Genomic DNA, 144,179 nt, shown 5'->3' on the forward strand with positions numbered 1-144,179 from the left:
ATGTTTTAAGACTTGTTTTATGATATAACATAAGGTCTTTCATTGGGAATAATCCATGTGCTGAGGAAAAGAATGTGTATTCTGCAGCTCTTGGATGGAATGTTCCGTAAATGTGTATTATGTCCATTTGGCCTGTAGTGCACATTAAGCCCAATGTTTCTTTGTTGATTTTCTGTCTGAAAGATCTGTTCAATATTGAAGGTAGGGTGTTGAAGTCTTCAACCATTATTGTATGTGAGTCTATCTCTCTCTTTAGCTCTAATCATATTTGCTTTATATATCAGGGTGCTCCTATGTTGGGTGCATAGAAAGTTGCATTTGTTATATCCTCTTGCTGAATTGACCTCTTTATAATTATATATTGACTTTGTCTTTTCTTATATTTTGCTCTTCAAATCTATTTTATCTGATATAAGTGTAGTGACTCATGCTCTCTTTTGGTTTCCAATGGCATGAAATATGTTATTCCAATCCTTTATTTTCCATTTATTTTTGTCTTTTAAGTAAAGTGTGTTTCTTGTAGGCAGCAGCTCAATGAGTCTTATTTTCTTTTATCCATCCAGCCAGTGTATGTCTCTTGAATGGAGAGTTTAATCCATTTGCATTCAATGTTATTAAAGATAAGTAAAAACTTATTCTTGTTACTTTATTTTTTTTCTTGTGGTCTTCTCCTTTTTCTTTCTTTTTCTCCAGGCTTCTTTTTTGTGAAGGTGATTTTCTGTGGTGATATGATTTAGTTTCTTGCTTTTTATTTTTTATGAGTCCATTGTATGTTTTCTGGTTTGAGTTTACCATAAGGATTGTGAATACTATTTTATAATCCACTATTTTAAGCTGATAACAATTTAACACTGTATGCATAAACAAACATGTAAAAAGAAAACTAATGAAAGCTCTATGCCTTAATTTTGTCCCCACACTTTGTAACTTTTTGTTGTTTCTATTTATATCTTATTGCTCTATGTTTGAGAAGTTTTGTAGTTATTTTTATTGGATCATTGTTTAGACTTTCTACTTAGAATAAGAATAGTTTACACACAACAGTTACATTGTTATAGTATTTTGTGTTTTTCTATGTACTCACTATTACCAGTAAGTTTTGTACCTCCAGGTGATTACTTATTGTTCATTAAAGTCTTTTTCTTTCTGGTTGAAGTACTCCCTTTAGCATTTCTTATAGGACAGGTCTGCTGTTGGTGAAATCCCTTGGCTTTTTGTTGTTGTTGTTTGAGGAAGTCTATTTCTCCTTCACATTTGAAGGATATTTTTGTCGGATATGCTATTCCAGGCTAAAACTTCTTTTTTTTTCCTTCAGCAATTTATGTCATGCCACTCTCTCCTGGTCTGTAAGGTATCTACTGAAAAGTCTGCTGCCAGATGTATTGGAGCTCCAATATAAGTTTTTTTGTGTGTGTTTTTTGTTTTTTGCTGCTTTTTTATCCTTTCTTTATCCTTGGCCTTCGGAAGTTTGATTATTAAATGCCTTGAGGTAGACTTCTTTGGGTTAAATCTGCTTGGTGTTCTAAAGTCTTCTCGTACTTGGATTTTGCTATCTTTTTCTAGGTTTGGGAAGTTCTCTGTTATTATCCCTTTGAATAAACTTTCTGCTTCTATCTCTTTCTTTAGTTTCTCTTTAAGGACAATAAGTCTTAGACTTGCCCCTTTGAGGCTATTTTCTAGGTTCTGTAGGCATGGTTTATTGCTTTCTTCTTTTTCCTTTTGTTTCCTCTGACTGTGTATTTTTAAATAATCTGTCTTTAAGCTCACTAATTTCTTGTTCTGCTATTAAAAGACTCTGATGCATTTTCTTTTTTTTTTTTTTGGACAGAGTCTCACTCTGTTGCCTAGGCTAGAGTGTGGTGGCATGATCTCGGCTCATTGCAACCTGTGCCACCCAGGTTCAAGCGATTCTCCTGCCTCAGCCTCCTCAGTAGCTGGGATTACAGGTGCCTGCCACTGCACCCAGCTAATTTTTGTATTTTTAGTAGAGATGAGGTTTCACTACCTTTCCCAGGCTGGTCTTGAACTCCTGAACTCGTGATCCACCTGCCTCAGCTTCCCAAAGTACTGGGATTATAGGTGTGAACCACCGTGCCCAGCCAACTCTGATGCATTTTCAGTATGCCACCTGCATTTTTTAGCTCCAGAATTTCTGCTTGGTTCTTTTTAATCATTTCAATCTCCTTGTTAAATTTATCTGATAGGATTCTGAGTTCCTTCTCTGTATTATCTTGAATTTCTTTGAGCTTCTTCAACAAAGCTATTTTGAATTCTCTGTCTGAAACGTCACAAATCTCTGTTTCTTTGGGAGTAGTTCCTGCTGCCTCATTTAATTCATATGGTGATGTCATGTTGTCCTGGATTATTTTGATACTTGAGATGTTCAATTGTGTCTGCACTGAAGACTTGAATATTTATTGTAATCTTTGCAGTCTAGGCTTATTTGTACCTGTTTGTCATGAGAAGCCTTTCCAGATATTTGAAATTACTTAGGTGTTGTAATCTAAGCTGTATTTGCTTTAGAGTGCACCCCAAGCTCAGCAACATTGTGGTTCTTATAGACCCCTAGCATACCACATTAATGGTCTTGGACAAGATCCTGGAGGAATATCTGGATTACCAGGAAAAGCGTCACATTCTCTTTCCTTACTTTCTCCCAAACAAACAGAATTTTTCCTCTCTGTTCTGAGCCCCCTGATGCTAGGGGTGGAGTGACACACCCCTGTGGCCACCACCACTATGACAGCACTGGGTCAAACCTGAATCCAGCACAGTACTGGATCTTACCCAAGGCCTGCTGTAATCACTCCCTGGCAACTGCCTATGTTCATAAGGCCCTGGGCCTCCACAAGAACTATTCAGGTCTGTGTTTTTCCTTTTAGAGTGGCAAGCTTTCCCAGGCCCTGGGCAAGTTCAGAGGTGTTGTCCAGGAGACAAGGACTAGAGTCAAAAACCTTAGAACTTGACCACTTGTTCTACTGTATTGTGGATGAGCTTGCACTCAAACCACAAGAGAGAGTTTATTTTCACTTCTTCCTTCAATTTACGAGGCAGAGGAGCCTGAACCTGTGGCCATTGCCACCACAGGACTATGGGGACTATTGCTGATGTTCCTTTAAGGCCCAAAGCGTTCTTCAGTCAGCTCGTGCTGAGTTCCGCCTCATCTAGCATTCACTTTTTAGGGCAATAGGCTCCCCTCTAACCGAGGGCAGGTCCAGCATCACCATCTTAGAGCCAAGGCTTAGAATCAGTACTCCAAGAGCCTTCTTGGTCCTTTATTCCCCCGTGGCTGAGCTGGTACCTAAGGTGCAAGACAAAAATCCCCTTTACTTTTTCCTGTGCTTTTCTCAAACATAAGTAGGCTCTCTCCATAGCCACCACAACTGGGAATGTGCTGAGTCTCATTTGAAGCCAGCAAGTCTCAGAGTCTCACCCAAGGCCCTCAACATAGTACCTGGGTATTGCTGCTGGTTATTCAGTGCCCAAGGACTTTTCAGTTATCAGGTGATGCATACCGCCAGGACTTGGTCCTTCCCTTCAAGGCAGCAGGTTCTCTTCTGGCCCAGGGTGTGTCTGGAACTGTTGTCCAGAAGATAGGCCCTGGAAAGGCAGCCTTATGACTCTGACCTATGCCCTATCCTGCTGTGACTGAGCTGGTATTCAAAATGAAAGACAAAGTTCTCCCTATTCTTGCCTCTCCTCTCCTTAAGCAGAAGGAGAGGGTATCTTTTGGAGCTATAAACTGTGCAGCCTGAGGTTAGGGGAGAGGTGATGCTAGCTCGCTAGCTCTCCTTTAGCTGCCCTCCCAACCCCCAAGCAACCAAATTCACTGTCTCTTGACCCAGTTCAGTACTAGAACTTTCCTAGGAGTTGCAGTTCTTGTGGCCTAAACTGCCTTTCAAGTTTATTTGAGGCATGAGAGCTCTTTAGCTTGTGATGGTGAGGCTTGCAGGAACTCAAATTCTGACTATTGGAATCAGCAAGTCTCCTCTGGCTAGGGCTTGTTTGCTCCCTCTGTGGACAGGCATCAGATATTTTTTAACTGCTTTTCCTTTCTGCTATAACAGAACAGCACTGAGTTCAATGCCTCACAATTGCTACACTCTCCCTCCCACAGTGCACAGAAATGTTCCCCACACCACATCACAGCTGCTAAGGAGTGGGGGAGGGGTGGTGTCTCGATTCAAGACTGTTTTTTCTACCTCTTCAGAGTCTTTATTAATTATACAAAACTAAAGCCAGGTACTGTGAGAACTCACCTCATTTTTGGTTCTCATGAACTTGCTTTTGTTGTGTAGACAGTTGTTAAATTGGTGTCTTTGTGGGGGCGGGGGACTATCCTGTAGTAGCTTCTGTTCTGCCATCTTGCTCTGCCTCCTCTTTCTACTGCAAACTCTAATGGCGTGATTTTTAACCAGATGAAAGACAGGTCAAGATAAGTTAACCTCATTGAATCTGGGGGCTAATGGCTAACTGTAGAGGAAAATTTCTCACTCACTCTCTCACTTTTCAAAAAATTCTGAATTATAGATATTGTTTACTTTTGGATATACTATTAAATTTCAGTGTGGCTATATAGATATTTTTATTATTTCTTCCTCCATTAAAACAGTAATGCCTTCCTATTTTTGTTGATAATATTTTTTACTCAATTACTGACAATATAATATAATTTTTTATTCAATTAATTTGTAAATAGAAATGTTTTCCAGTTACAGCTGCAGTTGAAAATGACAAATCAAAAATGACAACTGGCCCTAATATATGTTATATTATATATTTTAATTTTAAAATTTTATATGTATATAAATATTTTATATTATTTTATATTACTTTTTAATGCTTAATTAGATGACCTCCATAAGATCACCACAGACTGTCCTTTCCTAGGATTCAAAATATCCTTCTTTTTTCCTACTTGTGGAGACATTTATTGAATGGCTCCTTAAAAATAAAATGCAATTTTCATTACTGTAATCGTATGTTGGACATCAGCAGGCTCCTGTATAAACTTATGTAAATATACATGTGCATATGCATGTATACATTTATAAAACTGGTGTCCCAGCTTTATTCTTTTACAGTCCGAAGGTATCACCAAGATGGTGTTGATAAATAGTGCTTCAGATTTACATTTACATTAAGTATGTTTAGTCAAAAAATAAACCCTATTTTTTTCTTGATCGCCTCATTTTAAAACACACTGTTTACATTATAGAGAATATTGAAACCAGTATGACTACAGCTGCAACAAGAAATTGTACTAAGTATCGAGTTTTTCACCCCTCTTCAGCAATGTCAGGAAAGTTCTATTTATTAGAATATTATTCATAAATGTCATAATTAAAATTATATTAAAATTTATCTATGAAATTTAGTTTTGTATTGGCCAGAAATTAATTACCTTAATTTTAAAAATTATTCTCTTCAATATTGTTTGGATCTGTGTGCCCACCCAAATCTCATGTGCAATTGTAATCCCCAGTGTTGGAAGTGAGGCCTGGTGGGAGGTGACTGGATCATGGGAGTGAAGTTCTTGTAACTGATTTAGTAACATCCCCCTTGGTACTGTATAGTGAGTGAGTTCACACAAAATCTGGTTATTTAAAAATGTGTGGCACTTGCCCCTTGTTCTCTCTTCCTCCTGCTCCATCCATGTAAGACGTGCCTGCTTCCCCTTCACTTTGCACCATGACTGAAAATTTTCTGCATCCTTTCCAGAAGCCATCATTCTTCCTGTACAGCTTGTGGAACTGTGAGCCAATTAAACCTCTTTTCTTTATAAATTACCCAGTCTTACATATTTCTTTATAGTAGTGCAAGAATGGACTAATATGCTCTGCATGCTAATAATATTCAGCAGCCAATTTCTGGAAAAACACAACTAGCTGTAATTTTTTTAAGGAATGTGACTTGTTATGTTAATCTTATAATACTACATAAATACCAAATGATAAAGAATAATTACTTTCCAGTACTTAAAAAACCGATTGGGCTAAATGCCCTGATACTGGTTGGACTTACTACACTTGTTCTTTTCTAAACTTAGAGCTAATTTTCTCTCACACTTTGGAGAAATATACCTAAAAAGTTTACCAAAATTAGGTAATAGCCCCTGTAGCTTTGTATCGAATACAAATGCCTGTGGCTTTGTGTGTTTATGCTAAGATAACATCTCACCACAGTCTGCCCTGTAGGAAGGGTTTTATTCCATTTGGTGTTTTAATACTTACACACTGTTAATGTTTAAATTCACCAAACTTCTTGTCATCTATGTGCCCACTGAAGTACCAAGGAGAAGCCAAAGATACTGACTTCCATGTTTCTACCATCACTTGGGAGTCCCTGAATTAGAATCCTCCCTCTAAACTGACCTTTAAGTGGTGATATCAGTAAAGAAATTCACATAGATTCTGTTAGGCAACTTTTTTGTGGGTTTGTTGTTGTTGTTGTTGTTATAATCTTAACCTAGATTTCTGCAACAGTGCTGGGAAAAGTAGATTCATGTTAGCTTTTTATAGAACAAACAGGGAGAGGTTTATGTGCTGGCTAACACTTCTTGTTGCATTTGGCTAAATGCATTACAGTAAGTCAAGGAATGTCTAGATATAATTCAAGAGCACACCAATTGGTTGTCCAAGATGGGACAAAGTAGTTCACGGGATCTTTTCATATGACTAGGACTTGTCATATCAAGCAGTTTACAGATGTTCTATGAACATTTGTTGTTTTCCTAATGATTAATCTTAACAAGTATATTTTTCAAGCATCTTTAATGGTGTTGAACAGGTGTCATCCTGTTTTATATATCAGAGTATTCTACATCAAAAGGATACTTAAGTGACTGAGAAAAACATAGTGGAATCCGGAAAGAATGACACCTGAAACAAAGATGGTGAGTATAATAACCCATCTATCCTGTGTGTGGTTGTTTTTTCTCAGAATGAGGGAGAAGCTATAAAGCAAATATCTTTATTTATCTTTATTTACAATAACTCATAAGTAATATAAACACTGACTTGGCTCTTATTATAACTGTATGGAGGGTACCATGAACTTTGAGTGACTGAGTGAAGATGGCAGACCCATACTGTATCTAACTATAGACACTTTTTGACCAATAAACAATGGGGCTTGCGGCCAGGCACAGTGGCTCATGCCTGTAATCCCAGCACTTTGGGAGGTCAAGGCCGGTGGATAACTTGAGGTCAGGAGTTTGAGACCACCATGGCCAACATGGTGAAACACCTTCTCTACTAAAAATACAAAAATTAGCTTGGCGTGATGGCACACACCTGTAATCCCAGCTATTTGGGAGGCTGAGGCAGGAGAATTGCTTGAACCTGGGAGGCAGAAGTTGCAGTGAGCTGAGATTGTGCCACTGCACTCCAGCCTGGGCGACAGAGGGAGACTCCGTCTCAAAAAAACAAAACAAAGCAAAACAAAACAGAACAAAAAAACAAAGAAACAATAGGGCATGCTTTAACCATCAGTACACAGACCTATACATTCAATTTGTCCTATCCTGAAGGCAAATTTTCAATGCTTAATTAGCATAAACAATATACACTCCCTTGTTTTGGAACTTAAAATACTCTAACTTCTCTCCTTTAGTAAACTACTCAGTGAATTTATTCAATGGCATGTGCTCCCTTGCCAAGCATGCTAATAAATGCAGCTCTGTAATTTTTTTAATTGCAAAAATAAGACAGTTTGTCTACAGAAAGTACAAACATTTCTCTTCTGGAATTGAACAATTTTCCTATTAATATGTTAATATTTCTGGGTCCAGGCAAGGGTTGCCCTGTCCCAGATGGTACACAACCTAACTTTAGACTTCTATGCATCCACTTTTTAAAAATTTTTGAATTACGGAAAGGTTATTCACATATGTACATGTTTGTGGCGATTTGAGGATAGAGGAGGTGAGGGAGAGCAAGAGTCAAATGAAGAATATAATTTGAAGGCATTACATAAATAATTACTTTATTTTATATTTTGTTTCTTGGTAGCAGCATTCTGTTTCTATTATAAGGTGTTTTAAAGTGGCTGAGCCTCTCATTTTAAGATTCTTTCTTGCCTTTATATAAAAAACAAAGAGACCAATGATTTTCTGTGCTTATTTTAATATCTCATATTGACATTCAATTCTTATTTTAATTAGGAAACATAATATTGTAAACTATGGTGTACAGTGTTTCAATATTTAATTCATTTAAAAAAGATACCTTTTTACGAGTGGTAATGAAAATACACGTGACTAAAAGCAGAGCCCTGATAATTTTGGGGGGAAAAAACTTAAATTTATTAAGGAAAGAAAGAAATTGAACCAGGCCATTGTTTTAATATGCACATAATTAACTGTAGAACTTTATATTGTGAAATGTAATTAAACACGTTCTAGCAATTTGGGTTTTGAAATGCTAGGTAAAATACTAAGTTAAAGATGTGAGGAATCAATATTATCCTTCTGGCATTTTTGTTTCAGCTACATAATAACTTTCTTAGTAGGTGTGTAAAAAAGCTCCTGATATTTTTGCCTTGATCTAAAGGAAAATATGTTCTATAAAGGGTAATTCTATTAATTAGAGACCCACACAACTTTCTTTCTTGCTAGCGTAATCGTTAAATTGATTTTTCCAGTCCATCATGTAATTGTTCCAGCGATGGAATCCTGCTTTCCACTCCCATTCTGCTTCATCAATATTTCCTGTAAAATATGGAATAAGTTGTATTAATCTAAATTTTTATCTGTTTCATTAACTGAAAAATAATTTCGAATACAAAATCCATTTTCTCTAACTACACAGTACAGCATTATTTTCTTTATTCATTCTTTATTATTTGTTATTAGCTCGCTTTGCCTGAAAAGAGATTTTAATAAAATCTTTACAGATTATGTGAAAATGCAAATAATGTATATATAATTTATATAACGTATAACATATAAAATGGAAAATGAGTTTATATATTGTATTATGTATAATTACATTACACATATTTTCTTTAATTTTCAAGAGGATATGTAGATATTATGCTCTTTTCTTGACCCACTTTAAAATAACACAAATTTCATTTAATGGTCTCATTTACATATATAGTTATATAACAGATAATTATTTCTGATGAAAATTATATATGAATACAGTCATCCTTAGTATTTGTGGGGAGTTGGTTCTAGGACCTCTCAGGGATACCAAAATCCTCTCATACTCAAGTCCCGAATGTAAAATAGCATAACATTTTCACATAAGCCATGCACATCCCTAGATAATTCATACCTAATATAATGAAAGTGCTGTGTAAATGTTTATTATATTATATTGTTTAGGGAATAATGATAAGAAAAAAAGGTCTGTATATGTTTAGTATAGATGCATTTATTTATCAAATGTTTTTGACTCATGGTTGGTTAAATCCATGGATGTGTAACCCGCAAATACAAAGGGCAAACTGTATTTATTAATGCATAAGGATAACTTTTTAATTATCATTCCACATAGATTTTACCCTTATTATAATACAATGTTTTATTTTATTTATTTATTTATTTTTTTGAGACAGAGTTCACTCTTGCCACCCAGGCTGGAGTGCAATGGCGCCATCTTGGCTCACCGCAACCTCTGCCTCCTGGGTTCAAGAGATTCTCCCTCCTCAGACTCCCGAGTAGCCGGGATTACAGGCGCATGCACCACCACGTTTGGCTAATTTTTGTACTTTTGGTAGAGATGGGGTTTCACCATGTTGGTTGGCCAGGCTGGTCTCAACCTCCTGACCTCAGGTGATCCGCCCGCCTCAGCCTCCCAAAGTGCTGGGAATAGTCATGAGCCACCATCCCTGGCCAATACATTTTAATGGGAAACAACGTTAAGTCATTGTTTCACCCACTTACCGTGAAAGCAGTTTATTAATTGTGTTGTAAAATAGAAAGATGATTAAGATAATTCCTGCTTTCAAGTAGTTTGCAAAGTATATGCATGTGTTAGGAGAAAGGGGTGTGTAGGTAGGAATAGCATGAGGCAGTAAACCACTAATGGTCTATATACTTCAAGAACTTTGAAATTCTGATTTATTTGGAAGTGTATTGTTAAAAAATACAGATTGTGAACAGTAAAAACTATTAAATTACAATGTTTTAAGACACATATTTCTGTTCCTGGTATAAAGGCATAATAAGCATTATATATAACTGTGGTTTTCTTACTTTTTAAACTTTTAGAATGCTAAGCTACAGTCATTAAACTAACAAAAAATTTTAAGTAATTTCATGTATACTGAAAATAGGGACTGGCAACTCTTTTAATATATACTTTTCAGTTAGAAATCTTTGAAATTAATTAAACTTCGTAAGATATTACTTTGGAGTAGAAAATTTAGTGACTAATTTTAAGCTAGTACAAAAATAAAAATATTTAAACCTTTTTGTAGACATTACAATATCCCTTGTAATTTAGGATATATTTAGGTTTGAAATGTTCACAATGCTTGGACATTGGAAAAATATTTGAAAGTTTACATAAAATGTTTCACTTTCATGTAAAAATGGCTTTTAAAAAGGTCAGTCACTATAATCACAATTTTTTGGTGAATAATAGAACTTCTATAAAGGGTCAAAAAAGATTAGATGTGGAAGAAAGATGTTAAATATCATACCAAATTATCCATTTTTATGGTCTTTTAAAAAATAACAAAATGTTGTTTTAAATATTACTTATATAAAATAAAAACTCTAAAGTCCAGAAAAAAATTTTCTTGATAAATAAATTTTTGGTAATTTAAAATTTAGACCATGAATTTTAATCCTTATAGAAAGAGTCCTAGATCTGATTTTCCTTTTTTGTTCATGGAATAATACCAAATTCACTGATTTACATAAATTTACATTTTTTCCTATGTGTCTTAATCAAATGTCTATACAATTTAGTATTTTGAAATGCTTTTTAGTTCACAAATGCTCTATAAATCTAAATCTGCTTTAGAAATAGGGGCCATTGATTGAGACAATAAAATATGAAACATTTAATTATTTCCTAATGAAATCCAGAGAAAGTGAATACACCATAATGAGTAAATAAAATATTGAGTTTGAAATAAATCAAATTCAAAATTAAACGTTTTCCTCTTTCCTCTCCTTCTTTTCTTAGTCCTCCTCTCTTTCTTTGTCTTCTTATTTCATATTGGCTTGTTTATTACTAAGAAGACAAAATCTAGTTACAAGTCAATTTTCACATTATTATCAACATCAGCAATATTCATGATTAAAAACCATGTAACTTAAGTGGCTGGAACATCATAATAAAAAATTTAGGGCTGGCACATTATAAACAAGGATTAAACTTGATTAGCAAATTTTAACTTATTTAAAATTTGAGAGGATAAAGACCTTTATGGTAGGCAATGTATTTGCTTTACAATTGATTAATTAAAACATAATTATATTGTAGAACAGTCATAATGCTCAAACAATGTAAGTTTCTTAGAATTGTAACCTCAACCAAAATGCAGGCTTCTAACTCAATGTACTTATTGTGAAGGGGATCAATATATATTTTGTATGAATTCAGAGATACAAAGAAAGAATAATGCTGCCACCAATGTTTCTTTTCATGCCTCATGGTGTCTGAAATTCCACAAATATAATGATAATAGCAATGTTGTCATTCTCTAAGCGTAAATATTTTTTATGAGAAAGGGAAAAAATAATCAAATTCTGAATGAGAGAAGAAAAGGAAATGTGTAGAAAAGAGAAAAAGAAAGTGGAGGCTTAATACTAAATTCACAGGTCAAAGATTGATGTGACGTTTTCTTTAAAGAAGATAAAAATTAATTTTAGAAATAAAGAACCCTAACTTGTAGAAAGAGTTTTATTATTTTTTTTTCTTCTTTATAGTGGTAACATTTTGTGTTTTGGACACTGTGAACATAATGGAAAGATTACCATAATATATTATGGTTTTAATTATATTTTATAAAGAAAAATGAATCAATTGATTGACCTTTCCAGATTCTTATGTAGAGAGTAAATATAAAGTCCTCTTTATTCATACTACAATGATCATACTATATAATAATATGTATAAAAAGTGTCTTAATTCATAATATCAACAATAGGTCACATAGTATTTATCCATTGACCTCAGCTGATGGCATTTAAATAATACGTGTAAAATACGGTAATATAGAGAAGTGAAAATAAAAGAACAAGGGCAAATATATAGCAGAAATGTAAATAAAAGAAAAAAATAGAGTTGGCAAATGTATAGCAGGCATGGTAAAAATCAAGGCCAAAAAATAAATGAGTAAATAAGTACATATTAATAGGATTTTAAATCTTCCATATTAATAAAGCTTACAATTCTCGTAACTATTTTTCAGAGAAATATCTTCATTCTTGTAGAATTTCATGCAACTTTATTATTTCTTAAATAAAAATAGAGCAGAAATAAATAAGGATATTGAGGACCTTATTCATATAACTATGTAGTAAGAATACAGTTGATTTAAAACATATGTAACCTTAGAGACAGATAAGTTACTTTTTGCCAAAGAAAAATAATGTGTTAAAAATAATGTGTTACATTAATTATCACCCCAATAAAGCTTATTAAATTTCTATTTAATAAATATATAAATATGTAAAATAGGGAACTGTATAATCTATGTTTACAAAATAAAAATTTATGTCAAGATTTCAAATGATCAAATAGACATATCAACTAAAAAGATTATCTAATACTTAAGATAGTTTGTGAATATTTATAACGTACACATATGTATAGAGATATTAAAAACAAGTTTCTCCAAAGCAAATCTCTGTGTGCAAGGGCAAAGCAAATTTGCAAGTACAAATGTTTAAAAGAAAAGGTAAAACATATACACACAGTTGACCTTGAACAACATGAGTCTGAACTGCACAAGTCCACTTATATGTGGATTTTCTTCCACCTCTGTCAATCCAGAGACCGCAAGACCAACAGCTCCTTTTCCCCTCCTCCTACTCCTCAGCCTACTCAATGTGAAGATGACAAGTATGAAAACCTTTGTGATGATCAACTTCCACTCAATAAATAGTAAATATATTTTCTCTCTTATGATTTTCATTTTCTTTACACTAGCTTACTTTATTATAATAATATAGCATATAATAAAAATATTATTCATAAAATATGTTAATCAAATGTTTACGTTATTGGTAAGGTCCAGTCAAGTAGGCTTAATTAGTCAACTTAATCAGTAGTTAAATTTGGGGGGATTCAAGAGTTACAGGCAGATTTTCAGCTGTGCCCCTAACCCCCAGGTTGTTTTTCCAGAGTCAACTGTTTATGCAAACATAGATGATATTTCCAAATTTGCATTCAGAGGCAAATTTACTAGTAAATACTTTTACACTAAAACAAGAAAAAGCCAGTTTACAATAATTTTTAAAAGCATAAATCAAATAAAATAAATATAAGAGAAGTGAATATATTCCTGATGCGAATGAACCAGCAAACAAAAGCAGCTATTTGGAAGAAAGACCCTACCTCAGAAATGAAATTATTATGTTGATGCCATATAATATTCTTACAATCTAGACTCTAAGAAGACAAAGGTAAAAAAGAATAACTCGTGAATATAGTAAAAGCTTATACATTTATGAATCAATAACCAGAACATATCAGTTTCTCATTTAAAATTACTAAATGGCTTTACTCAGGATATAATTTAAATTCTTTAGCACAAGACACTTCATCTCTGGTTCCTGCTTATCTGGCTTCTCTCCACTTTGCCTTCACATTGAGATTCAGTGCAGGTATCTTCTCTTCTTAAAAGCTTTCCATGGTCCTGGGCCCTGACTCCACTTCACTGTGAGTAAGCAGACCCTGTCATTTTCATCTGTGCAGCTCTAGCTGCTAGTGCAGTTCCTGGCTCACAGTAGCAGCATATAGGCTCTGTAAATGTTATCAAATTAGTTGACAAAAAAGATTTTTTAAAAGATAAATTATATTTCTATTAGGTATCTTGTTATACATCTGATAAGATGTCCTGAAAACATTCAGAAACTAGTTAACTGTCAACTACCTAGGAAAGATAACCCATTTAAAACCACCACAAATGTCTATTTATAATTTTTTTCTCTTTCCATTTTTTATATTTTTGTGGGTAATTGCTATTAGGAATATTTCACATTAATTTTCATTAATAAACATTTTGCAAACCAGTCACCCTCCCCACCCACAAAATACTTATGTTGGCTTTAACAAAAATGTTAAGTGGTGTTTTGGAGAGGGGATTATACCAGCATTACTCATACTCATTGTAATTTTGACAACATATTAATCTCGTACTACAGATGCAAGTACATTTTCCACTCTGTAGGAAAAGAAACTGTTTGAAAATTCTGCAAGGGAAATGGCCTTCGATGAAATTCAACATCACCTCATGTTAAAAATTCTCAATAAACTAGGTATTGATGGAACATATCTCAAAATAATAAGAGCTATTTATGACAAACCCATAGCCAATATCATATTAAATGGGCAAAAGCTGGAAGCATTCCCTTTGAAAACCGGCACAAGACAAGGATGCCCTCTCTCACTCCTATTCAACATAGTATTGGGAGTTCTGGCCAGGGCAATCAGACAAGAGAAAGAAAGGGTATTCAAATGAAAAGAAAGGAAGTCAAGTTGTCTTTGTTCGTAGACAACATGATTCTATGTTTAGAAAACCCCATCGTCTCAGCCCAAAACCTCCTGAAGCTGATAAGCAAATTCAGCAGTCTCAGTGTACAAAATCAATGTGCAGAAATCACAAGCATTCCTATACACCAATAATAGACAAGCAGAGAGCCAAATCATGAATGAACTCCATTCACAATTGCTACAAAGAGAATAAACTATGTAGGAACACAGCTAACAAAGGATGTTAAAGACCTCTTCAAGGAGAACTACAAACCATTGCTCAATGAACTAAAAGTACATAAACAAATGGAAAAACATTTCATCCTCATGGATAGGAAGAATCAATATCGTGAAAATGGCCATACTGCCCAAATTAATTTATAGATTAAATGCTATTCCCATAAACTATTATTGACTTTCTTCACAGAATTAGAAAAATCGACTTTAAATTTAATATGTAACCAAAAAAGAGCCTGCATAGCAAAAACAATCTTAAGCAAAAAGAACAAAGCTGTAGGTATCATGCTACCTGACTTCAAACTATACTACAAGGCTACAGTAACCAAAACAGCAGGGTATTACTACCAAAAGAGACATATAGACCAATGACACAAAACAGAAATCTCAGAAATAACATCACACATCTACAACCATTTGTTCTTTGACAAACCTGAAAAATCAAGAATGGGGAAAAGATTCCCTATCTAATAAATGGTGCTGGGAAAACTGGTTAGCCATATGCAGAAAACTGAAACTGGACTCCTTCCTTACACTTTATACAAAGATTAACTCAAGATGGATTAAAGACTTGATGGTGAAACCTCAAAAAATAACAATTCTAGAAGAAAATCTAATCAGTACCATTCAGGAACAAGGCATGGACAAAGACTTCATGACGAAAATGTCAAAAGCAATTGCAGCCAAAGCCAAAATTGACAAATAGGGTATAATTAAACTAAAGAGCTTTTGCACAGCAAAATAAACTATCATCAGAGTGAACAGGCAACCTACAGAATGAGAGAACATTTCTGCAATCTATCCATCTGACAAAGGTCTAATATCCAGAATCTACAAGGAATTTAAACAAATTTATAAGAGAAAAGCAAACAACCCCATCAAAAAGTGGGCACATAATACGAACAGACACTTCTCAAAAGAAGACATTTATATGGCCAACAAACGTATGAAAAAAAGCTCAACATCACTGACCATTAGAGAAATAAAAATCAAAACCACAATGAGATACCACCTCACACCAGTCAGAAAGGCAATTATTATAAAGTCAAGAAATAATAGATGCTGGTGAGGCTGTGGAGAAATAGGAATCCTTTTATGCTATTGGTGGGAATATAAATTAGTTCAACCATTGTGGAAGACAGTGTGGCAATTCCTCAAGGATCTGGAACCAGAAATACCATTTGACCCAGCAATCCCATTACTGGGTGTATACCCAAAGGAATATAAATTATGCAACTATAAAAACCCATGCACGACTAGGTGCAGTGGCTCACACATTTAATCCCTGCACTTTGGGAGGCCGAGGTAGGTGGATCACCTGAGGTCAGGGGTTCGAGATCAGCCTGACCAACATGGAGAAACCCTGTCTATACTAAAAATACAAAATTAGCCAGGCGTGGTGGCATATGCTTGTAATCCCAGCTAATCCCAGCTACTCAGGAGGCTGAGGCAGGAACATCACTTGAACCCAGGAAATGGAGGTTGTGGTGAGCCAAGATCACGTCATTGCACTCCAGCCTAGGCAACAAGAGTGAAACTTCACCTCAAAAAAAATAAATAAATAAAGCCCACGCACATGTATGTTTATTGCAGCACTATTTACAACAGCAAAGACAGGAAACCAACCCAAAAGCCTATCAATGATAGACTGGATAAAGAAAATGTGGTACATATATGCCATGGAATACTATGAAGTCATAAAAAAGTATGAGATAATGTCCTTTGCAGGGACATGGATGAAGATGGAAGCCACCATCATCGGCAAACTAACACAACTAACACAGGAACAGAAAACCGAATACTGCACGTTCTCACTCATAAGTGGGAGCTGAACAATGAGAACACATGGACACAGGGAGGGGAACAGTACACATTGGGGCCACTCAGGGGTGGAGGGTGAGGGAAGGGAGAGCATTAGGACATATAGCTAGTGCATGCGGGGCTTAAAACCTAGATGACGTGTTGATAGGCTCAACAAGCCACCATGACACACGTATACCTATGTAACAAACCTGCACGTTCTACACATGTATCCCAGAACTTGAAGTAAAATAAAAAAATAAAGAAAATTCTGCAAAAGACCAAATGGCTCAGTATACATAAAACAGTTAAAATCTGGCAGATTATAAATTTTTATGTGGTATGAAAAATAATAAATAATAAAGTTTTTATTTTCTAAAAATAATTGCCTAATGGATGAATGATAAACACACACACAAAATGTGAATTTCTATGATACAATATGCATAAGTAAATGTAACAACTCATATTGTTGACCTGAGTATTCCTTGGAAAAATGATAGTACTTTATACCTAGGCTAGCAATTTTAGTATAAATTTTCAAAGCATATTAATAGGACATAAATCTAATAAGAGGTTAGAGGCTCTCTACATAAATATGAATATATCACATATATATATTCACCTTGATACCTATGACCTATTAATTTGTTATATTTTTATTCTTCAGCTTTCTATGCCCAATTTTAAATCAATAATAATATCCTTTTTAACCAACTCAGTAATATGAGTGATTTTACTACTTTAAAATTATTTCAAATGTCACCAAGTCTTGTTGTGATTGTAAAACAGAGACAACTTGCTTTGTGTGTGGGTTTTGGGGAGATAGAAAAGATGGGAATCAATTTTTTGTTTAATGCCTCACAGGGTAAAGAGAAGGGAATAGTCGTGGAAGGCAATTTGTGAAACAGTAAATTTATAAACACATTGGCATAACTTTTTCAGTTCACTTCTTTGTGATCTTTGTTTTGCATGTATTGTCACATTTGAAAAAAAATCGTTTTCTCTCCTATGAAAATAATAATGATAAGTTTTTTGTGTGTGGTTGTTGTTTTTTGTCTAGCCAAAAAGGACACTGAGTAAATTTTCACCAGAGCTAAGTCTATTTAACAAAGTCTAAGGAATTAGAAAATATTTTAGTCCATTCAGACTGCCATAACAAAACATCATACACTGGATAGCTTATATACAACAGCAATTTATTTTTCACAATTGAGGAGGCTTTCCAGCAGATTATACTTCCATCTAAGATCAAGCAACAGTAGACTGTTGTCTGATGAGGACCTGCTTTCTGGTTCACAGATGGCAGTCTCATTGCTATGTTCTCACATGGAAGAATGGGGGAGTTCCCTCAGGATTTTTTTTTAAAGCATTAATCCCTTTTAAACGGGCTTTTTCTCCATGAACTCATCACCTCCCCCAACGATTCACCTTCTAATACCAGCACCTTAGTGGTTAGGATGTCAACATATGAATTTTAGGGGGACACAAACATTAGACCCTAGCAGAAGAGAATGCAAAGGTGAATTAACCCACAATTGCTAGTGGAGGTGAAGATAGGAGAGATTATACTGATATTTAATTAAGTCTGCCATCATAATTAAGAAACAACATTCTTCATGTATTTGAGTGTTCACTGAAAATCTGTCTCCATCACATTATTATTTTTCTGTTTTTGATCAGTTATTAAACTTATCATGGAATGCATATTTCTTTATGCAATAAATCTCAATCATTAATTGTTCTGTTGTAATTTTGAGCATGGGGTAAGAACATAGAGTGAACTAGTATAAACTTAGGCTAGGCTTTGTGAAGACTTCATGTAGTTTAAAGTGGAACAGTTAATTTAACTTGATTATTAAGTTATTCGAAGCCACTTGTTTATTTGTTTTGTTTTGCTTTTAATGAGGAATTGATAATTCAGGCATATTAAGACAATAAACTAGTTTCAATATTTTCTCCAAATCACCTTTGCACTCCCTCATCCTTGACTGCCAGTCTTGCTAACTGATTAGCAAATAGTAGTAAATGATTTTCAAAGTAACCAGTTCAAAGGGTATTTTGGCCCTTAAATTTACACGTGCTTTTTAGTATTGGCAAGCACGATTTATTCAAAGGTCAATGGAGGAATTATTGGATCTAACTTTTTTTCTTCATTAGGATAATATGAAGGACTTCTGTTCTTTAAATAAATTTACTCTTCCACCTTTAGTGAAAAAATATTATCCTTGACAATGGGTCATTTTTCTACTTCCTTTTCTTTTTCAAATAGGTATGATATTGTAATATTGAATAGTTATATCCTTGTGGAAATCTGAATTTGATAACATTTGAAATAAATATTGTGAATTTTATTTCTTGCAGCTGCATGCAATAACAGCATAGCCATGTGCTGAAGTATGGTCTGAAAGTTAAGTGTTAGAATTTGTGTGTTTAAACAAGTTTCAAGAATCATTTTATTTGAGAACATTTATTGCTCAAATGTAAACTACTGCTGAGGTGGTACTTACAAAGCTTATTGGGCTTCCATCTTGAGTAAGGTAAACATTTTTCCTTTTAAGAAAGCCAGCTAGTAGTTATTCTTTGAAATTTTTCTTTAGGTATAAAGTTGCTTTAAAAAAAATTCCAAAAACTTTAGCCCAGGTCATCTGAATAACACATTCTCAAAACATTAAAGATTAAAATATTTGAATTTTTGTGACTTGAAAAATATAAGATATGGCAAGAACATGGACCCTTAATCTTTTTTATCTGTCCACACTATTTATTTATAAAACCTAAATCCTTGTAACTTCAAACTGATTTTGTTCAAATGTAACATTTTTATTACTAGTGAATACATGTTACAATAATTGTATCATGCATTTACTTCAAAATTATAAAATATATCTAATATGAAAACCTTATTATGGGGGAATTAATTAGAAAAAATGGTATAATACAAAATTATATTTTCAAGACACACTGAACCTAACCTTAAGCGTGGTCCTAGACCACAGCTAGGTAGGTATTTCCATAGAGCTCAGCATTACACAAGCTAGGAATTTGTTCAACATTGTATGGGAAACAGCAGCAGCTGGCAAAAACTTTGGAGTTTGTTTATTTAATCTGCTTTCTGGCAGGTAAGTATTTGGAAATAGAAATTTGTGAAGGATAGTTTTTTAAAATGCTGATATTCAAATTTTATTGTATCATCGCATAAATTGCAATAGATCACACATGATTTAACCAGAAGGGCTCAGCGTGGCTTATAATAAATAAGTCACTTAAAATAACCCACTCATTATATCTCAAATTATAACTCTCTCATATAAAAATATTTTAAATAAAGATTAATAATATATAGTATGTGATATGATAAATGATAGTATCTCTTTGGCTCTCTTGGCATATTAATGAGTTACCTCATCATTATTTACACCCGGAGGACAAAAGGATGGCACTGTTGCTCTGCCAAGAGAAGCAGAATCCCATCCCTGGTTATATATTATGTCACAGAACATTTGGTAATACACAGAGCACTGGTATATCAGAAACATTTCCCAAGCAGATGGAGTACATAATGATAATTTTTGTGAGTAATGTCTGATAATCAAAAGGCATATTAAACAATCAAATACAGCTCTGAGATGCCCATATTTGCTGAAACTAGCCCCCAACTTATCTAAACAAGAAATGGAAAACATCTACTGTATTATGATACCAAATATAGAGCCTGAAAATTACAGATCGTCATGATGAGCAGAATAGCAAACTCTGAAGGACCTGACCAGCAATATGTCTGATGGCTGAAAATCAATTACTTTTAGAAAGTATACTTCAGGAACCACATGGATTATAAACAGCTGAAATTTTAAAATCTAGACAGTGAGTTGGATATATCTCATATTTGTCAGAGAAGATCAAACTAAGGTGACACATGTTTGATCACTCAAGTGGATTGAAATATTTTCTTAATAATGAATATTGAGATAATAATCTGAACAAATTTTCATCGTATTTCCTTACCTATTTCTCACCAATCACTTCCTTAAGACTAGTTAACTAAATAACTGTTTGTTTATAATATGTAATATTATATAATATTATATTATGTAATGTGTGTGTGTGCTCTTAGATAAATATTTCCAAGTTCAGAATATTTAGAAATTTTTTATTGTGTTTTTAAATATATAAACTTTGGAGTTATTTTCTCCGTTTAAATCAAGGTTCTATTATTTATCAATAAATCTGTTTTTACCAATTTATGCTTCTTATTTTTTAGTTCTATACATTATGATTATTTGATATATTTATTTCTTTGTCCATTAACTAATTCCACAAAGATTATCTGAATAACAAGTAGGGCTCTATTTTAGTTTCCTTTTTCTATTTTATATTCCCACAGGGTGAAATCTATATTTTAGTTTTCTTTATTTAACTACTAAAGTACTGGTCATATAGTAAGAGTTCAAAACATATCTAAACTTGATAGAAGAAAGTCTTAAAAATAATGTGTTCATTAAACCAAGTTATTTTAAAGTCAAAGATACATATAGTAACTCCATCACCGTGCCTTGGAGAGTATACTTCATCCCTTTTTTACATAACCCATCATCTATTAAATAACCAAACACTAAAAACAGACACACCTGTCATTTCCAAGACTTTTGGAAAAAATAATGTCCAGAATCGACATTGTTGAGCACGTAGTTTCGTCATTATTCTTGTTGACTCTGTATTCAAGGTTAGATATTTTTGTTCAGTGCTTTTGAAGACAGGCCATCTTGTGCTATTGTTCTGAGTCTCATTTGGATTCCTAAATAATAAAATAGAGACATTATAGTAAAATTGAAATCATTGTTAGATTAAAAAGAATATTGTTTTCTAACACTGTTCACAAGAGCTTTAAAGAGTTTAAGACAGAAAAAATGTGGATATATATTGATGATATGAAACGTAAGTGAACTGGGCTTAGTGGTTTGAGTACTGAGAACCACTATGTTATTTAAAATTTTAAGAATTGAAATTTAAAGTTGAATTTTTTATATGCATTTCTGCTTAACATATTGGAAGAAGAAATTTTTTATTTCAATAAAATATATCTTCATTCACACTTAAACATGCTCAAAGGGTGGTGTTACTTTTGTTTCATTATCTTCCCTTATCCTAGGCCCAAAAAATTCACAATAAGGAATCATATCACTTACTCATCTTTTGCATCTATTTCATTCTATATACTCTTATTAATACTGCTTGAGTTTAAGACCAAGTTTAATTACAAATCTTATTATGTAATAATCTCATTACTCCAGGAAACTTCTTTCAGTCCCACTTTTAAGTTTAGCTAACATCTCATAGATCTGTTTACTAATTAAAAATCTTTCAATAATTCTTCAGTGGTTTCATATTAAGGTTAATGAACATGGTACCACCCACATTTCCAAATTTATTTTCAGATATTCTTTTTATACACCCAGCCAATAGGAATTAGGGAATTAGATAGAGTTCCCCAGTAAATCCCTCCTTTTTTCATTTCTTCTCTTTGCTCTAGCTGTTACTTTTTCTTGGAATTCTTTTATTTTCCAATTTTATGTGTCTAAACTCATTCAAAACTTTCATATTATCTTTTTATGATATTTCCCATGCTTATAGTTGTGATTTGAAAATGAATAACTGTCGACTCTATCTTTTCAATATCTACAGTGTTGAGCTCATTTATACCTTTATAGCACTCAATAACATATTAATGCCAAGGTCACACAAACAGGAACTCAGAGATTTTTAAAAGTGGCTCTACACAGTCACTACATCTGTAGATTTCCTTATAATATATCTTTATGTTATTAGTATGAGTTAGACACAGATCTAGCCTCTAGAAATATAAATATGAAACACAAAGTTTTCCTCAGGGAATTTATAAGCAAGAAAACCCAGGGAAAGAAAGAACTACAACATAAGATAGCATAAACCAAGTCTAAAAAAAGGGCCACAAATTGTTCAGAAGAAGGAGCAGTCATTACATGCTTGAAAGGAAATTACCTGATGGAATGGGAATCTGGCTGAAAGAGAGGAAATAAGGACCTGAGCTAGAAAGGAAAGTCGGGAACGCTAGAAAAAGGGATAGAATTAACATAGACATTAATGATTAATCTACTTCTTAGTTCAAATAATGACGAAAAAACTAGTTTTGTTGAATTCTAGGATAGAAGGAGATACAATTGAATTTATGGACTTAGGATATTAGTGTTGTCACATTAAGGTCTAACAGCCCTGGAAAATTGTTTGAAATCGAACTTGTAGGCATTTACTACTCTTGAGGAACTTTTGACTAAATGGCTAGTGTGAGCATAATATTTTAGAAATATTGATCTGAAGGTGGTATTTAGAATAATCAAGAAACTATAAAGTTTTTCAGCCTTTTCTAACATAAACAAAAGATTAAAGTGACAAAGATAAGTAATTCATTCCTTGCTCTTATTCTACCTTATGCTAAATCATATTAAGAAAAACTCTGGTTGAACTTTTCTAAAAGTTCAACACAAAAAATCCTTCATCATTCAGATACCTTCTGTATATTATTAATAGATAGAAATTTTGGAGTAGTATGAGCCGATCTAAGTTTGTTTTTTTTGTTTTGTTTGGCCAAAGTCTCTAAGTCCAGTAGAATTTGGAAGAAGTAAACATTCATCCAGTATGGTTATCAAGAGGCAGATTTTTGCCATCAAGAACTTATATTGAATATGCACCATAAATTCGTATTTTATCATAGATGCAGACATGTTCAACCATAAATTCAGCAGCTTTAGAGACAGTTTCTTGATGTACTAGTTTATTTTATGGAGGAATTGGATAATTTAATAAGAATTATTAATAATCAGAGCTATTCAAGCTAAACCAATATCATAGCAAGATTGAAACCTCCTGCTTTAGGGTATTATTTGAGAGAGGTCAAGGAGAAAATTTCTCCAGATCACAGATGGCACAATTGTCTAGGTAAATTATGTAGTCTTTTTTCTTTCTTTTAAAGCTGTAGAAACTAACAAGTACAGCTGCTGGAGGCTGGATATTAAACCAGGAGAACCGATGGTCTGATTCAGTACAGCAATTCTTATGTTTCTAAATTGTCCGCTTTTCTTCTAATTCTGCTCTACTTTACTTATGGCACCATTTTAACTGCACATTCATTTCTGTCTTCTGTGAATGGCAACTTAAACAGAGCTGACTCGTAGTTGAGTTCAAGAGCAAAGCACTAATGACACTGCCAGTGAGTGTTCATTTAACAAACTTTGTCCTATGAAATAACTCATGACATACCAAATTGTAATTTAGAGATAATAAGATTCCTTTGCCTATAGATGCAGCTATTTCAAAAGATTGAAATAGCTATTGAAGTGATGCAGTATTTTATTCTATAATTTGAAGAAATCTCCAAAGACTTACAAAATAACAAGAGAGACAATTCTGTCTGTATCAATTAAAAGCTTTGTGAAATACAACATATTTCCACCATGCACAATTCCAAAACACTACATATTTTTTATTTCAAAATTATAAGATAAATTTAAACATCTTGACTTTGCTATTTCTCAAAGAATTTTTTGTTCTTGTCACAAAATAAATACTTCAAAATAGTAATAACTAAAATTTTCCATGAAGTTGTATGTACTCTATTTTTAGTATCAGGTTCTTTTTCTACTTTGTGGTATACCAAAATGCTCTACAGATCACCCATTAGAATTTTCTTCATATGTAGGTTTTAAGACACAGCTAATTTAACACAAAAAAAGCAGAGTATCTTTTTTTTACATCTGTGTTACAGAAAATTACTTGCTTGTCATTGATATTTCAGCACATAGTTGATAACTCATTTTATGAACAGATTAAAGAAAAAGACATCAATTGATTCAGGATGCCCTGATATGAAGAAAAATTATGCATCTAGCTTCAAAAATAAAGTATTCTTGGAATTATAGAATCCTAGTGCTGCCTACCTAAGCCTAAAACGAGAATTAAAATTATCCTTAGGAATTCAGAGACAGTTATTTCTAAGTAAGCTATAGTAATTTTTGAGAGAATATATTTTAATTAGCTTTAAAATCTAGTAAAATGAAGCTATAGTTAATAGTTATATATTAAAAGTCTAGATGAAATCTTTCACTGTCATAAGAGGTTTGAGGAAAATATATTGAATAAGTTTTAAAATGTTAAAATATTTATAGATTCCATTCCATGTCACTTAAATGATATTCTATTTTAAAATAAGGAACAGAAGGGCTATAAGAAGATCTAAATTTAGAAAACAGATTCATTCCTTCGTTCAACCATATTTATAAAGTGTGTACTAGATCAGGTATTATTTGAGTGGTAAGAGATTCAACAAATACAAAATAGAAATTCCTTTATCTTGCCATTTTTATTTGATGAGAAAGATAATAAATAAGATCAATAAAGAAATGATGTAATATGTTAGATGACACTAGGTGCTAGTGATAATAAAATGAGGACTGGGGATAAATAGAAATGGCGGGTGAGTAAGTATCAGTGTGTGTGTGAGGGGGGGATGGTGAGGGAGTCCATAATAAAACATGTGATTGTCCTTTGTCTCTCCCTGCCAGAAAGACTGTCCCTGTGATTAGAGAGTTGAGACTTTTAGCCATGTGATATCATACTGACCTCCATGGAGGGGAAGGAGCTGAAGATTGATTTTAACCATGCGAACAATGATTCAATCGCTCATGCCTAAATATAATAAAATCCCAATAAAAACTAGAGATGCAGGTGAGCTTCTTAGATTGGCAATACTCCATAAGTACACAGGCACAATAGATGTCCTGAAGATAATAGATCTCTGAGGACAGAGAAGTTTTGCATTTGGAACATTCTAAGTCCAAGATGCTCTATGTGTCTCATTCCTCAGCTGTTTCTAATTTATAACTTTTTGCTATAAGAAAACTGTCATTGTAATTACAGGGCTTTCCTGAGTTCTATGAATAGCTCTTGTGAGTTATAAAATCTGACAGAGTCCACAGGGACTCCATATTTGTAAACAGCTAGTCTGAAGTGAGGGTAGCCATACGGACCCTAAACTTATGACTGGTGTGAGAAATCTTGGACCAATTTCGAAGACTGGAAGATTAAACTTGACTTTCTCTAACTCTGGGTAAGGGAGCTTTGTAATATTTAATAGAAAATGAAGTGAAGACTTGAGGAGAAAAGGGATGAGCCAAACAGTTGTTTGGGGAAATAGTATTTCAGTAGAAGGGATGGAAAACAAAGATCATGAGAAAAACACGTGCTTAGAGTTTTCCAAGGAAAGCAAAGGGGACAGTGTGACTAGAGTGGAGGGAGCAAGGGAATGAGTGTAGGAGGTGAGGTTGGAGAGGGGACAGTAAGGTCACATTATTTAGTGCCATGTATGTCTTTGAAAGCATTTTGTGCCTACTCAGAGTAAGAGAGGGAAGAATTGGAGGGTTTGCACAAAGAAAGAACAAGATTGGCCAGGCACGGTGGCTCACGCCTGTAATCCAGCACTTTGGGAGGCTGTGGTGGGCAGGTCACGAGGTCAGAAGTTCAACACCAGCCTGGCCAACATGGTGAAACCCCATCTTTAATAAAAATACAAAAATTAGCTGGGAGTGATGGCGGGCGCCTGTAATCCCAGCTACTCAGGAGGCTGAGGCAGGAGAATGGCTTGAACCCGGGAGGTGGAGGTTGCAATGAGCCGAGATCACACCATGGCACTGCAGACTGGGTGACAGAGCAAGACTCCATCTTGGGGGGCGGGCGGGAAGGAAAGAATAAGATCTCATTTACATTGTTCAAAAGATCATCTGTCTGTAGTGCCGGGAATAACTACAGATGGTTCAAGGTGACCAATTAGGAGGCTACTAAAATAATTTAGGTGAGAAGTGTTGGTTGCTTGAACTAGAGAAGTAGTGGCAGAAATTGAAATAATTACTCAGATCTTACATGTATTTTGTAGGTAGAGCCATTACTTGGCAGATAGATTAGATATAAAGAGGAAAGGAGCAGGCAAGGTTGATTCCAAAGATTCTGGCCTGAGAAACTGGAAGAATGAATGTAGTTGACATTGCTGAGATAGGAAAGACTGCAAGAAGAGCATGTTTGGAATGCAATATCAAGAGTTCACGGCTGGGCATGATGGCTCACGCTTGTAATCCCATCACTTTGGGAGGCCAAGGCGGGTGGATCACTTGAGGTCAGGAGTGCAAGACCAGAGTGGCCAACGTGGTGAAACCCCGTCTCTACTGAAAATACAAAAATTACCCAATATGATCATGCCTGTGATCCCAGCTACTCGGGAGGCTGAGGCAGGAGAATGGCTTGAACCTGGGAGACAGAGGTTGCAGTGAACTGAGATCTTGCCACTGACTCCACCCTGGGTGACGGAGCGAGGCTCCATCTCAAAAAATAAAATAAAATAAGGAGTTCACATGTTAAGTTCACGTGTTAAATTTTACATCCAAATGGAGATGGTAAGTACGCAGCTGGAAATTTGTAGTTACTCTTGATTTTACTGATAGAATCTCTGCATTTCAATTAGATCCACCAGTTCTTACTTAACATGCATTTTTTATTGGAATGACCTTGCCTAGAATGTGACACACATTCCATGATTAAAAGTGAAAAAATAACAAAAGTTAGAATAGCTTTGTACTGAATAGGAGATTAGACAATATTACTTCAAGGAAACTTCAAATTCATTTAAAGGGCATAATATTACTTTTGATAAAAAAAATCTAAGTAACAGAAAATTTTCTTTTAGGAAAAATTACCCGGAAAAGAGTTAACCGAAACAATTTAAGAATAAAAAATCTTTGATTATAAAATACTTCTGATTATATGCTAATAAAATAAAGTGCTTCCATGAGAAATATTTGAGGGCTGAATTGTGACATCATAAAACTCAAATACTAGAAAACATGAATGGGATATTTTTACTTAGTAATGATTAGTAAAATAATTGGGAGAAAAGAATTATTGAAAAACAAGATGCCATTATATGTGGAAGGTAGCAAGCATATCTTTATTGTTACCTCTCTAATATTAATATAGATTTGAAATTATTTTGGTCAAAGGTTTTCACCAATTAATTAAGAATCTCAAATCGATTACTAAGATAAAATAGATTAATTTGTATGTATCACCATTTTAATGGTTACAAATTCAGTGTTCTTAGATACTTACTTTGAAAAATTCATTAAACATGATATGGGTTCAATTCTGTATGTATGTGTATTGCAATAAAAACTGATTTAAAATGTTTGTTGTGCTGATATCTTCCTCCAAAAAGTGCTATCATTGCTGTCTGGGCAACTTAAAGTTGTACATTTGGTTGTTTCATCTTACTTTTCCTATAAACAGTGTCTTTTATTGATTTGCAAATACTTTTTCTCATTCTGGAGGTTGTCCCTTTTCTCTGTTGATTGTTTCCTTTGCTGTGAAGAAGATTTTTTTAGTTTAATACAGTTCCATTTGTCTAAATTTGGTTTTGTTACCTGTGCTTTTACAGTCTTAGCCATAACATCTTTGCCTACATCAATGTTCTAAAGTGTTTTCCATATGTTTTCTTCTAGTAATTTTATGGCTTTAGGTCTTAAGCTCTTTAATGTAATGTTCTCCCAGCTACACTAACAATGTTACTCAATTTACAAATTTCAATACAGCTATAATATTATAAAATACACATAATGCACTATACCAATTCATAGGATATACAATGCCTATATTTCCCCAAAGCATAGCTCCTTGTCCTATTCTCGTCCTACCGTCTTTTCAGACAGACCTTCCTTGGGAACCAAACTGAAGTAGTCAGTGTTTATCACCTCGTATTGTTCTATGTACTTTAGCTGTCCTTTTTCCTTTTTTCTCATGAGAGCGTAAGTCTCATTCAAACTATCATTTGATTGCTTTGTTCACAACCTGAAATTGTGCCTGACTCATAGTGTGCAGGCAAGAAATATGAGTAAAATAAGTAAGAAACATCACAACTGATGTGTGGTTACCTCTTCGTCCTTCACAGTAAATGTTCACATTTAAAAACTACTACCACATGGAAAACAGTTCACAAATGACAATTTCCATATTTTTAAGAAAAACAGTGTTCCAAACCAAGTAATGTGAAATTCTGCTTCCAGTAACTATTTGTTGTGGCAATCAGACACCCTGGAACAACTTTTCAGTGTCTCACGTGCAAACCATTTTTTACCATGTTCATGCCTGTAATCCCAGCACTTTGGGAGGCCAAGGCGGTGGATCACCTGGGATAAGGAGTTTGAAACCAGCCTTACCTATATGGTGAAACCCCGTCTCTACTAAAAATACAAAAAAATAGCGGGGCGTGGTGGTGTGCACCTGTAGTCCCAGCTCCTCGGAAGGCTGAGGCAGGAGAATTGCTTGAACCTGGGAGGCAGAGGTTGCAGTGAGCCAAGATTGCGCCACTGCACTCCAGCCTGGGTGATGGAGCGACACTCCATCTCAAAAAAAAAAAAAAAAAATACACAGATTTCTTCAATTAAATAAATTAATTATAGTATTTATTCTTAACTATATACCCAAATAAAATGAGTTTAATATCCACTGAATTTTATTACAGCAACTTAATATTAATCCGTGAATGCATTACTAGTAATTTAATCACACTGGCTCCATTTTAATCCACAAGGCAATGTCCTAGGTAATTTGTTAGTTTTATAAAACCTTTTATTTCATGGTTTTCTACAAGCTTCTAAGATGAATCTTTAAAGATAAAAGAAAAATGTAAGTATTTTTTCTTTGCATACTCACACATATACACAAGCTGTCATAGTCTGCTTGGGATTATATACCAGAATATCATACATTGGATAGCTTACAGACAACAGAAATTGATGTTTCATATTCTGGAAGCTGGGAAATTCAAAATCAAGGCACTGGCAACTTTGGTGTCTGATGAGAGAGCTTACTTCTTGGTTCATAGACAGCAGTCTTTTTGCTGTGTCCTCACATAGTAGAAGGGAGAAGGGAGCTATTTGAGGTCTCTGATATAAGAGCACTAATCTCACTCATGAGGGCTCTACCCTCATCACCTAATCACTTTCCCAAGGCCCAACCTCCTAATACCTAATACCATCACAGTGGGAGTTAGTATTTCAACATATGAATTTGGAAGCACACAAGCTTTCAGCCTATAGAGCAGACAAACGTGTGTGTGTGCATGTGTGTGTGTCTGTGTGTTTGCGTCTCTGTATTCTGCAATTTGAATATTAGAAATACCCAAAATAACTGAACAAATATCATTTATATAAAATTTTGTTTTATATTATAACATACAAATGAAACACTGTAACAATGCCAAATTATATAAATTGAAAATTATATTTTGAGCTTCAGAGAAAATCAGTCTTATCTATTTTTTCATGTCCAGTGCCTATCATAAACCTAGGAAAATATACACTGAAAAAAAATGGTTTTTGCAGTAAGAATTAAGTGAATAGCTTTCGGAACTTTGGATGTATCTTGGATCAATTCAGTATCAGTTCTAAAATAAAACTTTTCACTTTATTAAAAAAGAAATTCACCTTTTCTCATGTGTTAAGTTAAAGAAAAATGTCTTGTAAATATTAATCTTCTAAAACTCACATTGAAAACTCACACTGATTCTTCAAGTGTCGTGAGATAGCAAAACGTTTGACTTCAATGTCCTTCATCTGCTGATGAGGAGTCATTATATAGACGACTTTCTCTTAAGCCTGTTCACAAACTAAAATCTAACTCAGATTTTCCAAGGCCCACTTATATTCTCCATCTTGACTTACTATAGTTTGTTAGGAAGGTCTTTATAACTGTATTCTTTTTGTTTTCTGGAAGATGTAATAAAGGCAGAAAAAATTAGTCACCAAAGCAATGTGAACTGTATAATAATGCAGCTGTGCATAGAGAATGTGAGAGGATTATTTGCAATTTAGATTATATTTAATGCAAATATCTCAATCTAGTTCACTTTTATTAGTTGCTTCCTCCCATCTCCAGATATTACTATTGCTAACGGTAGAAATGAGAAAAATAATTACCGAAGAACAATTCCCTAGATTCATTATAGTTTGTTCAGTTTTTTTCTTAGTTAAATAATAAGGTTTGTTATTTTGGGGCAGGAATCAAGATACCTAGAGGGACAGGATTATAATAGCATACCTTAGAAATTTGCAAAAATTCATAAATTAACTAAGGATGATTTCTTGTATCTAAATATACTGTGCTATAAGAGTCCATGGCCAAGTAGCTTATTAAACTTTTACTGTTTCATCATTCCTGACTTGTGGATTGGAATACATTCTCAGCTTCACAGAGAATTTGGATATAGGTTTTTATGAGAAAAAAGAAGGGAAGAGAAAGGGAGAGGAGAGGAGAAGAGAAGAACCCCACAGGAAATATATAATCTGTATGATCCTTTACACAAATTTGATCAAAGGCAAAACATTTCAATGTGCTAAACTTTCTAGGAAATAAAAAAGAAGACTTATTTTCATCCAGCACTAATAAAGGGGAACAAATTACACTTCATTTAAATAAATACTAGGAAGATGACATACTAGCTGCACATAGTTTTCAAACTTTAAGAAAAATTAACAGCTGTAGTAAATGGAGGCATGCAAAAATATTGGATGAGGTTTCATCACTAGCAATAAGCAAAGACCAATTATGATATAATATAGCTTGACGTGTTATCAAAGTGGATGCCTCATAAGTAAGAAAGAAACATTTGGTTTGAAGGGGAAATAAAAACACACAAAAAAATGTAAAACTGAATCCTGCATATAAGGTGAGATTTCTTGAATGATTTCTGGTATCAGAAGTCTTCCTTTACTCTAATCATGTGTTTTATTACTAGATCCTAATGAAGAGCCTTGTTCATATTGTCAATCAGTATTGTTAAGCTCTGTTCTGTTCAAGAAATAAAATGGAGTAAAAAATGCCTTAAGCACACAGAAATATTTTTTCTTTTTAATCCAAATCAAAATCTTCACGTATTTTCACCGTTGCTGAGATGTAGTGTGTTTTTTTAATCCTAAATTTCTAATTGGGAATCAAGTGCCCACTTAAAGCATATTTTTATATATTATGTGAACATTTTAATCTTAATAATTATTTAAAAGAGGCTTGTGTACTTAACCCACTCTCCTAAATACTTCACTAAAGTAGTTGGATAAAGTCATGAAAACAAATTGGTTCCCAGTGCACAGCTCTCTTTTAGTAATTTCTTTGTATTGCACATCTTCAGTTATTCATCAGCTGAAAGGGCAAAGAGTTACCACACAAAAGATCTCTAAGATCTTTAGTACACTGTTGGTATGATGGATGAACAAAGCTTTCATGGTCTGGAAGATTATTCTGTCTTCTTTCCTCTGCATTGTTTGGATATAAAGGTTTGCATAATTAGCTGGCAAGTTAAAGAGGAGATACGAGGCAATGTTTAGCCTCCTCCAACTTCAGAAAATGAATTGGGCTGAATACTAAATCATATTAAAGAAAATCAGAAACTTTTTCTTTCCCTTCCTTCCTTCTTTCCCTCCCTTCCTCCCTTCCTTCCTTCCCTCCTTCCCTCCTTCCTTCTTCCCTCCCTTCCTTCCTTCCCTCCTTCCTTCTTCCCTCCCTTCCTTCCTTCCCTCTTTCCCTCCTTCCTTCTTCCCTCCCTTCCTTCCTTCCCTCCTTCCTTCTTCCCTCCCTTCCTTCCTTCCTTCCCTCCTTCCTTCTTCCCTCCCTCCTTCCTCCCTCCCTCCCCCCTCCCTTCCTTCCTTCCTTCCTCCCTCCCTCCCTCCCTCCAGTCTCTCCTTTCTTCCTTCCTTCCTTTATTCTTCCCTTTTTCCCTTTATTCATTAGCTGGGCAAGTGCATCCAGATGTCTTCCCTAATTTCTAAATGTGAAGATGCATTATGTTTGTACCCATTTTCATCTTCCAGAGACAGCAAAGCAACTGTTATCATTTGAATGAGATCATACGAATCCCAGAGGAGTGACAGCCTAATGATCTGTAGAAAGCTCAAATGTACTTTCAAATAATGGCACTAGAATACTTATTTTAATAAGGGGGCAGACTTTGCATTAATTATAGATAAGAAAATAATCTCAAACTTGAAACAAATTGGCTTCTTTTTTGAGTCTTCCAAATTCTATCGGTTTTGCTCTTATTCACGTCTGTTTGCTTTAGTCTGTGCCATAAAATTGATGGCAGCAAGCCCACAGTTTCAGGGATGAGTCTAGGAACTGCCAGAAAATGTCCTGGAAACTTAGTTTTGTAGTAGCATATACAAATCTTAAAATAGCTTCATTTTAAATGCATACTTAAATATTAGAAAAGACTTGGGAAATAATACTCCAAGAAAATTATACAAAAATTTAATTGTGATGTTTTTCTTTAATGGGTAGTTTCAGCATATCAAATAATTATTCTTGAATTCAAAGTTATTGACTTTATATCACTATTCACTGGAGGTCCCTACATTTGACTAATCACCTCCATTAGACTTTAAGGCTCCGTAATAGCAGACAACGTCTGTTTTATTGACTCTTGTAGACTTGCATAGAGTCAGTGTCTGATAAAAGGCTGTTTGGTAAAGGTTTTACCTGAGTAAGTAAACCATTAGACTAATTGTATTAGAAAGAACCTTTAAAGTGATTAGAATTATACTGCATACACTTGAAACTACAGTGTATCCTTTCAAATGAAAAATCAAAGTGTGTGTCTGTGTGTGTGTGTGTGTAGGTGTATTTTCTCTTCTAAACAACTGGTGTGGATGTTGGCTAAGATATTTTGAGGTTGTTTGAGACCTGTTTCAGAGGTATATGAGTAAATTTAAGAAGAATATACTTTAAAAAACATTTATTAGAAATTTTGTATCTATTAGACACTGAACTGAGCACTTCTTATGCAAAAACTCAGTTAACATTCACTATAATTCTTTGAAAGAGGCAATTTTATTATTCAGATTATATAGATAAGGAAGCTGAGATTGTCCAATATCACACAACTTGAATGGCTGAGGTAGGTGAATTTTCAAATCTCAAAGCCTACAATGTCAAAAACATAAATCTGGTGTTTTAATGATTTCAACTAAGTACCTCAACATTAACATTAAAAAAATGGATATTACTGTTTTCTAATAAAAAGCAATTTTGCTGAGTGTTGTGGTGTGTAGCTAATCCTAGCTACTTGGGAAGCTGGACTGAGTTAGAAGGATTTCTTGAGCCCTAGGTTTCTAGATATGCCTGGGCAACATAGTGAGCTCCCCATCTGAACAAAAAAGAAGAAAGCAGACTTCTCATGCAGTTTTTCTAAAACAAAACAAAACAAACAAACAAATAATAAAAAAAAACTAGAGTATATAGTTGCATACAGAGATACAAATGGAATATAAACAAATTTCATTCACAATGATAGAATTACAAATAATACAGTTTTTAGGATAATATCTGTGGCTGTGGGTGACTAGCTCATCTCCTTATTTCTTTAGTACTTATTCAAAACATATCTATATCATCTTACAGATAACTTAGTAAACTTTGATAAATAAAACATTTTTCAACTTTTAAGTTAAAATATTTTTTCTATTTTATTTGAAATCTTTACAAAAATCCTATCCAATTTTCAAAATATTTTGTCTCTATTTAGCGTTGTGTTTCCTTCCAAATGGCACAGATCTCATCTTGGAATCATGAGAATATAATTGCCTTACATATTCTTCCTGCTTTAGAAAAGCTGTATGTTATTTTAGTTGAACTTCCTTTTATGAACCTACACTCCTGCCTAGCAGTGAATTTAGGTTAAAAATTTTAAGGTGTTGAACCTAGTGTCATTTTATGTATTAATATACACAGTGTCTAATATGCAATGAGGGGATTTTAGGTAATGTAATGAATTTAGTGAAGCTAAAATTTTAAATATATCTATGTGTATTTAATTTTATTTGTATATCTACATAAAAGATGTTGTATATAGGGAAAGTAAGATGAAACAACCAAATGTGCCACATTAAGGTGCATAGACAGCAGTGACACTATTTATGGAGGAAGCTGTCAGCACAACAAATAAACATTGTAAGTCAGTTTTGTTACCGTAAACATATATACAGACTCGAGCCTAAATCATGCTTAATGAATTTTTCAAAGTGAGCACTGAACATTGAATTTGTAATGATTAAAATGGTGATACACACAAAATAATCTTATTTCATTTTAATAATCGATTTCAGATACTTAAGTAATTGGTGAAAACCTTTGACCAAAATAATTTCAAATCTATATTAATATTAGAGAGATAACAATAAAGATATGTGTGCTACCTACCATATAAAAGGCCATGTTATTTTTCCACAATTCTTTTTTCCCAATTATTTTACTGATCATTAGTAAGTTAAAAATATCCCATCCATATTTTCTACTATTTGAAAGTGTTACAATGTCCCATTTAGCCTTCAATTATTTCTCATGGAACTACTTTATTTTATTAGTGTGCAATCAGAAGTATTTTATAATCAAAGATTTCTATTCTTAAATTATTTCAGGTAACACTTTTCTGGGTATTTTTTCCTCCAAAATTTTTTTTCTGTTACTTGAATACTTTTTTTTAATCAAAAATAATATTAGGCCCTTTAAAAGAATTTCAAGTTATCTTGAAGTAATGTTGTCTAATCTTCCATTCAGTGTTTTATTCTCTCTAGTATATCTGCACAAAGCTATTCTAACTTCTGTTTTTTCACTTTTAATAATGGAATATGTGTCACAATCTGGACAAGGTCATTCCAATCCCTGACAACTTTATTCGTTACTAAATCTAGTTGGAAAAATAGACCTGCATTCAGGCCCTACTAGAATTCCAGGCCCCAGGGCTATTTTTATTTTTTTCTCAAAGAGAAATATGTCTTTATTAATACCAAATATAATATTAAGCTCAAAAATATCACCATAAATTTTACCCAGGGTTTCTCTGCTTTTCCTATAGAATAAATTTAAATTCTCCCATGACATAATTTTAATTGTACTTGACACCAGATGTATTCACTACTGCTACTCTCTCTCTGTATATATAGACCTCAAGACTAAAGATAACCTCTTCATTGTGAAAAAATGAGATTACTCTTATCTGGAGAAATGGCATATGAGGGCTAGTTTTCTGTTGATTTTTTAAAAATCCACAATAAAGAAACTGAACTGACTTTTTTTCAGGAAGCTGTTTGTTATTCAATAATTGAATTTTATTGCCCGACATGTGCCAGGAATGTGGGCAATGGATATAACAGTAAACAGAACCTGTAAGTCACTGATCTCTGAGATCCATCAGTTTAATGATTGGAGATTAATAATAAATAAATTGATTAATAGATATTAATTAAGGTAGTAATATCATCTATGAAGAAAATATAAGCAGGATAACCAAATTTTTTTAACAATGTGGTAATTTGGAACTGGCTATTGAGTCATAGAAAGGAGTTCTCAGCTGAACTGAAGAAGGGTATTGAAAGCCAACCTTCCTTCCTGCCCTTCTTGGCTACAGCTTTCTAGCTTTTGCAAACAAACAGAAACGTGAGAAAGATGAACAGACTTGACTTTACAGCTCTCATGCATGCTAAATATAGCACAAGCAATTCCTTCTAGACTCTTCTGAAATGACAGTGATGAATGTGATTTCTGAATGACTTGCTAATTGCAGCTAAGTCAGTCACAGGATTTTGTTTCTTATGTCCAGGGCAGATGTGCCATAATGAAAACCGCAAGGATAATTATTTTATACTGAAAACTATTATTTAATAACTTATGATTTACATGTACCTTGGAAACAATCTCATGACTTTCATTCAGAAATGTCTATCTGAGGGAATCCTGAAGAATCAGAAGCATCTTGTTTTATTAAATGTTATACTGCTTTATAATTACAGCTACAGAAATATTGTTATGATCAAATTTGTTTTTTGCATTTTATATAAATACACCATTATGAAATATGGAACAAAGTATATAATATACATTATAAAGATAAATAAATAGAAAGATTTTGAAATTAGAAATTTTAAAAAAGTATTTTTGGATAATGTTTACTTACTACACTGAGCATGGTAACTTTATAAGAAACGTGAGAAGTATTCCTGCCAATAGTATATTTATCTTGTTTATGTTGACCTGGTATTCCAGAAACAAGTAAGACCTTACTACTTAAAGGTTGTAAAAGGTAAAAAGTCAAATGACCATTCAGATTCTGAGTTCCCAAGACATAAGCTCGCCCAAATTTCTGTTCTCTATACACTATTTTGACAAATGTATCCGTTTTTGCCTCTCATTATTCTTATACATGGTGATTCATATCTGTCTCTCCACATTCTTTCATCCACAATATCTTGCTGGGGTCTAGTCATAATATTACACACACTGCATACACACCTATATTTAGCTATTGCCCACTTCTATTTTGCAGGTCCACACTATATTAACCCTCACTGTCCCCAGCCCAAATATTTTATGTTCTGTAATTTCATTAATGTCCCCAACTTGCTTCCAGTAGCACATTACACTCTGAGGTGAGAACTGTATGCTGCATGGTTTGGAATCACCAGCTTTGCAACCAGAGTCTGCTACTAAAAGCTGGTTGAATTTGCATGAAGTTATTCAAATTATCAGAGCATATTTATCCATTAATTTGCAATAAGTGATATCAAGGAGATCAAGTTGGTTGAGTATAGTGAGCAGAGAGATTATCTTATCAGAGATTGTCAAACAATTTGTCATATGGGCCCATTTAGATAATGATAAGAAATTTAGATTTTATTCAAGATAAAATTTAAAAATCACTGAAGAGTTATTATCCAGGCGGTGCTAAGATCTGGCTTATATTTTGAAAGGATTGCTCCAACATAGGGAGGAGAATATGGAGAGAAAAGAGTAGGACCAGGGAGACTGGCTATTGTAGTAAACCAGAAAAGATACCTTGGTGGCTCAGATTAGGCTTGTAGTTCTGAAAATGAGACCTAAGTTACTTTCAGATCCATTTTAAAGATCAAGCTGATAGAATTTGCTGATGTGGAATGGGGAAAAATTTTAAAAATAGGAAAATTTGGGTTTTTTTTTTTTGTAACTTGTAAATGGAGACATTTACAGAGATATACATTCATGAGCATTTACATGATGTTTAACGTCATAGAAATAAATGATTTTTTGTTTTGTTTTGTTGTGTTGTGTTTTTTGAGACGGAGTCTTGCTCTGTCCCCCAGGCTGGAGTGCAGTGGCGCCATCTCGGCTCACTGCAAGCTCCGCCTCCCGGGTTCACGCCATTCTCCTGTCTCACCCTCCTGAGTAGCTGGGACTACAGGCGCCCACCACCAAGCCCGGCTAATTTTTCGTATTTTTAGTAGAGACGGGGTTTCACCGTTTTAGCCTGGATGGTCTTGATCTCCTGACCTCGTGATCCACCCGCCTGCCTCCCAAAGTGCTGGGATTACAGGCGTGAGCCACCGCTCCGGCCAATAGATGATATTTTTTAAAGGAAGAGTACAGGAAAAGAGAAGAGAAATAAGAACTGAGCTCTGGGAAGATTTAGAGGTTGGGAAGGTGGGAAGAATCCACATAATAAATAATTACTCATATATTCAAAAATTATTCATTGACTACCTAATGTGTGCCTAATAATGTCGTAGGTACTGGGAATATAGTTGCAAACAAAATAAACGAGAAGTCCCATCTTTTTAGAGCTTACATGTTGGTGAAAGAGAGAAAGATGAGCAGGATCAATCAGTTAAGTAAATACATGCTAAGGAAAATTCTAAGTGTGTAGGAAGTTGTAATGAGTTTCTAACTCATTCTATTCACTTACTTAATTCTGCAGTACAGACACTAAGAAATTTAGTATGCACTTCTAAAAAAAGTAAAAAGTCATATTCTTACTGAGCCAAAACAACACTGTCACACTCAATACATTTATTTAACAATAATCTGTTAATATCATCCAATTCCCAGACTATATTTCTTACAATTCTAAATTACTAAATATGTAATGGACCTAATAATTATAAACAATGTACACTCTTAAAGATAATTCTGGTTTGGTTATTTTTCTAAAGGTCAAGTTGACAGAATTTACTGATTAACTGGCAGTGGAGAATGATGATCAATATTGACCTTGAATTTTTTGGCATAAGCAAGAGAAATAATGAAGTTTTTTTTTTAACTGAAGTGGGGAAGTATGTGAGGAGAATGTTAAAAGTAAATTAAGAATATATAAAGTTTGAAATGCATATTAAATACTTAAGTAGATACGTACATAAGGCACAGGGGTTTAGGAAGAGACCTGGGCTGCAGATATAACTGGAAGTCATCAGTATGTAGATGTTAGTTAAAGCAGTAAAACTGACTGATATCACCCATGGAATAAACATGCACAGGAAAGAGTGGTCCAAGGACTGAGCTGCAGTATATTACAATATTTTGACATGAGAAGAAATCACAAAGGAGACTAAAATGGTAAGCCTAGAAAGGTTAGAAAAAAAAAAAAAAACTCCGATGATTTCTGGGTTTCCATGACTCCACTGAAAGAGATGCTTCAAGGAGGAGAGAGACTACACACACATCAAATACTGATGATTCAGAAATAATTAAGTGACTTGGCAACATGGAAATACAGACCAATATGAGAATAGTTGGAATGAGATAATTGGGATAGTGAAATAGTTTAAATATAGAATGAGAGGATAAAAGTGGGCAATTGGTAGAGGTAAATTATTAGTGAGTTTTGCTGTCAAGAAGAGTATGAAAATGGGAAAGTAGCTATTAAACAATGTGAAGTCTTTTTTTCAGATTACATATTTTTTTACAGTAGTAAAACTAAATGAATAAATGGAGGGCAAAGATGATTTTTTAAAAAAAGAAGAAAAATACTTTTAGAACTAAATTCGTGCATAGTCATACGTGGATGGGCTCTAGAGAATCCCACTGGCAAGTCTAGATGGGAGACAAGGGCATAATCGACATTGCAACTGGAGGGAGGTAGAGAGGACTTGGCCAGGGTTTTTGATAAGTTAATTGATTTTGCGATCTGATTAATTTTGGGTTTTGTTTTCTTGTGTGTGAGTGTGTAAAAAGCAAGTTTGTAGCTGTGCAAGTAGAGAAGAAATGTTTGAGTTTTGAGAAGACAGAAGAGGTATAAATATCCTTTAGAAGCGTTGAGGGAATAAATTGGCTAGAGACATTAATGCCAGGCAACATTAAAGAATCTCTTGAGTTTAAGGTCTTGAATTTATTCACATAGTGTGTATACATGTTTATATCCAGACACATTAAGCTGTTTGATAGCAATCACATATTTAAACATAAACAAGGTTGTGATTCTTGCAGGTGAGAAAGATTAAGAGAAAAAGGCCAAAGCATTGCACAGTTTATTTGTATGAACACTGAGATAATTAAAAATGTTTACAAGATTTTTAGTAGATAGAAGGAAAGTAAGCTAGATGCTAAAACATATTCAATGGATGAGTAAGATTCAGCAGGCTTTAAGCAGTTGAATGCAGCAAGAATAAAATGTAAATGGTATACTCTAATATAATCTAGTAGAATCTACTTTAAGAGAGTTTATTCTGTGGAAGAAGGAGGAATAATGTTTTGAAAAAAATAAGGAGCTCTTAGTAGACATATGTACATATATATGGCTCTATGGTACACGAATAGCAGAATAAAAAAGCCATCACTTGAGAAGGGTGAAGATGAAATAGAATCTTCACGATCAGTCAGGCATCAGTGTAAAAGAAGTGTTCATAAGTTGAAACTGCAGTTAGTTTTGCTGCCAGATTGCAAATCGCAAAAGAAGAGTTGAGGGCTTTAGAAGCTTAGAAAATGTGTTAGTTTGACTAGTGTAGATTTCAGTATAGGTTACTAAAGGTTACTGGTAGGTTACACGAACCTGTTTCTGAAGGACTTTAAAACATGTTTCTTAGTGGCATACAATGTTTTGTTACATATTTTAATTCTTTAGCATATTTGCACACTCATATGCACATAGGCAGATGGAAAGACATGTCTCTTCATATGATTCTGTAAGATCTGAGATACAGCACAGATGGATGATAGCAATAACCTAAATCATTAAACATAAAGATCATATTTTTAATCTTTACCAATCTTTTACTTTTATTTTTGTTAAACTTACTTTCTTCGCCTTTAGAAATGACACATTTCTTTTTCTAATTTTTAAAACACTTCTTCTTACTTTAATTTTCAGTCCGACATACGTTCTTAACTCATGAAATGGCCCTGGATGTTGCTAAGTAAGAAAACTGAATAACATTCATTGATTTTCCTTTCTTCTCACACACTCTCCATATCTACCTGATTACCAGAGCTCATAGATAATATTCCCTGAACATCTGAAACCCATCCTCTGGCTTGTCTTTTCATTCCCAAAGTTACTCCCCAGTGTAGACCATTTGTATTGCTGCCCTGGAACACGACCATGTGTCTCCTGTCATTCTCCCTGTCAGCTTTCTTACTCTCTTCTATGCCATTCTCTCTTCTGCACACAAAATAATTTTTCTAAAATTCAAATTTGATAGCATTCTCCCCTCACATTAAAAAAAAAAAGTTTTCACATGGTGCTTTTGGCACGTAATCTAAAACAAACTTGGTTTACAAATGTACAATCTGGTTTCTTCATAACTCCCCAGATTCATGTCTCCTCACACCTGCCTTTTTACTTTCTCTTTCTCTATCACCTCTTGGTCTTTGCCTGTACTGTTTCATCTTATCCCAAAACTTTTTATTTCTTTAAGAAAGGTTTCTATAAGCTTCTAAGACTGGACTAAGTTTCTCCTATGTTGTGTTTCCCAAGCCTGTAGTTAATCATAGTATAGTTCTCATTATGTGGTTTGGTAAATTGCTTATTTGCTGTTATCTGCCAGCGGTAAGTGGTAACCTCAGTGATGGTAGGCCTGCATTTTACTCTACAACATATTCATACTGACTCCATAGCACCTAGCCCAGTGCCTGGCTCACAGTTGGTGCTCAATAAATATTTGTGAAATGATTACAGTAAATCATACAGATGTGAGGTAACATTTAATATAAAATATCAGATATTTTATGATCATCTTTTACATTCATAATGTTGGATAAAACCAAAAGGGATTAGAATCAGATACACAAATAATGGTGTAAACACATCTTTATAATAATAATTATATAGTTTTTTAAATCTGCCTAAATAATAGCCAAATCATAAATGAAGTATTATTCTAATTGTTTAATGGCCATATTTGGTTCTCTTTATGACAGTATTGAATGATTATGCAAAACTCAGTTATTAAATTAGAGAAAGAAAACAGCATGACCAGAACACTATAATCTTATAGAAACAATTATAAATCATGACACCGTGTCTTTAGGAGGTTATGTTAAATAAATACAATCAAAATCTCTAACTTTAAAACAACTATGATCGATCATATTTTCCTTAAGAAATTATTACTTTTTTAGGGGGTTGGTGGAGCGGAGTAGGAAATGTAAATGGTATCTAATTTTCATTTCCTTTTTAATTTTAGAGCTAAAATATTACAAAACTGAAGAAAATGTTTCACTGAGTTCTTCATGTTAATTAATTTAAATTTTTTGCCCTGGTATTTTTTATAAGTTCAGTGCAAAAACCTTGAAGATTGAGGTAAATTATAATTGAATTATAATGTTTGTCTACCTTTCTGACATAATATGATTTTTATTTTTTCTGCGATCTCTCATGATAAAGGCCATTTTTAAAATCAAGTCATATTTTCTAGAACCTTATTTGTCTAACAAATTTCCTTAGGAAATATAAAGTTCTCCCTATTTAGAATACAATAATACTTTAATATACCTAAAACATAGTTGTTTTCAACAACCAGTTACCATCAGCGGCATAGTACACTCAGATATTTACTTAATAATGATTGAGATAAAGATAAAGAAATGTTATTATGAGATTTATGTATTTATTTATTTATTTATTTTTATTTATTTTCGAGACAGGGTCTCATTCTGTCACCCAGGCTGGAGTGCAGTGGCATGATCTTGGCTCATCACTGCAACCTCCGCCTCCCAGGTTCAAGTAATTATCTTGCCTCAGCCTCCAGAGTACTTGGGACTACAGGCACATGCCACCACGCTTGGCAATTTTTTTTTTGTACAATATTTTTAGTAGAGACAGGGTCTCACTATGTTGGCCAAGCTGGTGTTGAACTCCTGACCTCAAGTGGTCCACCGAACTGATCCTCCCATAATGTTGAGATTGAAGGCATGAGCCACTACACCTGGCTGATGTATTTCAATGCAAAAATTATTTACTCATAGTGAAAACTGTATGCTTAACATTTGTTGATTTGAATTTCCTTTAATGGAAACTGACAACCTGGTATATTGTTGCTTGTTTTTTTTTGTTGTTGTTGTTGTTGTTGTTTGAGACAGAGTCTGGCTCTGTCGCCCAGGCTGCAGTGCAGTGGCGCGATCTCAGCTCACTGCAAACTCCGCCTCTAGGGTTCACGCCATTCTCCTGTCGCAGCCTCCCGAGTAGCTGGGACTACAGGTGCCTGCCACCACGCCTGGCTAATTTTTGGTATTTTTTTAGTAGAGACGAGGTTTCACCGTGTTAGTCAGGCTGGTCTCGATTTCCTGACCTCGTGATCAGCCCGCTTCTGCCTCTCAAAGTGCTGGGATTACAGGCGCGATGTTGCTTGTTTTAAATAATGTTAAGTGTTCCAACTCCAGCTATTGAAAAACAGTGACAGATTCTAGTCATTAATTTATATATGCTGATGGAAAATAGATTTCAATATTTATTTTAATATGTCAAATACATACCTAATTTTTGCATACCAGATACCTGTACCATATGAAAATAATGAGAAAGTCATATATTCCTTTTAGTAGCTGTTGATATGTTTAATTTGTAATACTTTAGTCACTTTTATGAACAAATGCTACATAATCTATGATGTTGTAAGATTAAAAATGTATTTTACTTGAATACCAATTTGGTTTTTTATAAACGTGATAAATAAATATTTAATTTTAAACGCTATGACTATAGATCGGGTGAGGTGGCTCATTCCTGTAATCCCAGCACTTTGAGAGGATTGTTTGAGCTCTGGGTGGTTGAGGCTGCAGTGAGAGCCGTGATTGCACCACTGCACCCCAGCCTGGGAGACAGAGCAAGATCCTGTCTTTTCAAAAAAAAGGCTATGACTATACTGTGGTTACTTTATTTCTGACAACCAAAAAGACTAATTTTGAATCACATCTAGATTGCTATAAATGTACTTCTAAAGAGCCATTCATATCTACAAAACACGGGCATATACTGCAGAAAAATGCTAAATATAATTTTCTCTCTGGATAAGTTAAGAAAGTAAAACATAAGAAAACAGAACACTATAAATTATGGAGTAATATACTTACAGTTTTTATCCCTTTTGACTTTATATATTATATGTTTAAAAAGTAAGAAAGCCAGTGACTATGCTTACTTTATTTAAAAAGTAAATGATCCATATGTATTTCTCAAAATATTATTAAATTTTTAAATGGATATCATAATGTTATTTGGTATTTAGCTTATGGAAGAAAAAAACCGTTATGGACTTTCATGTTTCTATATTGCAAAAATGTTAATTTGTATTTTATGTGGTCCTCTTGAGGGATTGGATGGACAACATTAAGCCAATATAAGCAAACATATTTAAATCCAAGTATAAAACCATAGCTAAACCCAACTTCCATGTGGTTTAAATTTTAAACATGTATGAGAGTTTTCAGCTTTTGTGAAAGCATTACACTATTGCCAAATTTGAATGTTCATGTGTTTTTTTTGTATGGCATTCCGAATAAAACTTACTTATTGTATACTTTTAATGTTTTTATTATGCACTAAACATTTAGGATGAATGAGCAGATTTAAAATTTTGTATATGCAATGTGCATTAAAATGTTATTTCTCACTATGTATATGTCTATATAATCCTACATGTATAACTTTTTAGATCCATTGCACAAATTTATCAAAGGTGTATTAAGGCAAATGTTTGTGAGGTATATTTTACTCTAATAATTCACCCAAATTTCCACGCATTTTCATAACACAAGGGTAGCATACTGTCATAATATAGTACTCCCCAATGATAATGTACACAAATCCTCTAAGAGAAGTGTCATGGCTTTTATAATGATTAAACTTACAGTAATAGCAGCAGCTCACTTTAAGGATGTCTAGTACATCATTGTCTTAGTTAAATTTCTTCAACTGTCAACTTTTTAAAAAGTATTATCATACTAAGAATTATTTTATCACAGTTTATGGGAAAATGCTCCTATTTCCACTCTTTCGTTAGTATTTTACAGGGGTCAGTAAAATTTTACACATTCCTAGGAAACTTTTATATGTTTATTATTATTGATAGTATAAGTTACTATTAAAATTACTATTCTTAGTCATGCTTACTAAGTGACAGACATCGTATTGCGTGATTGAAATAATTCTTTAACATCAGTTACAGAGTTGAGATTTATTTTGTAGACAAAGTAGTATGTTTCAGATAGGCTATCTTTTGCTTACTGAGTTTTTAAACATAAATATCTGATAACAAGTGTTAGTTATCTTCAGTTACACCCAGTGTGAGGTAAGGATGTTCTTCTGTTCAAGTTGTGATATTCTAGCAGCAGATTCTAGTTCACAGAAAGTGTCTGTGAAAGTTATCCATATTATCCCTCCTAGGAAGATTATGCCCACTCAAAATATCTCAATAGACATTACATATGGTGTTCCAGAAGAATGCAGATTCCCAGCACATCCATTTCCTTCCTGTGTGTGCAGATAGGCATATTTTAAGAGAGTCACTGAGTACTTTGCATGGATTCATCACTTAACATTGGTTCTTATTTTATCTTTGGATGTGTTATTTTATTGCCAGATTTCTACACTGAGGCTAGGCTAGGATATTGTGCCAGCCAAATCATCTACTAAAGGCATGACAAACATGATAGGAAATATGAAAACAAACACCACTAGTCGAAGTGCTGCTGGGAGTGGGGATGCATTGTGTTCGTTAGCTCTGTTTTGGGGCTATCTGGAGAATTAAGTTCCTCCATTTGAAATGAATGGTAAGTTTTTCAACATTGGCTTCCTTAGCAGTGTTTGAGGTAAGCTTGCTGTTACTCTTTCGTTTTCTTTCAAAATATTTTGGTCTTTAGTATACTGTTAAATGAAGAACTGGTGTGGTGCTTTCATCTCAAAGGACACACCATGACATATCCAGCTGATAAAACTGATGGGGAACTTTGTTAAGAACAGAGGATTTGGCTCAAGATTAATATATAACAACTCTAACTAAAATACGTAGTGGAGTGAAGTATCCTTTTTCTTCTACATCTTATTGGAGTTATACGTTAAATTGACTGAAATTTATTGCACAGTGGTGATACAAGTAGAGCTGCATTACCTAATTGATATTTAAGATGCAAGAAATCTTTATTTTAAAAAATCAGTCATGAAAATAGCAGCAATGTTATATTTTAATTAGTAGAATATAAACACCCAAGAATCGAAACTATCTTGCTCAGAAGTGAAAAAGTAAAATTATAGGTGAATTTAAAATTGAGGATTAGACCACTCCTTTTTGTAGGCAGTTAGACTCTTGACAGAAGGGTTAAATTTAGAAATGATCTCTACATATGCAGGTGCATGTTTAAGGCTTCTGCTATCTGAATTTCCATTTGATACCTAAGGAAACCAGGCTGATAAAAAAGTGAAAACATACTTACCTACATATTCATGGATGGATAACAAGTTGTATGTAGATGTGCCTAAGACAGCAGTGTAAGTGTGTGTGTGTGGAATGAAAGAATGTGTGATAAATGAAAAAATAATAAAATTATTTTAAACATAAGGGAGGTTTTGCATGAACAGACAATGGTAATGCTCTAGGAATAACTGAATTATCTGTGTCTACCAAAAAACACTGAACTGACGAAAATTAATTTGATTTGCTCTTAGAAAATTCTATTTTTGGAATTCTGTTCTCAGTATTATATTTTTAATTTATAAATTTCAAATAAAACAATATAATAATTTAGAATAATATTTCCTGAGCAAGATGATAGTGTACACAGATAACCATAGTTTTACCTTCCTAATGCATAGAGTTAGAGCCTAAACACAGAAATATTATTAATAATAAGTACTGAGCCCAGTGAGGATTAAGAAATAATAATCAAAACAGTAAATTTAGAGTGACAAGGTGGCTAGGTGGTCTAGTAAAAAGAAATGGGCTTTGGTGTCAGAAAGACTTGGATACAGAAGCCCATTTCAAACCATATCTAGCCTTTTGACTATTTTTCCTCCTTTTGTTCCTTTCTGTCCTCATCTTTCAATCTCCAGAGATTCCTTTTGGTGTAGATTAGTTCAAGCTCAAAGTATCTGAAGGCTGTATACTAAAGACTGTGAATACTGACCTTCAAGAACAGATGGAGGACCACCTGAATTACATCAGGAATAAACAAGTTTATATACATAAATGTTTTTGCATTCTCAATATTTTAGTACCGACTCTATACAAGATATACAATTTTATCAATAGCTGAACAGTTTGGAAGTACTAAAAATACTATAATATCCTTATCCAACTATTTCTTAGACATCAATCTATCAGTGGGAAAAAAAAATGGATCTCATGAGTCTTTTGATTTTTTTTTGAGGTCCCACTACATTTATCATGTATTTTATCAAATCTTTATCACATAGTTTATCAAGTATTTATCAACATTTATACTCTATATATAATTTTAGACATTATCTGTTCTTATTGGCATGATAATCTAACCATTTATTTTGCATGTTACACATAGGGAAACAATAAAATGATTTTAATGTACTTTCAAACAAATGGAGTGTTCCGTGCTTAGACTGGATTTAGCATGGCATTTACAATTTTCTGTATAATCACATCTTTATTTCATTTGAAAATTTATCTCTTGTTTGTATTTAGACCTCAACTACTGTAGAACAACAGAAAAATAAAAAAAAGAATTAAATATTTTACATAAAAATTTCCATGTTGTTTTTCATTGCCAGTGGCATAATTGTTATTTACTTGGGCTGTATTTTAATGTGGTAGTTTCTCATAATGAAAAAGCCTTCAATATTCTCTCAAAGAAAGCATAATACAGTGAATATGCATATACTCTAATCGTGTGTGAGTATTGGAGAGGTGCTTCCTTAAATGCCCCCTCAGATATGAAAGTATAGCCTGGTCATTAAAGGACTGGGGTCCATAGCAGTTTACACCAGCATTAGTTCTTCCAGAATTTTTTTCTATACCTCTTTCTCTGTGTCCTCATTGAAAGCTACTAGAAATGTTCAATATCCTTCATAATGCAATAGGATTTTTACATTTTTCTAATTACTCTATCATCATTACTTTTGGTCTGAAGCATTCCATGAGAGTCCTTTTTTTTTCTATGAGGATAATTGTTTAAAACTTTTTTACCAGAAAAAATATCATAAAATTAGAGACTACTGTGGATTTAGCAACAGAAGTTGCAAAATTATAATAAACAGTGCTCTGAATCATACTATTAAATAAGACTACTTACCAATAAAATTTACAAGATAATTTAATATGTAGTTGAAATCTCTCTATTGCTGAACTAATTTTTATATTATGCTTAGGTATTAAGTAATCAAATCATTAGGTTTAATATTTTATAATAATCATATATTTTATACTCATATTTTCTTCCTTATTAAATGAATAATATCTCGTTCTAAAATTACTAAATATTGCATTTTCATCATCTTATTCTTTTCCATTTGTAGATATTTGATTATGTGTCTATATCTAAAGTAGGTTCAAACCTCTGGTTTACCAATATTTTGTAAAGTCAATGCTATTTACAAAATAATATTTATTCTTTTTGAAATCTCATTGAAAAGTTTATTACAAGCATACTGTGTTACAACTGTGATTGAACTTATCATTTCGATTCCTTTACTTCAAAATCTTTTCTAGTCCAGAAAAGAAGGAAAAAATGTTGAAACACAATAAAAATAAATGTATCAGTTAAAAGCATATTTTCTGCAGAAATTTCAAGGATAACAAAGGATAATTATAAAGATAAGGTTTAATTTTATATTTAGTAGATAATCATTTATCTGACTCTAATATTATTTATTCTTTATATATAAATGGTCTGCATTGTACTAAAGGAAGATAAATAATGTAATTAAATTAAGAAAGATAAAAAACAACCAGTTCAGCTATCACCTATAATTTAAGGTAGAGATTAAAAAAAAGTCTTAATTTACACATTCTCTAATGTAAGTCTGAGTAACTAACAGAATATCTGATGCCAAAGTTGATGGAGAAAACAAGATTAGGATTTGTACATCCTAGAAATACAGTAATTTTTCATAAGTGTTAGGTTTCTTTGACTTCCACAATGATTTCATTATAATAAATATAGGTAGTATCCCTCATATTACGATATCTGAATTAATTGTATACTAAGTATATAAGATTATTGTTAGTAAATTTAGTAATAAATAATTTGCACATGAAATCTGAGATTGCAGTCTAGTGCTGTAAATAGAATTAGTTTAAGGTTTTACAAATAACACATTTTCTGGTTTATGTTATTCTCCTCTCATTCTCTATTTCAGGGTTCATTAATATGATTCAAAATTTTTATGACTACCTTCTTTGAAATATTTATTCCCCAGATGTTACCATTTTTTTAAGAAGATAAAATGAAAGAAAAATCCAAAGCAATAAAATAAATGCAAATACATAGTTATAGCTTTAGAGATTCAGGTTAAAGGAGAAGGCAAGTTTATTTTAATCATAATGTTAATAGTTTAGTTTTTGCTCTTATGATGTTAATCCTTACTTTCCTCAGCTCACTAATACTTACTGGAAACCTGAAACATGCATGCTGAGCCCTGCCTAGCCAAGGGCCAATCTTCAGGAATTCAGCCAAATCTTAGAAATGCAGCTTGTCCCTAGAGTCCCCATTTTCCAACCATTGCTGGCCTGATTTCTCTTCTGCCTACCAACTCCTGGGCCCTTTGCTGAACTTCTCTAAACTTATGTCTGACATACTTTTCAGCTTTTGTCAAAATTTTGTTCCTTGGGGCTACTTCCTAGTCTCTTTAGTCCCTAACTTGCAGTTAGGTTTACCAGATTTAGTGAAAACAAAGCAAAACACCCAGTTAAATGTGAATTCCAACTAAAATACAAATAATGTTTAGTATAATTATGTCCCATCAGACGTATGGGTCATATTTATACTAATATATGTTAGAATTAGTATTATATTTATACTAATTTTTAACTTATACTAATATTTAATTATAAATTTTATATCTATAATATTAGTGTTAGTAAATATTTATAATTAAATATTAGTATTAGTATTATATTCATACCAATATATGTTAGTATTAGTATCATACTTATATATTTAAAACAATGTATATTACATATATATATATATATATTCCTGGTTTAGCTTATTTTTCACATTTAACTGAATGTCCTGTATTTTATCTGGCAATATTACTTACAGTATGTATCTGGAATAATGTCAGGCATATTACATATAGTTTCTCAAATTTCCATAACAGCCAAGGAGATAGGTATTAACACTTTGATTTTAGAAATAAAAAAAAATAAGGGCAAAGGAGATTGAATTCTTGCTCTTTTCCTTCCCTAGTGGTACGCAAAAATTCTAATAGAGAGGGAGCAAAGTTTAGGGAAGATGGATCTGGGTTCCTCCATCACACCACAAAGTTCAATTTGAAGTTCTGGTTTTCACTGATAGCTGTGGAATTTTGAGTAGCTTCAGCTCTGTAAGCCTCAATATCCTTATCAACACCTGTTGAGGATGATGATACTTCTTTAGAGAATTGCTACAACCATGAAAGTGAAGTCCTGAGCAGGGAGCTAGCAAATGTTAGCAATTAATACATTTAATTGATGTAATTTTTAATATTATAGATTTAAAATTATGACTCCAAAGGCTACCTGGTCAGTACTTTCTTTAGAATATCCTGACTATATAATAGGCTAAATTATTATTATTCTTTACATATTACATAAGAAGTATATTCTTTAAGGACAAGTATTTTTATTACAACATATTCATTATATTTTAACAGATTTTCTATTAGACATTACATAATACTTCTATGAATGTTCAAGGACACACAGAGAGCAGCACGTACATGTTTTGTGGTCTAGGGTCAATATTTTGTCACTACTTATGCCAGGTTGCTTATGAGAAGTTATTTTCCCCCGCTTTCTTGTCATGCAATTAGACTGTGACCTCTCAGTTCTATTGTAAGGTTACTTGCCTTCTGCCTATGCCTTCTTAGAAAATTGTTGTTTCTGATTTGTCTTTCATCAAAAAAAAATCAATGAGTAATTCTCTTAAAATTTAGGGCACAGTACAAGTCAATAGGTTTCAATATGACCTTTTCTATGGAATACATAGCAAAGAAATATTTGTCATACTTTTTTGATGTTCAGAATATCTAGGATGTTGTCTATTTTTCTCTTTGCTACCTGTCTCTTGATTCCTTTTATTTTAGATCCACATAGTCTTAATTACTGATGACCTAAGTTCTAACCAAGTGGTTTGCATTGTATTTATGAGGATAGTTTTCTATAAGGAAAGTAAATAAAATTAAGTAGATAGAGTTGATGATTACACAAAACCAGATTAATCATTATAATCACTGTACCATTCCCATCAGTTCACAATCATGTTGCAATATTCCCCATGAAAAAGCAAGGCCAATCAAAAACACCTCTACCCTCTCTTGTCCAGCCATCCCGAGTTGACTTCCCTGATCCACTTTAGAGTAATGCTCTTTGAAAGAGTTGCCTCAAATTGCAATTACTGATTCCTCTCCTCTCATTCTCTTTTGCATCTCTATTAAGGTTTTAGTTCCCACCATCCCATCAAAACACCGTATCTTTGCTACCAATATGTCCACATTTCCAAACCCACAATCATACACAATTTCACATAATTTTCTTTGTACTCATTCTATATTCTATACAGATACTCCTTTCCTGAAATATTCTCTTTATTTAGTCTTGAGTGGATACCATGTTCTCCTAGTTGCCCTCCAATTCATTTGGCTACTCCATTCTCTCTCTACAGTTTTTTCTTCCTCCTCCCTCCCTCTAACCTTGAGGTGCTTAGACATGTGTTTTATCTAAAACCTCCGTAAGTGAAATAAACCTGTCTCATAGCTTTAAACACCATCTTCATACTTTTAGATACCAAATTTATAGCCCCTTTTTCTCCCTTGAATTTCAGATGTCTTGGCACAATAAAAATTTAAATATAAATTAAACAATTTAATTTAAATATTTCTGGAAAAACAGGTCCCTTAAACTTGAAATGTCTGAAATAGAACTTCTGATTTCACTCTCCCAACCACATCCTCCAATAGTTGTTAATATCTCAGGAAATGTTACCTCTACTCTTCTGGTGGCTCAAATAAAAAATTTTGCAGTGTAGTATCCTTGTCCCAATTTATTCTCTTATATTCCACATCCAATATCTCAGCAAATATTGTCAGACCTTCCTTCAAAGTATAACCTGATTCTGATCATTTTTTCCCACTTTTACCTAATCTATGATCATTTCTTAACTGGATTGCTGTAATAACCTCCTAGTTCTTCTGTACACTTCATTCTTGTGTACCTACCAGTCAGAGATTTCTTTATAATGTTTGAGCCAAAATATGCTACTCAAATTCCTGAATATTTCATAACTAAATGTCTCACTCAGGAAAGATTTCAGAAACTCATCCAAGCTTGAAATCATATATCTTGGCTCTTTGTACTTCTCTGACCTTACCTCTTATCACTTCCCCTTCACATACCTATTCCAGCCGCACTATCTTTCTTGCTGTTCCTGCAACATCCCAAATACTTTAGTCTTAGAGGTTGTTCTCTCTTCTGGGAAAATTTTTCCCCAGATATTCACATGATTTACTCTGTCCCTCTATTTTAATAGAACTTTGTCAGAAAGTTTTCGTGACCGCGTTACAAATGATAACACATTCTATCTGCATCTTGCTCTATGCTTCTGTGTTTTATAGTTTTTCCAGAACTCTCACCATGATAACACACAAATATATTTGAAAGCTCACATGCATCAAGCATTATTGAGGTAATAGGGATGCAGCAGTAAACACAACATAAATAGGCAAAGATGACAAAGCAAATAAAAAACAGTGAGGCATGGAGAACAGAGAGAAAATCTTTACCCTCAAAGGCCTTACAATCTAAAGAAGGAAAATTGCAGCAGGTATAATTTCTTAAAACTCATCAATCTGACCATAATTATTTTATACTGAAAAGTATTATTTAATAACTTGTGATTTTAAAAGCAGTGTACCTTGGAAACAATCTCATGACTTTCATTCAAAAATGTCTATCTGAGGGAATGCTGAAGAATCAGAAGCATCTGGTTTTATTAAATTTTATACTGCTTTATAATTACAGCTACAGATAAATTGTTATGATCAAATTTATTTTTCACATTTTATATAAATACATAATTACAAAATATGAAACAAAGCATATAATATAAACTATAAAATAAATAAATAGATTTTGAAATTAGAAATTATAAAATGTCATTTTGGATAAAGTTTACCTAGTATACTGAGAATGGTAACTTCATAAGGAGGATGAGACATATTTCTGCCAACAATATATTCTTGTATTTAACTACTGTTTTTCTGATTTTAGGACTACTAAAGCATTATTTTAGGTACCATAATTTAAAATATCATTTTTAAATCAAGACATGCAGGTAGAAAAATTAACCCACAAAAATTAAAAATTAAAAAATTAAAGACAAATGTTAGTTGTGTGACCTAAACTTTCCAATCATCAGTAGCTTTCTTTGTAAAATAGGGATATTAATGCATTTTACACAGAGTGGTTGTAAAGACTACATGCAATGTCTATCTGGAATATTTAGACCCTTGCTTGGATCTTACTGAAACATCTAGTAAATGGAAACTACCAACACGAAGAAGATCATGAAGCAGAGGAAGAGACGTTAGTGAAGAGAACAACAATACCATCCTATTACCAATCTAGTTATTGCTTACAGACTTATCCATAGGTATACCCAGATCTATTTGCATCTACAATAAAATACATATATACGTATTATTCACTGGGCAAGTTTTCACAATAACCATGTGAAGAAGGTTTTATTAGAGAAATAGAGACATAGAGGGAACAATTAACTTGGCAACTATGTGGCAAACATGGCTTCAAAATCAAGCTATTTTCCTCTAATGCCATGCTCTTTTGATGCATCATGCTATGTTGGAAATTCAATTAAAAGTCAAGGCCTTTCTTTGGAGGTGAAAAAATAAACAAAAAAAGTAATTCTTAAGTACTGTGTGTTTAGGTTTTTAACTTCTTTTTTTTTTTTTTTTTTCTCCTGAGACAGAGTTTTGCTCTTGTTGCCCAGGCTGGAGTGCACTGGCACAATCTTGGCTCACTGCATTCTCTGCCTCCTGGGTTCAAACGATTCTCCTGCCTTAGCTTCCCGAGTTGCTGGGATTAAAAGCGTGCACCACCACACCCAGCTAATTTTTGTATTCTTAGTAGAGATGGGGTTTCACCATATTAGCCAGGCAGATCTCGAACTCCTGACCTCGGATGATCCTCCCGTTTCAGCCTCCCAAAGTGCTGGGATTACAGGCATGAGCCACCATGCCTGGCCTAGGTTTTTAACTTCTAACTGGGATTATTTCAACATTTTTAGAATTAAAAGTAATTAAAATAAATAGTATTACATCTCTTAAAAGTGTTTATAATTTAAAAAAGTATTCCAATTCTTTTCTAGGAAGTACATTCCTTCATAAATGCATTTACCAGTAAGTGACACTACTTTTTATATGGTTTATACAATGAGAAGAGTGTTAACCACAAAATAGTTTTTAATCAACATACTTATTTATTTTAAGGCTCTATCTGTTTTGCTGCTACCACTATTTTCTTTTATGCTGTTAACCTTGTCTTCTGTGTTTGTAGTTTTAAAAATATTTTAGGTGTGTTTCTGTTCTTATGTTTTTGCTAAATTCAATAAATAGAGAATCATTAGCCTGAGTCATATCTGATTGTGGAACAGAAAAACTCCATACAGAAAAATATATAAATTCACATTTTATTTACTATGTTTTGTTACTTTGCAATATTTAAGCTATTATTTCTGACAGGTCTTTTGAAGCATTACATCTGTGTGTACATTCCTAAAATTATTACTTTGATTTCTAAAAAAATGATTTATTAATATTAGACTGAATTTAATATGTACCAGTGGACTGAATGTTATACTTTTTCCAACTAAAAAACATGTGCAGAAACAGAAAACAAATCAGGTTATTTCCAAGTAAATCGATCCTATAAATGAGATTTTCCATGTTTTAATGAGCCATTTTATACTGAGTGCATTAGTTTTTTTCTGCTGCACTGCGAGAGAGTATTCTGAAATACTTGATCAAACATATCTCAGTTTTATAGCTCTCTTTATAGATTTGCCCCTTTGGGGGACATCGGATTTCTTTATCTCATTCCACTGTCATTCATTGAAAAATATTGCTGCACTCTGAAATGGTTCTGAAAGTGATCTTATATACACTTTAAATTGTCTCATAACACAATTATTTCTTTTCAAATACATTACACTAATGGGTATCCATTTTTTTTAAACCTACATTTATATTCTATCTGTTAAAATTAAGGTAAGTTACAGGAATACTACAGTTGGCATTTTTGCCTTATTCTTTTCTGAGTAACTCCTAAATTAATTTCTAAGGAGAAAAAAAGATTTAAAGTGATAGAACATTGATGCTGTTATGATAACAATAAAATAAATCCAAGGGGATTTAAGCCCTGATTCTTTTTTAAAGTCATGAAAATGTTCCATTGGGTTAATTATGATAATATACCACAAATAATTGTAGAATCAGAGGGTAAGAATTTTTCTCTTCACTCTGGAAGCCACGTGAACTATTATCTGTCAGAAAATCTAATTATAAGTCTTATAATAATTGGACTAGATGGCCAGATGACAGTCTCACAAACTTAAACTTGCCTCTAAGTCTCATGATGTCTAATTTTAGTCTGTTCTCTGCCCTTACCTCTATAACATTAACCAAGCAGGTATAAGCATGCTAACATTTAAAATTACAAGTTTAGAACCAAATGCATTTTGTAAGCATACTTAATGACTGCTTTTAAGAATTCATGGTGAAGGCAGCCTGGCGAATGTATAATACAAGGAAATGAAAGTTAATAGCCTTGAGTCACAGTTAATCATTGTTCTGTCACCTATTAGTTGCAATTCACTTTTCTTCTATGGAACACAATTTTCTCACTTAAAAAAAGTTAGATAGTCTCATCATTTCAGCACTTTAAAATTCTAATAATAGAATGCATATACCTCACACCTTGTCATTGTGATAGTACACTGTTCATGTTAAGAGTATCTTTAACTGATATTATTTTGATATATTGAAGAGACCTCTAAGAATTGTACTGTGGTAAAGTTCTATAATATTTATTAGTTGAAAAATATAACAAAAAGTAAATTCAATTATAATTTGGAAATTAATTTCTTGGTGAAGGGATTTGCACAAATACTATATAATAAGTGTAAATATATGCTAAATTCCTATACAGACATTTAGAATGAAGTAGCACGATTTCTCCATCCATAATTTCTTTGACCTTTCCCCAGTTTTTCTGTTGTCATTTAAAAACATAGAATGATTCCAATTAAAAAAAAAGAGAGAGAGCGCACCAAGAAAATATACCCATTTGGGAAATAAGTGATGTTAAAATACTGTTATTTCAATCCATTTTTTACTGTGTCATATAAAAATATACAAATTAAATGCTAAATATTAAATTAAAATTACGTTAAAAGCATTAGAGAACAAATTATTGAGTGTATTTCAGGTACTTTAATGACGTTATGGCCATCTGTATGGCCACCCTTCCTTCAGTGTGGGTGTGTGTATCTCAAATCAGAAACAAAATTGATTCCTTTAGGAATCTGTCAAATCTGCAATTTCTGATTATTACAATTAAAATTTAGTAAAAAGATGAATATCTGTTTTCAAATTGTCCCAATCATTTTAAAATATCTTGTGTATTAACAACATTTGGCTTAGCATGTAATTGTCTTACCCACTCCCCATTACAAAAATCAAGAACTGTTCTCATTTACATTTTTCCAGATCAGTTAACTTCAGTGGTGAAAAATGTATTAATACATTTTTGTTCAAGTTTAATAAATTGCTCATTCTGTGATAAATTTCCTTAAAGTGTAAGGGAATAAATAATAAATAAAATATTATGATATGAGAATAGCAGCATGTGTGCTGTGATGTTACTTTCAAATTACTTTGTTAAGTAGCTTGTGATTTTATGATATCAAAACAGGACAAAATAAAAGTGACATGTCAGAACATTTATTCCTGGCAAAAAAGCATTAGAAAATATTAACCATTTCAGAGAGGTTCTGAATAAATAAATGATAAATAAATAAGAGGCTATGAATGAATGAATGAATGAAAAAGTATAGAAGCAAGTAAATTGCCTCAATATTAAAGTTTACCTTTATTTGAAAGCTTAATTGATTAATTAAGTAGTTTTGAGTCAGGAAATTAAACAATTGTACTTTTTTTGGTGTGGAAGCTAAGTTTAATCTTAGATGAGAATAGAGCATGAGGAAGAACTGACTTTTTTAAATAGAGAAGTGGAATACAATTTTTTGTCAATGACAAGTTTTAATGGCAATGAGAGAGTTATATTTATATTCCCATTTTACAGATAAGAAAAAAATATCAGGGAATTTTAAGTAGCTTACCTAAGTTTACATATACAAAGGATCTGTAAAAAGATTGACACTGGGAACATTACATTGGCTGTCACACATGATCTGGAAGGCTGTGTAACTGCACTGTGAATGGTTCTCTCTGAGATTTTACACTGAAGAAGCTCTGAATGAATACAGCACCAAGGGAGGATATTGTAAAGAAAAGATCATCTGCAAGAGTAGAAAAAAGCTGGAGGGGTTTTGAAATAATGATAACTTCCATTTTATACTATCTTACTAATTACATTTGGCATATTTTCCTTCTTTAGTGCTCTGGTCTTTCTCATAACCCAAGTTTAATTTCACCAATTTTCTGTACCACTGGGATAGTATTGACAACATTTCATTAAGTTCTGGTTGACTTAATTTTTTTCGCTATCAAGTTATTTCTTGGATGGGTGATTGGTAGACGTATTATGTTGTACTGATATTTTCACATATATTATAATATAAAAGACATAATGCACATATAGACCTGTGTGCTATTTAGGTAAAATTTTAAGTTCATTTCTACAGGTAGCATTAGAGGAAGAACAAAACCAAGTAAAATATATATAGGTAGCAATTCCAGTTAGCAAAGGCCTAAATTATATTATGACTTCTATTCTGTAAGAAATCTTAAAACACTGAAACCAAAGACATCAAATTTGCATGTCCTTTAGTGCTAGCTCAAAATAACTTTTAATTTTATTAAGAAATCAAATTTAAAAATCTTGTACCTCTTTGATAATTTATAAAGTAACTGAAAAATGAGTTTTATATAACTGAATGAGATCTATAAATGTTAAGATGCCCTTAAAATACCAACGGAGAGGAAAGTGTTGGACTTTCACCTTCATCCATGATAAGGTGAGATTAGCCTTCTCATCATAAACAATTATAATACTGGACAGAACAAACAAGGCAATGAATTTCAGAAACTGGATAATGGGCAATGCAAACCTATGACAGTTAAGAAAAGGGGAATGCCAATTGATAATGGAATAACTGGAAAAATAATCCTTGAAAACTATAACCTATCACTACTGAATCAAGAAGGAATAGATGTCTAGATAGCTCTATATCCTATGAAGTATTATATTTATAATAAGATATTTTCCCATAAGGAAAACTCCAGATCTAAGTGGTTTCATTGACGAAATATGTTAAATATTTAAAGACTTAAATAATCCCAATGGTTTGCAAACTAAAAAATCTTGAAGCAGAAGGAAGATTACTACATTTTTTTTTCTCAGAGAGGAGATCTGTTCTGTCACCCAGGCTAGAGTGCAGTGCCATGATCATAGTCCACTACAGCCATGAATTCCTGGGCTCAAGTGATCCTCCTGCCTCGGCCTCCCATGTAGCTGAGGCTACAGGTGTGTGGCACCATACCCAACCAACTTTTTTTTTTTTTTTTTGTAATGTAGAGATGGACTCTCTCACTTTGTTGCTCAGGCTAGTCTAGAACTTCGGGCTTCAAGCAGTCCTCCTGCCTTGGCTTCCCAAAGTGGTGGGATTACAGGCATGAACCACCATGTTCAGCCTAAGATTATTCTTACATGAAAGCTTTACAAAGAAATTAAAATAAATAAAATTGTATACTTATATTTTTCATGAATAAGAGGAAAACATCAATAAATTATATTATTATTAGAGAACAATATAAAAATATATTAAAATGACACTATATTATGATAAAGTTGTTTTTATTCTAGGAATGCAAGATTGTTTTAATATAATTCACCACACTAACAAAATTAATGAGAAGACAAAGCAACAAAAATATGATGGTCCTTTCAATAGAAGCAGAAAGAGCATTTGTCACAATTTAATATCTATTTATAGCAAAGACTCTCAAGAAATAGGAATAGAGGAGAATTTCCTAAATTTGACGAAGGGCAAAACTATAGTTAATATAGACAATACCAAAATGGTGAACTCATCCCTCTAAGATTTGAAACTATATGCTCTCACATCTATTATTTAATATTGTGCTAACAATCCTAGAGAATGCAATAACAAAATCATCAAGAAAATGATAGATATAAATATTGAAAAGGAAGAAGCCAACTGTCCCCCATCATTCACAGAAAATAGCTTATTTAACCCCCAAATTAAAAAATTGATAAATCTACCAAACTTTATAAGTGAAATTAGCAAGGTTGCATGACGTAGAAAATCAAATGTATATTTAGATACTAGCAAAATCTAAATTTTAAAATACATAAAACTGTTAGGGATAAATTTAATTAAATATATCCAAGGACTGTACATGTAAAACTTTTAAATATTTATAGAAATTAAAAAATAACAAAATAAAAGGAAAGGTATACCATATTCATGGATTTAAAAGCAGTAATGTTAATATGAACATTCTCTTTACATTAATCAATAATTTCAACACCTAATCAGCTTTTGTGAAAACTGAGAAGCTGATTCTAATCTTTATTTGGAAATGCAAAACTAAAATAGACATAACTGTTTTTTTTTTCAAATCAAAAGTTTTGTTTGTGAAAACATAGTGTACTCCTTTAAACTCTCCAATTAAAAAAATACTGTGTAGACATACTATATAAGACACTCCAGTACTGGCATAAGAATAGACATGTGACCATTTAGTGGGACAGAATAAAATGTACTCATTCATATCCACACATATATGGTCAGTTGATTTTCAAGAAAGTAGCCTAAGTAATTTAGTAAGTAAAGAAGTGTCTTTTCTAAAGAATAGTGATGTAATATCTGAATATTTATATGGGAAATAATGAACCTCAATGCCTACATTAAAAGTTCACAGATATGAATGTAAATATATTATGAATCAAAAGTAAAAAGCTAAAACCATAAAGCAAGAAGAAAACAGAAAAAAAAACCAGTCTTTACAAATGTTGGTGTAGGGAAATATTTATTTGATAAGATGGAAATAAATTAATAAGCTGAGATTCATTGAAATTCAACATTTTAAAAATCAAAGTAAGATATAAACTGGGAGAAAATATTGAAAATACATAGGATATGTATCTTTTTATATTTATTGTACTTTAAGTTTTAGGGTACATGTGCACAACGTGCAGCTTAGTTACACATGTATACATGTGCCGTGTTGGTGTGCTGCACCCATTAACTCATCATTTAACATCAGGTATATCTCGTAATGCTATCCCTCCCCACTCACCCCACCCCACAACAGGCCCCAGTGTGTGATGTTCCCCTTCCTGTGTCCATGTGTTCTCATTGTTCAATTTCCACCTATGAATATAAGAATTCTTACAAGTCAATGAGAGATAAACCCAATAAAAATTGGCAAAAGACTTAAACATTTCAAAATAGAAAAAATACCAATGACCAGTAAGCATAAGAAAAGATGTTTCACATCTATATCCATCAGAGAGAAACAAAGTAAAAGCACAATGAGATGTCATTACAAAGCCAGAAGAACAGCTAAAATTGAAGATTGATTAGTTGCGAGTGATGCTGAAGATGTGAAACAAGTGGGGCTCTGGTACATCATTGCTTTTGGGAGTATAAAATTCTCAACTAAGGAAAATAGTTGAACAGTTTCTTTAAAAAAAATAAGCATGTGTTTATATGTGTTCCTGCAATTCCTCTCACTTTTTACTCAAAATAAGAGAAAAAAAAATCTTCTACAGATTTTGTACAAGACAAAAGTCTTCCAGAAAAATATTCGTAGAATGCTAGTCATAATATCCCCAAAAGGAAACAACGTATGAGTGAATGGATAAACAAGTAGTGGTACAATCATCCATAGGAAATAGCACTTAGCAGTGAATAACAAATAAACTACTTACACATACAACACAGATGAATTGCAATTCTATTATGCTGAGCAAAAGAAGCGAGACACAAGATTATATAGGCTATGATACCGTGAATATAAAGCTCTAGAAAAGGTAAAACTAATCTATAATAAAAATAGAATCAGTGATTGACTGGACATGGGGAGTAAGATGGCTGTTTGCAAAGAGGTGGGGGGGCACTTTATTCTGAGGCAATGGAATTATGCTTTATCTTTATGGAGTTGTACATATTGGTAAAAATTTACTGATCTTTATGTTTATTGTGTATATTTTTATAGTATGTACATTATATTTCAATGAAGATTATAAATAGTAGACATAGATTTACTAATTAAGAAGAATTTATTAAAACATTTCATGAATCATGAACTTGAAAACTCATTTTCCTAAATGATAATTACAGCTCCAATTCTACTTTTACTTTCTTAATAAGACATTTTGAAGTTCTGAGGAAGTAGAGACTAGAAGAGTTTCTCAACCTTGGCATTATTTACATTTTGGAATGAATAATTATATCATTGTGGAATGCCGCCCTGTGCATTACAGGGTGTTTAGCAGCATGCTGGGCCTTTACCTTGCTGGTATCATCTGTATCCCTAGTACTGACACTCAAAAAGGGCTCCAGACATTGTTAAATGTCATTGGTGGGTAGAAAGAAAGGGGCCTAGGAGGAAAGTCTTTGCCCTTGGAAATTACAGATTTGGGACATCAAGTCTGTGGTCAGAAAGATGTGGATAGATTTCCAGACCTAACAGTTATCAACTTTGTTTCCACTGCAGTTCACTTAATTATTCAAAGCTTCTATATTAATTCACATGTATACTTTGAAAATAGATAACGAACATCAGGATATTAACATTATGCTTGACATCAAATCAACCCTTAACACAAATATATAATGTTATTATCTCTGTTCAACTGTGCAAATATCGTCTGCCAATAAAATTACTAAAATAACATCTTGTTATTGCCACACTACTTTACAGTTTAACTCTTTATAGCTTATGATCTCCATGACATATATGTATTATTATTATTAAAATGTCAATTTTTATTTATTTCCCATTATAAGGTTAATATTAAATAACCTTATTAATTAATTAATTAATAATTAAATAATTAAGTATTAAATAATCCTATTAAGTGTCAAAGATTTTCTTCTTTGGTCTGTTATATGGGTGCCATAAACAAGGCATTTAACACATCTGATTCTTTGTGTTCTCCATTGTGAAATGAGAAAATATAAATTCCTCAATGATTGCAACATGCAACAAAATGAAGTCCTTTGAAAAGTTTAGGTTTCAATAATTTCAAAAATCATCCTTAAATCCTTAAATGATTTACAGTTCCTAGAATTTAAAGAAAGAATTAAAAACATATATAAATGATGTAATATGGATAAAGTCTTGAGGGAGAGAGCAGAATGAGATATAAGTAATTCTAATACACCTCTAAAAATAAGCTGATCGTTCTTTCCTTGAGCAGAAATTTATGCTGATGTTGAGAAGGAATAAAATATTTTACAGCTACAGGTAATATAATAACCCACATATCTTGAAAAGGCAATATAATATTTTTTACTCATACTGTCTTTTACCAGCTCTCGTTCAATCATTAGCCAAATATTTGTTAAATATGATACATACCCATCATAGTACTTCAATGAATATCAAATCAAAACCACAGATTCTGTTTCAAGAACGTAGTTTAGTATGGTTGAGGAAGAACAACTTACAATGAAAGAGGAAATAGACAAGTTACAGTCAACTTCTGTGAGAGTGAACAAGAAGTCTGAAACAATTGCAACTCTAGGAATTAAAGAAACGCTGCATGAGATGCGTAGTAGATTAAGACCTTAAAAAAGTAGGACTTTGTCATTAAAGAGGAAAGAGGTAGGTGTTCTAAACAGGGCACATTGCGAGAAGAAAGTTCTAAGGTGCAGTTAAACTCAGAATCTTTGGTATTAGTGAGATAACTGGCTTACCCAGAACCTGGTGTTACTGAGTAATGTGAGTTGCAGCAAGATTATAGAGGCCTTTTAATGCTAGGTGGAAGAATTATAACTTTATCCACAGTGAATAAGTATTAAACCGTTTTGAAAAGAATTGTACAACTGATATTGTAGAAACATGCATACAGTAACATGAAATACAAAGAATTCCAAATGGAGGGTGGAAAAGAACACCAGAAAGCAATAATGTAACTATCAGCATTTTGTTTAGTTATAAAAGATAGTGTGATAGACTGAATTACTGAATCAATCAACTTATGATTTATGTAAACACTTCTTGTATAAGTAAATTTCTAAATTTCTGTTTTTTTAAAATTATTCACATTGGTGCAATTTACTCCCATGTATAAAATGTGGTTTTGGTTTACAAATGGAGTGGGAGAAAAAAAAAACTACTTTATTTTCTATAGATACACATATTTAGAAAATATATTCTAAATGGTTATTTTTTCTGAGTCTTTTGGATATACTATCACAATACTTATAATATATGGGGGAAATATGTTTTTTGTAATGTCTCTGATTATCTAATGTCAGCCATAAGACTGCTCAGGTGGAGAACGGCTTAGCTAAACCCTCATGGCCCCAGTCAAACACAGGCTGCCTCAAATCTGATAAGGCCTATTAGGAAAAAAAGAAAAACCAAACAATACAATGGCAAATGTATATTTTGGGTAAACTGAGGGCCAACTGCATCACCATCATGTCCCTTCAATTTCCTAAGCAGAGATATATTACTTCATATATCAGGTATCATGGTACCAAGCTGAAGAGCTTGGGAAGAAATAGTCCTACTCTGACGTAAATCTGTGAACATTGTAAACTTGCAGGTTAAAAAGTATTCTCACATTAATTTTAGTTCTCCAACTAAGCATCTTTTTCTATAAAAACTTTGGCTAACATTGTTGAAATACTTTGAAATATTTTGGAGATGAAATCAGAAGATATTTTTTATAAAATTTCTAAGATGATGATTTAAACACTCTGACACCGGGAGTTGAAATGCAGTTCATAAGAAAAAATAAAACCAGCTTTGGTACAAATAGAACAAATAATTAAAACATTTCTGTGTCTTTATACTAAAGTCTACCCCAGAGACCAAGCAAAGCTAAGCAAAACGGATCAAACCAAGCCAGAGAACAATGACAAAAATCAGCACTTACCCATATTTTGCAAAATTTGCCCACCGTTTCACTATGGATCTACTCAAAATTTCCTCGGCTTTTGTGTAATTATCTCTTCTTTCCAGAGGTAAACCAAAGACAAATTCAATTTCATAGCCATGCATCACTCCCATCCATTCTGGCCACGGAAGTTTGGAGGATCGGTGTTCAAAATAGTAGAAAAAGGCATTGTTTCCCCATTCGGAGAACTTCTTGGTGAACTCCAAGGCAGGGCATATGAAATTATAATCCCCAACAACATCACCCAAGGCCTCACGGTAGTTTTCAGGTCTCTGATCATCTACCCAGTCTGTGTAATGAAAAAGGATGGATTCCTTTCCAAACTCACTCACTCCTGGAAAAAATATTTTTAAACCTTCCTGAAATTCTTTTCTAGTTATGATACTATTGTTATCTTTGCTGAAGCCAGGAGCACCATAGACTAAAAAAGCTGTCCCTTCATCTTTATTAACACCCACCAAAATCTGGGTTTTTTTAAATTGTCCAAGTTCAAGTAATATGTCTGGCATGTCAGTGAGAAAATCACCATCCACAGTCGGACCAAAGTTTACTGACAAAGGAGTCCCATAGGGGACAACAAATGCTTCATTCAGAAGAATTTCTTGGGAATCTTTATTTCTAAGACACTTGATTATTTCAGTCTCATTCTCTCTAGAGCAACCAGTCAATTTAGCTAAGTTCAACGTTCTGTTCCTAGCTTCATAAAGAGATGTTACCGCCCAAGGAGCATTAAAGGATCCACTTTGCAGAATGGCTCTGGTGAACAATGAATGGCTTCCAGGAGAAAGTAAATGCAGGCTAACTGAAGCTGCTCCTGCACTTTCTCCAAAGAGAGTTACACTTTTAGGATTTCCACCAAAGGCTGCTATATTTTTTTGAACCCACTGAAGAGCCAACTGTTGATCAAATAAACCCATGTTCCCTGGAGCCTCAGGATTTCCTGGCAAAGCTAAGAATCCTAGGGCACCCACCCTATAGTTCATTGACACTACAATAACTCTTTCAACCCGAGCCAGAAACTTGCCATCATAAACATGTAAAGATGATGTTCCAGTTTGAAAACCACCACCATAAATCCATATCAATACAGTGGCATTTTTTGGTTTAGGTGCTGGAATCCATACATTTAGATATAAACAGTCTTCACTGAGGTCAGTGTTTGGGTTCCACATCTCTGATCCATGGAAGCCTGGAAAACTTTGATCTATGTTCTGACAGCAAGAATTTGCATATTTTGTGGCATTCCAAATATCAGACCACTTGGTCAGAGACTGTGGCTTTTTGAATCGAAGTCTACCAAGAGGTGGCTGTGCATAGGGAATTCCAAGAAAGGCTGTTACCGTGCCACCAAGAACTGTCAAGTTCATCCCTCTGACTTTTCCATTCTTTGTTGCAATTATGATGTCATCTTCAGTATGTGACTTCCCAATAAGCATGCAGAGCAAAAGAAACCAAAAGAGAAATCTGATGCATATGATTGTGACTTTGCTATGCATATTGATTTCTGAAAGAGAGGTAAGTATAATGTTTTATAAGCCTTCTGCATATAGCATACTATACTTTATTGATGATAATTACCTAAAATATAGTCGTTAGTAATTCTACAAATTATGAAAACAAATAAACCTGCTTCTGTAAAGGCCTACATAGGAAAAAATAGAAAACAGAGATATTTTAGTTTTCAATTTAGAAAAAAAAATAGTGGAATGGAAAATAAAAAATATTCATTTTAGGGATATTTATTGTCAAATCTTTGTAAGGAAGAGCTAGTATTTTAAATAGAATGTTTGTCCTAGTCAAATTTAATGTTACTTCTGACTATATGTACAGCTCCACCAAAAAAGCAGTAAACAGTAGTCTACCTACATCAGATATAATTTCTGCCTTGGTAAGAGGAGAAAATACAAGTTCATATATTCTCTGAAATATCATGACTGGCTGGTTCTTGGCAGAATTGTTAAGTAGGTTAAGAACTTTTAAGGATCAATAGATTGTCATTATTGTCCTTTTCTGTTTTCCTTGTCTTTTCTGTGGTCCCTTTTGCCAAGTGACATCTTCCTCTATACAATCCTATTATACAAACTGAAGAGAATTTAGACAATTTATTCACAGAATATTAAGTAACAAATATATGGTAGTCACCATTTATTCTACAAATTGTAAAAACTAACAAACATGCTACCACTAGTAAGGGCTATGGAAAAAATAAAGAGCGAAGGCTGAGGATATATTCCAGGTAATTTCTCCAAAATTTAATAAACATGAGGGACTCTTTACCAGATTTATAATGTCAATAGAGAGAACCAGGGGCTAGCATTATAATGTCTGGGAGAAGATTGTGGCTTAAGAGGAATTTTATACTCAGTATTACTCAATATGTATTCATATTTGTTATAGCAATTTGTTAACAGATTAAAGTATATGCAACTAGTGAAGCTAAATGTGTTAGCACAGTCAGAATTATTTGTATTTTTTATAATGAAAAAAATGACTGAAATTAGAGGATCAAAGCTTAGAAACTATTGGGCCACATGGCAGAAGCAAAAATAATCTTTGTGACCTACAAAATCATAAGTATTTGACATTTATGAAATAATATTTAATGGATGACATAGACTATTAGAAGAGATCTAAGTTTTATCAGAAATTCATAATGCAGATGTGAGTTTCTTTTCAATAAAAAAGAAATTAAAAATCAGATTTGGAAACTCTGTGACAACGAGGGACAGCAAAATGTGATGCAAATATCATTTAAATGAACTAATGTCTCTTTTGAGATGGAGTCTCACTCTGTCGCCAAGCTAGAGTGCAGTGGTGTGATCTCGGCTCACTGCAACCTCTGCCTCCTGGGCTCAAGTGATTCTTTTGCCTCAGCCTCCCAAGTAGCTGGGATTACAGGTGTATGGCACCACACCCAGCTAATTTTTGTATTTTAGTAGAGATGGGGTTTTACCCTGTTGGCCAGGCTGGTCTTGAACTCCTGACCTCAAGTGATCCACTTGCCTCGGCCTCCCAAAGAGCTGGGATTACAGGCATGAGCCACCGCGCCCGGCCATAAAAGAACTAATGTGTTTATATAACTAAAATAGTCAATTACAAATACTGATTCTCATTCACATAATAATAACAAAGATCCATTAATGTACAAAGTCTTCCCTTTATTTTTTCTCATGCTGTAATTAGGTTGCTGTAATCCAACCTACACAACCAATAAACGAATCCTACAAATACTAAGCATTTGTATTAGTTTTTTCTTTGTTTATTTAATTTAGATTTTCTCAAAGAAAGAGAATAAATAACTATTCTAATGCCTACGTCCCAGACGTAGAGTATCATATTTCAAATCAGCCTAATTCACCAATGGTCATAGGATATCTAGTGACCTACAAGTATCTTTTATCCCAATAAATATCTCAATTTATTAATCCATGGTCTGGAGCATTTGGTTCAGGGCTTGATACTTAATGGATATATCTATTTCTATATCTAATTCTAACAATATTCATATGTATATGCATATATATTTACATATAAAATGACTGCTATAATAATAAGGTTTTAAAAAAATCAAGCCACAAGATTATTATTTTTTCAGTTCTGTTTGGTACAATTAGATGTGTGCTAAGATCAATAAAACATAATTAAAATATATTTTTAGCAGCATTTCTACATTCATGATATTTACGTACTATTATATATAATTTAGGTACTATTATATAATGTATCCTTGTCATATGCCATTTATTGACAGGGATACATTCTAAGAAATGCATTGTTAGGCGATCTAATCATTGTGCACGCATTATAAGTGTACTCACGCAAACTTAGATGCCATAGCCTACCACACCTTTAGGCTATATGGTATAGGCTGTTGCATCTAGGCTACAAATCTGTATAACATGTTCCTGAATACTGTAGGCAATTGTTAGAAAATGGTAACTGTATGTGTATGTAAACAGAGAAAAGGTACAGTGAAAATACTATATTATAATTGTATAAGACCACCATTATTGATTGAAGCATCATTATGTATTGTATGACTGTATCATAAATCACAGTAAATAAATAAGTAAAATATAACAATGACTTAAAGTTTCCTGTTACCTGACACTAATAACATTTCAGACATAATCAAAGTTTTAGAGGCACTCTACTGCTTCAGTTCTTTTTTCTTTCTGATAACCGCTAATCCCTTTCTCTTTAATAAATGCAGGAGAGCATCTGGAGAAAAACAAAGTGCTAGTATGATTTTTTTTATTTTCTTTTTTGAAAACATCCTCTGGGAAGAAAAAGCGAATAAGGTGCAAAGCTGATTGGGCGGTTCGTTCTAAGCTGCAATTTAATAAATTAATTGCATCATCCCTGGTTGTACCCATTCTCCCTCTTGCCTAGCTCAGTCAATGTTCTTCTAAGTCTAATGCAAAAGCCATCTATTTTTTCCTTGATTTTATTTGAATATTAGTTTGTCTTTAGAAGCCAAACACCAAATTGAAATAAATTTTGGTCTCTGATAGTTTTCAAACTTGTTCTACAAACAGTTTATATTATTGCAAAGCAAGTACTATGGTTGCTACAAAACTGTATTTGTGTTTTGTGTAATTATGAAATGTGATGTTTCATTGTTTATGTTAAACAGTTGCTATAACATCTAAATGGTTGTAATATCTTCCCATGTCACTTAACTTGATTTAATACAAAATTTATTATATGTTGATATTTATATTTTATGCTGAGTAGGTCTTGTTATATAATAATATGGTATGAATTAAAATCTTTAATTTTTCGATAATGATATCTGAGTTATCAACTTGCAAATAATGTAATTGGTAACAATCAAAGCAATTCTTGTAAGCATGCATTCATTGCAAAAATGACAATATAATGCCAAATCATATGTATTGTTGCAGAGTGTCATATGACATATTATTTAATGTGTACTTTAATATAAAAATATGCAGATGTTCATATACTGTTAGTGTATTGTAGGCTAATGTTTTTATATTTAATTGCAGTACTTTATTTTTTAAATAAGCATCACTTTGCCCTTTTTATAATCTGGTATTATCTATTCTAACATGCTACTCTGTAGTTTTGCCATTAAAAAACTTTAAAAATTTTGATATGTTTATCATGTAATTGAGCAATCGAAAGAGAAATAAATGAAAATAGAATAAAAATATTGAGTCTATATCTCAAAATTTATAGTAATGATTAGGATATTCAACAAAACATTATCGTTTTTCTTTTTTTTAATTTTATTATTATTATACTTTAAGTTTTAGGGTACATGTGCACAACGTGCAGGTTTGATCATTTTTCTGTTAATAAATTCTGGTGCAATTGGATACTGTCTCACATGATTCTGAGAGAACATAGTACCATAAACATTATCATAAAAATGGGGCACATTTTCACAAGTACAGCTGTGTATCTGAATTTAGATCAATTTGCTTATCAAAATAGTATTTAATATTGGAAATAAAGACAGGAGTTTTTGTTTGGAATTCAGACAATTCTAGTTTTTGAGGAATTGAGTTTTTGAGGAATTTGAGTTTTTGAGGAACTGAGTTTTTGTTTGGAATTAAGAAAATTTACTGGCAATTTTTGAAAATGCTAAATTGTTATAACAATAACTTTCAAATAAAAAAGGTGACAAATCTTTTTTTTGTATTTTTAATTCAATTTTGAAAGTACTATTAATATTCCCTAGCTGATTTTAACAAAAAATACTAAATGTTATACTATAAGATGTGAGTGTGATAAAATAATTTGTATAAAGAGCTATTTTTTGGGATACTTGACTATCCACCAGATTTTCAAAATAAGGGACAAGCCAAGAATTTTTAAAAGATGTTCAAGCAAATATTCAAAATATTTTCCCTGTGTATAATTTCCCTATCTTTTAAAAAGTTACAATTAAATAAATATTTATTTCTACTTGGAAATAAACCCTCTTAAAATGGTAGAGAAAGAGCCATCTAGATAATATTAATATGATCTAGAACAAGCGCTCTTAAATGTATTTGAAGAAATTGGAACAACGACGTCTTTATATCAAACTTAAAAAGCTTGTTTTGTTGCAGACTAAGTGAAGTGGGGAATTGAGGAAGTCTGATTATAAATAGACTACATCACTGTCTTTCAGGGATTCTTCAGCTATGCTTTAGGCATGTATACATATAGAAGACACTACATTAGATATAAGAAACTTAAGATGTTTTATCTGTCCTCAATTAGGAAGAACATTTGCAAACTTCATTGTGTGAATAATTTGAACATTTATTAGAGAGATTTCTTGAGTCTTCTCTGAAAATTAAATCTTCTCTTAGGTTGCTATCTATTCAATTACAATTCTCTTAACATCTGGGACTGTCTAATTTTGGTAAGAATGAGCAGATGCTGGCAAGAAACCATCGAAATGAAGATAATATTCAATGTAAATATATATTATACTTATCAAGAAATGACTCGAAGAAGGAACCAAATTTATAGATAAGATGTGACTTGTTTAGCTATTAGTAGCTTATGTTTTATAAAAATGAAATATGGAATACATCCCAAACATATTTTTACAATTAAAAAACTAGGACAATACAAACAAACAACAACAACAAAAAATTAGGAGAACAAAACAGCACTTTGATAACCCAATTAGAAATTTATTTGGCATCCAAAAGACTACTTTATTTTATATCCAGAGAAAATTCTGAAGATTTTTATTCAAATGTTAAAGTAACACTTTAAAAGCTCACGCTTATCCTTAAACAAAGTAACTACTTATATAAGTAAACTGTCATTGTATGTATTGTAACTATGAGATAGTTTATATTAAGGAAGGCATTACACAGACTAGTGACAGGAGCTCCTAATTGAGTTTATTATCATGAAATATATTCATAAAAATGTAGAAGACATACTCATAAAATAAAAATATATAATAAATAGAAATCATAAACAATGAAATCACATTTCAGTTTACTTTTAGTCATTCATAGATTTTATAATCCTTAATATTTAATTCCCTGGTTAAAGTGGAACTGATGTTATCAAAATAATAGTTTTACAAGATTATAGGATGAGCAGAAAGTACATTTGCTTACTATTTCTATAATAGTAAAATAATAGCAAATGTAAAATATTTTGCTACAATTTAAACAAACATATAAAAAGTGAACACAAAGGGCAAAGGGGACATGTTCATAAATCACTGTAAATCAAATTAGAAAACAGGTTTTGTTTTTATTTACATAAAATAAACAGACCTCTCATTTGCCAGTTGTTATTGTTAAAGTTTTAGGTGACAAAATGTTGATTGAGAAAAGTATTTTGTTCAGGAAAAAATAAGTTAACTACTAACTTTATCCCATTTAAAAAGAAAAAAAAAGTAAGGCTAATGAAAGATTACTTTTACAGACAGATTCAATAAACAATGCATTTAAGGGTAAGCCAGTATGAAATGTTTTTTCTTAGGAAACTCACTAAGAATATATATCACAGTGATTCCACACGTGCTATGGTCCTTTATGCAGAGTTGAATAAATTCATTATTTTCTCAGCAGTTAAATAAACAAAGTCTGCGTTCCCTGAATAATAGGAAGATTTGATGCATGTGCCTGCTGGCTCACTTCCTCTGTCCCATTTGCAAGCTTCAGTAACTGTTCCCCACAGAGCACCAAAGGGACACAACAAACACATGAAGAGATCACTCTCATCCCACAGAATGAGCTTTACAGTAACTTGGATCTCTACACGAAGGTGTAAATTCAGAGCAACTTACCCGATTCTCGGCAACAAAGATGGTAAAGTTTGCAAGGAGTGAAAATCATGTAATACTTCGGGGAAATGCAGGATGCAGCTGCTGCTCCAGCCTGTAAATTGGACTGCACTGACATTCAGTGTTACTGAATGTAACAATCAACTGTTACTGACAAAGCTCGCGAGAGTTGGCAGCAGCAACTTGAAATCTGTTCAGAGGCTAATGGTATAAATGCAATAGTGATTCATTTACAGAAGTATTACAGGATTCATGCTTTACAATTGCAGGTAGTCTTCAAAGAATGAAGAAAAAAAGCATAGAAGATTCTTTAACTAAAATAATCTGAAATGTAACAGAAAATGCATGTTTCTTTTAACTCTAAACTTTAAAAAAATTTTCCTTTTTTTAAGAATATACATATTTCCTATGCTTGTCTTAAGATTTAAAGATGTATACATCATTCTAAAGAAGTGCTATTATTGAAATCCATTATAGCTTCAATCTGTGCTAATTATATAGTTAGAGAAGATAGTAAAATAGAAAATAAGAAACAGAATGCTCTAGATATAAGCTATGCAAATCAAAAACTTAGTTCTATTAACTGAATGGATGTCTCTGACATGTATCTCCTTTCAACCCCCACACTTCAACACTTATTTAAGTCATACAAATTTCAGCATTGGTAATTTCCTATTCAGAAGACCTTGCAGGCAGTCATACATGATGAGAAGCCACAATTTTCTGGTCAAGACAGGAAAAATAAAATGAATAACCTTCACCAAACTCTATAAAAGAGACACATTTGTCAACTTGCAGTGCACATGCTCTGGAGAATATATTTATGTCTTTGGCGCTTATCTTTCTTGAAATGATGTTCAGGAAAATAATTTTTTAAAGAACCTTTGATGAACTCCTTAATCCCTATCTTCTCAATGCAATATATTCTTAATCTTCTGTAAGTGATAGCTTTCACTTTTGAATCTCTTACTTGTGGGCTTTCTATGGACTAAACAGAAGGCATGTATTAATATTTGCAGGTGAGCACTTTTTTGCCTTTTAATAGAGCGTTAAATTTTCAAACAAGCAAATATAATTAGCATTTGTTGTAATTCTACCTTATGCCAGTCATTATAATTGACAATTCATATTAAATATTTTATATTATTTCAGCAAATATGAGAGTTAATATTATTAACCACCTCATCAGATGAGAAAGCTAAGGTTTCTACAAATCAGAAGCTTACTATATTTCTTACCACTAGTAGCTGTTGGAAAACAGAATTTTAATCTGTATTATTCTGTTATTTTATGTCAACTGCTTCCAAGAGAATAACCATTTTGGTCTTTTAAAATTATCTTTTCTGTGAAAATTGCTACTTAGGCAGTGTTAATTCAATGATAAATATCATGATCACAATAATTTATAATGTATTTAGAATATAGTTTATGTAATAACAAGTTAGTTACACAAAAGGTACAGAATACATAATCTATCTGAAAAGGAGAAAAAGGAGGTGGAGCACAGCGGTTCATGACTGTAATCCCAACATTTTAGGAAGCCTAAGTGGGCGGATTGCTTCAGTCTGGGAGTTCAAGACAAGTCTGGGCAACATAGCAAAACTCAATTTCTGCAAGAAAATGGGTCAGACATGGTGGTGCAAGCCTACATTCCCAGTTACTTGGAAGGTGGCTGAGGTAAGAGTATCACCTGAGCCTAGGAGGTCGAGGCTGCAAGCCACGATTGTGCCACTGCACTTCATCGTGGGTGACAGAGTGAGATCCTGTCTCAAAAAAAAAATTAATCAATAAATCAATAAAAGCAGGAAAAGGCTTTTTAAATGGAAGTATATTGACAAATTTGCAATGGTTTTTATAGTGATGGCATTTCTGTTTAAAATATAGTAAATCTGATGTTCCACATGAGAGTTCATGGGTTCAATATACATGATTTTTAAAAATCCAAATGTCAAAATTCTTCTCTCCAACCCAAGTCCACTGCATTGTTTCCTGTGCTAGCATACGGTCAGCCTATCAAACGCGGCAATTATTAAGGAATATTTTGTGACGTTAGTGAATTCAGCAGAGCATTTTACATGCTTCCTGCATCTACTCACTGCTAGGTAAAATATGTCACATATATACACATATTTCATTTTCATCTTTAAACAGGAAGCCAAACAATAAAATAATTGGTTTCAAGCAGATCTTTATCTTTAATGCATGTTTAAACTGGCTAACTAGCAACATCAACTGATTACACAAGTTGGCAGTTTTCCTTCTGCTCAATGTCTTTACTTCAAAGAACCACCTTCTGTTACTGTCCCTGTAGTTCTCTTCCTCGCATGATTTCACAGCTATGCCACATTAGTTCATTCATTATTTTAGTGCACCTCTAAAGCATTTATTCTTCCTGTCTTGAGAGTTTCTTCCTTGTGGCTCAACTTACAGCAGCTGCTTTGCTTCTGTGGTGTCATCATTTTCTCACACTCATCCAGCGGAAGGATGTAGGTCACACACAGTGAGCTTGTTTCAGGGTTCGTAGGGAAGCACTATTCCATTACATCACAGCATGGATGGTTAATGATCCTGCTGTTAAATGTTGAGTATGCCTTGTAAGCGACACTGATGAAATACCACAAGACACTTGACACGGCATTAACACTGCTCACATTTTGCAACCATATATGCTGAAGCTTGGGCAGGACAATCATTATGGTCTTGGCTCTATGATCACTTTCAGTTAGCCAGTCACAGTGGTTTTTTGCTTTTAAGGTCCCATTGTAACTCAGTTACCACTGTTTTCTAGATAGCAGCATTCAGTAAGATTTGAGATGGTGTGAAAAACATTAATTCTGTATTATACATTAGTTTTCCTTAGGCATACTGATGCCAAAAAAGTGCTCTAAACTTATATTAATTTTATTCATTTTTTTTACAATAGCACTGCATTCTCTGAAATGAATATGGATAACAAAGAAAAGTATATATAAGTATAGATAGATGATAGATAGATAGATAGATAGATAAATAGATAGATAGATAGATAGATAGATAGATAGATAGATAGATAGATAGATTTTTTTTTTTCCTGAGATGGAGTCTCACTCTGTCGCCCAGGCTGGAGTGCAGTGGCAGGATCTCGGCTCACTGCAACCTCTGCCTCCTGGGTTCAAGCAATTCTCCTGCCTCAGCCTCCTGAGTAGCTGGGATTACAGGCATCCACCACCAAATCTGGCTAATTTTTGTATTTTTAGTAGACACAGGATTTCACTATGTTGGCCAGGCTGGTCTCGAATTCCTGACCTCAGGTGCTCCACCAACCTCGGCCTCCCGAAGTGCTGGGATTATAGGTGTGAGCTACTGCATCCAGCCCAGAAAAGTATATTTCTACATTTTACATATCACAGAGAATGAAAAGATCATTTTGTGTATTCCAATCAATTTTTTAAAATATGTGTATATGGTTATAGTTACATAGATAAATATAGTGGTAGTCAAATGGCTTATCATCATTCTTCTTGCTTTTTATCTTATGATATTAATTTCCTATTAAAATATTTTGATTACTGTGTGATATATTATCATATGGGCATATTATGGTTCATTGTATCTCTTGTTACTTATATGATGATAATAATTTTAGGTAATAAATATTATTTGAAAGCACTATTCTATCCACTTTGAATACATGAATTCATTTAAAACTCATGACTACCTTTAAAATAAGCACTATTATTAACCCTATTTTACATTTGAGAAAATATAGCCACAAAGAGTTTAAGTAACTTGCTCCAAATCATACAGATACCGAGGTTAGCTTCTGACATTTTTTATGTATTATTACAATAGGCATTTTGTATATCGATATTTGAGTGCATCTTTTAATTATTTTCTTAATTTATTTTCCCAGAATTGGAATAACCAAATACGACATGGACAAAGTACATATACATATATGTGTGTGTGTATATATATATGTGTGTATGTATATATATTTATATGTATATTCAATCTTCTGAAATCCTACACAGACTGTTGAATAGAGATAACTTTCCAACAATTCTGGCAAAAAAGAGAAATGTTCTTATAATCAGAACTAACCTGAACATATCTCTGGAGCCCAGGGACTAGACCCTCATAGCTGGAAGTGGCAGGTGTTTGAAGGTGGATATCTCCAGAGATATTAGAAGTAGGTCCAGAGCCACAGGTAATAAAATTCTTTAGTGATGTTGTAGCAACTAATATGGAAGGCCTTGCAGGAAGTGACATCTGTAAGGGATAACACATAGCTATTTTGGGGTTAAGGGAGAGTGAGTGATGGGAGGTCTGTGGTGCCTTTTACATGAAGATACAGATAGTTTGGTTAAAGGAGTTTGGGAAAGAGACAACAACAATTTGGTGAGACACTAGAATATTAGACTCTAAGAACAGAAAGAAAATCAAGAAAAAGCAAGAGCTTCTAAGGAAATGTGGTGCCAAGTGGATTTTCATGGAATTGGCAAAGCCAGCAGAATCAAAGTAAGAAAACAAATTCTGAACTAAATTGTTCAGGGCTTGAGCAAAAAAAGGAGAAACTCATTGTTTTAAAACATAAAAAAAGAGAGAAAAACAGCAAGCTTCTTTGTTTATCACCTAATTTACTGAATTGGCTCAAATTTACTCTTCCCAAACCCTTGACTATCTTTGGAGTCTCACTCTCAGAAAAATTGCAAAGTAACACATTATCAAACTAATCAAAGTGCTATTTAAACATACAGATTTTTAGGCCACATCCCTGGGCTTTGGTTTCAGTAGACTTGAGGACAGCGTTACACTACTGTCCTCTGTGAAGCTGATAGAGGAAGTTCACAAACTACACACTAAGAAGCAAAGTCCTGGAGCTTGGATACTAAGGACATTTTTGTGCTACCATATATATATGCTTTTTCTTTTTTTTAATTGCTTATTCTCATGCACAACTGTACCTTTTGCTTCAAGCTAATTTGGAAATACATCATACATAGTCTTTGGTAGCCTACTTTCATATAACCTATCTTAAGTTTTTCTAAATTAATGCTATCAAATATTCTTTTAACTTCATTTATATGCCTATGTATTAATTATTTGTATAAGTACAATATAATTTATCTAACTTGCTTTTATTGTATATGAAGGCTATTTTAAATTTTTCCTGGAAATAGTAACATAAAAATGGACTTAGTAATTATAAATATTTTTAGATATGTCTTATTTTCTGTGGAATAATTGCTTAAATCAGAATTCTTCAAAAGGTTATCTATGCTTTTATGGCTAAGACATATCAACCAACTACCTTCACAAAACATCAGCAATTTACACTCTCACCAGCTGTCTAGGAAAGTGTATGTTGTTCTCATGCTCAAAAACGCAATTTATTATTACATATCTTCTCTTTTGTCATTTCATTTGATAAAAATGTACTATTTTTAGTTTAATTGCTTATAACTGTTACCACCCATATTTCAGGTGTTTAAAAGTAACTTTTTATTTCTGTACAATTTTAAATTTATGGAAATTTTCAAATTAGTGCAGACAACTTCTATATACTATTTACTCAGATTCACCATGTGTTAATATTTTAAGCCATTTTCAGTTATGTCTTCCTTTATGCATGAGATAAAATATGTGCATTTACAAATTATTTTTTCTGAATTATTTCAGTTATTTGTAGTACCAATGTCCTTTATCCCTTAACACTCTGGTAAGATCTATGAACATTCCCTTTTCTCTGGCTATAAATATAATAAGTGAATTCAATCAACAATCTGGTAATGGAATACAAGACTATTTGTGAGGAAAAGCCCTTTTATTATGGAAGAACTCTAATTTGAAGAAGAAAGACAACTAATATATGTAGAAGGAATAACACAGCAGAAAAAAATTTTCAAACCTTGATGAATATACTTATTCAGTTAAGAATTAACAATTGGTGTTAAGATCACTAGATGTATGATTGATGGAAAACTGGATAGGTGATATTCTTGAGAAACCACACATACTACAATCCAAATTTTATAACTAAAGCAAAGGGTAAATTTTAATGTCACAAATAGCAGAATCAATAAAATGTTAGGTAAACAATATCACCTAGTCTATCTAAAAATTTTAATTTGAGTCTTTTATTATCACATTGAAGATATGAATTCAACTTTATATTTATATGAAATAAAGAAAATAAATGAAAGAAACAAATTGTATCTCAATGGAGCACCCAGACAATTCCTGAAAGTGGAACATTCTGGCTTGGTCATTTCAACAAAACAATGAAAGTAAAGTTCTATGAAAGCCTGGGGAAAATGCAAGAGACATAATCACATGTAGTATGTGGTTCATGACCAGAAATGGGTTTTTTGGGGGATAAATTTGGGAAATTTAAATAATTTGGTGGTACTAGTTTAGAAAAAAATAACTGAGGTGAAAATTCTTGAAGAAGTGGCCTGCAGAACATTATGAAAAATATAATCCCATTGTGGTATGCGTGTATACAGACAGACAGACAGACACACACACGCACACACACACAAACAGATTTGGAAGAATAGAAATTAAATGACTTTATGCTGAGATGATTTGGCAGAGATATTTATACAAAATTATGGAACCAATTTATTTTTATTTTGCCTTATATTTAAGAAAATCAGGAAGAGAAGGAGCTGCCAAATTTTCATTATTGAAATGATATAAACTTCATGTCAAAGCAAGTTAAGAATAATAAAAAGCCAGCACTTTGGGAGGCCGAGGTCAGGAGATCGAGACCATCCTGGCTAACACAGTGAAACCCCGTCTCTACTAAAAATACAAAAAATTAGCCGGGCATGGTGGCGGGCGCCTGTAGTCCCAGCTGCTCTGGAGGCTGAGGCAGGAGAATGACGTGGACCTGGAAGGCGAAGCTTACAGTGAGCCGAGATCACACCACTGCACTCCAGCCTGGACGACAGAGCGAGACTCCATCTCAAAAACAAACAAACAAAAAAGAATAAAAAGAAAAGAGAAGTTGGAGTTTGAAGAAACTGAGGCAAAGAGATTTTAAGGGGAAATGGACTAAACAAATTGAGAAGAAGACTAAAGATAACAAATTAAAGAAAAAGGAGCAATTTGGGAAACCACTCTAAAGAGTAGAAGTTTTGGGGAGGTAGAAGCATAATAAAGACTTCTAGAAAGATATTTGTGGTGAAGTGTAAATCTCTCCTGAGAATCTTCAAACTTGTTAGGAGAAACCAACACTGTTTTTTAAAAGTTCTGGAGCAGATGTGTATGTGAGTTTTTGTGTGTTTCTGTGTTTTTGTGTGTGTGCATGTGTGTGTGTGTGTGTGTACATGTACTACAGAGACAGTGGATACAAAAGTATCCAGAGTTGGGCTTCAAGGGAAAAAATGGTACAGTCTCATTTAATAAAATAAAGTGGCTGAATATTAAATATGTTAATTAATTAAGAAAATAAAATTGTTATGCTATTATGTTTCTGAGGTAGAAAATTGTACCATTTTATATGATTTCTTCATTTCTGTAATTTGAAAAGTTTCCTAATTTGCATATAATATGTTCAAGTAAAAATAAACTTCTTATAAAATAAATTTGATTATCATAAGATCACATTTTGGAGCCATGTAGTCATTTCTGAGATGAGAGTTAAAGAAGAGCATCCAGTGGCACCCTCCACAGCAGGGTCTCACCTTCAAAACCAGGGTCATCTGGTGCTGTCTTCTCAGACTTTTTTCTCTACCTCAATGTTTGTCTTCAGTCTTCTTTCCCTTTATCATCTTTGCAATATTCCCAGATATCTTTCTGTTTTGTTTTTTTTTTTTGTAACTGTATTTTATTACTTCAGAATAGCTTTGTAAATGCCAAAATTTACACCTTATTTCTTGGGGGGAGTCAAAAGCTACAATGCAGAAATTGTGAAGTACTGAGATTCACCTTTGTTTTGGAACTGGATCACCAATGTAATGCCAAATAATCTGATATTTAGCTAAACACTGTATTGCTAGTATATGACTGCAATTACTAAATATAATTAGGCAAATAATAATTAATCTTGATATGTCTTAGTACAATCTGTATCTTAACATTGTTTTTCAGTCTGCTCATATTTGGTGATTATATTCACAGCATGATTTTACCATAAAAAAGAGATTTACTCAGGGTGTATTTCTAAATACATAGAAGCTTATTTTGCTGGCCATGAAAAAACAACAGTATAATTTACTGCCTCCAAGTAATTGTTTTATTTCTGACTTCCTCCTTAAACCCAATTAATGGTACTTTAGCCCTTTTCTGTATCATCATTGTTCTGAAGTCAGATTTTTGGCTCTGTTTAAATGATCAACGTGACATAAAACATACAGATTAGTGTTACAAATCCCCAGAAACATAACTGGAAGGGACAACTTATTTGCAGGCCTCACAAAGTATTCTTCTTCAAATAGACAACCATATCTAACTGATTTTTATGGAAAAATTTTTAAAACTATGTCTACATTAACTTTTTAAATTTAAATCAGTAGTCACAGAAAAGGCATGAAAAGCTCTGTGATGATTGTGTCAACTTGACTGAGTAAATGAATGCCCTAATAACTGGGAGAATTTTTTTTTCTTGGTCTGTCCAGAAGAGATCAGCATTTGAATCAGTAGACTGATTAGCTCTCACCAATATGGGCAGGTGTCATCTAATCCCTTGAGGCCTCACCTAGAGAACAAGAAGGGAGAGAAAGAATGAATTTGCTCTCCCTTCTTGAGCTGGGACATCCATCTTCTGCCCATCCTCTGCTCACCTTCTGCTCCTGGTTCTTGATTCTTGGACATATGTCATCCCCACTCAATTGTCGAGCCTTCGACCTTGGACTGGAAATTCCAACACTGATCAGTTCTTCTGGATCTCTGGCCTTCAGATTTGGACTGAATTACACCAACAGTTTTCCTGGCTGTCAAGCATGCAGATAGCATATTGTGGGAATTAGCCTCCATAACCATGAAAACCAGTTTCCATAACAAATCACATCTTCTCCATCTCTATATATCCTATTAGTCCTCTTTCTCTGGAGAACCATGACTAATACGAGATCTCAAGAGAGAATATGCATTTCTGTCTTGTCTATTTCATTAAGTTTTGGGGGAAAAAATCACATGGAGTAATGCACAGAAATCTTGTTATGAGATTGCCAAAAGTTCCATTTATCACCTACTCCATCTCTTATCCTATAGATATTTTATGATTTTCACAACTTTGTAAAACACAGAAGTATACATATTGAAAACCACTTATAAACTATTTCTGGATTAAAAAAGAAGAATCAAATTGATATTACAAAATAATGTATAACAAAAACACTACATATAAACCCATTGTAACTTGCAACTGAATAGATATTAAAAGAAAATTGATAGATGTAAATGCTTGTTGGAATAGAAACAAAATTGTAAACAGTGAAGAATCCCATGCAAGAGCTAAAGAAAAGAATGATAAAGAAAACCAAGAGACAACATAACATTAGAAATTGTAGTAATAAGAACAGAAATTAATAAAATAGAAGATGGGGGAACGACAATGGGAGCAGCAAAAGCAGAACCGAGTTCTTTGAAATATTCCTATCAAAAATCTGGGAATAATTATAACAAAATATAAGCTCTGTATGATAAATATTTTATGTTTTTATTAAATACATCAACAGATGACCTCTTCTACCCCAAATAGAAAACTATGTCTTGTTCACACATGGGAAATCTCAGTCCTGTAAGATGTTCAGTCTCTATTTGTTACACAATTCCAAATAAATTCCCTTCAAAATTTTTAACGAACTTGAAAACTCACTTGAAAAGTTATGAAAAGTAATGAGCTCAAAATAGCCAATATAGTTTTAGAGAAGAAAAGTAAATAGAAATTAATTTGTCTCATTAGATATATTTAATAATGCACTTCGATGATTAAAATTATATAGCATTTGGATATATTGCATTTGGATAGTGATAACCTTGTAGAAGAGAATAGAGATTCTGTACCCTCAGTTGTATATAAGGATATATTATATGGTATATTAGAGGGATATTAGAACATGACCTATGTAATAAGTGAAATGAAACAAGTGTTCATCATATAGAAAGCATTTTGATTAAATTTCTACTTTAACTATAAACCGTACACAAAAATATTTCTGCATGAATTTGAGACCTATGTATGAAAAACAAAATGTTAAAATTAAGAAAAGCATGAGACTGCTTCAATGGAATTCGGGTAAAGGCAATTTTTCTAAATAAGACACAAAAGGCCATTATAGAGAAACCTTTAATTGGAATAATTAAAATTCTAAAATTACCAAGAAAAGCTTAAAAAGTTAAAAAATACACGAAGACAGAAAGATGCATATAACCAAGAAAGAACTATACTCAGAATATAGAAAGAACTAGAAATTAAAAATAAGAAGACAACTCAAAGAAAAAAATGATAAAAAGGTCTGAACAAGCAATTCACGAAATGGAAAGCCTAGTGGCCAATCAACATGAAAAAATCTCAATTTTTCTAATCACTGATGATATGAAAATTAAAAAACAATTAGATGCCAATTCACACAAACAGCAGTTGTCCAAATTGTATGTCTGCTATTGCTCAGTATTAGCCCAGAAGGGAACTAGGAATGTGAAAACATGTTACTGAATTTTATGTTGGTATAAATTTTTAAAAATATTATTGAATATATCAACCCTAAAATCAAAATTCTAGGCATATACACTAATGAAACTCATGCACATATACACAAAAGTCACGCAAAAAGTCTGGATTTTTATAATTTTTTAATAATATAAAGATACTAGGAAGGACCAGATTATGACTAGACAAATTTTTATGGTCCTAGAGTAGAATAGCATGTAATAATCAAGAATAAAGATAGGCCGGGCTTGGTGGCTCACACCTGTAATCCCAGCACTTTGGGAGGCCGAGGCGGGCGGATCATGAGGTCAGGAGATCGAGACCATCCTGGCTAACATGGTGAAAACCTGTCTCTACTAAAAATACAAAAAAAAAAAAAAAAAAAAAAAAAAAAAAAAAAAAAAATTAGCCGGGCCTGGTGGCGGGCGCCTGTAGTCCCAGCTACTCCGGAGGCTGAGGCAGGAGAATGGCGTGAACCCCGGAGGCGGAGCTTGCAGTGAGCCGAGATCACGCCACTGCACTCCAACCTGGGCGACAGAGCGAGAATCGGTCTCAAAAAAAAAAAAAAAAAAAAAAAAAAGAATAAACATCAATACCAAAAGGTTGAGAGAAAACATCGACATGTGGAATGGCATGATGTGTTTTTAATACATTTTAAGTACATACTAATTTTTATTTTGTTTACCAAGGCATATGCATTTGCTTGGATGAATATAATGTTTGGATAGTTGCTATATATGGAGAGGTAATACATTTGTAATATATCTATATTGTTTATTGAACCTGTTGACTCTTGACTCCTCACCATAGCCCTTAGAAAATTTTGAATTTTAAACTTATTTGTATGTTCATTATTAGTTTTGTCTTTTTCCCCATAGTTGTGGATTTTAAAATGAGAAGAAGGACCATGTCCAGTTCATAATCCACTAGTGCTCAGCCCTAACAGTGCAACTCTGGTGTTCATTAAATAATTATTGAGTGAATAAATCCCCATATTGTATACTCCCAACCACATTTGATATTATCTTTTTCTAATGATTGTATACTTATTATTTAAAAATTCTCTTTGAACGTTCATTTATATGATTTATATATTCTGAAAAATTATTCCATTCCATTTCAGTTAAATCTTAAAGTATTTTTCTTCTATTGTAGTTTTTTATTTAAAGTAACAGTATGTGATTATTTTCCCTCTCTAGTTTGAAATAGAGAATTTAATAATTATAAATTACTAAAGTTACTAAAAGGTATAAATACCTTTATATGCTTAATTTAATCATTATTCTCCCTTCTTCATATGCTTTCATGCTATAAAATATGAATTTGTTGACTCCATTTTGTGTTCTATTACTGTATATTTTCTTTTTTATATATCACACTATATTTGGATCTTCATGTTTTATGTTAAGGTTTTCTTTTATTTTTTTGTAACCAAATAATATGAACTTTTTTCCTTCAGCCTTTAATTTCCAGGGTACATGCGCAGTATGTCCATGTTTGTTACATAGGTAAACGTGTGCCATAGTGGTTTGCGGCACAGATCAACTCATCACCTAGGTATTAAGCCCAGCACCCATTAGCTATTCTTCCAGATGCTCCCCCTTCCCCTGCTCCCGCAAAAGGCCCCAGTGTGTGTTGTTCCCCCACAATGTGTTCATGTTCATGTGTTCTCATTGCTCAGCTCCCACTTATAAGTGAGACCATGCAGTTTGATTTTCTGTTCCTACATTAGTTTGCTAAGAATAATGGTGTCCAGTTCCATTTATGTCCCTACAAACGACGTGATCTCATTCCTTTTTATGGCTGCATAGTCCTCCATGGTATATATATACCACATTTTCTTTATCCAGTCTATTATTGTTGGGCATTTGGGTTGATTCTATGTCTTTGCTACTGTGAATAGGGTTGCAATGAACATAGACATGCATGTATCTTTATAATAGAATAATTCATATTCTTTTGGGTATAAACACAGTAATGGGATTGGTGGGTCGAATGGTATTTCTGCCTCTAGATCTTTGAGGAATCACCACACTGTCTTCCACAATGGTTGAACTAATTTAAACTTCCACCAACAGTGTAAGTATTCGTTTTTCTCTGCAGTTTTGCCAACATCTGTTGTTTCTTGACTTTGGGCCTTTTTATTTTTCCAGATGAAATGTCATTTTTTTAAAAAAAAACACCTAATAATATATCCATCCATTAGAATCTGGCTTATACAAAAGCAACAGAAAATCAACACATATTAGCTTAAGACAGCATGGGTTTTATTTTTCTTACATAAGGAATCTGGAGGTACATGGCCATGAAAGGAAACTAAAAAGTGAAGGTGTTTTTAGTCTGCTGTATTGCAACCCTGAACAGAATTTGTATTTTGTTAGTAAGGAAAAGGCCAAATTTGCATAGTATAGAAAAACTATTAATATTTACCATTGTGTAGTACTTTTAAAAGTTCCATCAGTTAATTTCATTAATTAAGGAAGTGTCTTCTTAAAAGTAAAATGGATATCTCTCAATTTATTTATCCATGTACCTAAAAGTTAATGTAAAAGAATTATGATATATTTTTAAATATGGTTTATATCCTATGTATTTTTGTATGTCTTTAGTTAACTTTACACTAATTGGCAATAATTTGTGAATATATGACCAGAAAAATATTTTCATTATTTTTTTTGGAGATGGAGTCTCACTCTGTTGCCCAGGCAGGAGTGCAGTGGCACAATCTTGGCTCACTGCAACATCCACCTCCTGGGTTCAAGCGATTCTCCTGCCTCAGCCTCTCGAGTAGCTGGGATTGCAGGTGCATACCTCCATGCCCAGCTAATTTTGTATTTTTAGCAGAGCTAGGGTTTCACCATGTTAGCCAGGCTGGTCTCGAACTCCTGACCTCAGGTGATCCACCTGCCTCGGCCTCCCAAAGTGCTGGGATTACAGGTGTGAGTCACCGCACCTGGCCAATATTTTAATTTTTATTGCTAAGCATATTGTGTTTCCTAAAGCACAAATTGTAGTGCCAATAATGATTAGTCCTATTTCTATTTTTCCTCCTTTTCATCTGCCTAAAAAATATAGGCATAATTTTAAGTGTAAGTTGTACTCAGTGCTTAAGTCAATTAAACATCTGAAAAGGCTGGGGTAGGTAGTCACAGAAAATAAAAGGGATGCACTTAGAGTGAATACCTTATTGTTGCTTATGTGTTAATTTTCTTGTGTCACACTCCTATATTCAAATTTATAAAAGGGACCTAATTTTGTTTGATTTTGTGAATTTACGAAGATAAAATTCACCTTGCAAATTTCCTGGCACATAATATATACTATATAAAAATTTGGTACTTGCTTGACTATATTTTAACAAAGTATAAAATATGTTTATTCTTTTTCTTAAAACTTCTTTCAGTGTACAGTGTGCCTCTTTCTCTAAGAATTTCATTGTTAAAAAGAGAAAGCACTCTTAAAAAAATGCTCCTCATCACTGGGGATATTTTTTGAAGCCATTCATCTATTATAGGTGGTTATCTACTACAGGGATTTGTCAGTACCTTTCCCCAGGGTACTTTCTCAGCCAGTTTTATTCCAACTGGATGCACTCACTGAAGAAATTTATCTGAAGGTTGATCATATCTATTTTATCTAAGGAAGGCAAAAGAAAATCTGGAACATCAAATTCAGAAAGATATTCCTGAATTAGTTAGACACGTACCCAAGGTGATTATGCCGATGGATGGTTGTATTCATGAAATGCAATGGCAAAGGGAGACCTCATGGAATGCATAGGTGCATGTAGGCATTAGCAATCATGGCTCCAATCAAAACCTTACTGCTCTTGCTTAGAGGAAGGTTTGTATAAAATTTTAATATAGCACACCCAATCTTAGTAACAGCTGATTATTTATGATATTTTGAAGGCAGATCATTAGCAATGTTTTGAGAACTACTTTAATCAGAATTTAAGTTTTTACTTAAAGTTTACAATATTTAATGGGGCTCAATTTCTGTAATCGAAGACTTGAAGTACATTTGTCTGGGAGACTTCTGGTATATGCCTGTTTTCTCTGTATAATTATTAGTAACACAAGCTTTCACTCTAAGATATTTAATGACCAATTACATAAGCCCCTACTGATGTTAAAAAGAAGTCAGTGAGAAATACTATAACATATTTCTACGTGACAGAAAACAAATATGAACTCAGAGTTTTTAGTAATATATTTTTGTGTAATGATATGGCTATTAATGGTTTATATATATTAAAGAGAAAAAAACAGTATCCTTTTTGTGAGATCACTATGTAAACAAAGAAAGATCTTCAAAATCTCATTAGCATGATTACTTTTCATCATATTTTCTTAAATTACCGAGGTATTTCATCACCTGTTAAGATAAAGCAGTTCATGGTATCAGCCTGGCACAGAAAGGATTTATTGACTGTGTAGTCTGGAATGTTACATAGTGATGAACATAAACGCTGCTTCTTGCCACTCACACTTCACCTTGCAGTGTTGCAGCTGTGCTTAGCAACAGAATGCCAGATGGCACGGAGACATCAATTGATTACTACTCAGGAACAATGTCACTTACCAGAACGGAGGACAGATAAATTGACAAAGACAATGCTATGTTTGCAAGCCTGAATAAAGAAGCACTTTAAGTAGATTTATGGCTGCATTTTAAAACATATACTCTTTGGAAACTTTTGTCCAAGGATAAAGCAACAAACAATTATATGCACATTCATGTTTTGCTAGAATCTTTTTTTTAATGCTTAGATTTCTGTGCCGGTCTACACATGTAGAAGATAATATATTAAAGCTTTTTGTTGTATGCTATTGCAAACACCAAATTATCTAAACTCTGTTTTTAAAATGCATTCTTAACTATCTTTTTGTGCTGATCAGTTAACATTACAAACTTGGGCTAGAGAGAAAGGCAGTAGAAAAACTGCCTAAAGAATTCTGGAATTCACAAGCTGTCAGCATGAGTTATCTGTTCACAAAGAATGTCTTTTATGAGTAAGCCTTGTTTTTGTAGAAGGCATTTAGTATCACATTTGGCATCACTTTATGTAGCATATCTTGGATTGTTTGCACTCAAATCTTGCCTGTGCAATATATCTGATGTCCTGGAATGGATGTCAATGCTGAAAAACACACATGCCAGGTTACTCAACTTATCCGTGGTAAATAAGTCCTATTGATTTTCAAAAATAATATGCCATCTGGATTGTTGTAGCTTCTTCTCAAATTCATTTGAAGAGATGCTAGTATGATAGCAGAAATTCCATTTCAACAAATACAGTTCATTGCTGCTTTTGTGCAGTGCATGAATTGCCGATAATTATTGTTCTTGATAAAGAATGTGCATTTGCTTAAGTTCAAATATAATATTGCTTTGGATAGAAAATTGATCTACTCATATGAAATGTTACCAAAGTGCCTCACTTGCTGCAAGAAGAGCTTTACTTGGAAGACCTAGGAAGACTATTGGAAAAGACAGGTCCATGGATCATGGCTCCTTATGTGTTGAGTTATAATTTTAACTCTGCAAATGTAAATTTATTGTCTATAACTGAACTCATTGTCTCTCAGAACACACTTTCTTGCTGATGGTGGTGGCAGAGGAGTGGATCTTACACTTGTTTCTTAAACATAATTTGATCTCTTCTGGTTTAAAATAGTTGTTTTCACTTAAATATTCTGTCAATATAAAGTTGAAACACACTACGAGAACTATTTTCTGCTTCAAAGGGTCTCTTTCTGCCATGACTTTCTGGAGTTCAGTGCCTTGCTTCAGTGTGAAGCATTTTAATCTTTATCAAAGGTATTATCCATACACATCATCTTGTCCTCACTGAACTTCACACTGGCCGTCAGTCCTAAACTGGTGGCTGCTGGTGTGCCCCCTGGTTCTAACTGGTTCTAGATTATCAGGCCAGCATTCACTGAGGATGACTGTAGCCCCCAACAGCCTCAGATCACAAGTTTACCTGATTCTGTTCTTCTCTGATTCTAACTTGGGGTGTCTTGCAGGTCACAGGTCCTCTTGGTATTGTCACATGTCCAAAGAGAAAATGAAGAAGTTCTGCAGCTCTTGCATGCCTCAAGCAAGCTGTGAGATCTTTGTGGCACCATTTTTGCCATTGCTTCTGCATGTGCATGTCAGGCCTCTATTTCTAGTCTTCTTGGTTATCATGTACCTCAGGTATAAGGTCTTCTCTTTCAGCTCACCCCTTTCCCTACCATGGGATTATTTTATCTTTTCCCAATTCAAGACTTGGGGCCTGGGTCCTTATCAGAGATCTCAAAACCTTAAATATCTGGATATTTATATTCCTAGCATTTTTGAAACATTTATTTCCTTTCTAAGTCACAGTAAAGCTGCCATGATATCATTTATCTATTATGTCCTCTATGCACTTTGTCTTTGGCAAAGAGCCATGCTCAGATTTTTAAGTTCCGTCTAGATATTTGAAATGAAATTTCTAAAATGTAGGGGGAAAATTAACAATGCCTATTATCTTTCTGTAAACTAAAAAAGACATCTAACTTAAAAGTAAAAATTGAACAATAAATACTTTATTTGGGCTGTATTTGACCTTGCCCTAATACAAAGCATGCCATTATTTCAATAGGTATGGAAGCCAGGGTACAACCGAGGTTATTAGGAATAGAATTCTATTGCTTTAATCTACAAAATACAATCTCGATTTCATCCTACCTCGGTAAGACTTTTCCTACCTGGAAAAGACACTTCCTCTTACATAAGCGTGCCATTTAATCCTAGAAGTTGAAAGCTGAATATTATCAAACTTGATTGTTCTATCACTTGCCATCTCTCCAAATTTGGCTAGGTAAAATCTGGAAACTAACTTTTATTATCTTATGTGAACACTAGAGGGCACTATGCATTTCCCTAAAACAGTAGTTCTCAAATAATTGTGCCTCAGAATCACCTAATGCGCATATTAAAGCATACTGCTGACCTCCATCCTCAGAGTTTCTGATTCTTTAGGTCTGAGGTGGGCCCATGAATTTACATTTTCTTCATTAGTAGCTTTGCCACCAGCACAGGCAGAGCTTTGTTTGAGCAATTGTGCATCATTATCCTGTTGTGACTCACAGTGGCATCTGGCTCAAGAGTGATGGAGGTGTCCTCATATCTTAAACAATAACAAAACTCAGTGTGATATTCTTCTCTGACTTCCCAAGACCTCGCAAAAGTGACTTCGTGTCCATATTTCCAGCTGCGAATTTTCTTTCTGGCCTTCATATTGGCTCTGGTCTTTTCCTATAAATCCCACCCCTTTCAAATATTCTCTAGGCCACAATACTTTGAGCTTAAGATGTTGCTGTGGATATGTTCATTCTGTACATGAAAAGAGGCTTAATATGGTGACAGTTCAGAGTCCAAGAAAGAAGATTTAGAAGATTTACAGACGATTTTATAGGTCTTTCTTTTTCTTCTTTTCTTACTTTCCCTGAAAAACCTGTTTCTTCCTTGGTGTGCATGTATACGTGTTTGTTTTCCTAAAAGATCATGACCTTGAACTCAAATAACTAGGCTTCTGGTTTTTATTATAGGGATTGGTAATTATTCTGTCTGCCGTATGGATATAAATCCTCATGAATAACAGATTTGGGACTGGACTCCATAGTGCGATCACTAAGGTCTTTCCTGTGTATATCACTGTAAGTCCCTGAATTCTCTTATGATGTTCAAAAGGCCTACAATTGTGCGAAAAGTAAATATTGGAGTGTCCACATTGGCAATTTTGAATAAAGCTCAGAAGAATCTTGCAGCATGTGTGAGAATCACTTCCATGGGATGATTCACAGGCAACCTGCAGGAAATTGTTGATGAAGACCTTGCCAAACAACAATAAAAAGCATAAGCTACATGACTTCTCAATCCAGCTTATGTAAGGCATGTGCTTATATGAGAACTGGTATGCTTCAAGCCTTGGCTTGCCTTCCATGGTGCTCAGTGAGAGTGGTAGGGCTCATGCTTGCCAGGCTTATGATGCTGTATTTGCTTCTTGACATATGGTCACTGTAAGTTTCAGCACTAACTATTGCAGGTTTCATTGTCTTCTTCTAAACTCTATTTCAGACCAGATGAGGTATATCTTCTAGGGGCTAAGCTTCCCATCTTTATCATTTCTCCAATTATTGATGTGACATAAACATATGTTCTGCCATTTAAAGTGACTTCCCTTTTGCTTTTGGAGAACATTTTTGACATGGTTTGGCTGTGTCCGCACTCAAATCTCATCTTGAATTCCTACATGTTGTGGAAGGGACCTAGTGGGAGGTAATTGAATCATGGAAGCAGGTCTTTCCCGTGCTGTTCTTGTAACAGTAAGTCTCACGAGATCTGGTGGTCATCTGATGGTCATTATAACAGTGAGTTTTCCTGCACAAGCCTTCTTCTTCTCTTGTCTGCCACCATGTGAGAAATGCCTTTCACTTTCCACATGGTTGTGAAGCTTCCCCAGCCATGTGGAACTGTCAGTTCTCCATTAAACCTCTTTCCCTTGTATACTGCCCAGTCTCAGGTATGTCTTTATCAGCAGTGTGAAAACGAATTAATACAATTTTATTCTCTTACAAAAGCTAAATTATATAAATCAAAAGCTTTGACTTTAAAATAGAGCCTCAAAAAGCCTATATTGTAAGGACTTTTTTTCTTTCTTTTTATATACCTGCTATGTTAAATTTCCTTGAGGCAGCATGTATTGCCCAGATGCACTCTGGAACTTGCACGACTCAAGCACTAGGATCTTAGGTGTAGGAAGGCAGTAACTTTAATTTAGTGCTATTATTTCTGCTAAAGAATAGCTAAGGCAAAATAATTAACATAAAAATACTGGAAGCACTATTCAGTAAACAATGTTTTGTGTCTGAAACATGCTGCAGTATCACATGCGGGTAACACCCCTTTACTGATTAGCATATACTAGCTCCAGGACACTGTTTTTTTCTGATAAGACATGGGGTTTTACGGACCCTTTTAGCCCCAATGCTTAGTACAGTAATTTGATTATTAAAATTCTTAATATATTTTCACTGAATAGGATAAGAGAAAAAGAAACAGGAGATCCCAGTCATTTTAAGTTTTTATATTCATAGAGAAAATGGCAATAATCTCAGGAATTGTAGACTGATCTAGGACAGAAGTTTTCAAAGTTTTGAGACTTTGGACTCCTTTATATATTTAAAAATTATTGAGGATTTTAAATATTTTTAAAATATAAACTATACCTATTAATATTTACAGTATTAGATCTTAAAATAGAAAAAAATTAAAAATATTTATGGATTAATGTATTTAGTTCAGTAATAAACGTGTTAACATAAATATATTTTTATATAAAATAACTCTTTTTCAGATCAGCAAACAGTATAATCAAAAGAGTGTCATTGTTTCACATTTTTGAAAATTCTTTTAAATATCTATATTAATAAAGACAGCTGGACTCTCATATCCACTTCTGAGTTCAATCTGTTGTCATATCACATGTTGTGCAGCCTCTGGAAAACTTCACTATACACTCTTCAGATAATAAATGTGAAAATGCAAACAAGGTCTTAGTATTAGGAAAATAGTTTGACTTTATGAAAACCGTGAAAGGGTCTTAGGGAAATAGAGGCATCTCTGATCACATTTTAAAAACTGTTGGCCTCATTATTCATGGGTGGTTTTGTTGTTTTCTTATAGCCACTAAATACAATCCTCAACAATTAAAAAAATGTAAAAGTAAATAGATAAGCAAAAGAAACAAAGGAAATATGGGGAAAAACTATTAATTCTCTCTATATCTATTTAATTCATACCCTTATAAATAGACCTGTATGTTTAAAAAATTTTCCTAAACCAGAGTATATTTAATGTGAAGTGCAAACTGAAGGAAGAAAAACAAATTTTCCATATTATTGTATCGATTTGTTTTGTATGGTATATTTACAAAGGTATGGTTAAAAAAATGGGTATTATATTTTTCTTAATGAGAAAAATATGACAACTTAGGACCACATAAGAAGAATCAAAATATCACAAAATTATTGAATTTTAGTTTTTAATGCTGTCATCATTTATTTCAATAAAAGTTCCAGATATAATGAAATTTTAATAAAATGGAGACAGCAAATTTATTATATATCAACCAAATTCAAATTTATACACACTCGAAGCAACTCTCAAATGTGCCTAGGTAAAAGTGTTTGTAATTCAGCTTTGAAATATAAAACTAAAAGATAGGTGGCACATAAATTGGCATATAATTCATAAGCTGTGGTTTGTAGTCTTAAAGTTCAATAATGACTGTCAATATAATAAATATGTAAATAGGTGAGAATTGTTATTTATAATATCAAAATATAAAGCATACAATGAAATTAAAACATTCAGAAATATTTGTGCATGTTCCAAATGGTCTCGCATCTTCTTCCACTGAGTTTTCAGAAAGTGTGTTTTTGTAAGCAGAGTGGTAAATGAGAGACATACACACAGAACAGAGCATAATATAAATAAGCTAGGACCTAAAATATGCTAGAACCTTTGTGTCTTTCTCCATACATAAATCAGAGAAACAACATTGATATCAGAATTGAGACTCAGACATTCAAATAGTAGAGATTTAATATCTCAGTATTAAAGAACTGAGAAATATACCATTATGATCTGTGTTTCTGCCAGTTATTTGTATTTGTATTATATGTGATTTATTTGACTTCCTTGGGAATTATCAGTCAAGATTCCAAGTCACTAGCTCTCTATTTATATTATCTAAAGTCCTTTACAACTCCAGTTTGATTAGCCTTGTTCCTTTGAATAACAGCTTTTATTTTTTCCTGAATGGTTCATTTTACCTATTCTGTAGCCTGTATTTAGGGGAGAATTGATATAGCACCTCAATTCATATATCTTGATATCACCATTTATTTTTCACTTGAAATAATATTTTCTCCATGTAAGAAAATGCAGTTATTCTCAAATGATAGACTGGAGAGCTCTGTGGTTAAGGAGTAAAATTGTATTGAGATCTAGAAAATACCCTGGGCTTAAAGGTGTTTACAAAACACGTTTAAGCCCAGGGTATTTTCAGCTTCTTTAAAAAAAAAAAAAAAAGAATAAACTAAATTGATACATTCCATCAAAATCTTCTCTTAGAAATATTTTACCTTAAAGATTGAAACCACCAAACGTAACAAATATATTTACTGGGGAATACATCATCCTTAAACCAAAGCAGTGCCACTAAACATTTCTAAAAAAACTCACCACATAAGCTTCTTTCATAACAGAAGGATCTGTTATTCTCTGAATGTACAAGTAGTATGTGATCATGAACATCTCATTATAAGCATCTGTGCAAAGTTTCCAGATTCATGCCATGATTCCTACATATTGGATAACTTATCATAGTGCCATCTGCTTAAAATCATAGTTGCCAACATGGATGGATTATCAGAAAAAATAAATTATTTTGTGTCTTTTTGTAAATGCTTTTGATGATATATGCATGAAAATTCTGCATAGATCATTAGCTTTTCAAAGCAAAATAGCGTGGTAAACATGGAAAAACCTTTGAAAATAAATTTAATTCCAGTCAAAGCAATAACTCTTAATCAAAATGATAACCAAGTATCACTTGTTCTGGTCAGTTCATGAAAAAATGCATAGAAATAAGCAAAGTGATATTTTGGGGAGAAAAATATTCCATCTCTAAACATTTGTGCTGGTCTCATACAGTTACAAACTTATTTTCATAGGAACATAGTAAATACATGTGGTTATTTAATTTGTATGTAAAATTTCCTATTGCAATTTATTTGTAATTACAATTTTTGTCCTTTAGAACTAAAGATCATATTATAAGTGATTAACACTGGAAATAAAACACAGTGCATCCAAGCTTTGTTATATCACAGTTCGTTGAGAAAATGACCTAAAATTGTAGTTCACAGACAATCTGGGTGCAAGGAAATTTGAAGTCAGCTAGTCCAACTCCTTTATTTTAGAGATGGGAAATTATTATTCACAGTGATTAAATGTTCACGGTTACAAAACTAGTTGTATTACTCAGGGGGATAGAATACACACACACACACACACACACACACACACGGAGACAGAGAGAGAAAGAATTATTCTAAGGAATTAACTCATGTACCTTTGGAAGTGAATGTCCAAAATATTCAGGATTGGCCACCAAGCTGGAGACTCAGGGAAGAGACACAGTCTAAATTCAATGATAGTCTGCTGGCAGAATTCCTTCTTGCTCTGGAGAGGTCAGTCTTTGTCCCATTCAGGCTCTCAAGTGAGATTGAATGAGGCCCACTCATATTATGAAGGTCATTTCCCTTACTTGGTGTCCAGTGATTTAAATGTTAATCTCATCCAATAAGCCTTTCCACAGAAACATCCAGAACAGTGTTTGACCAAACCATGGCCCAGCCAAGTTGATACAAAAAAATTAGCCATTCACACTAGTGTTTACATTGCACTTTCAATGTTCTATTTCCATTGCTGAGGGAACTCTTTGGGTATTTATACATTTCCTTTCATGGTATTTCTTACACATCACTCTCCCTTCACAGAATTTAGTATATATGAAATTGCCATTACAAAGTGTATTCTAAAAATATAGTGAGTATTTGACTCCCCTATTAAATGGACTGAGATGTCTGTTCGGGTTCAATAACAAGTTTCATGTGTTATATAGACCCTAGGTAATAAAGATCTATAATTTCTAGAATTTTTCATGCTGGTTGTAAAATTTAAATAGGATCATAACCCTAGAACTATTTAGAAAGGAGAAGGGACCTTAAAACTAAGTAAAAGTAATTAACTAAGAGGTTTGCGCCACAAACATTCAAAGGCACCTTCTTGAATAGACTTAATACGAAGTGTTTCAATAAAGGTACACATCAGCCCTTTATAAAATTCTTTTGCACTTCTGTGTCCTTATTTCTGCTATTTCTTTTCTGATTTTCAACTCATTCTCATTCTCCAAAACAAAACTGAACCATCACCTACTCCTCCAATTATTTTCTGGTGGCTCCTTCCCGTGTGCTCCTAGAGCGACTTGTTTGTATTTTCATATTTCAATCCAGACAACTTCCTGTAACAGAGTTTACTCATTTAAGTGAATCAATATTATTGTCTACAACAAAATTCCAACACATTTAGTTCCCTATAAAAAGCATTCATATATTCAAAGTTCTTTTTTTCTTTCTTCCTTTCTTTCTTTTTGAAAGGAGTCTCGCTCTGTCTCCCAGGCTGGAGTTCAGTGGCACAATCTCAGCTCACTGCAAGCTCCACCTCCCGGGTTCAGGCCACTCTCCCGCCTCAGCCTCCTGAGTAGCTGGGACTACAGGTGCCCGCCACCAGGCCCGGCTAATTTTTTTGTATTTTTAGTAGAGACGGGGTTTCGCTGTGTTAGCCAGGATGGTCTCGATCTCCTGACCTCGTGATCCGCCCGCCTCGGCCTCCCAAAGTGCTGGGATTACAGGCGTGAGCCACTGCGCCCGGCCTCAAAGTTTCTTTTTTTGAGACGGAGTCTTGCTCTGCTGTCGCCCAGGCTGGAGTGCAGTGGCGCCATCTCGGCTCACTGCAAGCTCCGCCTCCCGGGTTCACGCCATTCTCCTGCCTCAGCCTCCCGAGTAGCTGGAAATGCAGGCATCTGCCACCAGGCCCAGCTAATTTTTAAGTCAAACATTTCTGGAACTATGGAAGGAAACCTTTTAATCATTTAGGATTGGTCTTTAGCAATTTCATTATCTGAAACAATTCAACTTCCTGATGATTTTCACGATGACAACTAGTATGTAGATATTTGCTAATATTTATTTTCTTTATTAAAAAAAAGAGTATAGTCGTCTTTCAGTATCTTCAGGGGATTCATTCGAGGACTCCTTGCAGATACCAAAATCTGCTGATCTTCAGGATTCTTACAGTTGGTTCTCTATAGCCATGGGTTCTGCATATATTGACATGGAGGGACCATTGTAATGTCTTTTGTAATGTTATAGTTTTATATCTAATATCAAAGCTTCTTTCTGGATTTTCTCCTTTACTAATTGCTGAAATAGTTGGCTTTTAATTGGATCATTAATTTTAATCATGGTAGAATCATATATATTTAAGATTATATAATATTTTCATAGGTGTGAAATATTTGACAAAAGGTACTGTGCCTATTCACCCGTTTTTTGCCTTTTTAACTTTTTTTTTTAATGTTGTGGGTATATAGTGGGTGTATATATTTATAGGGTACATGACATGTTTTGATACAGACATGCAAAGTCAAATAAGCACATAATGGAGAATGGGGTATCCATCCCCTCAAGCATTTATCCTTTGAGTTACAAACAATCCAATTACACTCTTTAAGTTATTTTAAAATATTCACCTCTTTAGCAATGGCACGTGTCATCTTCCATAATAGGTACTACTCAATAATTATTATTTTAAAACAATAAATACATCAGATACACTATGTGACAGCTATTAAGGTAAACTGATTTTGGATTTCCATCAAGACAAACCATAATAAAACTACAAATTTCTTTTTATGCTATTCTTAATATTTTATTATGAAAAGGCTCAAACATATATAAAAGTTGAAATAATTATACACTGAACACCCTAATATCTACCACCTAGATTCTACAATTACCATTTTGCTATATTTGTTTTATCCCATATCTATCCATCCACCCACTTATCAATCTATCTTAGTTTTTTGATACATTTCAAAGTCAGTTGCAGACCTCAGTACACTTTATCCCTAAATACTTTGACATGCATATTATTGACCTGAGTTCAGTATCTATTTATAACCTTTTCTGAAGTAAACTCTACCACATATCACTTGTTTTTTTTGTAAAAAATACTATGCCTTTCCTATCAAGCTCTTTAATATTGAGAACTGCTTCTTACTTAACTCTGTCCCTACCCACCAAATATCTAATGACACTGGTAATGAGTGATAAACACAATGAAAATAGTTGTGGCTAACATATGTCAAGCACTTCCTTTGTTCCAGGCACTGCTCCAAACATTTCAAATGATTTAACAAATTTATTTTTCTGTACCTTCTACACCATTTTGCTACTAGCATACTTTTGCACTTTACTAAATTCAGGAGCCCTATGCTGTCTTCGTTTCCATCAGAAAAAAATTTAAGATTTAAAAAGCTGTTACTTGAGAGTGCTGAATAATATAAATGGATACATCACCAAAGGTTTTTTTTTTTAAATCCATCTAACATGGAAACATCAACACAATCGGAAGAGATAATTATAATCTATGTTGACTACACCTGACGTTTAGGTACACTTTATTTTGAAAGTCATAATTAAAATGAAATATTAATATCTTATGTGTGGGTAGAGCAGCACTTTATAGTAAACACATCCACATGCACACTCAAATTTTATGCTCTTTCTAAAAACCTGTGAGACACGTAGGACATTTCTTAGTTTCAACTGTATAAAGAAAATCTAATTGGTCCAGTTCAATTTTTACGTGTGATTGCTAAGGTCAAAACATCTCTTAGTTTAAGAACTGGCAGTTGCTCAATCCTAGTATAATCAAATGTGGTTGGAATAGGAGGAAAAATGATCTCATCTGATAAAATTCAGGGCTCCTATTGGGTCTATTGATATGACAGTATCCTTTAATGTCTTTTTTTACTTTTTTTTTTTTTTTTTTGTCATTGAGAAGCCACTAGGTCTTAGTTCTCTGTGGCTTGGTAGCAAATTATCACAAACAAAAAAATAGAAGGCTTAAAACAACCAGGATTCATCACTTCACAGTTTCTATGGGTCAGTAGCCTGAGCTAGGCTGAGCTTTTTTGTGTGCCTAGCATCTCATAAGGTTGCAGCATAGGTCTGCCAGGGCTGCAGTCTTATCTGGATGCTTGACTGAGAAAGGATCTATTTTCAAGCTCACTCAAATTTTTGGCAAGATTCATTTTTCTTCACAATTGTATGACTAAGTGCCCCAGCTTCAGGATGGGTAGTGGATAGAGATACCTTCCTTGTCATGTTGGGTTTCCTAACATGTCTGTTTACTTCATCAAGCCTCTAAGGAGTGTCCCTAGAGCCAGTCTGAAAGCAAGATGGAGTATTATATAATATGATATATCCATAGGAGTGACATCCCTTCACTTTCCTTTGCCAAATTCTATGTATTAGAAGCAAGTTACACCTCCTGTCCACAATCAAAAGGAGATTATTACACAAAGGTGTGAACCTCAGGAAGACCCGAGCTTGTTGGGTGTATGTATTCATTAAAAACAGGTTTTATCAGCCCTAGATGAAAACAGCAGAAATAAAACTTTCTGTGAAGTTTTAACATCACTAGCAAATGATGACTCCAGTATTTAAAAATAAATCACTCTTGTTCCCAGAATTAAAACCTCTATATGATGAAAAGTTTATATCCGGCTCCTTTTCTTGGCTCTTTGACTTCTATTACACAGCTTAGCAGCATGAGTCAGTTCAGCCCTGGCTTCAAGCCCCTTCCCAGCTTCATCCCTGGCCTTCAATCAGTATTCACCACTGTACCTAGTTGGCAGATGATGTGTTTCAGATGCCTGCACTCCACACCTGCTTCTGAAATTTCAAATACAGAGAGGCATAGCATGGGAAATAGGCCCACAAGACACTGTCTGGGAAGAGAGACCCCAAGGCAAGCAGAAAGTAACTCAACAGAAAGCAGAGGAAAATCAACTGAGGAACAGAGAAAATAAGACGATAAAATGAAGGAAATGGCGGGAGTAGAGGGAGACTCCTCTCTTTATGTTCTACATGTTTTATCTGGAATATTTTTAAAAATGCAGACTTGGCTATAAGTACAAAATTGTAGGTGGCAAATTGATACCCTGAGGGCTGCATATTTTAAAGATGTAAATGTATATGAAGCACGCTGCAGGCTGCTCCTCCTCCATTGGGAAGGATGGCGGAGGTGATTCTGGATGAATGGTGAGCAAGGATGCAATATAGAGACTTAGATGGTAGGGCAAGCAGTTCAATGGTAGTCCAAAGCAATCATCAATGTGAAGGGACCAGAAACTGAGGTTCGGTCCTGAGGCATATAGTTAAGGATCAAAGAGACAGCTAAGCAGTAAGGTCTATGGAGTATTATTCTGGGAAAATCCCTAAGAAGGAGGTTGTTCTTGAAGATAATGCTTGCCACGTGGTGAGCTGGCTGCACGTGTCAGGAGTGTAACAGACTGTGGTAGACAGAAGATGTGTCCTACAGCATCAAGAAATCCTGAATGCCCTCTGCTTTAGTCATCCAATGTGAGGCTACTCGTTCATTCATCAAATATAGCAGTCAATAAAAGAGATGGAAACATTTTCTTTTGTGGAGTCTGGTATTTTAGTCAAGGGAATCAGACTCTCATATAATAAATATGTACATTAAATAATGACAGTTGATATGTCCCATGGAAAACAACTAATAGGGCAAGGGGTTTCAGAAGCATCGAGTTAACTATAAAATAGACTTCACTGAGAGAGTGACATTTAAACAAATTATTGAAGAAAGTGAAGGCATAAGCTGTACGGATATGTCCTGAGATGGAGTCACATCTGCTGTGTCTGAGGAATAAAAAGGAGGTAAGTTTTCAGAGGAGACTGAACAAGGTGTATATAGTTATAGATGAGAACAGACAAGTAAGGAAGGACCTTATCATGTAGGACCTTCTAGGACATTAACAAAACTTTGGCTTTTACCCTGAGTGAAATAAGAAGCTGTTGGAGTGTTTAGACAGGTAACAGGAGGCCTGGAAATTTTGTTGGTAAGATGCTGCACCTACAAGCAGGCTTCAGTGTCCTCCCCTATGACTGATTTCTGTTCCTACTCTTTCTGACCTCCAAGCTATAATAATCCTATCAAACATACAGAAATTTCCTGACCTTGCATTTGCCCCTAATTCCAGCAGGTGATACTGCTGGAATATGATCTGGGAAGTAAATTTCAGGGATTGACAAATACCTTTGCCTTGTAACTAAGCAGTACCTGAGGAATGTGCTTTAAATTTTTATTTTTTATATTGATGTTTTTGTAGTATATGAACATAAAACAAAATCTAAGTCGGCAAAGGACAATTTTGACGTATTTGCAGGTCACTAAAATCTGATGATAGTGATCTGTATAATGTTAAGTCAGGGACAGAGGGCAGTGATGCCTAAAATCATATTCTAATTTCACATATTTTCAGTATACGACTTTTAATTATTTTTAAATGGGAAATGACCCACCTCCATCCTTTGGATTTTAATGTTCCCTAAACACTTCTCCCTTTCTCCACTTCTTACTTTTATCCACACAGACGTAAGCAATTACCTGGTTGTTGGACAAAATCTGTTGGTATGCATTTTTCTATTTGACAGAGCTAATCTACCAAACAATATAAACACTGGGGATTTTATTTCTTCTTCCATCTCCATCTCAAACCAGTGTAAAACAGAAAACAAAACAGGAGCACCTGCTCTTCAGACTTAAACTCTTCCCCAGGTGAGTTCTGCCAGGCCTGGATGGAAGCTCAGCAGATACTAAGCCCACATGATCTCACTTAACTCTATCAATCAAGATAGGCTTATAAAACTGACATTTTGTACTTTTTTGCCTTTTTTCTCAATATGTTAGAAACATTCGGGTGATGTAAAATGTTTATTAGGCCTCTTTAAACTCTAGACGCTCTTTGTAGATTAAAGCAGACGTTGGTCCCGAGATAATACAAGAAATCTGAAACCCTGGTAATTAAAAGATGGCTATATCATTGTGAAACCATGATTTTTCACTGTTTTCAGCTTTGTGCTGAAATTTCTTGTCAATCTCAATCTTGCAATAGTAATACACTGCTACAAGGTGAAAATGATGCTACATATTCCAGACTTCAAGCTTCATTCCTTTTGATTTACCTAGAAGAAGTGAGCACATATTTATGTCTCTGTCAATAAAAAATAAATGGCAAGTGCAAAAGTCTATCTTAAAATGCAAATAAACAATACCAACACAACCCATGCTTTTTTTTCAATTGAAGAAGATTTATTTATGGGGCATTTATGCATAATCTTAATTGTGTAGTTTAATAAGTTTTGACCAATGTATATACCATAAAACCAACAGGCAATCAAGCTGTTCCATGAACTCAGGGTGCCTCTAGTGTCCTTTAAAGAATATGATTTTTGAGGGCATAGAATAAAAATGTTAGTAGTGGAAAACCCAATTTAGAAGGATATCAGGATTTCCGGGGTTGGGTATAGTTCAAAAAGCATCTCTTCACACAAATCACATGGGAAACTGAGGGTGTATGTCTGTCTTCTGCCTTAACAGTGTTAACTTCTGAGAATGTGTTGTGAGAATAAATGCTCTAAGAGTGAAAAAAATGGGTGGAACACCTAGAACATTTAATCAAATAAACCCCTAGAAGCAATACAACACCTACTTTCAATATCCCTGGATGAAACATCAATCTTAAACATTGATTTGCCCATTGTTGATTTGAAGGCAAAAGATTTCCCCTGAGACCTACGTTTAAGTTAGGTGTTTCAGATAGCTTTTTCCTTATTGTTAGATGAAATTGCTGGACATAGACAGTTTAGCTAAGTAATCAGAGTACCTCTTTAAATTTTCAATGGCCTCATGTGTGGCATAACAGGAGAGTAAGAGCTATATATGTGGGTCCTCTTTGTAGAAGAGCTTCTACCAGCCTTGGAGTGTTTACTTTTATCATAAGAAAGGAAATATAAATTTATTTACAAAGATAAGTTGCTCACTCAGATATTTCAGATGGATTTTTCCAGACAGTTATAATTTAATTTTTTTTCCTCTCCTAAAATGGCTTAGCAATCTGCAACATTTATAAAAATGTGATGCAGGATTTTTCTCAGCCCCTTCACTGAACTCCCTGGAGGGGCACCCCCCTACCTGGCCTGTGGGCTCAACCCCTCATAGGAGGAAGCACATGAGTTGAGCAGGTGTGGGATCCAGGCACCAATATAGGAACAAGCTCTGCGTGGGTACCCCAGCCAGACCAGGCATGTAGCCTCTGGGGGGATGCAGTGGCACCCAAGGGAGGGTGCCCAAGACACCAAAGCCCCAGAGGTGGTGTTGCAGTGCTCCCTTAGTTCTGCCATCCATGGACAGCAATGTGTTAGCAGCTCAGTTGTGAGCTGCTTGCCCCATCATGTGAAGTGGCTACCCTTCATAGGCAAAGGAAAAAGGCCGGTGTGACAGCCTTTCTGTGTACCCAGATTTAATGGGTCCCAAGCTCTTGTCCAGTGTCCAAGAAGATGGTCACATGGATGGTTGAAGGATGGTGAAGGCGGAGAATTTTCTGAGCAATGAAAATGGCTCTCAGTGGAGAGGGGAGCTGGAGAGGGGATAGGAAGGACAGATTGTCTTCACCAAAGTCAGGTTGTCTTTTTTCCAAAGTCAGGTCATCTTCTCTCTACTGGTAGAATCTGGGCTCTTATAGGCCCAGGATGGGGAGTACATGCTGGTTGGTTTGTGAATATGCAAAAAGGCTAAAGTGAAAACGCCACTCAAAGGTGAGTGTGACAGTGTAGAAAACCAATTAGGAAAAGACAGGTATATGTAAAATAGATGAAGGGTGGAAATCAATCAGAGGAAAGCACGCCAAACAGGAGGACAAATTCTCAATCAGGTCTGAGGATTTAACTTTTAGCTTGGCTTTCAGGCTTTAAACTGTCTTTGTCTTGGACTGGGGTTTCACCAGGTACTCCTCTCTCTGCCTAGGCATTTACCTGCCTTCTGTCACTATCCAATGCAAATTGGTTTAGTAAAATAGCTTTAAAGATTTCATGTCTTAGGGAAACAAAATAATCTACCCCAAACAAAACTCAAATAAAGCAAGTGTAATTGTAAATACTATGAAAATTTAAATAAATTTTAAATAGTATATTATCAAATAAATAGTAAAACATTAAGAGAAATTTCTTATCTTTTTTTTAAAAAATTATTTTTCCCTAAGTTATTGGGGTATGGGTGGTATTTGGTTACATGAGTAAGTTCTTCAGTGGAGATTTGTGAGAACCTGGCGCACCCATCACCAAGGAGTATACACTGCACCATATTTGTTGTTTTATCCCTTGCCCCCTCCCACTCTTCCCCACAAGTCCCCAAAGTCCATTGTATCATTCTTAATGCCTTTGCGTCCTCATAACTTAGCTCCCACATTTCAGTGAGAATATACAATGTTTAGTTTTCCATTCCTGAATTACTTCACTTAGAATAATAGTCTGTAATCTCATCCAGATCATTGCAAATGTTAATTCATTCCTTTTATGGCTGAGTAGTATTCCATCATATATACATAACAGAGTTTCTTTATCCACTCGTTGATTGATGGACATTTGGGTTGGTTCCACGATTTTGCTTTTGTGAACTGTGCTCCTATAAACACGCGTGTGCAAGTATCTTTTTTGAATAATGACTTTTCTGGGGTAGATACTCAGTAGTGGGATTGCTAGATCAAATGGTAGCTCTACTTTTAGTTATTTAAGGAATCTCCACACTGTTTTTCAAAGTGGCTGTACTAGTTTACATTTCCACTAGCAGTGTAGAACCATCCACACCAACATCTACTGTTTTTTGATTTTTTGATTATGCCATTCTTACAGGCATAAAGTGGTATTGCATTGTGGTTTTGATTTGCATTTCCCTGATCATTAGTGATGTTGAGCATTTTTTTCATATGTTTGCTGGCCATTTGTATATCTTCTTTTGAGAATTGTCTATTCATGTCCTTAGCTCACTTTTCAATAGGATTGATTTTTTTTTTCTTACTGATTTGTTTCAGTTTGTTGTAGATTCTGGATATTAGTCCTCTGTCAGATTTATAGATTGTGAAGATTTTCTTCCACTCTGTGGGTTGTCTGTTTACTCTGCTGACTCTTCCTTTTGCCTTGCAAAAGCTCTTTAGTTTAATTAAGTCCCAGCTATTTGTCTCGTTTTTATTGCAATTGCTTTTGGGTTTTTGGTCATGAAATCCTTGCCCAAGCCATTGTCTAGAAGGGTTTTTCTAATGTTATCTTCTAGAATTTTTATAGTTTCAGGTCTTGGGTTTAAGTCCTTAATCCATCTTGAGTTGATTTTTTGTACAAGGTGAGAGATGAGGATCCGGTTTCATTCTCCTACATGTGGCTAGCAAATTATCCCAGCACCATTTGTTGAAAAAGGTGTCCTTTCTCCATGTTTTTGCTTCCTTCATCAAAGATCAGTTGGCTGTAAGTATCTGGGTTTTTTTCTGGGTTCTCCATTATGTTCCATTGATCTATGTGCCTATTTTTATACCAGTACCATGCTGTTTTGGTGACCATCACCTTATAGTATAGTTTGAAATCAGGTAATGTGATGCCTCCAGATTTGTTCTTTTTGCATGGTCTTGCTTTGGCTATGTGGGCTCTTTTTTGGTTCTGTATGAATTTTGGAATTGTTTTTTCTAACTTTGTGAGGAATGATGGTGGTATTTTGATGGGGATTCCATTTAATTTGTAGATTGCTTTTGGCAGTATGGTCATTTTCACAATATTGATTCTACCCATCCATGAGAATGGGATGTGTTTCCATTTGTTTGTGTCATCTATGATTTATTTTAGCAGTGTTTTGTAGTTTTCCTTGTAGAGGTCTTTTGACTCCTTTGTTTTGTATATTCCTAAGTATTATTTTTTTTTTTTGCAGCTATTATAAAAGGGGTTGAGTTCTTGATTTGATTCACCGCTTGGTCACTGTTGGTGTATAGAAGAGGTACTGATTTGTGTACATTAATCTCATATCTGGAAACTTTGCTGAATTCTTTTATCCATTCTAGGAGTTTTCTGGAGGAGGCCTTAGGGTTTTCAATGTAAATGAACATATCATCAGCTAACAGTGACAGTTCGACTTCCTCTATACTGATTTGGATGTCGTTTGTCTCTTTCTCTTGTCTGATTGCTCTGACTAAGGCTTGCAGTACTACGTTGAAGAGGAGTGGTGACAGAGGGCATCCTTGCCTTGTTCCTGTTCTCAGGGGGAATGCTTTTAACTTTTCCCCATTCAGTACTTTTTTGGCTGTGGGTTTGTAATAGATGGCTTTTATTACATTAAGGTATAACCCTTGTATGCCGATTTTGCTGGGGGTTTTGATCATAAAGGGATGCTGGATTTTGTTGAATGATTTTTCTGCATCTATTGAGATGATTGTGTGATTTTTGTTTTTAATTCTGTTGATGTGTTGAATCACATTTATTTATTTGTGTATGTTAAAGCATCCCTGCATCCCTGGTATGAAACCCACTTGATCATGGTGGATTATCTTTTTGATATGTTATTGGATTCAGGTAGCTATTATTTTGTTAATGATTTTAGCATCTATGTTCATCAAGGATATCAGTCTATATTTTTCTTTTTTGGTTGTGTCTTTTCCCGGTTTTGGTATTTAGGTGATGGTGGCTTCACAGAATGAATTAGGGAGGGTTCCTTCTTTCTCTCTTTTGGGGAATATTGTCAAAAAAAATTGGTACCAATTCTTTGAATTTCTGGTAGAATTCTGCTGTGAATCCGTCTGGTACTGGACTTTTCTGTGGTGGTAATTTTTAAATTACCATTTCAATCTCGCTGGTTGCTATTCGGCTGTTCAGGGTATCTAATTATTTTTGATTTAAGCTAGGAGGATTTCATTTTTCCAGGAATTTATCCATCTCTTCTAGGTTTTCTAGTTTATGTGTGTAAAGGTGTTCACAGTAGCCTTGAATGATCTTTTGTATTTCAGTGGTGTCAGTTGTAATATCCCCTGTTTCATATCTCAGTGAGGTTATTTGGATTTTCTCTATTTTTTCTTGGTTAATCTTGCTAATGGTCTATTAATCTTATTTATCTTTTCAAAGAACCAGCTTTTTGTTTCATTTATCTTTTGTACTGTTTTGTTTGTTTGTTTTTTTGTTTGTTTCAATTTTGTTTCTCTCTGCTCTGATGTTGGTTATTTCCTTTCTTCTGCTGGGTTTGGGTTTGGTTTCTTCTTCTTTCTCTAGTTCCTTGAGGTGTGACCTTAGATTGTCGGCTTTTGCTCTTTCAGACTTTTTGATGTAGGCATTTAAAGCTATGAACTTTCCTTTTAGCACTACCTTAGCTGTATCCCAGAGGTGTTGATAGGTTGTGTCATTATTGTCATTCAGCTCAAATAATTTTTTAATTTCCATCTTGATTTTGTTTTTGACCCAGTGCTTATGCAAGAGCAGGTTACTTAATTTCCATGTATTTCCATGGTTTTGAGGGTTGCTTTTGGATTTGATTTCCAGTTTTATTCCACTGTGGTGTGACAGAATGCTTGATATAATTTCAAATTTCTTAAATTTATCGAGGCTTATTGTATGGCCTGTCATATGGACTATCTTGGAGAAAGTTCCATGGGCTGTTGAATAGAATGAGCATTCTGCAGGTGTTGGATGAAGTGTTCTGTACATATCTCCTAAGTCCATTTCTTCCAAGGTATAGTTTAAATCCATTGTTTTTTTGTTGTTGTTGTTGTTGACTTTCTGTCTTGATGACCTCTCTAGTGCTGTCACTGGAGTACTGAAGTCCCCCTCTATTTTTGTGTTGCTGTCTATCTTATTCCTTAGGTCTGTTAGTAAATGTTTTATAAATTTGGGAGCTCCAGTGTTAGGTGCATATATGTTTAGGATTGTGATATTTTGCTGTTGGACAAGGCCTTTTACCATTATGTAATGTCCCTTTTTGTCTCTTTTAACCACTGTTGTTTTAAAGTTTGTTTTGTCTGATACAAGAATAGCTACCCCTTCTTCACTTTCAGTATCCAATTGCATGAAATGCCTTTTTCTACCCCCTTACTTTAAGTTTATGAGAGTCCTTATGTGTTAGGTGAGCCTCCTGAAAGCAGCAGCTAGTTGGTTGGTGAGTTCTTAACCATTCTACAGTTCTGTATCTTTTAAGTGGAGCATTTAGGCTATTTATAGTCAATGTTAGTATTGAAATTTGGGGTACTGTTGCATTCATCATGCTTTTTGTTGCCTTCATTGTTTTTTATTTTTATTTTTTGGTTTTTTGCTTTTGCCTTTTAACTTGTATCTTTGTTTTATAGATCCTGTGTGCTTTATGCTTTAAAGAGATTCTGTTTTGATGTGTTTCCAGGATTTGTTTGAAGATTTAGAGCTCCTTTTAGCAGTTCTCGTAGTGGTGGCTTGGAAATGGAGAATTCTCTCAGTTTTCATTTGTCTGAAAATGACTATATCTTTCCTTCATATATGATACTTAGTTTTGCTGGATACAAAATTATTGGCTGAAGATTGTTTTGTTTGAGGTGGTTGAAGATAGGGCCCCAATCCCTTCTAACTTGGAGGGTTTCTGCTGAGAAGTCTGCTGTTAATTTGATAGGTTTTCCTTTATAGGTTACCTGGTGCTTCTGTCTTACAGCTCTTAAGATTCTTTCCTTCTTCCTAACTTTGGATAACCGGATGACAACGTGCCTAGGTGAAGATCTTTTTGTGATGAATTTCCCAGGTGTTCTTTGTGCTTCTTGTGTTTGGCTATCTAGGTCTCTCACAAGACCTGGGAAGTTTTCCTTGATTATTCCCCCAAATATGTTTTCCAAGCTTTTAGAATTCTCTTCTTCCTCAGGAACACCGAATATTCTTAGGTATGGTCATTTAACATAATCCCAAACTTCTTGGAGGCTTTGTTCACATTTTCTTATTCTTTTTTCTTTGTCCTTGTTGGATTGGGTTAGTTCAAAAACCTTGTCTTCGAGCTCTGAATTTCTTTCTTCTACTTGTTCAATTCTATTGCTGAGACTTTCCAAAGCTTTGCATTTCTAAAATTGTGTCCAAAAGTTCCTGAATTGTTGATTGTTTTTTCTTTAAGCTATCTATTTCATTGGCTATTTCTCCTTTCACTTCTTGTATCATTTTTTGGATTTACTTGCACTGGGCTTCGCCTTTCTCTGGTCCCTCCCTGATTAGCTTAATAACTAACCTCCTGAATTCTTTTTCAGGTATGTCAGGGATTTCTTCTTGGTTTAGATCCATTGCTGGTGAACTAGAGTGATTTCTGGGGGGTGTTGATGATCCTTATTTTATCATATTACCAAGGTTGGTTTTCTGGTTCCTTCCCATTCGGATAGGCTCTGTCAAAGGGAAGGCCTAGGGCTGAAGGCTGTTGTTCAGATTTTTTTGTCTCATGGGGTGTCCCCTTGATGTTGTACTCTCCTCCTTTTCCTATGGATGCGGCTTCCTGTGAGTCAAACTGCAGTGATTGTTGTCTCTCTTCTGGGTCTAGCCACCCAGCAAGCCTACCCAGCTCCTGGCTGGTGCTGGGGATTTCTGCACAGAGTCTTGTGATGTGAACTGTCTATGGGTTTCTCAGCCGTGGATACCAGCACCTGTTCTGGTAGGGGTGGCAGAGGGTGCTGGCTCCGTGAGGGTTCTTAGCTTTGGTGGTTTAATGCTCTATTTTTGTGCTGGTTGACCTCCTGCCAAGAGGTGGCGCTTTCCAGAAAGCATGAGCTGTAGTAATGTGGAGAGGGACCAGTAGTGCGCAGGGCCCTAGAACTCCTAAGGTTATATGTCCTTTGTCTTCCAGTACCAGGGTGGGTAGGGAAGGACCATCAGGTTGGGGCAGGGCTAGGTGTGTCTGAGTTCAGACTCTCCTTGGGCAGGTCTTGCTGTGGCTGCTGTGAGATTCCCAGGTCACCAGAGTTGTGTACCTAGGAGTATTACCGCTGCTCCTGCTGAGTCATGCAGGTTGTTGGGGAAGAGGGGAAAAGCCGGCAATCACAGGCCTCACCCAGCTCCCATGCAAACCGAAGAGCTGGTCTCACTCCCACGGTGCCACCCACAGCCTGTTTCCAGGCGGAGAGCGGGCTTAAAAACTTGTCCGAGGCTTTCCGCCTCCCAGCTGCAAAAGAATAGGGCTTCAGTTCTTCCCTCACCTGTGAAGTCTGCAAGCCAGATTCACACCCTCCCCTGCGTTCTGGCCAGGAGGCTTCTCTCCCTGCTCAAATTGTTACAAAGTTCAGGTGGGGAAGTCCTTCTCCCGGTGGGGTTTTACCCCCTGCTCCTCTGGCCACCCTCCTGATGGATCCCTGTGGTGCCAGGCAGGCAGGAATGGGCTATGGGGATTCAGTGAGCTCCCAGGGCCTCCCATCTACCTCCTCCACCCCTGTATTTCAATCACCTCGGCTGTCTAATTTGACTCAGCTCCAGGTAAGTCAGGAACGTCTCCAGCAAACAGACCTTCAGCTTCTCGGGTGGGGGTGTGTGTTTGGGAAAGGAGGGTCTCTTTCCCACTTCTGCAGTTGGGACACTCACAGTATTTGGGATGTCTCCCTGGTCTTGCAGGAGCAGTCTGCTTCCTTCAGAGGGTCTGTGGGTCCTCTCTGGGTTGCTGGTTTGTTTTCGCAGTCAATCTGGAGCTAAAATTCATAATGCAAGCCTCTGCATACTGCGCTGTCTGGAGCTGCAGTCTAGTCCTGCCTGCTGTCCGCCATGATCTGCTGTATCTCTCATACCTTAAATATTTTTAATATGGAGTTTTAGCATGTTGATCGTATGATGATGGTGATCATGATGACGAAAGAACTTAATCAGTCTCTCCTAGTACCAGTCTCTGGGCCAAATGCTTTGCATGCATAACCTCAATGCATCCTCACTGCAACTCTGTGAAATAGAAAGCATATTATTCCTGGCTTGCAGTTGAATTAACTGAGACTTAGCAACACTAAATAAGTAATGCCTGAGTTGGCTTATCTGAAAAATTGGCGGACTCAGGGTCCAAAACCAAACAGTATTAATCCAAAGACCTATGCAGCTTCCATGACAATATTTCTCCAAATATGGGCCATGAAACATTTACATCATTGTCAGTAGAAAATGCAGATTTTGTTCTCACACTATGCCTTCTATGTGTATGTCCAATGTTAATTCATTAATTACATTTTGACCATACTCAATTCTTAATACACAATTCCAACATCTACATTTTCCTAGGAGCTTAGTGTAACTTCAAAGGCCAAGAATGAATAAAAAGGATTATTTCATCCATATGACCAGCTTTTGGAATGGGAAAAAATAATTTGTGTAGACTTTTCTTGTCTATGAAAATTGCCTAAATATTATGGCATCAAAAGAGAATGACTTATTTTTACTAAATATGAAATTCTGTTTAATGTATAATAATGCAATGATTCTCGGTCATTTGACTATCCCTCTACATGAAACAACTAAGGAATAAAATGCATTCCTGTCAGTAAAAGTGGCTGACTGAAGCAGTGATCTAAAAATGGGAAGAAAAGGAGACGTGTAGTTAATTAAAAGACTCTTAACCTCTGATTTATTTGAGAATCCCTAATGACATTTTTGTCAACCATTACTATTGTTAATTTCAACAATGTGCTGTTTTGAAAGTTGGTGAAAAAATCATAGAAATATTATTAGCAATATTCACAAGATATTTATTTGTGGATCAAACATTGTACATGTAGTAATGGAAGTATAGAATGTTTGGGAATTAGCCAAGAGGAAGGTCCATTTTATCTTGTTTCACCAAAGAAGGATAAAAAATTGCTTGCAATTCAACAAGAGGAAAAGTATATTCTTGCAACACAAAATTGTGGGTAATACATTTTATTGTGTAGTAAATATGTATATGAAAAAGAGGTTTATTATATACTGTCCATGCTGAGATAGCATATTGTTTATGACATGAATACATAATTTATAGAAAATGATTAAATTATTTCAGAGATTATTTTATATTCTATCACTTATAAGCTATAAATATTTTGTTGCTAAAAATTCAATGATCAGTTTTAGCTTAGACTGACAGATGTCCCCACATTAAGATGTCAGATATTTGAGTTATTCATTCTGAATAAAACCGCAATGCCAAATGCTGCCACAGATTGTACAGAAAATTGTCATATCAATTAAGATGAAGTCAGTAACGATCCATATGTTAAAAAGTCATAATTGTGAAGGCTGAGTCATTACTTAGGAATTTGAGTTTTATATGTTTAAGAATACATCATTGACATATTAACTATTTCTCTTTCTCTGCATCTATATAATTCAGCAGTACTTAAAATAACATTTTGTCAGCAAATTTCAAAAATTTTTGGAATTAAAAAACTTCAAAACTTACTGCAAATTGATACCATGTACACATCCCTACATTATTTCGGCCGTATGTCTTCACATGCCTGCAAAGATGGTCACAATGGAGTGTTTGAAACCATCATTTTCTTTGTAACTTTTGTACAGCACATAGCCTCTTGAAATCTTGTCTGTATTGCAGCTCTCTGTGTGCACCTTTTATCATCTCTACTGAACTCTAAGCTCTTTGAAGGTAGAGTCCAAGTGTTCATCTCTGTTTCTGTGCTTATAGATTAGAGATTTAACAGTGGTAGGTTTTGAGTTAAAAAAAAAAAAAATGTACTTTCCCAATTTTGTTCTTCCCATAAATGACCTGAGCAGAGAGGTTATGAAAACAGGTATTGCATTTCTATGATATAATTCAGGGGAGAGTCAGGACCAGTGGTTTCTGCAAGCTGTTATCACAAACATAGGCCATTTATAGTTGTCATAAACATTTGTTGCAACAAGAGAAATATTTAAAAGCATTTTCTTATGTGGATATGACTGCATTATGAATTTTCAAGTCTCTTTTCTCCAATATATTGTGAGAATTAAAAATATGTATTTATCATCTACTACATGAGGCAGTGGGTTGTGTGGAATGGGGAGGAAGAGGAAGCTGAAGTACTAAATCTGTTGATATCTCTCTTGATCATGTTTCTGTGTCTGGAATCAGTGGCCAGAGTCAAGAAATCTCAAGAAGTTTCATATCTCTAAATCCCTTTCAGAGACAAGGGATATGGAAGTACAAAGATGGACTCAGTATAATTGCCTAACTTATATGAATATCCTCAAATAGCATTAATTTCAATTTATCACTTTTTATCAAACCCAAAGTACACTCAATTTTTTACATTGGTTACCTTAAATTGTACTTCCTTTCTATGTAAATAACTGTTAATACACAATCAGTATCTTCTTATATTGATTAAAAATTGTTAATCAAATTATAAGATCTTACATTTCTATTAACATTAATATTTGAATTATTAAACCTGAACAGCTACACACTTAAATTAATAAAATTTTCTTTCATTGACAAAAAGCTGTCAGACTATATAATAAAACTACCTCATTTTAAATACCAAAATACTGAATAATTTTACATTCAACTCATTTATTAATAATACAGAATATGTTGCATGACAAGCATTCACAAATGTGAATATAAGATATTGACATAACCTAAATTAGAATATACAAATATATTTTATCACAATACTTTATCTATAAGGATGAAAAATGTCATTTCATACAATTTAGAGGTATGTTCAATGTGTCTTGAAACAACAAAAAACTCTATTCAAAAATAAGTGTTTCCAGAGGAAAAAAAAAAGAGTAGGTTTTTATTTTTTTATTTTTATTTTTATTTTTTATAATATGCAGTCATGAGAAAGAATGAGTTCACCCCGTCTCTACTAAAAATACAAAAAATTAGCCAGGCATGGTGGCGGGCGCCTGTAGTCCCAGCTACTTGGGAGGCTGAGGCAGGAGAATGGCATGAACCCAGGAGGCGGAGCTTGCAGTGAGCTGAGATCGCGCCACTGCACTCCAGCCTGGGCAACAGAGCGAAACTCCGTCTCAAAAAAAAAAAAAAAAAAAAAAAAAAAGAAAGAAAGAAAGAATGAGTTCATGTGTCCTTTACAGGGATATGATTGAAGCTGGAAACCACCATTCTAAGCAGACTAACATAGGAAGAGAAAACCAGACACCACATGTTCTCATTCATAAGTGGGAATTAAACAAGAAGAACACGTGGACACAGAGAGGGGAACATCACATACCCAGGCCTGTCGGGGAGTTGGGGGCAAGGAGAGGGAGAGCATGAGGACAAATACCTAATGTATATGAGGCTTAAAACCTAGATAACAGGTTGATAGGTGCAGCAAACCACCATGGCACTTGTATACCTATGTAACAAACCTGCCCGTTTTGCACATGTATCCCAGAACTTAAAGTGGAAAAAAAAAAAAGTGAGACCGTTTTCTTGTGCTGGTCGTAGGGCAACAGCTCACTTCATTTATACTGACAGTTTTCTGTATTTGTTATATAAATTGTGTCAAGAAAAGAGAGACATATGGAATTTCTAAATACAATCATCACTGTTAAGGTTTCCTATAATTTATCTTTTTAAAGTTTCCTTATTAAATTTTGTTTCTGTTGTTGTTCCTGTGCCCTATTCAACTCATTTAACACTTTAATACTTTGTGCCTTTTCCTGATACAGATTTCCCTCATGGTGCCCCTTTCCCTTCAATATTGTTAGCAACTAGAAGTCAGAATTGAGAGTCCATGTTACTCCCCATTGTATTTCCCACATAACTTATTGTGGATTCATAAGAGACCTCATAATTGTTAACACCAGGGGAAAGAATTCTCAATAGTTGACAAATATGTGGACAAGGGTGAGAGGTAAAAAGAATAATGTTCTCAAGAATTGCATGTTAAGATTTTTGATGTGCTCCTGGATTCGGTTGGCCAGTATTTTATTGAGGATTTTTGCATCAATGTTCATCAAGGATATTGGTCTAAAATTCTCTTTTTTGGTTGTGTCTCTGCCCGGCTTTGGTGTCAGGATGATGCTGGCCTCATAAAATGAGTTAGGGAGGATTCCCTCTTTTCCTATTGATTGGAATAGTTTCAGAAGGAATGGTACCAGTTCCTCCTTGTACCTCTGGTAGAATTTGACTGTGAATCCATCTGGTCCTGGATTCTTTTTGGTTGGTAAGCTATTGATTATTGCCACAATTTTGGAGCCTGTTATTGGTCTATTCAGAGATTCAGCTTCTTCCTGGTTTAGTCTTGGGAGGGTGTATGTGTCGAGGAATTTATCCATTTCTTCTAGATTTTCTAGTTTATTTGCGTAGAGGTGTTTCTAGTATTCTCTGATGGTAGTTTGTATTTCTGTGGGATCGGTGGTGATATCCCCTTTATCATTTTTTATTGCGTCTATTTGATTCTTCTCTCTTTTCTTCTTTATTAGTCTTGCTAGCAGTCTATGAATTTTGCTGATCCTTTCAAAAAACCAGCTCCTGGATTCATTAATTTTTTGAAGGGCTTTTTGTGTCTCTGTTTCTTCCATTTCTGCTCTGATTTTAGTTATTTCTTGCCTTCTGCTAGCTTTTGAATGTGCTTGCTTGCTCTTGCTTTTCTAGTTCTTTTAATTGTGATGTTAGGGTGTCAATTTTGGATCTTTCCTGCTTTCTCTTGTGGGCATTTAGTGCTATAAATTTCCCTCTACACACTGCTTTGAATGTGTCCCAGAAAGTCTGGTATGTTGTGTCTTTGTTCTCGTTGGTTTCAAAGAACATCTTTATTTCTGCCTTCATTTCGTTATGTACCCAGTAGTCATTCAGGAGCAGGTATCCACCATGATAAAGTGGGCTTCATCCCTGGGATGCAAGGCTGGTTCAGTATACGCAAATCAATAAATGTAATCCAGCACATAAACAGAACCAAAGACAAAAACCACGATTATCTCAACAGATGCAGAAAAGGCCTTTGACAAAATTCAACAACACTTCATGCTAAAAACTCTCAATAAATTAGGTATTGATGGGACGTATCTCAAAATAATAAGAGCTATCTATGACAAACCCATAGCCAATATCATACTGAATGGGCAAAAACTGGAACCATTCCCTTTGCAAACTGGCACAAGACAGGGATGCCCTCTCTCACCACTCCTATTAAACATAGTGTTCGAAGTTCTAGCCAGGGCAATTAGGCAGGAGAAGGAAATAAGGGGTATTCAATTAGGAAAAGAGGAAATCAAATTGTCCCTGTTTGCAGATGACAAGATTGTATATCTAGAAAACCCCATCGTCTCAGCCCAAAATCTCCTTAAGCTGATAAGCAACTTCAGCAAAGTCTCAGGATACAAAATCAATGTATAAAAATCACAAGCATTCTTATACACCAATAACAGACAAACAGAGAGCCAAATCATGAGTGAACTCCCATTCACAATTGCTTCAAAGAGAATAAAATACCTAGGAATCCAACTTACAAGGGATGTGAAGGACCTCTTCAAGGAGAACTACAAACCACTGCTCAATGAAATAAAAGAGGATACAAACAAATGGAAGAACATTCCATGCTCATGGATAGGAAGAATCAATGTTGTGAAAATGGCCATACTGCCCAAGTTAATTTACAGATTCAATGCTATCCCCATCAAGCTACCAACGACTTTCTTCACAGAATTGGAAAAAACTACTTTAAAGTTCATATGGAACCAAAAAAAGCCCACATTGCCAAGTCAATCCTAAGCCAAAAGAACAAAGCTGGAGGCATCACGCTACCTGACTTCAAACTATACTACAAGGCTACAGTAACCAAAACAGCATGGTACTGGTACCAAATCAGAGATATAGACCAATGGAACACAACAGAGCCCTCAGAAATAACGCCGCATATCTACAACTATCTGATCTTTGACAAACCTGAGAAAAACAAGCAATGGGGAAAGGATTCCCTATTTAATAAATGGTGCTGGGAAAACTGGCTAGCCATATGTAGAAAGCTGAAACTGGATCCCTTCCTTACACCTTATACAAAAATTAATTCAAGATGGATTAAAGACTTAAACATTAGACCTAAAACCATAAAAACCCTAGAAGAAAACTTAGGCATTACCATTCAGGACATAGGCATGGGCAAGGACTTCATGTCTAAAACACCAAAAGCAATGGCAACAAAAGCCAAAATTGACAAATGGGATCTAATTAAACTAAAGAGCTTCTGCACAGCAAAAGAAACCACCATCAGAGTGAACAGGCAACCTACAGAATGGGAGAAAATTTTTGCAACCAGTCATCTGACAAAGGGCTAATATCCAGAATCTACAATGAACTCAAACAAATTTACAAGAAAAAAACAAACAACTCCATCAAAAAGTGGGCAAAGGACATGAACAGACACTTCTCAAAAGAAGACATTTATGCAGCCAAAAAACACATGAAAAAATGCTCACCATCACTGGCCATCAGAGAAATGCAAATCAAAACCACACTGAGATACCATCTCACACCAGTTAAAATGGCAATCATTAAAAAGTCAGGAAAGAACAGGTGCTGGAGAGGATGTGGAGAAATAGGAACACGTTTACACTGTTGGTGGGACTGTAAACTAGTTCAACCATTGTGGAAGTCAGTGTGGCGATTCCTCAGGGATCTAGAACTAGAAATACTATTTGACCCAGCCATCCCATTCCTGGGTATATACCCAAAGGACTATAAATCATGCTGCTATAAAGACACATGCACACGTATGTTTATTGTGGCACTATTCACAATAGCAAAGACTTGGAACCAACCCAAATGCTCAACAATGATAGACTGGATTAAGAAAATGTGGCACATATACACCATGGAATACTATGCAGCCATTAAAAAGGATGAGTTCACGTCCTTTTTAGGGACATGGATGAAATTAGAAATCATCATTCTCAGTAAACTATCACAAGGACAAAAAAACCAAACACCGCATATTCTCACTCATAGGTGGGAATTGAACAATGAGAACATGTGGACACAGGAAGGGGAACATCACACTCTGGGGTCTGTTGTGGGGTGGGGGGAGGGGGGAGGGATAGCCATTAGGAGATATACCTAATGCTAAATGACGAGTTAATGGGTGCAGCACACCAACATGGCACATGTATACATATGTAACTAACCTGCACATTGTCCACATGTACCCTAAAACTTAAAGTATAATAATAATAAAATAAAAATAAAAATAAAAAAGAATTGCATGTTATCATTATCTGAAATGATCCTCAAGTTTTCAGTAATAAAGTATAAAATGGTAAAAATTAAAAAAATAAATTGAACATCTCCTTATCTAGAGGCATAACTTTAGAAATAACTATACAGTCTCTTAACTATTTTCATCTTTGATTAATGACCAGGTTACATTGGGGAAAAAGTCAGTATTTTCTACTGGTAAATTACGCAATTCTACCAGTAAAGGTTTAGGCATGATTTAGACTGTTTTAAATAATTTGCATTTTGAAAATACTCATTCACCACCCTAATGTGTCACCACTATACACTCCATAGGGTAAGGTGAAGGGTATGCATTGAAGTTTTTAGTCACATCGAAGAATGTAGATTTAAAATTCAAATGATGATGGAATCAGCCTGCATTAGAAAGCTGCTTTTCAAATTATTTGAATTGATGTTTGCATAAATCTGGATAGTGAAAACAAAAGTATCTTCTACAGCAAAATGGTAGATCTAAATATACAAAATCAAAGCAGAGTTATGCTGTGTCATCTTAAAAGAAAAGGAAGTGTAAAAATTTGGTTAACAATATTAAAATCCCTGAATAAATAATAAAGTATAAGATGATTACTAAAGGAAAAACAGAAAAATCACCAAAGCAAATTAGTTTGTTTACATTTTCTGTGTTCAAAGGGCTGTGATCATTTCTTAAAATATAGCAGTAAGTTCATTGTGTTCATCAGATTAGATCAGCAAATTTAAATGATTAAAAAACACATAATAAACCTGTGTTAATAAAATAAGCATATACATAAAAGCATAACTATAATGAATATATATAATATATGTATATACAAATAAATTCATGCACGTGTATATATATACTAGAAGGCAGAGTGTGTGAAGATAAGAGGTGACAGAGTGTTCTACTTTAGATTGGGAAGTGAAGCAATGTGAATCATAGCTCTCGGAGTTTATGTTTATATCTGAAGGGTGATCAAAGAGTGGCGTAAAGAAGTGGTGGGGAGGGACACAGTTCGGTCAAATAAAACAGCAAGTGCGAAAGTCCTAAAGTGAGATTTACCTGTTAGAAAACTGGAAGGCAGGTCAGTGTGGCTACAACCTAGCAAGTAAAGGTGATACTAATAAAAGGTAATTTTGTGATAAATTTGTGAAAGCCGATGGGAATTCTTCACCGTCTATCTCACACTTCTGCTACCCTCTGTGTTGGTTTCATTTTCAGGCAGTTTTCTTCCCATGATAACAAACATTAGCAGCTCCAGTCTTTAGGGCTCACAACCCATGGACATGACCTAACTTCACAAACCTGCTCCTTTGAAGTCTCTCCCATCCAAGTTAAAGGGAATTCCATCTTTCCTATTATTTGAGGGCAAAAAAAGTCAGGATTACCTTTGTCTCTTCGTTTTCCTACATTCCAAATATAAGCAGTAATTCTGGTAGGAGGCACCTTCAGAATATTTCCAGTTTCTGTCCATTTTTACCACACATGCCTCAGCTATTATCTTCTTTTACTTGGATTATTACAATAACCTTTTCAGTGATCTCTCTATTTTATACTTGTACTGCATTCTATTTTCAATGCAACAGCCACTTCTCTGACTTCATCTCTACCACATCTGCCATCCTTTCTCTTTACTCACACAGCTCCAGTCACACTAATAAGCCACACTGTTTACATAAATTTTTCTGAGCTTTAATTCACAGGATCTATCTCATGAAATTATTTAAATAATTATATGTAAACATGCATTTAAATGTTTCTTGTTATGTTTCCTAAAAACTTATAATTAAATATTAGCAGGCATATTAATATTATTGCTGATTAAAATTTTGGTTTCTCAATAGAGAAAAACATCATACCATTCAAAGAGACTTTTATAGTTTTGTTTCTAGTTGTTACTTAAGTTAATATAATACTATTATAATTTGCACACTGCATCTTATTTTGTAATGCACCAAGTTAAAAATAAATTATTAATTTTGTATTAACACTGCTGTAAATTTGAGCCAAGTAGAAAAATAATATTCTTGATTCAATATTTAGATTTTAGGTGACTATAAATGCACAAAAACAGTATCCTTCAAAGAAAGACGGATTATAGGTCAAATTAGCACAGGGACTTGACATAGTCTGTGATTCTTGTGTGAATGAGTAAAGAGTGGCTGGAGGTTCTTAACATCCACAAACACTGAAACTAATTAGTGTAATCAAGAGGACATTACAAAAAATATGTGGTCTTTTTTATTACTTATTTGCAATTTTTCACTTTGAGTTCCTTATTCTTGCATCTAAAAGGCAATTTAAAAAGGGACTTGGAGAAAATACTTTAGCCGAGAATAACTATCTGTATCTTACTGTGAACCCCGAATATCTGAGACAGGTCTCAGGTAATTTAGAAAGCTTACCTTGCCAGGGTTGAGGACACACACCCGTGACACGGCCTCAGGAGGTCCTGACGACTTGTGCCGAAGGTGATCAGAGCACAGTTTGGTTTTATACATTTTAGGGAGACATGAGACATCAATCAACATATGTAAAAAAAACCTTGCTTTGGTCTGGAAAGGCGGGGCAATTGGAAGCAAAAGCTGGAAGACTTGAAGCAGGGATGCGACTTCCAGGTCATAGGTAGAGAAGAGACAAATGGTTGCATTCTTTTGAGTTTCTAATTAGCCTTTTCAAAGGAAGCAAACAGATGTGAATTTATCTTAGTGAGCAGAGGGGTGACTTTGAGTAGAATGAGAGGCAGGTTAGCCCTAAGCAGTTCCCAGCTTGACTTTTCCCTTTAGCTTAATGATTTGAGAGCTCCAAGACTTGTTTTCTCTTCACATTACTTTCAGACTTTTTCCTGATCTCTAGTTTTCTTGTTTATGGTATTGTTCTTCTTACTGCTTAAACAATGGTTAGATGGTAGTTCATGATAAGGGAACAAACATTAGAAAAAAAAATGCCCTGTATCCAATAGTAAAAACACTATCTGTTTCCCTTTCTGCGCTGCTTACTTGAAAAAAGCATGGTGAGCATTATTAGCTCATCCAGTTAACTTTAAAGATTGTGAAATCTCTTCAGTCTCTATGCCCTTAAAAAAAGGGACATCGCATGTACTTAATATTCTAATTAATCAATTATTTATGAAATGATAGCATAATGACCAATCGAAGACAATATGCACAACAATGTACCTAAATCCCTTTCAGGAGGAATCTCTTGCCAAGAAATAATTGAACCATATGCATAATATAAAATATGCATTTCTGTACAGGTCTTTAATCTCTGCAAGAAGAGAGGTACTCTTGATAAATAATAATAGAAATACATTACCATTTAAAATGCTAAATAAGAAGGCATTCCTAATCTCCAGTACTTTATGTGAATTACTGCTCTTTTTCTGGCAAAATGTAATTTGGTAGACAAAACCTAAGTTTTGATAAACATAAGTATAAAATATGTCCTTTGTAAGGCAGGCTATTCCATTGTGTTTCATAAAAATTTATCATGACAAAAGTATAAATCTTAGTTTATTCTTTAGTCTGTTTTTCTTTCCTTAATAAAACATAGTTTATAAAGTAAATTAGAGTTGAATGGCGTATTTGTTGTCATTAATAAATGAAACCATCATTTATTCATTAGTGAAATTGAAAGTATTATGTAATAGGACCTTAGAACATGGGAAGAGTATAGAAAAATAGAATAAAAATAATCAACATCAATATTTATCAATGTTAGCATGTTACACAGTTACCTATAGTGTTTCAATGTGCTGTCATTAATTTAAAAGAAATATGATCATAGAAAAATGTATAAACTTAATTAGGACTTAAAAAGTGTATACCCTTTAATAAAAGGGATACTTTTAAGTTAATAGATTCATAATGAAGCATTAATTGACTAAATATTTTAACTGGGAAGTTAGTGAAAATATAAATATAGGCTCAACTTGAAACCCTATATGTAAGTTATAGATAATGCTCCAAATATAAATATATATATATACACACACACACGCCTGAAAAGTGATAAAGATATTTAATAATTAAGTTTGTGGTATCCATATTTACCTGACATTGAAGATGTCACAAATTTGGCAGAAATATATTTTGTCATTTTCCTGTTTGTTGACAGTGTTGATGGTAATACTTAATTATTCTATTAGCAAAGTAATTAATTAAAACCTAGCTAATCTGGGCTCTATGCTATGAAATGGTATTAAATACAGCATAATATTTGGTCCTAAACACCAAAGTTCTTATCGTCAGGTTGTGGAAGCAAAGTATAAATACAATGAACCCAAATCCAAATGGAAAATCATCAGGTAGTATCTGGACCATTATAACGCTGTTTTCCCAAAAATTGAACTGGAGATGTGGAGATAGGGACAGGTGTTTGGAAGCAGAACTGAAGATTACAAAGAAATGTCAGTGCACAATATATGCATCAGTGAAAACCACAAAGGATTAATGTAAGTCATGCAGAAACAGAAGCTAAGATGAGGGAAAGTTATGGAGTGGAGATAGGAAACACAGAGTAAAGGGAGAACAGTTAATTGTAGCCACAGGTGGAGTGTAGTCAAAGAAAAAAAATATTTAATTTTAATGATGGAGTATGACATTTTCCCACTGTTGTAGATATGCTTGAAATACATTTAAGATCAATGAGGCAGTTTAATTCAACCACTGGGAGCTGGTTGTGTTCTTGCTGTGGGATATCATGACATAAGACAACGCTTTGTGACTTTTCTTTTCTTTCTATGCAATTTCTTTTTCCATCTACATCTTTAAAATAAAGCATCTATTTCACTGTTATATGAGGTTACCACATATATTAATTTCCTATTACTGCTGTAACAAATGACTACAAATTGAGTGTCTTAACACAAATTTATATCTTATAGTTCTAGAGGATGGAAGTCCTAAAATGGGTCTTACGAGGCTAAAATTAATCTGTTGGTCAGGCTGCAATCCTGAAAGGAAGACTGTAGGGAAGAATCCATTTCCTTAACTTTTCTAGCTTCTAGTTTTCCAATCTCTGTCTCTGACTTGGGCCCTTCTGACTCCATTTTATAAAATTCTTTGTGATTATATTAGATCCACCTGGATCAGCCAGTATAATCTCTCTGTCGAAAGATACTTAATCACATATGCAAAGTCCCTTTGCCATGTAAGGTAACGTATTCAGAAGTTTTGAGGATTAGGAGGTGGACATCTTTGGAGGGTCATCTTCACCCTCCCACACTTCACATAATAAAACTTCAGTGAACAAGTTGACAAATGGTTTTAGTATGTGATGGAAGTTTATTAGCAGGAGAAAATCCTTTGAATTTGGCCCACCAAAACATAAACTCAGTTAATGTAGCAGAGGGATTTGAGAAGATTGACTACAATTTTGAAAGAAGTTCTACTGTGGATAAAATGATATCAAACAGCATTGCATGCTATAGAAAAATATTTTGTGAAAGAGTCAATCTATGTAGCAAACTTCATTGCTGTTCTATTTTAAGAAATTAACACAGCCTCCCCAACCTTCAGCAAGCAGCACCCTCATCAGTCAGCAGCTACCAATATCGAGGCAAGACCCGCTATCATCAAGATGATCATGACCTGCTGAAGGCTCAGATTATCATTAACATGTTAGCAATAAAGTGTTTTTTAATTAAGATATTTACATTGATTTTTAGACATAATGCAATTGCACACTTAATAGATGACAGTATATTGTAAACATAATTTTCATATGCAATGGAAAGCCAAAAACTTTGTGTGACTCATGTTATTGTGATATTTGCTTCATTGCAATGGCTTGTAACTGAACCCACAATATTTCCAAAGTACACTTGTATTTGAAAATAAAAAAAAAAGGAGGAGAAGCAAGTTGAATTGAATTTTGAAGATTAGATGAGTTTTCTTACTGTCAAAATAAAGGAGTAATTTAATGCCAGGGTACAGGTAGAGAAAAAACAACAGCATAAACAAAGATATGAAGAAGAAATAGGTTCAAAAGAGAGATACTTTGATCAACTAGTGACAGCAGAATATTCACAGAAGCAAGGAGAAAGAGAATAATTTAAAAATTTAGATTTGGAGAAAGTATGGAAAAGTTTGAAAATGTAACAAAAAAGCCTTCATCTTACCCCATAAGCATTGGCTTTCCAATATAATAATAGTAAAGAAAAAGAAAAGTTGTGGTAAAGAAAAGGCTGGAGGGAGAATTCCAGGTTGCTATTACAGTATGAAATCAAGAAATTCTAAGTACCTACTTCTATAATGAGGTTAACAAAAATATATATATAAATGTTAAATCTTACTTTGAATTTGAAGAGAATTTTTTATTTGGTGAATATAGATACACAAAATATAATTTTTGAGTGTAGATAGATGTGATTAAAACCTATTTTTACTATTATTTATCAACATTTATTGTCAGTTAACATAAAGAAGTAATGGTAGTTTCTTCCTATAGCAACAAATAAAAAGTAATATTTACATCTAATTAGAACATACTTAGGCATAAATATGATTTTAAATCTTTCATGCTTATATGTGAATGAGTAAAAATATCTGAAATTCAAAGTGAAAACTGATGTTTTACAGATAAAAAGAACTGTGTTGCTTTTACATTTTTACACTACTTAGAAGGCTTTATTGTTCTTCTTGGCTTGTTATTGATAGTTTCATCTTCATATACAGCCTAATCAGAGCTTGCACTATTGCTATGAGAGTGATGTGTCATATCATCACAAAGGTGAGAAAGAAAAAAAATACACAATTCTTTTTGGTTTAGGAAGCCCTCTTTCAGAAAAATTCTTCTACTACTAATGTAGTAGAATTGATATGTTCATGTCAATCAAAGACAGTTAATCCCAACTCTAACTAAACAACAGTGACTATTTGAAAACAAGATTTACCTTGAATACTATTGTCTTTGATATTAGACAATAGATGATAAAATGCCTTAAGAAATAATGGATAGTGTTTCAAAAAAATACTATATGCCTGGTACTTTATAAGATATATTTCTCACAAAAAATACTACATTCTCTCTAATATAAGGATACTGCAATCCAGAGAGGTTAAATATTTATTGTCACTGAGCTAGAAATTGGTGATTGGAGTGTGGAGAATCAAACACTTTATTTCTATTTTTGCCACCTGGTTGCCAAAACTCTTTATATTAAACAGTATTGCCTCTCTGAAAACTAAAAATTTGAATTATGTGCTCTCCAAGGCCCATCCAATATCAACATTCTATAAATATTAGTGTAGCTAGGATAAAAATATGACTCCTAATTATCTCCCTTATAATAGAATTGTAATAAAATAAAGAATCATTTTATGACATTAAAAAAATTAATGAACTAATTCAAGGACAGGAAAGCACAAGCCATGAAGTAAGGCACAACTTTCAGAAACTAAATTTTTGGAAGAACTGGGTTGATACGTGCCTTTCAGAGTTTTTGATCTAATCAGATATAGAGTGTATTTTAAATATGAACACCTGACAAGGTCTTATGGCGTAGAAATGTGCTGAGAATCTAGCCAGAAACAATGATTATCTGCACTCTAGTCACCTAACAAACAACAATAACAACAAACAAACAAAAAGTCAGTATATCAGTAAACTCTTGGTGAATATCAGTCATTCTCAAACCTCTTTGTGCATTTGAATCATCTAAAGTGCTTTTTAAAAGATGAATATCTGGACCCCTCTACCATGAAATGCTGATTTAGTTGATCTGTCATGAGGATTAATTATCTATATTTTTAAGTATCACTTTGCATTTATATCTATTATAGATGCTGCTATAAGAACCTCATTAAAAACAGTGAGGAAATATGTTCCTCGAAGCTTGGCAGTGCCACAATATTTATTGCTGTTACAGTAAATTATTAGGGTAAGAATGAATTCTTCAATGAACAATAAATATGCTAGATGTTTCAGAACATGAGAAATTCTTATTGTATGCCAAAAATAAGCTCTGGGACCACATGGAACCTTTTTTATGAAGGCCATAGAAACCCTTGCCATTAAAATAATGTGCTTCCTCATTTCATGAATATAAATTCTTAAGTTTTTATTTTTTATCAGTAGTATCAATGGATGAAAATATTTCCAGATTATGAATTTTCAAATGGACAACACTGAAAATATGATATCTGGTTGGCCATTTGTTGAAAGGTGAGATGCCTGAGGGAGGGACCCATATAAGGAAGTTTTGCTTTTGTTCTTATAATTTAGAGTTATAGAAGGGTTATATCTGGGATATGTTTTCTAAGATGAACTTAAGTTTTTATATGCTCCTTCCAGGCTTCTCAGAATGGTATTACTCATACATTTAAAATTTTGTCAAATAGATAAAAAGAAAGCTCCAAAATATATAACTGTTCTTGGACTGGTTCCTTAAAAAGAATGTTCACTTGGATTTCTGGCTTACAGCTTAAATAATAACATTACTATTGCTAACAAATCTTTGTAAAGACAACTAGAGAGAAATACATCACTGCAGCATATGCATGGTTTTCTCCACAGGCCAGCATTTCCAACTCTTTGGTTTGTATTAAGGAATTTACTAGCTCTTAGGGTTAACACATTTAGATGGGTGATGTGTGATCAAGAAAATCGTTGTTCCAAGTTCGGATGAACCACCATTGCCTCATAAAATAAAGTAGAATAATAATTGCTTAAAAAGGAAGAATTGGAGCTGGAAAACAAATGTTTTTACTGGTAGTTCTGGGTAAAAAGGAGTGCATCTTGTGAGGTATACATGATGTTAATAGGGATCTGTCTTAGTTTGTGTTGCTATAAAGAAATAGCTGAGGCTGGGCACAGTGGCTCATGACGGTAATCCCAGCACTTTGGGAGGCCACAGAGGGCACATGACCCGAGGTCAGAATTTTAAGACCAGCCAGGCCAACATGGTGAAACCCCATCTCTACTAAAAATACAAAAATTAGCCAAGCATGGTAGCAGGTGCCTACAATCCCAGCTACTTGGGAGGCTGAGGCAGGAGAATCACTTGAACCCAGGAGGTGGAGGTTGCAGTGAGCTGAGATAGTGCCACTGAACTCCAGCCTGGGTGACTGTTTTTCAGAGTGAAACTGTCTCAAAAACAAAAAATAAATAAATAAATAAAATAAAAATAAATAGCTGAGGCTGTGTAATTAATTTTTTAAAATGATATTTATTGGCTTATGATTCTGCTGGCTAAAAGATTTTACTTCTGGTGAAAGCCTCAGGCTGCTTCCATTTATGGCAGAAGGTGAATGGGAGCAGGCGTATGCAGAGATCACATGGTGAGAGAGGAAGCAAGAAAGAGACAGGGGAGGTACAAGGCTCTTTTTAAACAATCAGCTTTCCCAGTATCAGAGCAAGAACTCACTCATTACTGCGAGGATGGTACCAAGCCATTCATGAGGAATCCACCCCCATGACAAAAACACCTTTCATTAGGCCCCACTTTCAACCCTGAGGATAAAATTTCAACACGAGGTTTGAAGGGGACTAATATCCAAACTATAGCATGATCCATCTGTACTTGTTTGTTTTTTACCTCTGTCACCTAAGATAGGAATTAGAAAGCCAGTATTTTTAAAAGAGAATTTGCTCTTTTGCATGATGGAAACAGCATTTAAAAGCATTCTTGGGATGAAGCATCTCAAGAATGTCATCTTCTTGGGGGAGAGACTCTTTGTCAGGGGTGGGAAGCACAGTCAAATCAGCAGGTGAGTTCCCATGCCTCTTTGCCCTGCCGTCACACCATCGAAAAAATATAAATCTTCAGATTGAATTCAGTCAAACTTCTGGTCAAAAACTGGGCCATGGTCACTGAGCCTATTTCGTTGGCAGGCACACTGACACTCACTGCCTTCCCAAATATCAATTGTACATTGATATTACATTGCAAACTCACATGCCCCCACCCCTTCAAAATTATTTCAGTTTTCCCCATTATTTCTAAACTGGCAGTAACTTCACCTTATCCATCCTTTTCAGCAGTTGATCTTGCTATGAAATCACTTTTTCTATACATACCCACCATCATTGTTTTATCCTGTTTTCTGTTATAGTGTAAAGGTTTGGTTCACCGTAAGATATATCCTTACATGTGTGTTCTGATGCTCATCTTCTCTATCACCACCTAAAAGAATGTCTATGCATACATTAGTTGGTCTAAAAGAATCTGTGATAGAGAAACGTGGTTCTTTACATTTACTACAAAGAGTCAATTTACATTAGGGATTAATGAGAAGGAATGATTTCACTGGAGATTTTTATAGGAATGGAAGAATAACTGTTGTAAAACACTGAATAGAATTTCACTCAAAACTCAATTAAAAGTGTCTAGTGACTATTCAGAATGATGTCCTTTTGCTTTTCTTCCCACATAAGGAGCCCAGCAGTCCCAGTCCTACTTTTTACATAGCTAGGTGTTCCCCATTAAGTCTTAATTTTCTTTTTTCCCAGGTAAAATAAGCTAACTCACATTTATCCTAAATCCATACTTGCCTAATTGCTTAAAACTCTTCTCAGCTATGTGGATTGCCAATAATAATCTGTGCCCAACAGATTAAAGACCCTCCGCTTACCAGAAATCACCTTCTTTAGAAGTAATAGATAATTACAAATATCCCAAGAAACTACTCAGCTACACAATTATTCCTTTTCAGTCCCATGCCTTCAATTTTTCCTTCATCAGTTCTTTCCTAACCCATATTTAAATATATTCAAAATGTTTCTATTAGGTTGGTATAAAAGTAATTGCGGTTTTTGCCATTGAAAGTAATGGCAAAATTCACAGTGGATTGTATTGTGTGTTGTTCATGAGGGACAACATATGAAATATGTAGTGTCATTGGTCACATCATATATTATAATGTAATAGTGATTCATTATTATTTATATTCACTTATGTTTTCAGACTATGGCTATGCCATTACTTTCAATGGCAAAAACTGCAATTACTTTTGCACCAACATAATAAGGGAAAAGACAGGCAAACAACAACTAAACCTACACCCACATGCAAACAACCAATCCAACGGCCTAAGTACCATCTGTAAACAGATAATTCCCCAATGCCAACCTCTATATGCTTAACAACAACTCATATACCTAAAACTCAGTATGTCCGAAATCGGATTTGTCATTTTTTCTTGCAAATTTGCCCCTTCTTCAAGTTTTTCTGTCTTATTAAATAACCTCCAACTATTTAATCTGAAAAATACCTTTGATTTTGTATTTCTTCTCCCTCTACATTTAACAATGACCAAATTCAGTTGATTGATTGAGTCTTTAATGTCTCGTAAGCCATATACTATTCTCCAAACATACTGCCCCTAGTGTGGGTCACCACATCTCTGTTCTGACCACTGAAGTAATCTCTGGTTGGTCTCCCTGCATCCACTTACTCTACTCCAACACATTATTTTCAAATAAAAAGCTAGTTAGTTGTGCCAGTTCTACTTAAAAAATATAAATGAATTCCCATTGCTCTTGTGATACAATCCTAAACATTTAATACAGCTCATAAGAGTCTCCAAATGAAGCCTTAACTTTCTTCCTACTCTGCACCCATAAATTCTTCTTACAGTGCCTCGGGATGTCACATTCTCACTCTGGTCCAGTGCTTTGCATATGCTTTATCCTCTGGTTAGATTGAGCTGACTCATTCAATACTGCAGCTGCACTTCAATAAAATCCACTTACCTTTATAATATGAGCTTAATGCCATTTTATTATAAAGCCTTCTCTAACTTCATAGACTAGGTTAAAATCCTCTGACATATTTCTTGTATCATCATATTTACTTCTACATATCACATACAAAAGAATTTAGACAACCTATTTCATGAGGACAGCTATTTTGTCTTATTATTCCCAATATTCCAGTGATCAAGACAGGTTTTCATCAATAAATGATTTATAGAATTAATTATATATATGGTCACAAAGTCTGAACACATAGATATTGTGTGGTTTGTTTGCTTTGTTTTTAATTGCAGAGCAAATCTCTTCAGTGGTAGAGTGAAGGCCCATGCTTATTTAGAGAAAATGAGAGACATGAAGCATCTAAGAAGACAGGAAATAAAAGAAATGTAAGGATAATGCACTGAGTTTATTGCAATTTTGCACAGTGTGTTGTATTATGCATTGTTAATAAGGGACAACATATGAAAATATGTAGTGTCATTGGTCACATCATATATTATAATGTAATAGTGATTAATCATTTATTATTTATATCCACTTATGTTTTCAGACTATGGCTATGCTAAAGAATGGACACGTATAACTGAAAATTTTAGTCTTCACCTGAACAAAATTGGTTCAGAGCTTTTTTTTTTTTTTCACAATAATAAACTTTCAGCACTAAGTGCTGGAAAGAGTGGTCTCTTTGAATGAATAGATCAGTGAGGCACAGAGATAGAAAGGTGAGGATTTAACAAGTTGCCTCTGGAATAAAAGAAGAATACAAGAAAGAATTTCAGTTTCCAGATATCATCTAAGGAAATGTATTAAGAATTGTGTGAAGAGGAATGCCTTTCTAGAGATCACATTTATAGTCTTTCCTTTTTTATTCTTGTGACATAAAGAGGGGTTTTCCTTTGGGCCAAGAGTTCATTTGAAACATTTATGAGATGTGATTTTTTGCAATATATGCCACATCATGAGGTTCGTAACAAAGGAAGAAGAGGAGGGGGTAGTCAGTCACTTTAGAGACTGAAGGAGCTACAATAATGGCTCTTCCCAAGATACTGACAGTCACTGTAGTAAAAAATGCATATATATACACATAATTACAATTTAAAGCTTAGTATAAGCAGATTGGAGGGAAGCATGGCACTGGTCTGTAACCTCTTGAGAGTGTTTTTGGTTTTGGCACATGGTTCCTGTATAAACAATGCTTGCATCCTTTAATGGCAATGCTTGCAATTGTCATCTGACACGAAAGCATGTATCTATGATATGGGACAGTACCATAAGTATCTGGGCACAAGAGGGCGCTCCAGAGGTAAGTAAGAAATGTCAGAGGGGTCGCAGGTGGGCATTGCTCCTGGGTTCCACCAGAGTAGGCACCTACCAAATTTGTTTCAGAACTCCTAGTGCCCTGGCGTATGGGAGGCCAAAATGTTAGAAGGGACTTTACATAGAAGCACTAGAGAATCTAGCGATAGTGAAGAGTGGGTTGCAGAGAGCCACATGTTCAAATTATTTCATGAAATGCATTTCTCATGGTAAATATTGATTGAATCATTTCTACTGAAGATCAAATATTGAAGCTTATTCTTCGCTTAGGTACATGGTGGCTCTGAGAAGAAGCAGCTCCTCCTGATATGTTGAGACAAAGGGCTAATAATGCAGAGAATGGTAGAAATGGTTAGGACTTGCTTCAACTTTTAAGAAGTACTGTCCCAGTACTTCAGGCAGCAAATTGACATTTTATCACTATAGGTCATTTGCATTCACATTCTCAGGATAGAAGCCTATCAGAAAGTCAAACAAAGAAAAATAATACTATCTCTGCTTTCTCTTAGATTTGTACCACGTGAAAGTCCCCAGAGACCCCACTCAAAAACAGTATAATTTCCAGAACACCTGAGAGAAAGAAGCCACAGAAGGCTTTGCCATATCTGGGATTGTGCTGAGAGCAAGAAATACAAAATAAAGCTGCAACGTGTTTGACCCTTTAGGAAAATATTGTGCTAGTTTAAATCTAGTTTGTGGGAACACAGAAGGCATGCTGATATATTGCATATTCCCTGAGTTCCATAGGCCCTGTGCATCCTCATCTTTTAGGTGCATTAAAAAAATCAAGAATTATAAGGCTGTGGGTAGAACATGGTACTCTGAATAGACTTATTAATAAATTGCAAAAATATATCCTGAATTCAGAATGTCCTAGGGTGTTTAGAAAGGTTCTGGTTTTCATCACAAGATTTCAAGAAAAGATATAATTAAATAGTTATGGTTAATGAGAATAAGGCAAAATGGCTTTGTTTTCTTCAAACATTTTATTATTTTGACAGGGTGCTTGAAGACGGTGCTTCCCATTCTTCCTGATGGAAGGATACGCATAGAAAATGATACCATTGGCATGAGACACAAAAGTTAGTTGAGAAGGCTGCTCGAGGCAAAAGGTTTTCAGGCCAGGTGACTCTGGAAGCCAAAGGCCTACCATTTAACAGTGACGAAAACGAGCACAGCAGCACATCCAAATCCCTTGCTGCCTGGAGGACTGCAGTGGCACACTGATTAGGCAGCTAAGCCCGCAGGTTATCTCAGGGGTACCACTACTCATCTTGACAGGAAACATTCACTGGGGACATGATTTAGTTGGAAGGTTAGTTCATGTTTGTTTTCAAATTTATTCTTCTATAATTGTTTGTAATAGTCCTTTTCATGATTTTTTTTTTTTTAATCAGCAGTCTCCCTCACTGCCCTCCCTCCCCAGGCTTTTACATCAATATTCTATCTGTGCTTTTCTCTATTTTTCTTTATTCATCTTGCCAGAATGTTAATAGAATTAATCGTTTCAAATATTCAGCTTTTTGTTTGTTTAATATTCTATAGCATGTGTTGTGTTCACTGTTTCATTGATTTCTGCAATTACTTTTATTGTTTCATTTATTTTCTCCTTGGATTTATTCTGTGCTCTTTAAAATAATTTTTGACTTGAAAGCATTGCTGATTTTGAAAAGTCATTAAGGTATAACATACAAATAGTAAACTGCTTTTCTTAATGTACATTTCTTCAAGTTTTGATAAATGCGTATAGTTGTGCAACTACCACCGCAATCATGATATAGAATAGTTCCATCACCCCCCAGTTCTAACATGTTTCTTTGTATTTGACACTTTTCCCTCTTCTAGTCTCTGGCAATGACTGATGTGCATTCTCCCTTTTTTTTTTTTTTAATCTTTTCCGGATTATCTATAAAGAGAATCATGTTGTAAGCTTTTGGATATGGCTATTCTTCACTTGGCAAAGTTTATTTTTTTCTTTCCTCCTCCTCCTCCTCCACCTCCTTCTCTTTCCTCCTCCTCCTCCTCTTCTTCTTCTTCCTCTTCTTCTTGTTCTTCTTATTATTATTATTTTATTTTTCATTTTTATATTTTTTGAGATGGAGTCTTGCTCTGTTGCCCAGGCTGGAGGGCAGTGGCACGATTTCGGCTCACTGCAACCTGTGCCTCCCAGTTCAAGCAATTCTCCTGCCTCAGCCTCCTGAGTAGGTGGGACTACAGGTGTGAGCCACCATGCCCAGGTAATTTTTGTATTTTTAGTAGAGACGGGGTTTCACCATGTTGGCCAGGCTGGTCTCAAACTCCTGACCTCAGGTGATCTGCCCATGTCAGCCTCCCAAAGTGCTGGGATTACAGGCATGAGCCACTGTGCCTGACCGGCAAAATTAAATTATAACATAAACATGTTGCTTCATATATATATAGTATTTCTCTTTATTGTTGAATATTCTAGTGTATAGATATGCCACTGTTTGTTTATCCATTCTTCAAGTGAGATACTTTGTGTTGTTGACAGTTTTTTGCTGATTATGTAATATGCCATTAAAATCATATATGTACAGGTTTTTTGTCTTAATATAAGGGTATTAAAGTCAAATAGATGCTAATGTCCTGTACAAAGGTGAAGTCTACCTGGATTATAAACCTAAATTTGAAAGATAAAGAAATATACTTAACAGAGAAAAATAGAATTTCTTTAGTAATTTATAGGCAGGAAAAAACTTTCTAATTTTTTTCAAATGCACAAAAGAAAAAATGTAATATTGTGATCTGATCACATTATTTCTCTTCGGTGGAAGAGAAATAGAGAGAATATGCAGCTGAAAGAGAGAAGTTATTTACGATGCTCGAAACCAAATGAGGATATTTAGCATATACAAGGAACTCCTGTAAATTAACAACATGCAAGATCCCAAGTTCAAAAGTAGAATATAAACAAATAATTTTCAAAGAGAGAGAAACCCAAGCCTATGAAGCGAGTCTATGAAGGGAGATTTAAAATTATAAATATTTGAAAAAATACAAATTCATGCAAAAATAAAAGATCTCTTTAGGCTGATTTTACTGGAAAAAAAAAATGAAGAGGTTGGATCATGCCCAATGTTGACAAAGTGAGGATATATAGAAGCTGCTGAAGAAGCTGTAGGCTGGTAAAGCCATATGGGAAAGCAAACTGGTGTCACTCACTCAAAGTTAATATATTTGTATACTGAAAGTCAGCAAATCTTCCCCTGGGCACTTAGCCTATTAGGAAATATGAACCAGATTGTTAATTTTGGTGTTTTTTGTGGTATCAGGAAGTTAGCAAAAACCTGGGAATCCAAACACAGGAGAGTAGATAAGTGAAATAGGAAAGATCCACTCAATGGTATGGGTATTATGAATAGATAGTAAAATGAATCTTAACAAAAAGTTTAATGAAAATACTAATATCAGAATAAGATATAGGAAACAATACAAATTTTACAACAAACACATGCATACAAAACAATTCTCATTTTTGTAATAATACATACAACACCATTAAAATGTTAAATATATTTGAATGATAACTTAAGGAGTTGAGAAAGAAAATAGAAGTAGAGGATAGGAGTAAACAATAAACCAGCAAATAGAAATAAAGGTGGCATTCTATCGAAAAATACAAGAAAGCATATGTTTACATTCCCTTTCTCTGAGTTTTTTTTTTTTTAAGTGCTAATCAACTAGGTGACAAAATTGGTTTTTACTGGGCCTTAGAAAAATACGAAATCTTTCCATACGGACTGCATGAAGGAAATAGAATTAAAATTTGATTTTGGTAAGTTTCTGCTGGACTTAGGTAAAATAGGACTGACATAAAGTAATTTCAGTGTAACATAAAAGTTGAGATAGTCCTAAGAGAAATGAAACAAGGTTCTACATGGTTCTAAAATGATTTTGACATTGAGGAGCTAACTGTGATAAAGTGTTTAAGGCTTTAGTAGTTAATTTAGAGTAATGTTTTGACTTTGCATTCTACAAGCATTTGCAAATCTTTGTCATTATACACAAGAATATCTAATTGGAGGGCCCTGAGGAACCACGAAGAGACCTGTTACCTTCACCAACAGGGATCTGCCTATAGTGAAAATTGTAACTTAGTTGTTTTTTTAAAAAGACTTTAACTTAAAATTCTCACCATAAAATGTTGAACATTTTTTAATATTCTTTTTCATATATATATATATTTTTGTTATACTTTAAGTTCTAGGGTACATGTGCACAACGTGCAGGTTTGTTACATATGTATACATGTGCCATATTGGTGTGCTGCACCCATTAACTTGTCATTTACATTAGGTTTATCTCCTAATGCTATCCCTCCCCCCTCCCCCCACCCCACAACAGGCCCCTGTGTGTGATGTTCCCCTTCCTGTGTCCAAGTGCTTCTCATTGTTCAATTCCCACCTATGAGTGAGAACATGCGATGTTTGGTTTTTTGTCCTTGCAATAGTTTGCTGAGAATGATGGTATCCAGCTTCATCCATGTCCCTACAAAGGACATGAACTCATCCTTTTTTTTGGCTGCATAGTATTCCATGGTGTATATGTGCCACATTTTCTTAATCCAGTCTATCATTGTTGGACATTTGGCTTGGTTCTAAGTCTTTGCTATTGCAAATAGTGCTGCAATAAACATATGTGTGCATGTGTCTTTATAGCAGCATGATTTATAATCCTTTGGGTATGTACCCATTAATGGCATGGCTGGGTAAAATGGTATTTCTAGTTTTCTAGATCCCTGAGGAATCGCCACACTGTCTTCCACAGTGGTTGAACTAGTTTACAGTCCCACCAACAGTGTAAAAGTGTTCCTATTTCTCCACATCCTCTCCAGCACCTGTTGTTTCCTGACGTTTTAATGATCACCATTCCAACTGGTATGAGATGGTATCTCATTGTGGTTTTGATTTGCATTTCTCTGATGGCCAGTGATGATGAGCATCTTTTCATGTGTCTGCTGGCTGCATAAATGTCTTCTTTTGAGCAGTGTCTGTTCATATCCTTTGCCCACTTGTTGATAGGGTTGTTTGTTTTTTTCTTGTAAATTTGTTTAAGTTCGTTGTAGATTCTGGATATTCGCCCTTTGTCAAATGAGTAGATTGCAAAAATTTTCTCCCATTCTGTAGGTTGCCTGTTCACTCTAATGGTAGTTTCTTTTCCTGTGCAGAAGCTCTTTAGTTTAATTAGATCCCATTTGTCAATTTTGTCTTTTGTTGCCATTGCTATTGGTGTTTTAGACATGAAGTCCTTGCCCATGCCTATGTCCTGAATGGTATTGCCTAGGTTTTCTTCTAGGGTTTTTATGGTTTTAGGTCTAACATTTAAGTCTTTAATCCATCTTGAATTAATTTTTGTATAAAGTGTAAGGAAGGGATCCAGTTTCAGCTTTCTACATATGGCTAGCCAGTTTTCCCAGAACCATTTGTTAAATAGGGAATCCTTTCCCCATTTCTCATTTTTGTCAGGATTGTCAAAGATCAGATAGTTGTAGATGTGTGGTAGTATTTCTGAGGGCTCTGTTCTCTTCCATTGGTCTGTATCTCTGTTTTGGTACCAGTACCATGCTGTTTTGGTTACTGTAGCCTTGTAGTATAGTTTGAAGTCAGGTAGTGTGATGCCTCCAGCTTTGTTCTTTTGGCTTAGGATTGTCTTGGCAATGCAGGCCCTTTTTTGGTTCCATATGAACTTTAAAGTAGTTTTTTCCAATTCTGTGAAGAAAGTCATTGGTAGCTTGATGGGGATGGCATTGAATCTGTAAATTAACTTGGGCAGTATGGCCATTTTCACAATATTGATTCTTCCTATCCATGAGCATGGAATGTTCTTCCATTTGTTTGTATCCTCTTTTATTTCATTGAGCAGTGATTTGTAGTTCTCCTTGAAGAGGTCCTTCACATCCCTTGTAAGTTGGATTCCTAGGTATTTTATTCTCTTTGAAACAATTGTGAATGGGAGTTCACTCATGGTTTGGCTCTCTGTTTGTCTGTTATTGCTGTATAAGAATGCTTGTGATTTTTGCACATTGATTTTGTATCCTGAGACTTTGCTAAAGTTGCCTATCAGCTTAAGGAGATTTTGGGCTGAGACGATGGGGTTTTCTAGATATACAATCTTGTCATCTGCAAACAGGGACAATTTGACTTCCTCTTTTCCTAATTGAATACCCTTTATTTCTTTCTCCTGTCTGATTGCCCTGGCGAGAACTTCCAACACTATGCTGAATAGGAGTTGTGAGAGAGGGCATCCCTGTCTTGTGCCAGTTTTCAAAGGGAATGCTTCCAGTTTTTGCCCATTCAATATGATATTGCCTGTGGGTTTGTCATAAATAGCTCTTATTATTTTGAGATATGTCACATCAATACCTAATTTATTGAGAGTTTTTAGCATGAAGGGTTGTTGAATTTTGTCAAAGGACTTTTCTGCATCTATTGAGATAATCATGTGGTTTTTGTCTTTGGTTCTGTTTATATGCTGGATTACTTTTATTGATTTTCATATGTTGAACTAGCCTTGCATCCCAGGGATGAAGCGGACTTGATCATGGTGGATAAGCTTTTTGATGTGCTGCTGGATTCGGTTTGCCAGTATTTTATTGAGGATTTTTGCATAGATGAACATCTTTTTATATTCTTATTTGCTATCTATATAACTTCTTGGTGAAGTGTCTGTTCAGATCTTTTTGCCCATTAGTAATTAGATATTTCATTTTCTTATTGTTGAGTTTAAGGTTACAGTTTAGTTTTGATTCAGAATTGATAGGATCTTAATAATCAAATTGCTATGGGAAAAAATAAATACATGTGGTGATTTTTTAAGTACTTGCTTACTTGAAAAACCATGAGGTGAGGAAATAGAGGAAGGCACCTCTAACGATATACAATTTCAAAATTTATTAGATATTTTATCTTTATTCAAAAGGCATTGTTCCTACTTCAGGAATAAAGTCAGATCATTCCAAAAATCAAGATATAAGGTGTATTTTTCAAGGCAACATGACCATATTTGTTGGGGTACCTAAAGGGATTGAGAAGATTGTGCCCACACAGGTCCTTTGAGAAGCAAATGGCAAGGTGTTTTTATGTTTCCCAGGGGGTTATTGGGAGAAAATTTTTATAAAAGGTATAAGGGAGAGGAAACAAAAGTAAGTAGGAAAGGATTTTCATCTCTGATACAAATATGGCATCTATAAAGGAGATGGGGAAGAAAGACAAATTGCATAGGAAAAATCTCAGTCTGTGGTTCAACTTTAAGAAAGTCTGGGTAGGACATAAGATAAATAGAAAGCTGTGGGACAAAGAATGCCCAGCAGTGAGTTCCAAGTGGAAAATAAATTGTCATAATACTGTTGCCATATTCAGCTATTGACTGATATTTATGGGAATATCATAACTTCAACTCCAACGTGGTGGTGGATTCCTAAGGGACTACAGCTAAAGATCACTAGCTAATTTCACACCTCGTGGCAGGTTCCTTAGAGAAGGGAGGTCTGCATAGCATATTTCTATTGTTGCTACAACCTTCTGCTTGTTCCAAGAAGTTTGTTTCTCCATCATTAGGAAAGTAGCTCTTCCGTGGTTCTAAAGTACTCTTTCTCTTGAAGGGAAACTTAGAAGAGAAAGGCTGGCGATACACAAAATGGCCCCATTGCTCTCAGGACCATGACTTGTACTCACCCTTTCCACCTTCCACTATCCATTCTTAAACCTTCTTTATTCTCATCTGTGATCTCTTTATGTCTTGATTATTCTTTCCTCATTCCTAAGGAATCTGTTGTGAACAAACCTTTATGTACGATGTGATCTAATGCTCATTTCTGAGGAATCTGAATCCCTTGCATGCATACCCTTCTCAAGCCAGAGTTGTCACATTTATCCACTTACAGTGTCAACTGGAATGGGAATACCAACAGGCACCCATGTGAGTCACTTAAGCTCCCTACATACTTTTCCTGTTCCAATTGCGTAACAGCAACTCTATCTAATTTTGCCAGTCAGAGGCCAGTTTCTGTGGCCTCTGTCTTGAAAGGAACTCCTCGGTTAATCAGGATTTCTACCAGATCTTGCCTTTGGATTAGCCAACACTTTCTTAGAGCTACAACACAACCAGGAGTTTTTCTACCCAATCTTCCCTCTTTCTTCATTTCCTTTCACAGGTATCAAATCTGCATCATAGTCTGGATGCTTTCCCTTCTACTACTGATCCCCTCCCCCTGTATCTTTCACAGACGTTATCCCTCAGTAAGTTTCTGGCACTATTAACTGTCTTGGCATCTATTTCCTAGAGGACAGAAACTGAAACGATAAGCAAGTGTGGAGAAGGGAAAGAGAGTAATTCAGCTTGAAAATTTCAGAGTCCCCATCTGTTAGTATAAAATAAGTGTAAACATTCTAATGTTATTTTGATTATCTGTCTTCACTGCTTTATAGTCAAGAGATTGGCAGTTTAAGTTGTTAGATCAAAATGTGCCCAATGACTCTTCTTTGGAAGCATCAAAAGAGGTCCTGACAACATTCTGTCATGATTTGCACTCTTAAGAAAAGCAAGTTAAAGTCATAGAACACAGAAGAAAAAAGAAGTGTCCTTGGAGCCTGCCATTCCTTAAATATACTGCTGAATATTGTACTCATATACCTTTTCATTGCTTCATTGTTTTCTCTAATAAATCCTTTCCTTCTCTCTGGTATGCAGCTTTTATCTATTAATCTATTATCTTTACCTAACCTTTTCCTTAAAGCAAAAATATAACTAAAATTATTCATTTTAAGTTTATTTTTATTCATTCAGACTAATGCAGTATTTCAGCATCCCATTTTTTTTAATCCTAAAAGGCAAATCTTATTCCTGATTATGTAAGTATGTATTCTAGGTTTATATTTAATACCATTCTTTTTTATTTCCATTCCTTAAAAGAGTTGTTTGTTATGTTCTCTGTTATGAACCAGATACTGAATTTAATTTGTTTATATTTAATTATATAAGATATAAAATAGCTTCAAAGTCATATCTACAAAATAAGATTTATTCCAAGAATTCTATTTTCTATTCTTATCCCTTGTTCCCTTCACACTGCCTCCTTCCTCCTTCATAAATAGATTTTTTTAAAGTTTTAAACTAGCTTTGCATATTTTATGAAAGCAAATGCATATCTGCTTGTTTTTTCCATTTTTTGTAGATAATAAATATCATGTAATATTGCTTTTTCCTAGCCTTCTGTTTATATTTAAATATCTGTTCTGAAGATTTCTAAAATAAACTCTGCATTGCTATAGGAAAATCATTCAGATAGTTTTATTAAATAAATATGTTCTTATTTGAAATATATTTATATTGCAGGTTCTTTTTGAACTCTTCAGATAATTTCTTTGACATTACACTTGGGACCCTCTATGAGCAAATGGCAAAAGCACATACCTATAATATACACAAACATATGTATAGCAAAACCAAAGACTAAATGATGAAATAAATCAAATAATGAAATAAATATAAAACACACTGTGTTAATTGATTGAAAAATTCAACATAATAAAGATGCCAATTTTCCCCAAATTGATTTAATTTCCATCAAAATCTCACAAGATGTATTGAAGAAATAGCCAAGATTATGCAAAAATTTATAGGTAAAACCATGGGCCCAGCAATAGTTAAAAGATTTTGAAGTAGTATAAAGTGAATGGAATTACTTAACCTGATATAAAGACTTATTATATAACTATGATAATCAAGATAGGCTTGTATTGTCAAAGGAATAGATACGTAGATCAGTGGAGAAGATTCAGAACCCCAAAATAGCCCACACAAGTGTGCTCAACTGATTTTTGGCAAAGTACAGAGAAATTCAATAAATAAAGCACAGTTTTTTCAACAAATGGAGGTGGAACAATTAGACAGGCATAGGGAAAAAAATAACCTGATCTAAACCTCGCAATTTATACAAAAATTAAGTCAAAAGAAAATACAAGCTTAAATGTAAAAGATAAAACCATCAAACCTAAGCAGAACACTGGCATAAATTATAACATTTTATCAAAAATCTCCTTAAATAAACAATCTTTAATTTGAATTAAGAACCATTGAAATGACTACAGAATTAGTATTTGGTTAGGATGGTTCAGAAAATATGAACAGCCACAGCCTAGTTAGGACAAAATAAAAATAAAGTACATCTTACATGCATTTATAAAGTAAGAGCAATGTAATTTACCAAAGCTAGCATTATTTACTTTGAAAACTTGGATATAGCTCACCTTAGTAAAATTCAAATTATGTAGAAAATTGCTAAAGGCCTGTACATTTGAGCAATTAAAAAGTATTGAGTACCATTTTGCGCTAGTGTAGTCAGAAAGGGAAGGACCTATTTTAAAAAAAATCTGTGAATGTTCTGAAATGCATCAATATCTCATTTTTAGTTTACTTTTATAATATACTGTTTATTTTTACTGCTGTTCCTCTACAAGGTCAATATCAAAGAAATACAAGTTTTTAGGTAAGGGACCTATCTTATTTTATTTACCACTATAGTAAGTCATTATTACCTTAAAAGCAATTGAGAGATCAATGGAAGTTCTACCAAATTAGATATTTTACCTAGCTATTTTCTGATTGTTACCAGCAAGATTATAGCAATGCAAAATTAGTATTTATACCTTTGCAGCATGACAAACTTAGAAGAAACTTTTTCTTTCATAAAAATATGCTCATAAAACTTATGTTAATTTTTTCTGCTTAAAGAAAATATTTAAACATCTTTTTGAATATTTAAAAACCATTTTTGTGTATGTTTGGGATTTTATTTGCATATATAAAATTGCTATTGTGAATCACTTATGCTGCATATTTTTCTATTTCATATATATTATGTATTTTATATATTTAAAATATGTATTATGTATGTATTTAATGTATATTATATATTAAAACATATTACATATATTTTATAAAATATATAGGTTTTTAACATACTTTTTATTTTAAAATTATATATTTAAAGTTTTTTTTTTTTTTTTTTTTTTTTTTTACAAAACCACTAGTCCCACACAAATCATGAATTATAATCAGAAAAATAGAAGAGTATGGACCCCTGAAAATTTACCACTTGGAAAAAGCAATGATAAAACTGGTAAAAATGTTCAACTTCTTCAAAAGTCTTGAAGAAGTCGACTTCTTCAAAATTGATATTAATCAAAGGCTATCAGTAACCTGTTGAGCACTTATTCAAGAAACATGGCTGCATCTTAGCAATAACAGTTAACTTTTTAACACGTTATGTTACTCTACTCCTAGTCTTCTTTCTGTAGCTCAGTGGTGGCCTTGAAATATGACAGTTTACATCTATATGGAAGGGAGGAGAACAAAGTAGGAGCTTTTCCAAAGCTTTGTTATTGAAGAATTGTCATTTGACTTCTCTGGTGGTTCCTTAAAACACCTGCGTTGAAAGACTATTTGATCTTACTCAAGCCTCATTCAGTGCTCAAAGCCTCTTTTCAGGAGACTTTGCCAAAACTATTTACTGACAAATGATTAAACGTCATGGCTTCCTGGAAAAAAATGGCTAGTAGTTGAGGCAAAGAAGAGAATAACAAAAGTTTAAGAGGAAAAGCTCAGGAATTAGATGTCCATAGGGAATTTGAAAGGCTCAGACATATTCCTTGGAGTCTAGAAGACCACAATGCTTGCCGATGGCTGTACACATTCTCAGAAAGTATATAGTGAGGCTCCAAATTCTCACTTCTGACTTATCTTGAGGCTCTGAATAAACAGGAAATGAAGGTTAAGACAGAGTGGCAAATTTAATGGCTAAGTGTTGAAAACATGCTCTAACACACACAAAGACCTTTCTATAAAGACTGAAAGATTTATTGGTTACAGATATTTAAGAAATTCTCTTCAATTATTAGCTGATAACTAATCAAGCAGAGAATTAATGGCCACATTTGACAATACAGATTTTCCAGAATTAGTTCAGAAACGTCACTAAAAAATTACTGTAAAAGCAGTACTAACAACAAATCCTGATTTGGTAAGATAATCTGATTTTTCACAAAACATGATACATGTTAAGAAACTGGAAACAGTTTCTTTAACTCATACACAGGGGGGAACAGTAACAGAAACTGTTTCCAAATATCCAATAGAAAATGTAACTAATAGAAGCTGTTACCAAATAACCAATAGAAAACGTAACCTATAGAAACTGTTCCCAAAGAAGCTCAGATGTCAGACTTAATGGGCAAACATTTAAGTTGGCTATTTTTCATATTATATAAGAACTAAAGGAGATCATATATAAAGGAGTAAAGAAAAACCTAAGAATAATCTCTTACCAAATACAGAATAACAAAAAGAGGAACGAACCAAAAAGAAATTATGTATTTACAAAGCAAAAGATGTGAAATGGGAAATTTACTGGAGGTACACAACAAAAGATTTGAACAGGTAACAAAAGAATGACCAAACTTGATGATAGGTCAATTGGAATTATCTAGTCTAAAAAACAGAAAGAAAAAAGAATGAGGAAAAAATAAGCAGAACCTCAGAGACCATCAACATACACAGAATGGAAGTCCCAGAAAAAAAGGACAAAGAGAAAGAGGAAAAAATAATACTTGGAGAAATAATGGCCAAAACCTCGTAAATTTGATGAAAAATTACTCTAAGTACAACAATCACAATGAACTTCAAGTAGGATAAATTCAAAGTGATCTACACCTAGATGCATTATAATCAAACTGTTAAAAGACAAATACAAATAGAGCATTTTGAAAACAGCAAGAGAAAAGTGAGTAATTCCATACAAGCGATACTAAAAAAAAAAAAAAAAAAAAAAAAAAAAATCAATAGCTATTTCTTCCAAAGGTAATGGAATGAGAAAGTGCTAAAAAATTTTAACTAAAAAAATTATATCTATCTGGCAAACAAAACCTTTAGGAAATGAAAAATTAAGAGACTATGCTCTCAGGGAAACAAAAATTGAGAAATTTTATTGCCAGCAGACTTGCCCTATATGAAATAGTCAAGAGAGTCCTTCAGGCTAAAATGAAAGGACACTAGACAGTAATTCAATTCCACATGAAGAATGAAAGAATATTTCTTAAGCTCACTGCCTAGGTAAATTTAAAAGGCAGTATGAATATATTTTCTATGTTTGCAACTCCTTTTT

At 34.0% G+C, this 144,179-nt stretch overlaps 1 protein-coding gene across 1 annotated transcript; it reads right to left on the reverse strand.

Annotated features, from left to right (window-relative positions):
• Positions 1–8,106: 8,106 nt before the first annotated feature.
• BCHE (butyrylcholinesterase) lies at positions 8,107–72,628 on the reverse strand. The gene is made up of 4 exons (XM_516857.7): positions 72,426–72,628; positions 64,628–66,152; positions 21,329–21,495; positions 8,107–8,710 (listed from the first exon to the last, which is right to left on the reverse strand). The coding sequence occupies exons 1-4, from the start codon at positions 72,538–72,540 to the stop codon at positions 8,586–8,588; spliced, it is 1,932 nt and encodes a 643-aa protein (XP_516857.2). The 5' UTR covers positions 72,541–72,628; the 3' UTR covers positions 8,107–8,585.
• Positions 72,629–144,179: the final 71,551 nt, after the last annotated feature.

The sequence above is a fragment of the Pan troglodytes genome, chromosome 2, assembly GCF_028858775.2.
Source record: "Pan troglodytes isolate AG18354 chromosome 2, NHGRI_mPanTro3-v2.0_pri, whole genome shotgun sequence".
Taxonomy (NCBI): domain Eukaryota; kingdom Metazoa; phylum Chordata; class Mammalia; order Primates; family Hominidae; genus Pan; species Pan troglodytes.

Coding starts and splice junctions, on each gene's coding strand:
- BCHE (XM_516857.7), bottom strand. CDS start 72,540: ATGTCAGTGCAGTCCAATTTACAGGCTGGAGCAGCAGCTGCATCCTGC. Junction 66,153..72,425: donor TCTTTGTTGCCGAGAATCGG/GTAAGTTGCTCT, acceptor CCTCTCTTTCAG/AAATCAATATGCATAGCAAA. Junction 8,711..21,328: donor AAAAGTCTTGGAAATGACAG/GTGTGTCTGTTT, acceptor CATATTTTACAG/GAAATATTGATGAAGCAGAA.